This window comes from Pistacia vera, unplaced genomic scaffold (assembly GCF_008641045.1).
Source record: "Pistacia vera cultivar Batoury unplaced genomic scaffold, PisVer_v2 Contig78, whole genome shotgun sequence".
NCBI lineage: Eukaryota > Viridiplantae > Streptophyta > Magnoliopsida > Sapindales > Anacardiaceae > Pistacia > Pistacia vera.
In genome coordinates, this window is record NW_022196645.1 from 2,749,874 (window position 1) to 2,888,955 (window position 139,082).

Sequence of the window (139,082 nt, forward strand, 5' to 3'; positions counted from 1 at the left end):
CATCTTTTCAATAAAATATTAACGGAAAATATAACAGAACCTAACGAAGGGTGGGAAAGTGTCATTTTGAAACTTGATGGGTGGGAAAGTGTCGTTTTGCCAAACCTTGGGTGGGAACATGTTGTTCTCCCTTTTTTAAACTTTCAACCCCTCACTTGATTTCTGTAGTTCCACAATAGGATAATGTGTACATTATTTTTGTAATTGTGGAGGAAACACTTCCTTGATAGATTAAAAAAAAAAAAAAAAAAGACCAAGTTTGTAGAAGGAAAGTTCATTCGCACCACACTTATATTTCAAATGGTCTTTTAGTTTTATGTTTTCCTTTATTCATATATTTCTAGAGAATATCTTTCTCAATCATTTACCGAACCTTATAAGTAAGGGAATTGAATTGGTGAAAGAAGTTCTCCTTTCTTGGGTTTATTAGAAATATCACAACTTTTCAATTGACCACTCTATTATGCTTCAAACGTCTTTTTAATGCATTTGAAGTCTTGGATTTATTCACTACAGGAAAAGTAGTATTAGGATGACAAATTTTTGTCGTCAATAGTATTAGCGACAACAAGATCCAAGACAATTTTTGTGTTATCAGTCAACAAAAATGGAAACGACCAGGGTTCTAGACCTTGTTTGTGGTCAGATCCAAGGATTTGACCGTTTATGACCATGGATCTGGTCGTAAACAACGGTCAAATCCGGTTGATCATGCGTAGTTTTGACCACTGTCGGTGGTAGAGACTGGAAACCAACAGTCATCTTGGGTGGCTAAGATATTTTTGTTGGTATTCATATAAATAATTTTCATAATAAGGGCATTATTGTCCAAACTTTAAAATGGTAAAAAAATTAAGATTAATTTATTTAAAATGAGGCGCATTTCTATCAAAAAAAATTAATTTATCGGGTTGCAAAAGTTATTTCGCACAATTAGACTAATTGTTATTTGATAGACATATAAGGGCATTTGTGTACAAAATGTTAATTAATTAATAGTAAAATGGGAACAAAATTTGGATTACCCAATGATCTTAAAATACCACCATTTCAATCGATAATCAAATTACTTTCAAAATTATCTACAATAATTACTATTGGTATTAAAAGATTATCGGAAATTTTTTATTACCTAATAACCAAACAAGATAATGTCCGAATTGAAAGATAGATTACCAAGTAATCTTTCCTTACCACTAACCAAACACCCCCTTAATATAATCTCATAATAGTAATAATCTTTAAGATTATATCATAATTTACTTCATTTCTTCATCTTTTACTATAAAACACATAATTTAGATTAAAACATATTATATATACCCTCACACAAATGTTACATCAATGGCCAAAATAATAATAATAATAATAATTGAATGTTGATTTCCCAAGACCATAGTACATATGTTTAAAAAGTTTACACAAAATGTACTTTTAGAATTCAACTCATCTTCTCTTTATTTTCTTTATTATACTCATCCTTCACTTGGTGTTGGTATGAACTAATAATTGAATTTAATGTGCATTCAAACTTTATCTTTTATTAGCCTATATTTACCATGTATTATGGGGACAAATTTCATTTTTAACCCAAATTACTTATATCATTCATGATAGTTGTAATCTTTGAAATTATATTATAATTTACATCATTTTTAAAATATAACAATTAATTTAAACTAAAATATGTCACATGTAATCTCACTCTCCTATGTCACATCAAAGACAAGAAATTATTAAATGTTGATTTTCCAACATAATCTACTTTCATAATTCAACTCATCTTATCTCTCTTCCCTATTCTTTTCCAAATTATGTAATATCATTTCATAATAGTATCGAATTTCAGAAGTTCACACATAATCTATTTTTTCAATTTGTATAATGATGTAATCTCATTTATTTGATGTAAGCAGCTTACTACAAGTTTGACATGCTTATTAATTAATTACACGTCTATGCTTACCTTTCATATATTAAACAATTTAGTTTTCACTTCATATTTTTGTGAAGTATAATTTTAATCTGGCCAATGTATGAACCACGTATTATGTTTGTGTCTGTTATAAGTATGTCAATATTTATGATTGCGTTTGGTATACTTTTTAAAATAATATTTGTGAAAAAGTGAGTTGAGTTGAGTTAAATAGTATTTAATAAAATAGGATTTGAATTTGAAAATGTATTTAGTAAATTATTTGAATATTATATTATATTTGAATAAATTGGTAAATAATTGTTTGATATATTTTTTGAAAAAATATATTAAGATAAAATATTTTGGTACATTTTATTATTTGATTATGAAAATTTTCAATTTATATTTAAATAATATTAAATAGTTGTTTGGTAATTTTTTAATCACTAAATTAAAAACAAATTATCCAGAATAATTTCAACTACTAATACATCATTTAAAAACAAAACCTTAATACATATCTAAAATAATAATACGAAGCTACTAATAATCAACCCTTAAAATCTTTTATACATCTATATTCCATTAACAATTAAGATGTGGATTCATGTTTTACCCACATAACATTAGTTATGTTATCCTTCAAAGAGAGCGAATAATAGTAATGAGAGGGCAAATAAAATAAATTAAAAAATGTTAGTTTTAAATAAAATAAAATAAATTTAAATTTAATTAATTTTGAGACAAAGAAAAGGAGTTTAAGTGGGGCTTAAACATCATATCAGTTGTGTTAGTTATGTCAAATAGAAAAGATAAAAATAATGAGAGAGACAACAGTAAAAAAAATAAGTAAAATAAGATTTTAAAAATTGTTTTGTTTGAGTATTGAAATAAAAACCTACTTTTACTTGTTTAAACGCAACTTAAGATATTATATTGTTGAATGAAGATCACATTCAAATTGAATAGAGAAGTCTTAAGTAAGTTTTTTTTTAAAATATAGATTGATGAGTAAAGAAGCTAATCTTTTGTAAAACAATTGAATTCCAGAATCAGTAACATTATAAAGTAGTTTAAAGATCTTAAACAGTTAGATAATTGAAGCCGAGATGAGTTGTAACTGGTGTAAAAAAAGTTAAAATACTATTTACCTGAACATTCAGGTTAATAGAAAGTTAATATACTTAAAGAATTGAAAACATGAGCAAGAGAATTCTCCATAATAATTGACATCTTATGATTCATTTTATATTAAGAATATTTTCATTGCCCTTCTTAATTGCTATTTTTCTAATAAAGATGTTGTTGTCCCTTTCGTAGCTTTACTTGTTTGATTTCATTTCTTCTTGTAGATAATTTCAACTTTAGAATTAATGAAAAAGTTAAAAAAGTGAATATGCAAGAAGCTAGAGAATGACGTAAGCAACTGGGGACAGGCATATACCCATGCGCAATCGAGCGGTCCTCCCTCTGTGTTTTTATATTCTCTTCATCTCTCACTTGTTAGCGGAGTTTTCTTCTCCATTCACTACTCACTCATTTATTCTCTTTGTTTTCTTCTTCTTCATTGCTTCTGTCTCCAACGACTTAACACACCAGAGTTTCCTACTGCTTGCAGGTAATTCAGTTATGGACATGCATGACATAAATTCTCATTTTTTCAGCTAATTTAACCCAATATATGTATATCTATATATCATATATTTTTTCCTCTTACAAAAAGGCCAGGGTTTTCAATGTTTATATATGAATATGAATATGAGTTTTCTCAGGCTTTCAAAAAATATGAGGCTATGGCTTCTTGTTGTTGTTGTTGTTGTTGTTGAGAATGAGAAGTATTCAGCAGCTGTCACCTTTATTATCAGCTTTCTTTTTCGAATAATTTCTTCTCTCCACTGAGGAGCACATCGCTTACCTATATTTCAATTTTATGTCATAATCCTGTCTAGTTGTTACATTATTTTGTTAAGTCAAAGAAGCTACCTAATGAAGACTGAGATTTGGTAAAAGATTGTTATAAACCAAGCGGCAAGTCTCAACTTTATTCCCCTTCTTTTAATTGAGGTTTTCATTCTTAAAATTTTCCTGTTTGGGCCTCCAGAAAACTATGTTAGTAATTTGACTGTTGAACATTCTTCCATCTCCCTCTCAAGTAAAAACAAGTATACATCTTGACATGTTAACCTCACCCAACCTTGACCTTTTCTTTCAAAACACAAACCTCTTGACATGATAACCCTACCCAATTTGTGATGAGTTTGGAGGTCTTTTTTATGGTTTAACTCTTAAGGGGAAAAGAGCCTAAATAATTTCTCTATGAGTTGAGCATTTTCTCAAAGTCTCTGAAAACCAAAAAAGGTCTGGTTGATGTGCCATGGAAATTCTCGACAGACAGACAAAAGGGTCAGAGCCCGTTTCAACAACGAGACACAGGCTATGCAGGAGGCTTAAGAGTAGTGCTTTTCTTTTCTTTTTCTTTTTCTTTCCTTTTTGTCTTTTAATTTTCCTTGTTTGGCAGGCTTTGATCCATTAGAACGGTGTTCCTCTTTTTGGCTCCTAACCTTTTCTTTTTCAAGAAACGCGTGCTAAATTGTGATAACGTCATCCTCCATCCTCTACATTTTACAATGCTAACTCTGTAGCCATAGATATATAAAACAAAGCATTTATTAACTCAAATTCCAAACAGGTCAGATGGGTTAATATTTTAATTATCTAAAAAGTAAGTTTTGTTTGTTTAACCTTTTAAATTCTTCCTTCCTAATCCTGGGTATGTGACAGTGATTAATATAAAAAGTTATTGATTAGTTTTTTCTAATAATTAATAGCATTTGAGTGGAAACCCCGTTCTTGGTGCATCATTCCTACCATTCACCAACAGAAGACAACATCATTAGCACAAACCTCTACTTGTCCGTTTCTAGAGACCTTCACAGAACACAGCCTAATTAAGTTCCAACTTCCCCATGGTTTATACCAAAACAAACTCTCATCATTTGGTTTTCTTTTCCTTTTTGCCTCTTCCTCTTTTGTGTTTGTAACACGCGCCTTATTTTTCTTTCAGAGATGAATTGAAATATTGTTGAGTGTTGCTCACCACCAAATGAGCTGATAATTATACCTGATAACACTTGTCACCTTTTATTTGGAAAGTTCATTATTTCTTCCTAGAATTTTGATTTTTTTTTTTTTTTTCACATTTTAGCTTGGCCTTTTTTAACTTTTTGGTTCTCTGGTTTTGGGTTTCTCTTCTCTCTTTATAACTTCACATTGGTTATGATTTAAAGATGATGAAGTAAATGGTGGTGGTAGTATTAATGTTAGTGTTGAATTTAATGCAGCACCAATTGATATGATGGAGTCAATGGAGTCATATGTCCCACCTGGATTCCGTTTCCATCCGACGGATGAGGAGCTTGTTGGTTATTATCTCAGAAAGAAGGTTGCATCCCAGAAGATCGATCTTGATGTTATCAGAGATATCGATCTCTACAGAATAGAACCATGGGATCTCCAAGGTATTCTTAGCTTTACTTTTCTTTCACTTTTTTTTAGGGTTCTCATCCTATCCTTAACTCGATCGGTTGAGTAGTTGAATTGTAGGGTTTTTTGTTGGATAGGATACATCGGTATTATTAACATGCAAGTGCCAACGATATTGAGTGTACATTACATGCGTATATTTTACAACCCTAGTACGCATAAGAGTCGATTAAATCTGATTTATATTTATGCCTGCAGTTGATTGTTCAGAGTTGTTTCCTTAAATTTAATGAGTCTCTCCTAGGTCTGGTTAGCTTGCTATCAAAGCTTGATTTCAGGATTTACATGATCTTAATATAACTTTATATATTTTAGAATGAGAAACCTCCTGAACTTATATATGGCAGTTGTGTATAGCAAGAAACCTGAANTGCACCGGAGTATTCCAAACTCACTACATATTTTTGCTCTTGGTAATTTATTTTTATCTAAAGATGAAACTAATGTCATTCGGAGAGTATGAAACAAGGAAAAGTGTACACCTATGGAAACATTTAATTTACTGGAAGAAAGCCAACCCACGAAATTTGACTTGAACGCTTGGGAAATGGTTGAATCAATAAAGGAAACAATATCTTTGAGTTGAGTTGACCTTAGATTTTGCTTGAAGATCATATGAATGCATACTAAACAAGAACTGAATATGTAAGAGATAGGAAGATGATCACATATTCAACATTTTTCTATTATTTAATCATCAAGTTGAAGCAGCCCTGTAATAAACTGAAACACCATACAAGTTGCCAATACTATATTGAAAATTTGCTACCCATTGCTGCCTCTCTTTTCCTTTCTATATTCTTAAAGATAAAGGAGATAGATTGGCAAATGAAGACCAATTATTTAGAACACAGTGGCAAGTCAAAGTAGGTTAATTTTTTAATATTTTTACTATAAGGCCTGTGAGTTTCAAGAAACGTAACATAAAACATGAGATAATCTCTCACGTGGGAAATAATTAACATACTTTAAATGATTTCGGATTTTATCATATTCATATATGCTATAAAAAGCCAACTTTGTTTGGTTTGAACAACGACGTATTGTTTGAAAACAAATATTTTATAACCCATGCAGAACTCGGTAATGTATACCAACCCTGTTAAAATGAAAAAAAAAAGGGAAATGCAGCCAATTAAAATAAAAATATTAAACATACCCATCAACTATATCGGAAAGTATCTCGTGGAGGTCGATTGTTCAAAATAGGGAACAAAATATTCATGTCTAGAGCCCACCAGATTTATTTGTTTAATAAACCATATAATCATTCATGCCTTTATTTCACTCCTTTATTGGTGCTTATGTCTCAGACTCATCCTTGATCAGAATCCCATATCTTAACTTACAATAATGGATCTGCATTGTTTTCTCATCAATTTTGTATCATTGTTGGTTCTGTATTGTGCAATGAGTTGCTTAGCTATTGAAGCAACTAACACTACCACAGACCAGTCTTCTCTTCTTGCCTTGAAAGCTCGAATCACCAATGACCCTCACAATTTCTTGGCAAACAACTGGTTTGCTGCTACGTCTGTTTGCCACTGGATAGGGATCACTTGTGATGTCCTTAATGGCTCTTACAGGAACTGTTGAGTGAAGCTTCAAATGGTGCCATATTGGAGTGATCGATATGTTGTCATTTTGAAGCTGTGTTAAGTGACAGATCTCAGCCTTTGATTCCAGTCTGATCCAACGGTGCAAATCAAGCCTGGAGGTCAACCTATTTAAAGTTAAAGTTTCATAGAAACGCAACAATTGCAATACACTCTCTCTCGCGTTCTTTCATCTCTGCTAGGGTTTGTTCTTAGTGTGGTTTAATCTTCAGTCTTGTAATCTGTTGCAGTTTATCAGTTAAATTGTGGGTAGAAGAAGTATTAGGTTCTTCTGGTAGAGACGCTTGTGTTAGTTGTCTTTGTGTGGAGATTACGGGTGATTCGAAGGTTGGGTGAGTGGGAGATTTGAGTTGCTGTTCTTGATTGAGTTGTAATCTGTAATTGGATTGATCCTTATAGTGTAGTGAGCCTCAATTTTACTTGGAGCTCAACGTGGATGTAGTTTATTCCTTTGGGATAAACGAACCATGGTAAAATTGGCCGTTTTCTTGTTTTTTGATTCTTTATTGTTTGTGTTGTTTCTTGAGTGTTTGTTGGTTATGTTTGGTAGAGGAACAGGTTAGGTTGAGTTTGATTGATTCTTAACAGTGGTATCAGAGCGAGATTAGGGTTTTTCGGTCTGATTTGAGTGATTATTGAAACCTAGGGTTTATACAAATTGGGGGTTTCTTTATAATTAGTCGAATTGGTGTTTTAGGGCTTGGAAAACCTTAGAATATCCGGTCAATTTCTTGAAATTTGTTCGAACTCGATCTTAGACAAATTAGGGTTTCTCTTGTGTCAACCCTAAATTCAAACACCAACCCTAAATCCAAACACTATGACTANCATAGACGTAGAATGCTTTCTCTCGCATGCCAATTAGCTAGCTCGAGCTATATTGGTGGTGATCAGAATTATCATTTATAGCATAGATAATACAAAATGGTCAAATTCCTGTCTGTCTTCATTACAACAAATATTGTAAAGAAAAGTGCTGGACTTTTAAGTCACTTTGAGAAAGAAAACAAAGCGTAAAATATGATGGATGAAAGTAATGTAATAGAAATGAGAAAAATTGAGAATGGTTGGTCAGCATGGCATTTGAAGCATCTTGGTGTGGGCTGGGTGGGCCATTGGGTTGTCTAGCATGCGCTGTGCAACCGTGGCTCCTGCTGGGCATGCTTGTCTTTATCCACATTTTGACTATTTATGTTTTTTTTTTTTTTTGTTAGAGCCTCCACATGTTCTCTTACTGCCACGCATTACTAAGCTCACCTATCAAAACTCTCATATATATATATATATGTTTGCTTTTTGAATTTCAGTGTGTGCTTAAATGATGATCTGATTGGCAAACAGCTTCCTTCCTTTCACACTATCTACAATGTATGAACTCCAAGGGGATAATTTGGCAATAAAAAAGTTTGTTTCATTCGTTAACTTTTTGAGTTCGAATCTTAGGATTATCTATTATATTTGTAACTTATCTAGTTATTTGGACTTATAAGGTGTTGCAAGCGCTAAAATTTACAATTGAATTGAATACTGAATCTTTTGAAGAGAGCCACTGACAACCTTGATGGACCTATGAGGTGCCTCCTTGTGTCTTTGAGGGAGTCCAGGCGATGTGAGGGGATTGAAGTAGATCAGGGGTTTGGCGATATGAGAATCAGGGCTTAAGGGTGGTATTTTCTGAATGCCTAATAAGGGGATTGACCTCAGCTTATATAGTAAACCGTAGGAGTTCGAATCCTAGTAAGACTCTGAGTCCTACTTGGTACGGGAACTCTCTTTTCGGGAAGAGATTGGATTCTTTGCCTTTATCTGTCAAGTCTTTCCTCTTTGGGTGAGATACGAGACCTTGTCAAAAAAGGAATTTGGTTAAGATTCTGATCCTTGTTATGAATTGCTGCGGGCGAATGGGCCGGACCCAGTTCAACTTAACTCGGGAGATGACCCAACTCATAAAGCAGATAGTTTCCAAGGTATTCTAAGCGTGGGTCCAATCGGGATTGGGTTAAGACCCTGGGCCGTTACTTATCACTGTTACGGTTGGACCTCGTCAAGCCTAATACAAATTTTAGTCCATACAGGTGTTTAATAGACCTCAAAGATCAGTTGAGGTATACACAAACTGACTCGAACACTCCAGTTCCTGGAAAAAAAAAAAAATTGTATGGATCTTCTAGCTATCTCAATGTGATGGATATCCAATCGCATAGAACAGTTGAACAACTGGGAAACTCTGATTCTTAATTGCAAAACTTAACAATGGTTCATCATTTATTCAAAACCCAAATACCGGAATTGATTGATGTTCTCTCGTTCAAGTGAAGTCCTTCTTGTTATACTGGTATGCACATTCGTACGCTTGGTCGTTTGCCAATGCCATTATGCAACGACCCAGTCGTGTTTTTTTAGCTGCACTAGTGTCTTTGAACACTATTCGTTCTCTTTAAATGAAATGCGGCATTAGCAAATTGACAGAAAGATGATACTGCAGATATCACGTTTTCCAGGAGATAATATGCTTAATTGACACGTCACAGAGTAATCTCCGAATGATTAAACGCTTTAGTCAGTCATGGAAATGATTATATATAGCGTCAAATATTGTTCAATGCTGTGATTGATAATCAAACCAAATAGACCTGGCGCCTCAAATTAATCTACCTTCATCTTATACTTGATGAGTAGATTAGATATTAGGTGTTACCTTATATATATATATATAATTCATTAATTCATTAATTGTCAACATTTAACCTATAGTTTATTGGTTATATTTGTTAAATCCCAACTGAAGACTTGATTTTGTGATCTTGAGGAGCAAATTTTTGATGGATTTCTTAAAATATTGGCTTACTAAACGGTTGACAAGAAAGAAGAGGTAAATTTTGGCATTTGAATATTGTTTGAAAATTAAAGTTTCGAGTATGTTGCATATATGCGTAGGATACATGTTAAATAAGGTATTTGGTTCCTATAATGTATCTTCATAATTTTTCATTGACCCCTTCATTCATTTAACATAACATTTTGATCCCCTAGAATAAATATTCTGGCCTGTATATATGTACCACCTAATTTGATAATAAACAATTAAATCCTCTCGCAAAATTCAGAAATTAATTGAATAGACCTCCTGCCGACTCCAAAAAGGAGGAAATGTCATTCTCAGTTCAACCAATCACCTTCCACCAAATGAATGCGATAATAAAAACTTTGTTGAATATTAAAAAGAAAAATGTTTCTTCTTGTGATTGTTGAACTTACATGCTGTCTCTCAGGCATGGTCGGAGTGTAAATTTAAGCTTATAGGCCAATGAAGAATGTCCACGTCAATTGCTGTCAAGCTTTGTACTGGCCGGTGTGAGAAAGAAGAAGATGGATGTTAAACAGTAGCATAGTTGACCAAAATAAGCCTTCCTTTTCGAATAACAATGATGCTCATCATGGCACGAAACAAAGCAAACCAGCAGACCACCATTTTTTTAATGAACTTTACATGCAGAGATAAGGTTTGAAATATAAAAAGTAACCCCCCTCTACCCTCCGGCCTCCACCTCCACTCTACAAAAGTGAATCAATATTCAAAGAATAATATAAATGGAGAATTCTATTTCCCTCTTTATTAGGAAGTGAAAACAATATGACCAATTATAATGTGGCATGTCAATGTGAAATGGGAACTCTCTAATCTTATGCTTTTTAGTTGGATTGATAAACTGCATTATATATCATGATGTTGCACTGATATTTTCTTTGCAGAGTATAATAATATATTGATTCCCAGTTAATAAAAGGCCATTAAAAAAACGTTCGTCAATGTTGAATATAGGATGCCCATGACTCCACCAAACCTAACTTGGGGATTTGACTTGGTTGTCGTCTTGTTTTAATGATTCTGTTGTTGAAATAAGTTCACACATTATCATGCTCTGACGTTTCTCAAGGCCATACGCAATGTTATTCAAAATTTTTGTTGAAGGTCAGTGGGTTGAATCAATAGATGCTACATATTGGCTTAATACTCACCTCCGTGTTCACGAATTAATATGGACTCTGAAAGTCAGTTTGGGTAAAGATATAAAAGAGTCAAATATTTTAGTCCTAAATGAACAACAATATAATCAATTAGGGTTTACGTAGCCGTCCCTCTTAAGTTAAATTTTAACAAATTCTAACCACTAAAATCAAATCTTTCACTACTAGAAGACTCATGTTCATCCCCATCCACTCCTCCCCCCCCCCCCCCCTTTGGATAGTAAAGTGGTATTTTAAAAGTTTGTTGATGGAAAAGTGTCATTAAACCATTATTTGGGTGGAAAAAAGTTGTTTATTCATAATTAGGCATCATGAAACAAAAATAAATGTGATGATGTATACCTTCTTCTTTTGGACTGAAATTCTAACTACAAGGCACCCTTCATGGTTCATATTTTAACTAGTTAGGCATATTCAGAAATCTACTAGCATAAGTTTTCCCCTTCCCTAGTAAATGGGACAGGGATTGATAAAGCTTATTGAAACTAAGATTTACAAGTTAAAATACCATATGAAAACTAGAGTGTGTTTTAAGGTGCTTATAAATCAAATCTGTTGTGCTTAAACAGAATTCAAACCTATCAATCAACACTCACAAACACAATCACAAGACTTAATCTACCAAGAACACAATCAAGAACACAAGATTGTTACCGTGGTTCGCTTATTCCAATGGAATAAACTACATTCACGTTGAGCTCCAAGCAAATTGGGACTCACTGCACTATAAGGATCAAAGTATTACAAGTACAACTCAAATCACAACCCAAAACGTTCAACTCTTACACTGTTACAACAACCACTTGAACCTCCCTATAATCACAATAAGCTAACCAGAAAACTGAAAGCCTATACCAGAAAATCACCCTGTAACTTCTGCTAACAAGATTCTCAAGAACCTAAGACCTGATTACAATATTCGACAAAGAGTAAAAATAAGAACCCTAAAATGTGTTGCAAACGTGAGAGAAGAGAAGATGAAGTTACTGTGTTGATTTCTTAGATTTGCTGCCTTTTATACTTTGACTTAATGGACTGGTTATAGCTGTCAGATCTAGATGGATTCAATGGCTGAGGATTGTCACTTGAGCTAATACCAAAACGATAGCGTATCAATCAGGCGCAAGACTACACCGTTTAAGCTTCACTCAACAACCTCCACCTTGAAGCTTTAACATACCACCAAATCAAGAGAGCCAAATATCCTTATCAATGCAGTTTCATCACAGATTGCTTATCACAGCTCGATTGCTGCATGTCATTTGACATGCAGTAAGTTCAAGCAGTGCTTGAACTTAACCAGAGTGACTACCTTTGTTCCCACGACAGCAGGATTGTCTTCAGTTGGTACCTTTTTCAGGCTGATCACTCCTTTCTCAACTAGCTCCCTCACAAAGTGGTACTTAACATCAACATGTTTGGTCCGTTCGTGGTACACCGGATTCTTGCGTAAGTGGATGGCACTTTGGCTGTCTAGATAGACAGTAACTATACCATCCAGCAACTCTACCTCTGATAGTAATCCTTGGAGCCAAAGGGCTTCTTTGAATATGTCCGTGACAGCCACATATTCTACCTCGGCAACGATTGGCTGAAGCTGGGACTTCCAGCTCACACAATTTTCCCCTAAGGTAAACAAGTATGCAGTAGTTGACTTTCTTGAATCCTTGTCACCTACAAAATCAGAGTCTACAAAACCTACAAGATCAAGTGAGTCAAATCTTTTTCCATATTCCAAGCCAACATTCAATGTACTGCTAATATACCTAAGCAACCATTTGAAAGCAAGGCAATGCTCAAAACCAGGATTTGACATAAATCGGGTTAAAAGTGAAATTGCAAAGGAGAGGTCTGGTCTAGTGTTGATCATGGCATACATAGCAGACCCAAATACATTTGCATAGGGAACATTTTCCATTTTAATTAAATCTGCATCTGTTTTGGGACATTGACTCTTACTTAACATAAAATGTCCAACCAAAGGTACTGTTACTACTTTAGAACCTGTCATGCCAAATTTGGTCACCAGTTTTTGTAAATATGAAGTCTGATGTACCTTTAGTTCATTATGCTTTTTCTTTCTATCTATGATCATGCCTAAAATCCTTATTGCATGTCCTAAATCTTTCATATCAAATTCAGAGTTTAATTTTTTCTTTAACTCTTTTATTCTAGATTTAGACTTGCAAATTAAAAGCATGTCATTAACATATAGTAGCAAATACAAAGGCATGTCATCATATAAAGCATAATAGAAACAACTGTCATATTTGCTTCTATTGAAGCCAATGCTAAGAATAAAAGCATCAAGACGTTTATAACACTGCCTAGGGGACTGTTTCAGTCCATATAAGGATGTGTGAAGTAAGCATACATGGTTAGGCAAGTTTCTATCTGCAAAACCTATGGGCTGTCTCATGTAAATTTTTTCATCCAAATTCCCATGCAAAAAAGTAGGCTTGACATCCAACTGTTCTAATTCTAGGTCCTTATGGGCAACAGTGGCTAACATGATCTTAATGGTTTTATATTTCACAACGGGGGAGAATATCTCGTTAAAGTCTATTCCCCCCCGCTGTGTGTAGCCTTTAGCTACCAGCCTAGCCTTATACCTAGGAGGGTCAGAAAAGGTTATACCTTCCTTCAGTTTGAATAGCCATTTGCACTCAACCAGTTTCTGGTCTTTGGGATTTGGAACCAAAGACCAGGTTCCATTTACCTTAAGGGAGAGCATCTCTTCCTCCATTGCAGTTTGCCATTGTGCTCTGTCTTTGGATCTGACTGCTTCTTCATAGCAGTCTGGTTCTGACCTCTGAACTTGAGCCCTTGCCATTAGAGCTGTGTAAATCAAATCTGCATAGGAGTATCTTGATGGTGGCCTGAATTTTCTCCTATTTCTATCGCTGGCTAGCTGGTACTGGGCTAAAGGATCAGAATAGGGTTCAGTAGGTTCTGTTGCATTTTCCTCTTCCAAGTCAGGGTCCAGATCTGGTTCATTTACTTTAGCTTCCTGATGTTCCAATCCATGTTGAATTTCAACAGGCTCCACCTCAATTTGGACTCTCTCAGGCTGGTCTTGGTTCATAGGATTGCTGCTTGTTGATCCTGCATCAGGGTTAGCAACCTTGCAAGGAAATGTATTTTCATCGAAAATTACATCCCTATTGATTATTATTCTAACTCCTGGGGTACTTTTATCCCAAAGCCTATACCCTTTGGTTCCCTCTTGATAACCTAGGAAGACACACCTAAGTGCCCTAGGATCTAATTTCCCTTCACTGTTATGGACGTATGTAGCACATCCAAAGGTCCTCAAGTGTCCTAAACTAGGTTTCCTATTACTCTATTTTTCCTTAGGACACTTAAAGCTGATGACACTTGAGGGACTTATGTTAACAAGATAGGTAGTCGTGTTTAGGGCTTCTCCCAAAAATGACTTAGGAAGGCTGGATATTTTAGAGAAGGCATCTCACCTTCTCTAAAAGGGTCCTGTTCATTCTTTCAGCAACCCCATTCTGCTAAGGGGTTCTCCTAACAGTCCTATGTCTTAAGATGTCATGTTCAGTGCAATAAGAATCAAATTCCAGATTACAAAACTCTAAGCCATTGTCTATTCTAAGTGTTTTAACTTTTTTGTTAGTTTGGTTTTCTACAAGAACCTTCCAACTCTTGAACCTACCCAAAGCTTCATTCTTAGTCCTAAGTAAGAAAACCCACACATTCCTACTATAATCATCTACTATGGACAGAAAATAACTACTACCCCCATGTGATTTGACTCTTTCAGGTCCCCACAAGTTAGCATGCAAATATTCTAAGCAGTTGGCAGCCAGGTGAGTCCCCTTTTGGAAACTCAACCTGTGTTGTTTGCCCATAATGCAGGTCTCACAAAATTCAAGAGGTTTAATAGGGTCCTTACCAAACAGGCCCTGCTTATGGAGGATGTCCAGGCCCTTTTGGCTCATATGGCCTAGTCTTAAGTGCCATTTTTCAGTAACATTCAAGTTAGTAGAAACCAAAGCAGAATTTAAACAATCAACATAATAGGATCCAAACAGAATATACAAGCCATTTCTTTTTATCCCTTCAAGCAAAATACAGTTATTTTTATAAACATAAAGATAACCATTTTCAGCTTTATAACTACAACCAGATTCATCTAAGACACCTAGTGAAATTAGGTTTCTTTTTAATTCTGGAATGTACCTCACTTTAGTCAACTTGACAGTTTTACCATTGTTTAGTTTTAATATTATGCTGCCTATCCCTTCAACTATACAAGGATTATTATTCCCCATGTAAACAGTTTCTAACCTATTCTCCTCATAGTCCTAAAACCAACCTTTATTGGGACTCATATGAAAAGAGCACCCAGAGTCCATTACCCAATCTTTTATCTTTTCTGTTTTAGAAACAGTTAAAACTTCAGATTCTTCTAAACTAGACTTTGAGGTTGCTAGGTTGCTTTCAGTATTCCCTTGTTTCTGTTTCTTAAGCCAGACATAACAATTCTTTTTCAAATGGCCAGCCTTGTTATAGAAGAAACACTTCTTGGTTTCTCCTTTGGCCTTACAGTTTTGTTTTCCCTTTTCTTGTTCCTAGGCCCACTATCAGACTGGACAGAATTACTTATCTGATTAAAATCACCCTTTCCTTTAACAAATAGGTTACTACCAATTCTTCTCTGCACTTTAATCTCTAACTCCCTAGCTTTTAATCCTGAAACTATTAAATCCATGCTTGGGACAGTACCAGTATATTGAAGGCATTTTTTACAACCTGATATTCTTCAGTTAAAGAATTTAAAAGAATCATAGCTAAACTAGAGTCTCCGAGTTCTTGATCTGTACCCTTCAACACTTAGGTCAGTTTCAAGAACTCATCAATATTTTCATCAATAGTCCTAGAGCTATCCATTTTATAAGCAAATAAGACACCTTTTAAGTAAGCTAGATTAGGTGCCGACTGTAATGCATAAAGAGATTCGAGTTTACCCCATACCACTGTCAGAGTTTCAAAACCGCCTACCTTTCACAGGACAGCGTCAGAGAGGTTCATGATGATCAGATTGTATGCCTCCTCCTCTAGCTCTGCCTTCTTTTTCAGTTTCTCCTCTGACCATTTGGTTACATCCTTTTCCAGTGCGATGGCTACTTTGTTATGAGATAGCAACGCCTTCATTTTCTTTTTCCAACTATTGAAATCAATTTTCCCATTAAATTGGGTGATTTCAACTATTGTAGTAGTCATAGTGACGAATTATTGTTTGGATTTAGGATTGACACAGAAACCCTAATTGTGGTTAAGGTTGAATTCGAATTAATTTCACGAAATTGATCTGATATTCTAAGGTTTTCTAAGCCCTAAGCCACTAATTTGACTGATTATACTGAAACCCCCAATTTATATAAACCTTAGGTTTCAAGAATCACTCAAATCAGACTAAATAAACCCTAATCTCACTCTGATACCATTGTTGTGCTTAAAACAGAATTCAAACCTATCAATCAACACTCACAAACACAATCACAAGACTTAATCTATCAAGAACACAATCAAGAACTCAGAAAATTTTTACCGTGGTTCGCTTATTCCAATGGAATAAACTACATCCACGTTGAGCTCCAAGCAAATTGGGACTCACTGCACTATAAGGATCAAAGTATTACAAGTACAACTCAAATCACAACCCAAAACGCTCAACTCTTACACTGTTACAACAACCATTCGAACCTCCTTGTAATCACAATAAGCTAACCAGAAAACTGAAAGCCTATACCAGAAAATCACCCTGTAACTTCTGCTAACAAGATTCTTAAGAACCTAAGACCTGATTGCAATATTCGACAAAGAGTAAAAATAAGAACCCTAAAATGTGTTGCAAACGCGAGAGAAGAGAAGATGAAGTTACTGTGTTGATTTCTCAGATTTGCTGCCTTTTATACTTTGACTTAATGGACTGGTTATAGCCGTCAGATCTAGATGGATTCAATGACTGAGGATTGTCACTTGAGCTAATACCAAAACGACAGCATATCAGTCAGGCGCAAGACGACACCGTTTAAGCTTCACACAACAAAATCAAATAGACCTGGCCCCTGAAATTAATCTACCCTTACTCTTATACTTAATTAATTCATTAATTGTCACCATTTAGCATGTAAAATATTAGTTATATTTCTTTTAATTAGCTTAAACATCACTACGTGATCACTTTCCTACATAATGATTATCCAATAATCATGATTTAAGGGTTGTTAATAATTTAGGTGAATTTTATTAATTTACGAAAATATTGATTTGAAGATCTCTCTGTGTTCTATGATACTTTACATTTTAAAATCCATCACTAATTTCTTTAAGAATATTGAAATACATCAAGAACCTTTGAATTATTGAACTTCAAAACTGAACCAACCTTTACAATTTGTTGATTTTATTTCTTTGTTAAAATTAGTGTTATTTAGCACGGTAACTAATTGAGATTATTCGATAAAATTACATTAAAAATCCGATATTTCATTTGAGTAATACGTGAGATACACAGGGGTGGAGTCGTGGAGCTAGGAAATTGTTGATGCTTGATTTTGACACCAATGAAACACATGTGGGAAATGTTGAGCTGTCTCAAAAGACACACGTGAATATGGGGATATTGAGTTGATTAAGAGGTGAATGACAATGTTTAAAATAGTTCGGATGCTCAAACAAGCGAATCTTATGTCCACTGGTATTGTATTAATGTGTAGGGTCAGGTCGCCTCTAGCAAACTGATTTATAGTTTAGAGAGTACAAGTGAGAGACAGAGAGAGAGAGAGAGAGAGAGAGAGAGAGAGAGAGAACAAGCTATTACAGAGCGAAATTAGCTAATCCCACAAATGAGAGAGGAGTCCTCTATTTATAGTGGGATGAATTAAGGCAATGATTACTAAATCCGTAAAAAAAGGGTAGATACCGTGCAAATCCTTCTTTGCGTCCCGTTGTTCACTTGCTCGAGTGATTTCCTCGGTTTGTGTAAGGATTGGGCACGTGGACCGTCTCTAGCCCTTGTCAGTCTGGCACACACTCATTGCACTGACATGAGCATGCCGCTCACGTCAGCATGCGACGTGGCTGCGTCTGAATGGCTGTAGGACCTACCTAAGTTCTGACCGCTTTACGCTGACAAAGCTCTGTGTTAGCCCTACTTTTTCAGGCATAACATAAATCAACTATGGAGGGGCCAAAAGAAAGATTCAAAAATTGAGGGTAACTGATAAAGTTAATTTTTTAGGGACAAAATTGTATTATTTATATATATATAATTTTCAAATTTTTGTCGACCTAGGTAGCTATCGCCTAGTAATAGCTCCGCTCTACATTGCTCTACATGTACAAACTTTGCATATTAACTGATGTAACACAACATAAATGATAAAATTTTGTCTACAAAACCTTCTCTTTCGACCAAAAAAACTACATATTTTAAGCCATAATTGGCTAACAAGTTTGAACATCCACATGTTCTGACGGACTACTCACCTCTGTGTTCACAAATTAATGTAGAAATTCAGTTTGAGCAAGGATATCGGTTAGTGACAAAGATATAAAAGAGCCAACTGTCACCAGTAGAAAGTTTCACACCCAAAAGGCTAATCTATTAGGTGGAAGGACTTCCCCCATTTAAAAGCCCAGAACCTCCTTAATACGCTTTCAATGTGGGATTTGTTACATTCCCCTCACCCAATCCTATGATGCACTCGTCACAGGCGGAGCCCCCTGCCTACCCATCCACCTCACTCTCGTGTGGACCCACAATCACAAGCGGACGCCCCTGCATGGGTGCTTGGTGGGACATCGAAAGACAGATAATGTCTGCTCTGATACCACTTGTCACGGGCTGGGAGTTTTACACCCAAAAGACTAACCTATTAGGTGGAGGGACTCCCCCTATTTATAAGCCTAAGACCTCCCTAATACGCTTCCGATGTGGGATTCATTACATAAGGCAACCTTCATATTTTAGCATTTTAAAGCATCTCTAAAGGACTCTTTATATGACCTAAACTCTTTATTATAAAAAAGTTTATCTATAGAAACAAGAGTCCAGCATACTCTTTATTCTTTAAATATAAATTAAAGAGTAAGTTTGACTTTCCACATTAGAGCATCTCCAAAAGAATCTTTATATGACCTAAGAGCATCCCCAATGATGCTCTTTATTTTGAAAAGCATCTTTCATATAAATAAAGAGCATCTTCATTAATTTTAAAATATAAAGAACACAATTTTTATTCAAATCTAATAGATTCTTTAAATTTAATGAATATGCTCTTTATTTTTAAGAAAGAGACTTAATGTGAGAGAGAATTAATAAATAAAATACATAAGAACTTGTAGTTTATTAGTTAAAATTAGGATAGATAGTGAAATTTGACTCTCTAAATGTGGAGAGCCAAACCGACTCTCTAATTTATATTTTAAAGATAAAGAGTCTGTTGGACTCCTGTTTTTATAGATAAACTCTTTATAATAAAGAGTTTGGATCATATAAAGAGTCATTTGGAAGAGCATCTCCAAAGGGCTTTTTATATGAGTCAAACTCTTTATTATAAAGAGTTAATGCATAAAAACAAGAGTCCAATGGACTCTCTATTCTTTAAAAATAAATTAAAGAGTGGATTTGACTCTCCACATCTAGAGAGTCAATCTCACTCTTTATCATAATTTTAATTAATTAAATTACAAGTTTCAATAAATTTTATTTATTGTTTCTCTCTCCTATTAAGTTTTTTTTTTTTTTTAAAATTGTTTTTCCTCCTACCACGGTGGTCTTTTGAGTTTCTATATATTCATGTTCTGTTTTCTTTTCTCTAAAATCATAAATGCTTTATGAGAAAATTCAAAATAAAGAATTAAAATAAAGAGCCCATTGGACTTAAATAAAATTTTTGCTCTTTATATTTAAAAATCAACAAACATGCTCTTTATTTAAAGGAAATATGCTCTTTAAAATAAAGAGCACCATTGGAGATGCTCTAAATTCTTTATTATAAAGAGTTTATTCATAGAAACAAGAGTCTAACAGACTCTTTATTCTTTAAATATAAATTAGAGAGTGAGTTTGACTCTTCACATTTAGAGAGTCAAATTTCACTCTCTATCCTAATTTTAAATAATAAATTGTAAGTTTCTATGCATTTTATTTATGATTTATCTCTCCTATTAAGTTTTCTTCTTGAAAAAATATATTTTCTCTCCTAAAATTTAAAGAGTTAATTGGATTTCAATAAAAATTTTGTTCTTTAAATTTAAAAATCAATGAAGATACTCTTTGTTTATATGAAAGATGCTCTTTAAAATAAAGAGTACCATTGGAAATGCTCTTTCTTTATTTTGAAGAGTATCTTTCATATAAATAAAGAGTATCTTCATTAATGTTAAAATATAAAGAACACAATTTTTATTTAAATCCAATAGACTCTTTAAATTTAATGAAGATGCTCTTTATTTTTAAGAAAGAGACTTAATGGGAGAGAGAATTAATAAATAAAATACATAGGAACTTGTAGTTTATTAATTAAAATTAGGATGGAAAGTGACATTTGACTCTCTAAATGTGGAAAGTAAAACTCACACTCTAATTTATATTTTAAAGATAAAGAGTCTGTTGGACTCTTGTTTTTATGGATAAACTCTTTATAATAAAGAGTAAGAGCATCTACAATGGTGCTCTTTATTTTGAAGAGCATCTTTCATATAAATAGAGAACATCTTCATTAATTTTAAAATATAAAGAGCATACTTTTTATTTAAATCTAATAGACTCTTTAAATTTAATGAAGGTGCCCTTTATTTTTAAGAAAAAGACTTAATGGGAGAGAGAATTAATAAATAAAATGTATAAGAACTTGTAGTTTATTAATTAAAATTATGATAGATAGTGAAATTTGACTTTTTAAATGTCGAGTGTTAAACTCACTCACTCACTAATTTATATTTTAAAGATAAAGAGTATGTTGGACTCTTATTTTTATGGATAGAATCTTTATAATAAAGAGTTTGGGTCATATAAAGTGTCTTTTGGATATACACTAAATTCTTTATTATAAAGAGTTTATCCATAAAAACAAGAGTCTAACAGATTCTTTATTCTTTAAATATAAATTACAGAGTGAGTTTAACTCTTCACATTTAGAGAGTTAAATTTCACTCTCTATCATAATTTTAAATAATAAATTGTAAGTTTCTATATATTTTATTTATAATTTATCTCTCCTATTAAGTTTCTTTCTTGAAAAAACACATTCTCTCTCCTAAATTTAAAAAGTTTATTGGATTTGAATAAAAATTTTGTTCTTTATATTTAAAAATTAATGAAGATACTTTTTATTTATATGAAAGATACTCTTTAACATTGGAGGTACTCTTAAAGGGCCTAAAAGGCTAAAAGTCATGGCACCAGGGCCTTGTGGAGGAGCCCAACAAGTGCAGGCCAATTCAAGGTGCTACAAATTCATATTTGGGGGACAAGTACCCCGTCGCTAGAAAAGTAACAACTATCCATATACATTGGAGCAAGACTTTTTGGTTGCATCAAATTACTAAATGTCAATAAGCATAATAACTGGGTCTCCCGAGGATTAGCCGAGGTATACATAAACAAATCCGAATACATTGGTTTAAAAAAAAAAAAAAATGTAAAAAGTAGAAAACCTAAAAGCTACATAATCTTCATATCAATCATCAGGAGAAACAACACAATGATTCTAAAATTGCATTTAAGATCAGAAACCATCATTAATAATCAATCCACCCAGTTGCATCACTGCAAGCAACAAAGCAAATACCCTCCCAAGTACGTCAATGTAAAATTATGAAAAGAAAAAAGAAAAAGAAAAACGTACAAGTTAATTAAAAAGGCTCATTACAATCACTAATTTTTTAGGTACAATGAAAGTAGACAAATGGAAGTTATTAGTTAATTTAATCAATCAGAGTTCCCCAACCAAAACCAACATTAGTAATTATCAAAAAAAAAAAAAAAAAAAAAAAATTACAAAAGCATAAGTTAAGGTTTTCGATAGGAAATGCATAAGAGAATGATACAAGCATATGTTCAAAATCACATATTGTAAAACACTTTTCCATCATATCATTCAAATTCAAATTCAAATTCACAAAAGTTCCGGCTGCGAATTTTGTTAAAAATAAGAAACAAAATATCAGGCAAAGTGCACCACAAAATGCTCAATAGCATTTCAAATAAATATAACCCCTCAGTTGGGTTTAGTAGTTAAAACTTTGATTTCCATCCACAAAGTCAAGGACTCAAATGCTCTTTAGCCAACTATTAGGTATACTATATCCCACAAGTTCAAGGCAAATGCCACAAAATACCTCAACAGTCGTTTCAAATAAATATAATCCCTCTTGTTGGGTTGAGTAGTTAAAACTTTGATTTCCAACCACAATGTCAAGGACTCAAATGCTCTTTCAGCCAACTATTAGGTAATATCATATCCCATAAGTAGAGGCAACATGCCACAAAATACCTCAACAGTCGTTTCAAATAAATACAATCCCTCGTGTTGGGTTGAGTAGTTAAAACTTTGAATTCCAACCACAAAGCCAAGATAAAAATGCCCTTATGAGTTATGGCCAACTATTAGGTAATATTATTATCCCATAAGTTCTCTGGCCACTGAAGTTGTGAGATCTAACAACTTACCCAGTTCTGAATTCAGAGCATTCAAAATAAATAGCAAATAAATTTAGAATATGACTAAGAAGAGAAAAGAAAGCAATATAATAGAGAGAACAGAATGTCAAATCCTTGTCTTAAAGAACAAGTGAGCGAGTACAGGGATTTAGTGTTTCAGTAAGCAGATCAATGTTCAGATTAGAGTCTCAGAGTAAGTCTAACAGTAAAATACATGGCAACTGACCGAAATGAACAAAGAATATAATGAACAAACAAACCAGAACATCTAAGCTCTTTCACGGCGGATTCGCCTGGCAAGCTGGATGTCCTTAGGCATGATTGTTACCCTCCTGGCATGAATAGCACATAGATTTGTATCCTCAAACAAACCAACAAGGTAAGCCTCTGCAGCTTCCTGAATTGCGAGAACAGCATGACTCTGGAACCTCAAATCCGTCTAAGCAGAAACAAAGTAGAAAGAATATAAACTGGATCCTCGGATTAGATAAACAATGATGAAACAAATTGTATAAAGGGACAAACAAAAGAAGAGAGAAAACTTAATCTAACAAAAAATTTACCTTGTAGTCGTGCGCAATTTCACGGACAAGACGTTGGAAGGGCAGCTTACGATCAAGAGTTCAGTGCTCTTCTGGTACTTCCGAATTTCACTGTTCAAAACAAAAAGAGAAATCCACTGAATTGGTATTTATTTTTTTCAAGCAGAGCATCAGAAGAGGGAAAATGAAAAAGTTCTTGGTGATGTGATGCATAAAATTCTGTACCGAAGGGCAACAGTTCCGGGGCGGTAACGATGAGGTTTCTTGACTCCACCAGTGGTGGGTGCTGATTTTCTTGCAGCCTTAAAATTGAATTAAAAGCAACAATTACTGAATATTATGGTCAATACTCAAATAGCAATGAACCTCCCCAAAATGGCTGAGGACATATATAGTTTTATAGCATAACTTGCACATTGTAATTAACAACAGACTAGATCATCTGATTTTACATGGGCTGATAACATAAAAGTAGTTGCACATTCAGGCTTTATAGATCTATAAAACATGACATTTGGATGTGGCAAGAAATTACTAATAGTTTTTGCTCCAATTCTTTTTAAACCTTCTTAATATTTCTTAATGCTCCAACAACATGAATATAGCAAAATGGAAATTAAAATATTCCATATCCATGAAGTTTTATGATTCACGACCATTTAACCTAATTGAAACGTCATTAAGAAAAATAGTTTTTGTTCTGTAAATACAGATGTTAAGAAAAAAAACCGAAATGGAAAGGATTTATAAAGGTACCTTGGTGCGAGTTGCTTCCGAGGAGCTTTGCCTCCGGTGGATTTGCGAGTGGTTTGTTTGGTCCGAGCCATTTTTGACCTTCACATTTAAATCATAAATGAAAAAAAAAAAAAAAAAAAAAATAGTCAAGAGTAGCACTGAGTAGCTGCAGGTTGTGTGTTTTACCTGTTGATGAAGAAAGGAAGGAGATGTTTGCAGTTTCAAATTTCAAAATACATTTTTGTAAACCACTTGTCTGTCTTTCAATAAATAAATAAAAGAGCAAACAACTTTTGCCCACCCAAGTTTGCCTTAATAACTTTCCGTCCCAATAAGTTTCAAAATGTAAGGGTACAACACGGTTTGGTCGTGGGTGGAAAAAAGAAATCGTTGTAAAATTAACATTATCCTGTCTCCTTCATTCGGTCTAGGTCTCTTACGCTAGTTGCTTTTGATCTTCAAATGCAGCACTGTGCCATTTTTGGTGTTGAAGAAAAGAGAAGATGTCATCCTGGAGATGATCAGATGACTCAGACATTCAAACAGAGTTAACATGTTACGTGTCTTGTGACTTGACGCCTATGACTCATGACCTCCAGCTTTAGAAGATGGCATTTAGCTTGGTCCTCAGGGAATGTTCTTGTGCTTGTAACTAGGGGTGTTCGGCTCCGGGTATCCTACACTTTTTGAAGGAACCGGAACCGAAACCGAAACCAACGGTTTCTTGAAATTTGGAACCAGAACCGGAATCGACGGTTCCGGTTCCTAGGTACCCAGAACCAGAACCTGTAACAACGGTTCCGGTTCCGGTTCTTGGTACCCTGTAAAATTACATGACCCCCCAAAAGTTTTTAAAATGGTAAAAAAACTTTAAAAACTTACAAATACCCCCCCACCTGGCACTTGTTAACAAAAATAAAATTACAAATTATAAATTCAAAATTACAAACTCCATTACTTTGTAAAGGTAGATTCTCAAAAGTCAAACCAACTTACTTTAAATGTTATGAAATATAAATATAAATGTATTCACATTATTTTTTCTACAAAAGTTTATATTAACTCCCCTAATCTTTAATTTTATTTTATATTAGTCTCGGTTCCTGGTTCTTGGTTCCGGTTCTGGTTCCTAACTATAGGAACCGGAACCGGAACCGCACAGTAACGGTTCCAAAAATTTGGAACCGGAACCTACCCATTGACGACTGGTTCTGGGTAGGAACCGAAACCAAACCCAGGGTATCCGCCGGTTCTGGTTCCAACCGATTCTTTTGAACACCCTTACTTGTAACCATTAGATTAAATGCTGCCAAAGGCTTCTACAAGCCAAGTCATTGACAGATATATGGTTATCTATGCTAGTCTGCTAGGTAATTAATGTCTTAAACTGTCTCAGAATCATCAATTGTGGTCACAATGTTTTGACTAATAGTCGAGATAAAATTCTTCTAATCGGTAAGAATAAAAAAAGGTATCTATATAATTTAAGAATTTTCCACTACTCATTTGTAATGAAACTTCCTTGGGAAATATTGGGTTGAATAGAAAAATAACTAAAAATTTAAAATAATAATGGAAACAAGAATTTCAAATAATACTCCGTAGTCTCCAGTACTCCATACACCAAAATAAAAAGTTAATATTTATATGAGAATGGGAGCTTACATTTAAACATATGTCAGAGTGAAAATAAATTATGGACATTTATTAGACATTATACTGTAGTTGAGGGTTAAATGAAAACTTGTAATAATTGTAAAACATGTATTATAATAATATTGGGTTGAGTAAAACTTTTTTTATTTTTTTTATTTTCAAAACAAATAAAATACATTATTCATTATTCATTGTTCTTGTTATGTTTTATCTCTTGCAGCATAAATAGCAGCTTCTCTTAGCTTTTTTTATTTGTTCAATTCCTCTATATATTATCATTTGAATGTAACAATGGAGGACACTTGCAACAAGTATCTTCTTTCAAAAATCCTATCTGTTCCTCTCACCTAATTCTATATCTTCCTTAACTACCTTATTTCCACTGCTGTTTCAGGCGATTCACCGGCTCCAAAGCCTCAAACAAGCATACTTCTCAATTGTGGTTCATCAGGCACCATAATTCCTCAGGACTGACGGACCTGGATTGGAGATATTGATAAACCTGAATACTTCCCCCCAGAATTACCAAAAAAGGCCGAATCAACAATCTCTGAAACTCCACCGTCATTAAGCATCATCGACAAAACCTACTGGACAGTCCGACATTCTCGTTCTCAATTGACCTACACATTCCTCATCTCGGCAGGTCAAAAGTTAATCCGCCTCTATTTCTGTCCAGCTTCATATCAAGGTTTTGAGAGTTCTAAAGCAATATTCTCTGTCAAAGCCGGTTCTTTTACCCTTCTTAGTAACTTTAATTCTTCAACTACTACCACTACCCACGACCAACATACCTTTCACAAAGAATTCTGCATTAACGTTGAAGAAGATGGGAGGCTAAACATAACGTTCACTCGAAGTCATAACCACCAAGATGCATATGCTTTTATCAACGGAATTGAAAAATCATCCATGCCCCCCAATCTTTATTATACCAAAGCAGAAGATGCACCATTAAAATTTCTAGGCCAACTGAATCCTTACAGAGTTGAAAAGAGCAATGCCCTTGAGACGTTATACAGAATAAATGTCGGTGGAGCTCCTATCTCACCTGCAAGTGACACCGGGATGTACGGAACCTGGTTTGATTGGTACAATGACTACCTTACAGACGCTAGACCACGTGCTTTTCTTGTTAACAGTAGTATTAGTCTTAGTTTCAACTAGTAGCGAATTATGTAGCTCCATCACTAGTCTATATGACCGTCATGTCGATGGGACGGGACAGGAATGTTAACGAAAATTATAATCTCACTTGGGAGTTCCCAGTGGATTCCGGGTTTACGTATTTTGTTAGGCTTCATTTTTGCGAGTTCCAAAAAGAGATAACAGAATTTGGTGATAAGAGTGTTTGAGATCTTCATAGTTAATCAAACTGCTGAGACTGAAGCAGACGTAATTCAATGGAGTGGTGGAAACGGTGTTCCCGTATGCAGAGATTACGCTGTAAGAATAGGGTCAGAAGGAAATGAAAAAACGAAGAATCTCACTATTTTTCTGCACTCAGCGTGCGAAGGGAAGACTAAATACTCTGATGCCATCCTGAACGGCCTTGAAATCTTCAAAGTGGACAGTGATAAAAATTTGGCAGGAGCTTCTTAGGTTGTGTCACCAAGTCCAAGATCAACAAAGCCCAAGAGTACTAAACAGGCAGTACTTAAAATTTCCATAGGTGCTGTATCCAGCTTTGTTATGATCTTTATTTTAATTTTATTCATTTTAGGGTGTAGACGAAAAGCAATGGACTCAGTTTCCAACACTGGGGTTTCAATGGTTCCAATTTCTTCTCCGATCGCCAATTCAGGTAAGTCCCGTGGCTTAACTCAACCATTTGATGATCTTTGTACCCACTTTTCACTTTCTGAAATCAAAGTGGCAACAAACAACTTCGATGATATTTTGGTAATCGGGGTTGGAGGGTTTGGTAACATGTACAAAGACTGGTTCATTAATAATGAGGCCACTCCTGTTGCCATCAAACGCTTAAATCCAAGATCACAATAGGGTGTCTTGGAATTCAAAACAGAGATTGAAATACTCTCCCAGCTTAGACACCGTCATTTGGTCTCTCTAATAGGTTACTGTGACGAAGATGGTGAGATGATCCTGATATATGATCACATGGCTCGTGGAACCCTTTGTGATCATCTTTATTGTTGATGCTTGATTTTGACACCAACTTAATGTACGTGGGAAATGTTGAGCTGACTCAGAAGACACACGTGTATGAGGGATGGAAATGAGTAGAAGATGGAGAAACAATGTTTTAAAGTGGTTCGGATGCTTAAATAAGTGAATCCTACCTCCACTGGTATTGTATTAATATAAGGGGTCAGGTCGCATTCAGCAAGCTGATTTACAAATGTTTATAAGAGAGAGTATGTGTGCTATTCCAGAGAGAAATTAGTTAATCCCACAAACGGGAGAGGAGCTGTCTATTTATAGTGGGATGAATTGAGGTAATGATTACTGAATCTGGGAGTGGGTCAAGTTGCTGTGCAAATCCTTCTTTGTGTCCCGTTATTCACCTGCTCAACTGATTTACTCGACGTGCGCAGGGATTAGACATGTGGAGCGTCTTTAGCCTTTTGTAACTCTGGCGCACACCCACTACACTGGCAGGAGCATGTTGCTCATGTCATTACGCGACGTGGCTGCGTCTGAATGGCTGCAGGATCTACCTAAACTTTGGCCTCTTGCGCTGACAAGGCTCTGCGTCAGCCCTACTTTTCCAGGCATAACAGAAGTCCCATAGTTTTTAAGGTTTGAGAATCGAACCTTGAAAACTACATATTATGCCTCGATTTGATGCGTCGAAGAGACACTGGTCAATCCGACCTGGTGGGTCAGCTACCTGTCTTTAGACATTCAGTGCCATAACGATGATTCTGGCCTGGACTGAATTTCGTGACCTGATTACACTTAGCAACTTTTGCTAAAGACAAAGGATCATGTTGCTTCGCAACTGATACCCGTCGAGGTCGAAGGGTCACGTCGCCTCGCGACTGACATGAGATGAGATCGAATGATCATGTTGCTTTGCGACTGACAGGGGATGAGCCCAAAAGGTCACGTCGCTTTGCGACTGAAAAGGGATGATCTCAAAAGGTCACGTCGCTTCGTGACTAACACGGGATGAGCTCGAAAGGTCACGTCGCTTTGCGATTGACATAAGGTGAAGAGTGTTTTATGTAACGACCTCTTCAGATGTTATCCGTTACACTTTTTCAGCTGATGCATCGATGGAACACCTTTTGTTCTGACAGACATGTCTTATGTGCAATAAGTGCTAGCCATGCGCATTAAATGCGAGCCATGTTGAAACGACATTCCTTATCAGAGCATTAAATGTGGACATGGGCGCATTAAATATGGTGGAGGGAGACGAGCTGTCACTTGAGTGTTTCAACGGAAGGGAATGACGATTTGGTTTCTCGAGGCGTGACGATCACTCTTCTTTGCCGATTCGCGACACGTGGTCACGATCAACGGTTAGATGCATTTTTCACCCAAATGTCGTTTGACTTCGGGAAACCAAAGCGCCACTTCCTTCACTATAAAACCCCAAGCTCTCTTCAGGCAAAGTCATAATACTTACATTCTCAAAGAGAGCAAGAAACTTTCGTGAGCCTTGATTCTTTACCTTTCAGACTGGTGTGCGCTTGATATTCGGAGCAGGAGGATTAATCTTCTCATTTCAAGAGGTAAAGATGGTTCTTTTACCACTTTTATTTTTTCTTGTTTTTAATAGTTGCCATGCGATGACAGTCTGTCGGTAGTTGATCGGAGATGAAATATTCTCCTTGGGTTTGAGCCATTAATGGTGGCTCTAAAAGCATTATGTTAGGGTTTTTTCTAGGGTTTAAGGGAGGAAATTTTTACTTTTTCTTCCACGTCATCGTACAAAGTAATGTACGAGGACTGAGTGATTCTCTGCATGTCACTTTTCTTTTCAGACTGCAGAAAAATGGACTCTCCAATGACCAGAATTGAGGAGGGAACCAGCTCGCCTGTGCAGGATGCTCCTACGAGTCCCCCTCAAGAGATTCTTTCAATTATTATTGTCGAGGAAATGCAGAGGGTGATAGACCAATACGTTCTTAGTGTGGAGGTCTTCCAAGATAGGGTACACACAACTCAGAACCCGCCAGAGGGAATGGCTGCGATCTCCGAGAACATATTCAAGAGTGGCGGGTTGATCCCTTTCCACCCTTTTGTCAGGTTGGTCATCGATCATTTCAAGATCGCACCACTACAACTTACATCGAATGCATACATGATAGCCGTGGCTATGTAAATTGCGTGCGGCGAAAACGAATTAGGTGAGCTAACTGCGCTAGAGCTCGGTTGCTCGTACATCTTGAAGAAGAGTAAGGACAAGAATTCTTACTATCTTTCGAAGTGACCTACCATTGAAGCGGGAATATACAGTTACCCAAGCAACGTAGGGGCATACGAAACAAAGTTCTTTTTCTTTCGATACGATGGCATTTGCCATTTTCAGGAGCCGACTAGGTTCTCCTTTCTTTTTGAGTTTGCAGACTTACTTTTGTTCTTTGCTAACGAGCTCTTTATTTCTTCGCAGTTAACAAGACGACCAGGTTAATGCTCCTCGAGGATCTAGATAGGATCATTACCTTCGGCTTTTTGCTCGAAGAGAGTCACGATGCAAGATTGCTCGTGACAACTGTAAATTTACTAAAGTACGGTTTCTTCAAATTTGAAGCGACCCTAGAGACCACATCGAGTAAGTTTAGTAACCTTAGGTTATTTTTTTTTTTTATTTTGCATGCAGTGAATTGTTTTGCTAACGATGTTTGCATGCAGTGACCATGCCTCCCAAGTTGCCCAGATCGCCGCGACCTAGGCAGTTCGCCTTCCCCCGACTTGGTGTCATTAAACCACTTGGAGCCGCGCCCAGCGGTCCCCCCGTCAGAGGGACACTGACGGGTGCTCCTATTCAACCTGCAGGCGCTCCCCAGCCTTCGGCTGCTCACTCGAAGCAGAAGATGAAGGCCTAAAGGCCTAAGAAAAGGAGGCAACTTTTGACCAAGGAGTCGGAGTTCGAAACGGAGGGTTTGGGCGTCTAGCCTGAGAGGTTACAGCCTTACCAAGCGTTCTCAAGGGTGCGACCGACATCTCTAGTGCCCTAGAGGGTCCGCGGACAAGGCAAAGAGAGGCTGCAAATACCGGAAGGAGGTCGGGCAAGGAGCTCGTGAGGGAGACTGCACCTGTTGCGGGCACAGGCACGCCCATGCTAGACTCGATGGGCCAGCTCCCAGATCATCTACAGTCGGTAATTTTCACTCTGCTAGAATGAGGGCTCACGAAGGCGTTCGAGCAGTTCATGGCCTCCAACCCCATGGACCTGATGTCCACATCCTTCGAGCACCTAAGCCAAGTAAACAAGCTGTCCTCAGCGAGGACTTTTGTTTGCTTTTTAGTGAAAAGTAAGCTAGCTCTTTATTCTCTTCGTTATTCAGGCCTTGTTTTATATGCACATGTTCCTACAAAAGGTTCAGCTGGGGGCTGCCGAAGGACTAGTCAAGCTGAGGGAAGAGAATGTGCAACTCAAACGGGAATTAGAGGTTGCACGAGTAGAGAGGGACTCGTCCACATTTCATGAAAACCAGCATTTGTCTGAAAGGAATGTTGCTCTTCTCACGGTGGATTTTCAAAGGGTCGAGCTGGACAAGCACGAAGAGGAAGTGAAGGAGCTCCAGAGGACAGTGGCCAGTGGCCAGACTCACCAGGGAGGCTGGCGAGAAAGAGCAGAAGCTGGAAACGACCTCCGAGCGGGCCTTACGAGTATAGAGGGAAAGGGGCGAGCTGTAAGAGACCACTAAGAAGCAGAGATGGGCGCTTGAGGCCGAGTTCCAATACACTTAGGGCTGTGTCACTTCGTTGACTACAGAGATGCAATAGCAGGAGTCGGAGCTCCAGAGGAGGACTGTTGAATGGACGATTCAGTCCATCTTTGCCCTTGGACCGAAAAACCTTGAGATGGACCTAACCAACCTCCCCGACGAGTATCGAGATGCTCTTGCAACCATGACGTAGGCAGAGGATGAGGAAGCGACTCATGGACCTGGCTTGGAAGAAGAGCATCTAGAGATGTCCCTGAGGAGCCTGTGCCCGAACAGATGGTCGGCGACCAGTCCTAGGATGTCGAGGTTGCCCCTCCAGGACCTAGGGACAAAGACCAGTGATCTGCTTTTGTAGTCTTTTTCCTGCTCGCTTATGTACTTTCTCTTTTTAATAAATAAAGACGTCGCTTTGTCAATCTTTCATGAGTACTTATGGCTGCGTTTGTTTCACATTTGGGAATACTACTTTTAGTATTCCCAAAAAAGTTAAACAGTAAAATACCCAAAAATTCAGATTTTTGGGAATACTACTCCCAAAATTATTCAACTTTTTTTAAACCCCTTAAATTTGATAATTTAATTAAATACCCCTAAATATTTTTTTTTAAATTACAAAAACACCCCAATAATCCACATTTACTAGATTCTGGCCACCACCACCGGAAAATGGCGGAATCTGGTAGAATGGCGCACTACCGGCTGAATCTGGCCGGCAGTGCGCCGATCTAGCCTTTTTCGGCCAAATCCACGGTGGATCTGGCCGAAAAAGGCCAGATCTAAGGCCAAAGATCTGGCCGTTGACGGCCAGATCTTTGGCCGTAACACTCGGTCACGACGGCCAACAAACGGTCGTCGTTGACCATCAACGACGACCGTTTGTTGGCCGTCGTTGAGAGCAAATACGGCCAGATCTGGCCGTCAACGGCCAGATCTGACCGTAGATCTGGCCTTTTCCGGCCAGATCCACCGTGGATCTGGCCGGAAAAGGCCATAGCGACGCATGACCGGCAAGATCCAACCGGTCATGCGCCCATACGGCGATTCCGTCCACCTCCGGTGGTGGTCGCCGGCTGGGGGTGTTTGAGGGTGGGTTAGGGGTATTTTTGTTAACTTTTAATGTTTTATTATAGGGGGTATTTTGTAAAAAAACAAACATAAAGGAGATTTTATTAATTTATAAATTTTACCTCGTAATACCCGCCCAATTCAACTTTTTTTTTTAACTTTTTTCAAAAAACTTTTCCCAAAACCCCCAAATTTTGAACCAAACGCAGCCTATAATTTTCGTACCCTATATACATTACACATGAGATCGCATTCTAACTGTTTACAACAGCATTGGTGCAAGTTTTATGTGAACAGACTTATACATATGTAAAAATGATTACAAGAGAACTTGTCATATTTACAAGAGTTTAAGAAAAGTAAAATCTTTACAAGGAAAAATTGAGTTCAGAATTATTGATAATATGGTCGGAGGTACTCAACATTCCAAGCTCGCAGTACTTCGGAACCATTTAGCCTCTTGAGATGATAAATCCTCAGTCTCATCACTTTGGCGATGCGGTATGGGCCTTCCTAGTTTGGTCCCCAAACTCCCGCACTTGGTTCTCTAGTACCAAGAAGGACTTCTTTTAGAATGAGGTCACCAACCTAGAAGTCTCTTCTTCTGACCTTAGAGTCGAAGAACCTTTTCGCCCGTTGTTGATGGGCTGCTATTCTTCACTGTTTTAAAACTCGAATCGGAGGGTAACCCGTTCAGATGACCGGGTCACGGGTTACCTGTTAAACCAGTTGAACCGATAGTTGAACCAATGGTTTGATAGGTTTAAAATCTAACAAAAACACCCCTGATAAATACCATCAAACCCTATAGGTTTGAAATCTAGCAAACACAACCCTGGCCAAATGCAAATCGGTGATCAACTGGGAGAGCAGTGGCGACACACCAGGGAGGGTAGATCAGATGATGGGGAGGGCGAATCGGCAGCTAGCAAGTACAGGCATCGCCAGAAATGGCAGATCGGTGGTGGAAGTCACTGGTCGCGTTGGCTTTTTTTGGTGAGATGACTAGATCTTTTATGAACGACAACAAAGGAGCCTGGGAGAAGGTAGATCAGTGGCTGAGGAAGCCTGTCGATGCCGGAGAAGGTTGATCAACATTGAAAAATGGAAGAAAAATCGCGCGGTGAATTTGGACGATGAAACATCACGCCGCAGCGGGAGATGAAATGTGACGACACCAGAGAAAGTCAGAAGGTGGTTTCCGACAGCAAGGGAAAGTGGAAGGTTGTCGGAAAAGGGGAGGTCATTGCTGATTTGCATTTGGCCAGAGGGTGTGTTTACTGGATTTGAAACCTTTTGGGATTGATGCGTACTTGTTTGTTATATTTTAAACTTGAAACAGTTAAAAAGAGTGACCCAACCTAGAGAAGGCTTCGGGTCTTGGTCCAACCGGTTAAACCTACCGGTCCAGTCTAGGTTTTAAAACAAGGCTATTCTTAGTTGGGTCTTGCTGTGATGTTCTTCAACTAGATTCAGACTTACGCGCATACGCGCCTCATTGAACAGGAAGTGAACTAGTTCCTACCTCTATAAGGATCATTGCTTCGCAGCCGTATGCTAGCGAAAAGGGGGTTTCTGAGGTAGAGGTTCTCGGAGTTGTCCTGTATGCCCACAAAACTTTAGGAAGGTCGTCGGCCCAATTTCCCTTGGCTGCACCAAGTTTGGCCTTCAGAGTGTGCTTGATGGTCTTGTTGGTAGCTTCAACTTGACCATTTGCTTACGGTCTTGCGAAAGAGGCAAATTTTTTATGGATGCCCAACTCATCGTAAAACTGCTTGAATTCCTCATTGTCGAACTGCTTTCCGTTATTAAAGATAAGGGTATGAGGAATCCTATAGTGACACACAATGTTCTTGAAGACGAAGTCCTTGAGCTTTTTGGTTGTGATCGCGGCCAATGGCTCTGCTTCGATCCACTTGGTGAAGTAATCTACTATAACCACCGCATACTTGACTAACTCCCTTTTACCAACCAGCATGGGACCAATGAGATAGATTCCTCACATGGAGAATGGCCAGGGGCTGGTCATGGTTATCAGCTAGTGGGAAGAAGCTCGCGGTATGTTCACAAACCGTTGGCACTTGTCACACTTTTTGACAAAGTTGTAGGTGTCTTCTTGGTTCGGTGGCTAGTAATACCCTTGACGAACAACTTTGTTAGTGAGAGAACATGCGACTGTGTAATTACCGCAGATCCCTTCATGTATCTCTCTCATGATGTAGTCTGCTTCCTCACCGGTTACACATCGGAGTAGAGGGGCGCTAAACCCTTGCTTATACAGTTGGTCTCCTATAAGTGTGTAACGAGCAGCTCTTGTTCTCAGGGTCCTTGCTTCGACCTTGTCGTTGGGCAAGGTTTCATCTCGGAGATACTGAATGATATGGGTTCTCCAAGAAACTAATTTTTCCATATTCACGGGCTATCCAGTCGAGCTGACATTGGGAGCCTCTATGAACCTAACAGGAATACTCTTTGGTGCATTTGAATCTAGTGATGAGGCTATCCTTGCCAAGGCATCTGCCGCAGAATTGTTATCTCTAGGGATCAGTGTGATCGTGAAGTGCTTGAACGGCTCAAACGCGACCTTAGCTTTCTTCAGATAGTTGATCATATTTTATTCCTTAGCTTGATATTCTCCCAAAATATGGTTGACAACCAGTATGGAGTCACTATGGATGCTGATCACGGTTGACCTAGTTTCTCTGGCCTACCGCAACCCAATGAGTAGAGCTTTATACTCAGCCTCATTGTTGGTCGCTTTGAACCCAAACTGGAGGATGCCATGAATACAAGTCCCTTCGGGACTTAAGAAGAGAAGACTTGCCCTGACCCTTTTCTTGTTCGATGATCCATCGACATACAGGCTCCAGATCGACATGTTCTGAGCAGTTTCTTGAGTGACTTTGCTGGCTTGTTGCTCGGATTCCTCGATCAGATGGTATGAAAATTCTGAGATGAAATCAGCAACAGCCTACCCTTTGATGGTTGCCTTCGGTCTGTACTGCAGATCAAACTGACTTAGTTCCATGCCCCATATGAGCAATTTACCCATTGCCTTTGGCTTATGGAGGACTTGCTTGAGCAGGTAACTGGTCATTACATGGATCGTATGGGCATGGAAGTAAGGTCGCAACTTTCTGGAAGTGATCAATAGGGCATAAGCTAATTGCTCCATTTCTGGATATCGCATCTCGGCATCCAACAAATGCTTGCTCACGTAATACACTGGTCATTGATCCCTGTTCTCTTCCCGAACTAATGCTGCACTAACCGCGTACTAAGAGACAAACAGATACAGGAGGAGGATCTCTTGGGGGAGAGGTTTGGACAGAAAAAGTGGCTTTCCAAGGTGCTCTTTAATGCTCTGGAACACCAGTTCATACTCGGGAGTCCACTCAGACTTCTTATTAGCCTTGAAGAATGGCAAGCAACGATAAGTTGCTCTCGATATGAAGCGACTGAGTACTGTTATTTGCCCATTGACGCTCTGAACCTGCTTTTTGCTGGTCGAGCTTTTCATATTGAGGAGAACTTAGATTTTCTCGAGGTTGATCTATATTCCCCTTAGGTTAACCATATACCCCAGGAATTTCCCCGAAGGAACTCCGAAGGAACATTTAAGGGGGTTTAGCTTCATTCTATACTTCCGGAGGATGTCGAACATCTCAGCGAGATGTGATATGTGATCTAAAGCGACATGCGACTTTATCAGCATGTCATCAACATAGACTTCCTGATCTGCTTGGAGAATATTTGGTTAACCAACCATTGGTAAGTTACGCTAGCATTTTTTAGGCCGAAGGGCATAACTCTATAGCAATACAGCCCCTAATCTGTAACAAATGAGGTATGCTCTTCGTCCAGCGCATACATTGGAATTTGATTGTATCCCGAGTATGCATCCATAAAACTCAGTAGCTTGTGCCCAGAGGTGGCATCCATAAGCTGGTAGATTCTTGGTAGGGGAAAGCTGTCTTTTGGACATACTTTGTTGAGGTCGGTGAGGTCGATACAAGTCCGTCACTTGCCGTTGGGCTTATTTACTAGAATCGGGTTAGCAACCCAACTCGGGTAGAGCACTTCTTGGATGGATCTATTCCGAAGGAGATTATTTACCTCAAGTTTCAGTATAGTATATCGTTCCAGATCTATAACTCTTCTCTTCTAGCAGACTGGTCTGGCCTCACTGTCGATGTTCAAGGCATGGCAGATGACATTTGGGTTAATCCCAACCATGTCAGCATGCATCCAGGCAACACATCAACATTTTCTCTAAGGAAGCTGGTCAGGTTGCTGGTGAGCTAGGGTTTGAGATTGCTTTCAATCTTCAACACTCAGCTCGGCTCGCTTTAGTCGACCGACACTTCAGATAAATCCTCACCTGGCCCACTGGTTCTTGATACGAGGATCCATATTATCCTCAGCTGAGCCAGGCTGTGGTTTGATCCAGTTGATCGTCATTGTCTATTCTGGAATGCCACGCGGGATTTCTTTCCCCTTATACACCATTTGCACCGCCCTTACATAGTAGTCGCGAGATGCACGCTAAGATTCGCTTACTTCCCCTATCCCCGTAGCGGTGGGGAACTTCATCTTAAGATTGTAGATGAAGATAACTGCCTTAAAGTTTCTTAGTAGAGGTTATCCCAGGATGTCATTGAAAGCGAACAGACAATCCACTACTAAGAATTCAGTTATCTTGGTCACCTCGTCAAAGTCACTCAGCGTGACTGGAAGCGAGATTGTTCCCTTGGGGATCAGGTGATCCCCTGTAAAACCATATAGGGGGATAGAGGCAGGTTTCAGGTCGACCTCATCCAATTTTATTCTCTCACAAGCTTGCTGGAACAGGATGTTTATAGCACTTCTGTTATCCACCAACATCATATGGATGTCGTAATACCCTATTTAGGGTGTTATGATAAGAGCATCATCATGGGGATGATGCAATCAGACTGTATCTTTTTCGAAGAAGGTGATTTCCTTATCTCTGCGAACCTTTGGTGGTCGTTGTGTCGTGTTCATCACGCTTATGGGGTCATGATGGGTTGCACGAGCATATCTTTTCTGGGCACCTTGCGAATTCCCTGCGAGATGTGATCCTCCAAAGATTATTCCTACGCTGAAGATACCCTTGCGATCACGACGCTTCTTACCCTGTTCCTCTCGATTTTTCTCCCTCACGAGAGCAGAGTCATCAACATACTCTTTGAAATGCCCCTACTTGATAAGATCCTCGATTACTTGCTTGAGAACTCGGCACTCATCGGTGTGATGCCTATTGTCCCGATGATAGCGACAATATTTTGTACTATTTTTGGCTAAAGGGGGACCTTTCATGGGCTTAGGCTCCCCAAGCAGGCTAGCCTCTTCTGACTTGTCAAGAATGGCTGAAACAAATGCATTCAATGGGGTATATTGACTCCTGTTGCGATCGCGATGACGAATTAAAGCATAAGACTTCTTGCGCTCAAACCTTTGTTTCTTTCCTTTCCGTTGATCGTCATTAGCCCATTTGCAATTAGCCCTCCTATTTTCCCCCTGACCAGGTGCACTGCTTGAAGTGCTGGGGTCGTGGTGGTGGAGCATCGCCATGGAGTTCTCAATATGGAGGTATTTCTCTATAAGGCTGTAGAAGCAGGTGAGGGAAACATCATCCTCTGACTGCAGCTCTTTCCACAGATCTGTCTGCAGACAATCTCCCGCGATGATGAGAGTCCGAACAGACTCCTCGGGAGTGTGAGCTACTTTATAGAGCTCCTTGTAGAATCTGTCAATGTAAGACTAGAGGGATTCATCCCTCTCCTGCCTTATGTTGCTAAGGTAGCTCAAAGGCATTGAGAACTTCCTGTTTGCTTGGAAGCGTCTCAGGAACGTCCTGCTCATCTGAGGCCACGAGCTGATTGATCCCGTTGGGAGCAACCTGAACCACTGCTTGGCATGCGAATTCAGAGCTACTGTGGCACTTTGCCAAGTCAGAAACTTGGTGAAGTTCCATTAAGTCGTTGAATTCATACAAGTGATCCTGCGGATTAGAATTTCCATCGAACGCCAACATATCAGGCATTCTAAACCTTAATCGGAGAGGGGCGGCTAATACCGCTGGAGAAAAGGGAGACACTTCTGCGACATGCCCTCGCTCATTTTGCTGAGTCTTTAGCTAATCCAAAGTTCGTTGCAACTCTTTAATTTGAGGTAGCGGTGCTACCTATGGCTCACTTTTCGCAACATGGGTTCGACCCTCAAGGTTATGGTTGAGGAATGACCGTAGGTCGGATTCCTCCTTGCCTCTACTGACAGTTCTGGCCAATCTCGATACACATTGGCTAGAGCTGTGTGATGGCGCTGCATGATTCAGGGAACCTTCACGACTTCCGTGGTGATGCGAACCGACCCGCGGAGTGTGAGAACTTCCCGCATGACGATTAGGGTCATCATTTCGACGGTAATGGGAATCCCCCCGCATCGCACTTTTGTGGGAGTGCTCGCACGACGTGGCACGGGATGGCTCAGGTCGCGACATGTCACCAAGTCTTAACGCCATGAGTATTCTACCCGGGGCGCGGTCGGTGTTCGTTGGACCCTCAGAGCCTCTAGGCCCGTTGTTCGCCACTTGCTTTCCCTTCTTTTGAGCTGCAGTGCGCGTGGCATGGGCTATTGACATTTTCCATGCTTTCATGCGACCTGTAGGCATTTTTGGCGATAGCACTGCATCATTTGATTCGGGTGGCGTAAGCCGATCCAACCAATCCCACCTTCGATTAATCGTTTGGAGAGTATTGTCAAACCTCTCTAAGTAACTCATGACGGCTAGGTCAAGCCGCGAGCTGGAAGAAATATCCCCCACGATATTTTGTAGGACTGGGGGTACCTTGGGAAAAGTGTCCTCCTGTACCTAAGGGATCTCTTTGTCGCCATGATTGGTTCGCTCAAATTCGAATCGACAAGCCATTTGCTATTGTGGGATCAATTAGTCAGAGATTCTCCTGATGAAAGACGAATGCTAAATCTGGCACTCCTTCTAGCGCCAAACTGTTGATGCTTGATTTTGACACCAACTAAATGCACGTGGGAAATGCTGAGCTGACTCAGAAGACACACGTGTATGGGGGATGGAAATGAGTAGAAGATAGAGAAACAATGTTTTAAAGTGGTTTGAATGCTTAAACAAGCGAATCATATGTCCACTGGTATTATATTAATATAAGAGGTCAGGTCATGTTTAGCGAGCTGACTTACAAATGTTTACAAGAGAGAGAGAGAGAGAAAGAGAGTATGTGTGCTATTCTAGAGAGAAATTAGCTAATCCCATGAGAGGAGCTGTCTATTTATAGTGGGATGAATTGAGATAATGATTACTGAATCTGGGAGTGGGTCAGGTTGCCGTGCAAATCCTTCTTTGTGTCTTGTTATTCACCTGCTCAATGATTTACTCGATGTGCTCAGGGATTGGACACGTGGAGCGTCTTCAACCTTTTGTAACTCTGGCTTACACCCACTGCATTGGCAGGAGCATGCTACTCATGTCAGCATGCGATGTGGCTGTGTCTGAATGGCTACAAGATCTACCTAAACTCTGGCCTGTTGCGCTGACAGGGCTATGTGGTAGCCCTACTTTTCCAAGGATAACATTTATAAAATAGATAATCCTCCTCTTACATGGAATCAATGGCTCAAGATTTGCATTGGCACAGCTCATGGTTTGAATCATCTTCATACGGGCGTAAAGCGCATTATCATTCATCGCAATGTGAAGACAACAAACATTTTGTTGGATGAGAGTTGGGTGGCCAAAGTTTTGGATTGTCCAAAATTGGCCCCTCTAGCATGTCCCAAACTCATGTTAGTGCATTAATGGTGAAAGGCACTTTCGGATATTAGATCCTGACTACTTTTTTCTTTAGGAGCTTAAAGAAAAATCTGACGTTCACTCATTTGGTGTAGCGTTGTTTGAAGTATTGTGAGCTAGACCATCAGTACTTCGAGCGGTGGATAGGAAGCAACTGAGTTTAGCTGTTTGGGCCCAAGAATGTTATAACAATGGAACTTTTCATCAGATTGTTGATCCATTTTCGAAGGATAAGATCGGACGTGAGTGTCTGAAGAAATTTGGTGAAGTAGCAATGAGTTGCCCACATGAAGATAGGAACAAATGACCATCGATGAGTGAAGTGGTGTATGGACTTGTTTGCATTGCAGATTTAGAACAGTAAGGAGAAGGATGACGAAGTTGTTGAGATTGATAAGGGAAAAAGGCCTGCTGAGAACTATGTAAGTGATGATGATAGCGGTCTCTTGTTCACCGATTATTTGGAATATTAAAAACGGATCAATCCGTGACCCTAGCATTTAGTTATTATCAAAGTTTTTGTACTAAATGTAAATGTCTAGATAAATCGATTTGTGTTCTTTATATTTTGCCACCCACAAGAACAACCAACAAAACTATTAACTTCTTCTATTCGTTCTGTCCATCTCTATTTCTTTTCATTCGATTTAAAGAAGTTAGAGTTTGTTATTTCAATTATCGTCTTTAACAACTTTTGAATGATTAAATTACACTATAACCTTATTAAAATTAAAAAAATTAATAAATGTGAGTTATATTAATTACTATATATTAGCTTCGTTTCATTACAACTATGGGAAGTGAAAAATTCTTTTAGTTATAAAGCTGTAATCCCTACAATCACTATAGTTGAGAAAAAAAATCGTTTCTTCAAAAGTTTCTTTGTTGTTGTTCTTCTTCTTTCCTTTAAATTCGAGCTATAACCAACACTTATAAAGCTACGTTTTCTTCTTACTAATTTGAATTTTATCTCACCAACTAGTCAAAACCAATGTAGCAGCCATTGATTCTGATACAACTGAAGACATTAGCTAGCAGACTAAGTATATATCACCAATGACTTGACTTAAAGTCTTTGGCAGCATTCGAAGTCTTCTGCAGAAATGCCAAACTTCTTTTCTTTTTTTGCTTGTATGGTCAAAACATAACTTAATTTCTTGTCCATGATCTCAGAGCTATCCACACTACAACAATGATTGATCGACAGTCGCTTTAGTTGCAGAGAGTGAATAGTGGGTACAAAGATTGGACGGTAGAGATGAGCTATGAGACTTTGGTTGACTTGGTTGTGGATGAAGAAAATGGGGCTCAGAATGACGCCCCTTTAGTGCTGGAACCTGAGTCCTTGACTTCTCCTGCTTGCCGGATAATTGAGTAAAAATAATGGATGATAGTCGAAATAATAGAGAAGAGTAAATGCTAAAGCTAAAATTTTGGAGCAAGATAAAACGTGCTTTTTCTGTAACATGTAAGGGTATAACACGGTTTGGTCGTGGGTGGAAAAAGAAACTATTGTAAAATTAAGATTATCCTGTCTCCTTGATTTGGTCTTCCTAGTTGCTTTTGATCTTCACATGCAGCATTGTGCCATTCTTGGTGTTGAAGAAAAGAGAAGTCATCCTGGAGATGATCAGATGACTCAGACATTCAAACAGAGTCAACATCTTACGTGTCTTGTGAATTGGCACCTATGACTCAGGACCTCCAGCCTTAGAAGATGACATTTAGCTTGGTCCTTATGGAATGTTCTTGTGCTTATAACCATTAGATTAAATGCTGCCAAAGACTTCTTACAAGAGAAGTCATTGACAGATATAGGGTTATCTGTGCTAGCTAGTGTGCTGGGTAATTAGGTTCTTAAATTGTATCAGAATCATCAATGGTGGTCACACTGTTTTGACTAATAGTTGAGATAAAATTCTACTAATCGGTAAGAATTAAAAAAGGTATCCATATAATTTAAGAATTTTCCACTACTCATTTGTAAAGAAACTTCCCTGGGAAATATTTGAGTTTGAATAGAAAAATAACTAAAAATTTAAATTTATAAAGGAAACAAGAATTTCAAATAATATTCCGTAGTCTCCAGTACTCCACCATATACCAAAATAAAAGTTTAAATATTTATATGAGAATGGGAGTTTACATTTAAACTTGCGTAAGAGCGAAAATAAATTAATCATCACCGGATAGTATGATAATAAAAGAGTAAACGAGAATCTAAAATAATTTCTTAAGTTTGAGTTCTCTTTTAATAAACGAGCAAGAAGAGGATCTAACATAATCTTGCAAGTTCGAGTCCACATAGTTACTGATAAAGGTGGTTAGTGAAGCTCTTATCCGGCCAATAATTTTAAGGTCCTTGAAAAAATAGTTGAGGTATAAGTAAATTGATATGAACACTCCCATTTAATCGAGACATGTACATTTGATAGAAAAACTTTGATAATAACGAGTTGCTATGGTCACAGATTAATCGGTCTTTAAAATTCCAAATAATCGGTGAACAAAAGATCGCTATCATCATCAGTTCCATAGTTCTCAACAGGCATTTTCCCCTTATCAATCTCGCCAACTTCGTCATGCTTATCCTCACTTTTCTGAAGCTGTAATGCAAACTCAAGTCCACACACCACTTCACTCATTGGTGGTCGTTTGTTCCTATCTTCATGCAAGCAGCTCACTGCTACTTCACCAAATTTCTTCAGACTCTCAGGTCCTATATTATCCTTCAAAAACGGATCAACAATCTGATCAAATGTTCCATTGTTATAACACTCTTGGGCCCAAACAGCCAAATTCACTTGCTTCCTATCCAGCGCTCGAAGTACAGGTGGTCTAGCACACAATACTTCGAACACCACTACACCGAATGAGTACACATCGGATTTTTCTGTCAGCTCCTGAAAAAGAAAGTACTCGGGATCTAAATATCCAAAAGTGCCCTTCACCATTGTACTAACATGAGTTTGGGACATGCTAGAGGGTCCTATTTTGGACAATCCGAAATCTGAAACCTTGGCCACCCATCTCTCATCTAACAAAATATTTGTTGTCTTCACATCACGATGAATGATAGTGTGCTTCGCGCCAGTATGAAGATAATGAAGCCCACGTCCTGCACCTATGCAAATCTGAAGTCGTTGATTCCATGGAAGAGGGGGATTATCGGTGCTCTAGAGATGATCTCGTAGGGTTCCACGAGGCATGTAATCGTATACAAGGACCATTTCACCACCGTCGCAGTAACCAATTAGAGAGACCAAATGATGGTGTCTGAGCTGGGAGAGCATTTCAATCTCTGCTGTAAATTCCAGGGCACCCTGTTGTGAACCTGGATTTAGCTGTTTGATTGCAACAGGAGTGGCCTCATTATTAATAAGCCAGCCTTTGTACACGTTACCAAACCCGCCATTCCCGATAATTAGAATATCGTCGAAGTTGTTTGTAGCGACTTGATTTCAGATAGCGAAAAGTGTGAAGAAAGATAAGATGATAATTGAGATAAGCCGCAGGGCTGGCTTGACTTGTTCGTAGGAAAAGAAATTGGAACGGAAACTGAGCTTTTTGTTTTCCATTTACGCCAAAAAATGAATAAAACTGCAATAGAGAGTACGAAGACAAAGCTGGATACAGCAATACCAATGACTGAAATTATAATTGTAGGACTAACCTTGGGTTTTGTTGATTTTGGACTTGTTGACACAACCTGTGGGCTGTTGATCAGAGAATCAGGATTAGGTCCCGCGAGATTTCCTTTATTGTCCACTTTGAAAATTTCAATCCCGTTCAAGAGGGGATCAGAATATTTTGTCTTTTGTTGAGGTGCTGGGAGTAGTGCAATAGAGAGATTCTGCTTCTTTTCGTTCCCTTGTCGTCCTATAATCACGGCGTAATCTCGGTATTGCAGACTATTAATACCATTACCCTAAGCAATTATGTTTGCTTGTTCTGCAGTCTGATTCGCTATGTCGACCTAAAAAATTCTATTGCCAGCTTCTCTTTTCTGTGTCTGATAATCACAAAAATGAAGCCTGGCAAAATAGGTAAACGCGGAATCCACTAGAAACTCCCAAGTGAGTAAATAGTTTTCATTGTCGCCGTCCGGCGCCATCGTCATAGCGGTTTGATAGACTTCAGTTGGAGCAGTGTAATCAGCGATTTCCCTGAAAGTAAGATGACTATTCGAGTGATGTGGAACACCGCCTAGTCTAGCATCTGTCAAGTACTTCTTGTAATTGGCAAACCAGGTTCGAAAGATGTCGATGTCCAGTTCTAGTGAAAGTAGACGCCCCTCGAAATTTATTCTATATACCGTCTCAAGAGCGCTGCTATTTTCAATGCTGGTTACTGGATTCGAGGTCTGGCCAAGAAATTTTAATTTCTTATTGTCTGTTCCGGTGTAATAAAGATTGGTAGGCATGGATACTATTTCAATTCCATTCACGAATGCGTATGCCTGTTGATAGTCTGGACTTGGAGCATTCTTCCACATTAAGGCAGAATTCTTTGAAAAAGGCATCTTGGCCTATGGCAGCAGCCGTAATTGAAGCATTGAAGTTGCTTAAAAGGGTAAAAGAACCTGCTTTAACAGAGAAGAAAGCTTTAGAGCTGCCAAAGTCTGGATACGAAGTTGGATAGAAATACAAGCGGATGAACTTTTGACCGGCCGTGAGAGTAAATATGTATGTGAATGGCGAATAAGAAAGTCGTGCTTGCAAGAAGTAGTTCTCGGAACTGCTCCTGGGTTGTTGAGGTGCTGTAGAGGCTATTGAAGCGTTGTTTTGGTGCTCAGGCAGGGGGGAGTGCTGAGAGCTGTTATCTCCAAATATGGGCCGCTCATCTTGAGAGATGAATTTGTCAGACGAGCCACAAGCAATAATTATGTTTTCTGTTGGCTGGTAAGGATGCCGTGACTGATCGGGAACAGCTAAGACAAGGTGGTGGACGAAGGAGGAGAGGCAGAATAGAGCTAGAATTGGGTGGATTTTGGCATGGAGATATTTCCTGCAAGCGTTCTCCATTGTGTTTGTGTGTGTCTTGAAAATTAGGAACTACAACTAATGTAGATTAGTAAATGAAGTTCATAGATGGACAAAACTAGTTACGGTCGATCAATGATGACCAATTCAAGCAAGAATTGGCGATGGAGAAAAAAAAGTTTTGTCGTTTTCACATAGACTTTGAATGTTGCCAAAGACTTCCACAAGTGGAAGAGGTAACAGAGTGCTGTAGTGATGTGGAAAATAAACCCAGTTTTTCGAGTCCTCAGATTGTCTAATAATAAACTTATCAGATTGTTTATAATTTTGTAACTAGTTTATTAATTTACGTAAAACAGAAAATACTGGCATTTTTTAATTTTTGGAACGTTTCTAGGGTTTAACAAAAAAGCTGTTGACATGACAAGGACCATGCTTACTCTCCAATTCTTTCAAATTTCATCCAAACATTCATCAAACATCCAATACATCAACACAACTTCTCATGGATAATTTATAATCATCATTCAACATCAAATCCATCAACAATTCTACATATAACACATATGTATACATGAAATAAATTCTCTATACAATATAACTTAAATCATGCTTGGAGTAGGATTTACTTACTTTATGCAAGAGCAATCCAACACTTTAAAAACCTTCTCGGATCCAACTCCATTTCTCTTAAATCCTATGAACATAAATCATCAAAATTCAACACTTTAAAAATTAAAATTCACTTCTTAGTACAAGGATCTTACCTAAAGATGCTTATGATTGAAAATCCATCCAAAAGTACCCAAAATCTATGAATTTCCTTTGAAGAAAAATTGAAGAACTTGAGAGAATATGGAGGTGAAAATGGCGTGCAAATGGTTGAAGAGTGGCTAGGGTTTTACTCTTCAATCGTGCAAATGGTTGAAGAGTGGCTAGGGTTTTACTCTTCAATCTTTGATATATATATATATATATATATAATATTCCCATTTTGCCCTTGCACTTTCTTTAAAATTTTATCTATGTCTCTTATTCAATTACCATAATGCCCCTATATTTATTACATTCTCCATGAAATTCTATCTCTTTTCACTCCCCACAATTTCAACTAATTTTGAGTAAAAATACCATTTTACCCTTAATGCAGGATTAAGGCATTTTCTTCACATTTTCTCAAAATAACTTTAACAAAAATCAACTAAGGGGTATAAAAGCATAATTTAAATTACGTATCTCCATGTGGGCGTTGCATTAATTTTCTAAGCTTGCATATCATCCTTAAGTTTACTGTTTTACGATTACTTGGAAACTATGTTTGAATGGAATAGTTAAAAAGGTTGTTTACATGGTAGAGATGGGTTATGTTGATGCTTGATTTTGACACCAACGACTCGCACGTGAGAAACGTTGAGCTGATTCAGGAGACACACGTGAATATGGGGGTGAGAGTGTGAAATTAGACACGAGGTTTAAAGTGGTTCGGATGCTCAAAGGCGAATCCTACGTCCACTGATATAGTATTTATATTTTTGGAGATCAGGTCGCAGTCAGCGAGCTGACTTTACAATATTGGGATTACAAATGAGGGAGAGAGAGAATAGCTATTACAGAGTAAGTTAAGCCAATAAAGAGTAGAATGAGCGAATCCCACAAACAGGAGAGAGGCTCTCTATTTATAGTGAGATAAATTGGTGTAATCATTGCTGAAGTTGTAGAAAGGGGGATGGATCCTGCGCAGATCCTTCCTTGCGTCCCATCGCTTACCTACTTCGAGGGTTTTACGCGATGTGTGCAAAGATTTAGACACGTGGACGTCCTCCAGCCTTTCCTCAGTCTAGCGCACACCGACTGCATTTACAGGAGTGTGCGGCTCACGTTCCCACGCGACATGGCTGCGCCAGAACATCTACGGGACCTTCCCGAGGTCTGACTATTTGCGCTGGTTGGGCGCCACGTTAGCCCTACTCTTTCAGGCATAACAGGTTACTATTGTTGTTTGAAGAGTAGTTTGGAGAAAGACTTACACATGTGCATAAACATTGTGTTTTAAGCTTGCACATTGCAATAATTCGGTTGATCCATTTAATTAGTGTGAACCCATGATTGCATGTCAATTCTACTATCATTAGTTTAAATTATATGTGATCTAAAGCTCGTTGCATTCTGAAACTCGCAAGGGCATGAAGCTCGAAACTGCTCAAAGCTCGCTGTGACCTATTTAATAGCTCTTTGACAGGTCAAAGGATAAGCCTTGTCTCATAATATCTCGAAGGAGATAATATCAACACTCGATCAGGCCAACTTTGGCCACAATCATGGGAATCACGGGATTCATATCGAGCAAGATTGCTATCTTGGATTTGTCGAGCTTACCTATTTGAAATTCTCCTATAAAAACCCCCCAAAAAATAGTGTAAGGGGGTTAGAAAATTGTTATAGGCAAAAATACATTATATGTAAATTGTAATTCTCAAACGCAGTAAGAGAAAATAGTGGACGTAGGTTTGAGATATAGCTCGCCGAACTACTTTAGAAATCATCATGTGTTCTTATTTTTGTCTCTTTTCTCATTCATTGCTAATTTTTATTAATGTCCACACATCCGTTATGATTCCATCATATTTAATCAAATCTCTCTAGTTGTTACAGAATTCTATAACAACATGTATAAAAATAGATGTTAGAGAATAATGTCAATTGTTGAAGGAAGCGATAAGCATAAGCTCGTCGAGCCATAGCTCAACCCAGCACAAGCTAGTCGCGGACAACCCGAATGATCCTTTAATTGATTCCCATATAACTTCAGATCCCAGATAACAACAATCTTTGCACAATCAAAGCGCCCAATCATGAGAATATCGGAGTTGCAGTTCAAATCAATTGTAGTCTCTTTATTTTCGCTCTTTCCTTTATATAAATCTTGTATATATACCCCTTAAAACGATGTGGAGGGGGATACGAATTCTAGATTAAAACTACATTGTAAGCTCTCACAGTATATAAACAAAACACAGTGGATGTAGGCAGTTAACTTCGCTAAACCATTTTAAAAGTTCTATTTGTCACTTATTTTCTAGCATTACCATTCAGCCATCGCTGATTACCCGTAATCACGCACACATCAGTTCCGATCCTGACAAGGCTGATCGAATCTCGATGGTTGGCGCAGGTTTCTGTATCAATATTTTGGCGCTAGAAGGAAGGCATCCGCCACTATTTCAAAGATCCCAACAAATGTCCACCGTGACTTACCTGTCTTAGGACCAAAATGGTGTTCACCAGATCAAGAACTACCAACAGAAATCACGAGAACATGGAAGTCACCCACCAGGAGGTGCAACAGGAGAATGCCAGACGTCGCCACCGATGCCCCCGACTTAACACGCTGCAAACAATCAAGAGGCAGGGACATCAAATCCCGAGATAGGCCAGCTGATAGGATGATCAGAAGAATGGTTGCACAGATGGTGCAATAGAACGTGCCTACGCTGAGGAACCAACAACCAGTCGCCTAGAACCCCGACCAGCCGCGCTTCACAAATGTTACGCCAATAGGTATGAATTTTGTAGGTCAACAATCCATTTCGTCGCTGACAGGGGGCGATCAATGTCGCCAACCTCGTAGGCGGCTCCTTACACACGAGTGAGAGTCTTGTGGGCAAACAAACCTCGGGAGGCAACCAGGGAAACAGCCATTGAGGGAAAGTGAAGGCGACGGACACCACTGAGAAGCTCAACGATATACCCAGCATCAGCGTGCCGGTTTTAACCCACACCCAAGGTAAGATCGATCTTTGCAGGCTCGCGAAGCAAGCCATGTGCGTCAATCTACCAATGACCGATGTTCTGGTTATGACCGACGTCACGAGCAATGCACTAACAAGCATGATAGCACCTACCAACCTAGCCATCATGACTCGACCTCGCGTGTCAACACGCACAATGGAGGAGCTTCGAAAGCAACAGACTTGTGAACTCACTTGCTCGAAGTACAACTTAACATAGCCAACTAGAGGAATCAAAATGAAGAAATAGTAAGTTCCCCCTTTATGGAGTAAGTTTGCCAAGCCTTACTCTCACAAGGATTCAGGGCACCAGAAAGCAAGTTCGACAGGAGAGGGGACCCTAGAGATCACCTTGACAACTTTAATAATCTGATGGAGCTACACCAGGCCAATGACTTAGCAAAATGTCGGTGCTTCGCAATCACATTAGTCGGAGATGCCAAGAAGTGGTACAAATGACTCAAGGTGAACTATATCAACTCCTGGCAACAATTTTATGTGTTATATCTGCAGTAGTTTTAAGTGAGGACACAGTTCACAATGCCGCTCAGCTACTTGAGTAACATTCGCCAAGAGCGAGACGAATCGATAACCTCGTATTTGACGACGTTCCAAAATGAGTAGGCAAATGTCGCTGATACCCTCGAAGAATCCATTTGGACTCCCCTGATCGCAAGGATCAGGCCTAACATAGAGCTGTGGAAAGAGCTCTAAAGCGAAGACCATGTGAGCCTGGCTAAATTCTACCAGATAGCCGCAAAATATCAACGAGTAGAAAGCTCATTAGTGGCACTAGCCAGAAGCTCGACACGAGGGACCTCGGACAAGAGACAAGATCGCCCCTCGGATAAGCGTGGGGGCCAACACTACAGCGACAGGGATCATAACAGATTCCCAAAGAAACAAAGAGTAGATAACCATAGAGACACGCAACGTTTCCCGCGGTATGCAAAGTACACCCCCTTACACAAGACATCGCCCACATATTTGAGGTATCCCGAGAGGCGAAGAGGCTACCTGCTTCGGAAAGAATGAGGGGGGCCCCAAGAAGAAGAGATCGGCAAAAATATTGCCTGTATCATGGGGATGTTGGACATAATACGAATAAATGTCACACTCTGAAGGATACCATCGAGGACCAGATAAGAAGAGGTCATTTAAAAGAATTTGTTAAGGCAGAACCACCTCGAGAGAATCCTGGCGAGCGAAGTAACTCGGTCCCAAGCCAGACACAAACCCCAAGTCAACAGGTCCAACCAAACCCCAACGAGGTCTTTGTGAATATAATCTACAGAGGACCAGATATAGCGGGAAACTTGAGGTGAGCCCATGAGCAATACACTCGAGAGGCCAGAACGAGCTCGGTCCCTCAAATAATTAGTTGCAAACAGAAGCCACCTAAGTGTCCCAAACAAGAAAGTGAGGTAGTGGGGTTCATAGTTGATGAGTGCAAAACTTCCCCTTGTCACAATCATGACGCAATTGTAATGGAAGAAGGATTGGCAACACAAGAGTATTAAGGGTTATGGTCGACAATGGGAGCGCGACAAAAATTATTTTCTTGGGAGGCTTCCGAGGAATGGGATTCACAGAAAGGAATCTACAAGCGTGCCCTTCGCCGCTCTATGGGTTCAGCGGGGGCAGCCTGGTTCCCAGAGGTACTATCGACCTCCTTGTAATTTTAGGGGCTGAACCAAAGGTCAGAATTGTGATGGTTGAATTCTTGGTAGTGGATTGCCCGACCACATATAACGTCGATGATCCAAGCGTGGTCACGTCAATGCGCTGTCAAGCAATGAGATTTCTTACTCCTAAGGGAGTCGCGCCAGTCAAGAGCTGCACCAAAGAATCACAGGAATGTAATAATCGGGCCATGAACGCCGCACAGAGATGTTCGCACCCAAAAACCATGATCATAGCAGAATTAACCCCATACCACTAGAAAACTCCATAGATTCTCGTAGTCACAAAGAGGAGTTAGCTACGGAACCAACCAAGGAGTTGATAGGAGTAAGCATTAGCGAGGAGGATCCAACTCATATACTGAAGATCAGCAACGGCTTGAGCAGAATGATGGCCGATAATCTGGTCGAGTTCTTGAAAAAGAACCTCGAAGTATTCGTGTGGGTGCATGCTGATATGGTTAGAATCAGCCCCAAAGTGATATGCCACAAGTTAAACCTCGACTTAGAGGCTCAGCCCATAAGATAGAAAAGAAGGGTCATGGATGCAGAGCGCTCTAAAGAGCTCAAAAATGAAGTCGACAAACTCCTAGAAATCAACTTCATCAAGGAAGTCAGGTACCCGGACTGGCTTGCCAATCCGATCTTAGTGAAGAAGCCGACTAGCAAGTGGGAGACCTGCGTCGACTTCACGGATCTAAACAAAGTCTATCCGAAAGACAGCCTTCCGCTACCTCGAATCAATCAGCTTGTAGATGCGACGACAAGAAACGCACTACTTAGCTTTATAGATGCGTACTATGGATATAACCAAATCTCGATGTATGAGCCCGAAGAAGAGCATACTTCATTTATTATTGACTATGAAATTTATTGTTACAAGGTTATGCCATTTGGCCTTAAGAACACTGGCGCGACCTACCAGCTCTTGGTGAACAAGACGTTCGTTAATCAAATCGATCATTCCATGGAAGTATACATCGATGCTATGCTCGTCAAATCAAAGGTCATCGAAAGTCATATTGAGCACCTAGGGGAAATGTTCAACATCCTCAGAAAGTATCAAATGAAGCTCAATCCACTGAAATGTGCTTTCAGAGTGAGCTTTGGAAAATTCTTGGGTTTCCTCGTAAACCAACAGGGTATAGAAGCTCACCCGAAGAAGATTCAAGCTTTGCTCGACATGAAAATCCCGACTAGCATTAAATAGGTAAAGAGTCTGACTAGACATGTGGCCACACTCAGCAGGTCTGTTTCCCAAGCCACGGACAGGTGTTTACCATTATTTGAGACCTTGAAGGGGAAGAAATGTTTCAGATGGATAGAAGAGTGTGAGATAGCCTTCCATGAGCTAATAGAATACCTCGACAGCCCCCCTTGTTGTCAAAGCCCGTCCAGGGCGAGCCACTACTATTGTATCTATCGGCATCCAAATCTGCTGTCAGTGCAGCATTGGTACGCGAAGCGGGAGGAATACAATGACCTATGTACTATGTGAGCAAGAGATTGCTCGACACGGAGACAAGAAACCTAGAGATGGAAAAGCCTCCCTATGCCCTTGTTGTTGTTGTTAGGAAGTTGAGACCCTATTTCTAGGCACACTCCATCCATGTGCTGACGAACTTCCCTTTAAACAAAATAATGCAGAAGCCCGAGGCATTGGGGAGATTGATCAAGTGGACAATGGAGATGAGCCAGCACGACATTAAGCACATTCTGAGGACGTCGATCAAAGGCCAAGCCGTGGCGGACTTTATATATGAGTTTTCTTATCAGCCAGACACCAAGCCAAGCCCACCAGGGATAGATACCTCGGAAGAGATTGAGCAACAAAAACCTAAGAGTGACAGCTTATGGCTATGGATTATGTATATAGATGGCTCCTTGAATGAGAAGGGAGTAGAAGCACGCCTCTTGCTCGAAAGTCAGAAGGGAAATCCAATTAGGGCCGTAGTAAGGTTTGATTTTAACGCCTCTAAACGAAGCTGAATATGAGGCATTGCTAGTAAGTCTTCATCTCGCCAGAGAGATGGGGGCAGAGTCCATCAAGATCTATAGTGACTCGTAGCTCGTCGTTCATTAAGTTACTAGGGAGTACGAGGCAAAGGAAGACAGGATGGCATCCTATCTCCAGCAAGTGGAGACTGAGATCGAACGGTTTAGATCCTTTACCATCCACCAGATCCCAAGGGAAAAAAACTTGCAAGCAGATGCATTAGCTCGCCTGGCCTATGCAATGAGCAATGAGAAGGCCAACTCAATCCCTGTTAAATTCATCTCGAAATCAAGCATCTCCACTTCACAAGATCCGATGTTAGCCACAAGTCAAAGGTATAGCTGGATGGATGCAATCATCGCCTAAGGATAGCACACTGCCAAAGGACACCTACTCAAAGTCAATATTCTGTTACTACTCAAAGCCGATTCTAACCGATTTCGACAGCGAAAATTCTCTCCATCACTGCCATTTGAACCTCTAGCATCATCTCTACGAAACCCCTCTCACTCTATCACTTGATTTCTCGTCGATTGTCAACCACCACAACGCTAAGTATTCTTGTTCTTAATTGATTTTTAGCTAATTCTAACAGCGAATATTCAATCGATTACTACTATTTGATCCACAGGCCTCCACTCTACAAAACCCTTATTATCTTTGACTCTTGATAACTCGTCGAATGTTGATTAAGAAAGTGAAATGTGTTTTAAATAATAACAAAATATGAACTTTAGATGAAAAAGTGATATTCAAGGAAACCTTGTGTGAGAAAAGGTCGTTTACTCCAAATAAAATTACTAAAATTAATTTCACCATATTGTTACTCATATAGTCATATTTACTTATACACCATTCATTGAAGTCGTGTCATTGAAGACACACGACTTCAGTGTTAAAATATTTTATAAATTACTTTTTCCCACCAATTATCTTAATAACACTTTATAAGAAAAAAAAAAAAAAGTTTCAAAATACTACTTTTCAATCTAAAATAAATATTTTATTATTATCGAAAACCGATTCTGTAAATATTTTATTATTATCAAAAACCGATTTCAATAATAAAAATTCTCCCCATTACTATCTCTGATCACGTCTCTATAAAACTCCGCTCACTTCAACATCTAATTTTTTACCGATTATGCATGCTGTAAAACTAAAATTTCTTGTCCTTAATTAATTTTTTAACTGATTAACTAAATTTTTTTGTTTTAAATTAATTTTTTAACTGATTTCAAGAATAAATATTCACCATCTCAACCCTTTAAAACCCCTCTTAATTCCTAATAATTCGCCAAATGTCTGAAAAGGAAATTGTATTTTGAATATTTAACATAATATAAACTTTTAGTAACAAAATGTTATCAGACATTAAAGCGATCCTTGGGTGGGAAAAACCGTTTACTTCATTTAATTTAATATAACATTTGATAAATAGATGCATTATCACTTATTCCAACAAATCAAATCATGCTATGAAATGATCCACCAAGCCCACTACCCTACTCTACGTGGCCCATATTGACTCCAGTGATGAGAAATTAAATATCAGTGGGGATATTAACTAAAAGGGGTCCACCCAAGGAAATGCCTGTAAGGTTAAATTAAATTTAACAATTACGATAGCAAAGTTTATTACGTATTAAACTCAAAAGTTGTATATTACAGAGTAGATTAGATTTCCCAAACTGCCCCTCATGCCAATTTTCTTCCCACCCACACCAAATCCCCAACTCTCCTCCCAGTCCCACTCCCAAAGCCGAACCACCAAGTTGCAGCTTACACAGACTTACCATGGTGAATCTTTCAAAACCACATAATCACACATGTAGACGACATGTAATCTTACATTATTAACCACGAAACTTACAGGCAACTCCTACATGCACATATCCAACTAGTTTATACATTTTATATTAGTAAGCTGCAACTTTGTTGTTGTTGTTCTTGTTCTCTAAGCAGCAGCCATTTTCCTGGCCTTCCTCACAACTGGAGTCCTTATGGACTTCAGTTGCTTCGGTTTGGCCGGAGAATACACCTTGCTCTTTTTCATGGAAGCCTTCACTGGAACCTCTGCTTTTTTCACAGCAGCTGTAGCAGATCTTGTCTTCTCCATGATGATGATCGGTACTTTCTCCTTCACACGAATCTTCTCCTTCGGGACTACTCCTTCAGCTAGCATGTAAGACGCCCTGATCTTGATAAGCTTTCCCTTAGCGGCAGAGTTCTTCAACTGCACACCAAGCATCTTCTTGAAATTCGCAGGAAGAACCGACTTGTGCTTCTCTTCTATGTACTTTGCTATGGCGCGGGGACTCGAACCACTCTTATCCTTCAGAGCCAAAAGAGCTTCCTTTATCATCTGTACAGTTAATAAATACCAAAACCGGTTAAATCTTACACAAAATAAGTCATATTAAGATGACGATCTATAAGATTAACAAGCCAAAAAAAAAAAAAACCTCAAAGTAAGGAGGATGAGAAACAGCTTTTGGCTTCTTCTCCTTTGGAGGCTTGGGCTTCTTCTCTTTTGGAGGATTAGGCTTCTCTTTCGTAGGCCTAGGCCTCCTCTCTCGGGTAGCCATCTTCTCCAGCGGTTTAACTTCGGCTTCGGCTTCGGCGGTCATGAAAGCTGTAAAACAAAAGATCTCACCAAAAACAGTTATCAGAGTAGAACTAGCTAGAAAATTCCTTCACTCTTAATATTTTAATGAAGTGGTCTTCTGGAATTTATAGTGGAGAGAGACGATCCGTGTGAAGCATTCGGATTGGCTATTTAGAATGACGGGGGTGTCACTCTTTGCAAGGAAGTATCCAGAACGTACATGTGGAGAGCAATATGACCGCTACTTTAATGGCGTAGATGGAATGTGGGTTTTGGATAAGTTTCCCAGCATACTTTTGGTTTTCTTCTCTTCTGCTAATTGTGTGTTTTCTTGTCCGATTTGAAGATTCAATATCTTAAGTTAGGATTAAGCTTTTGTCATAAAATTGATATGGGATTGAAGCTAAGAAAATGCTGAATCTAATGAGGGTAATTTGGAGTAAAATGATTAGCATTTGGGCAAACATTGAAGGGATTAAAGGAAAAATGGTTTTGTTTGGGCTTCAAATGAGGAGTTGTTTAGGTTTAGGGTTTCTTTTCTTCTGCTGGGTTAGGGCTAAATTATCTTTTTTTCTGATCAATTATGCTGTTTCTTCAAGGTAGCTAAAACACGAATTCGATGAAATTATTATGCAATATTCCCTAAATAAACAGTAATAATCCAGTTAGGATCTTCAATTGACGATTCCAAAACATGATCATCGGTTTAATTTAGGTTGAATTCCAACCAATTTGCCCAAAACTTTTAACATAATCCGAGGTTGACAAAAGATAACAAACAAGAGTTAGATAAATGAAAGCAGTGAAAAAGAAATGGAATCAAAATCCTAGGAAAGAGGGAATATAAAGAATTGGAATTTGTTCTCCCAAGCATATTATTTTTTGGGTTATATTCGCTATCCAATAATTACAATACTGAGATTAACACCACTATACACTGAAAGCAAAGATATAAACAATACCTCTAATTGCTTTGCGCTTCTTTTCCTCTCCCTCTTCTTTACTCTTTTTATCACTTGAGAAACAATATAGACATTGGAAGCAAAGGGGTTGTTTTACACTTTGTAGCCACATTGAAGCATTGCAAGAGATGTGAAATTCAGGTTGTCCTAATTTAGCATTACATGATCAAATGCTAACACTACTAAATAAGAGTAATTCACAGAAAACAAAATGAAATATATAGAAATTGAGGACACATAATAACATGTAAGGAAACAATTTTCCCTTAAAACTCTAAGGATGAAATCCAGAGATATCAAGGGGATGAAAAAGGGAAAAGGGTTTATGAAAAATGACAAGCTCTTAGATCCTTTTTGAACTGACTTTTGTCAATTCTGTGATGAATCTCAAACTCTACGCCCTAGCAACTACCCGAAAATAGATTTGCAAATTATATAATGAACCAAACACTGCAGAAAAACAAACCATAATTATAATGCAAACATACAAAGCAAATTTAAAGCCAGTGCAACTACTCTTGACATCTAAACTACTATGGGAGACATTAAAGACAGAATTTAACTCAGGATTTAACAAATTACACAGAATCTAAATGCTATGAAATGATCCACCAATTTGGCAGGCAAAAGAAGTGTGTAATGTAATTATCATCCCACATAATCCCAAATATGTAACTACCAACCATCAAGGCCGCAACTCATAATCATCTATGCACATTTTAAAAACATGGTAATCTATCATTACACCCTTGTTCAAACAAGCCAAATATATGTGCACTGATTATTATTTGTCTCATCTTTGTTGCACCAAGATTTCTCATAAATCATATTTTAGTTATCCAGTTAGAACACCTGAACGTCGTACAAAGTCCAAACTTGACTGCCTTAAGAATAACAAATCATTTAACATGACAGACAAGAGAACAGAAGTTGTAACCAATGTAAACCAATAAAATGATTAGAAAATTAAAAAAAAAAAAAAAAAAAATCAATATCAACCTAGTATTTACATCATAGACCAAGCCCAATGCGAAAAATGAAATGAGATGACACTTTCTAATACCAACCGATTTAATCATTAGGTAACAACACAAAGAGAAAGATAGCTCTCTAGGTTCTTTTCTAATCAAACAAAACTTATGCCCACCGTCCAAAGACCACATTTAATACATAAAACTTGCAGAGATATAGTAGTAGCTTAAGATGTATAAGTTCCCCTCTCCAGCTCGCTTCAAGATGTTTCTTCACTGGGAAAGAAACAGGATTTATTTCATCGTCCATTTTTTCATAAAATGAAAAAAAGCAAATAGAGTGCATCACTTCCCATGGCAAAACAATTTTAACTAAAAGCTAAAACCTTGACCTCAATAATCAATACTACATTGAATGAATTAGAATAGCAGCATTGATCCTCCATTAACAACCAGACTTCACTTTCCAAATGCAACCTTCAATTCATATTAACATGGGATTCGAAGACCTTTACAACCACCAACCACGCTTGTAAATTCAACCATCTAATTCAGGAGGAAATATATCATTATCAGGCTATGTTTACATGTCGTCACATGAATTGTGATTGATGTAAAATTAATAAATAAAAAATTTAATGGGAATTAGAATAAGAAAGTACATGATCCTAGTAAAAGCTATCACCAAACTCTACATGTCCTCCTTACTAAGAAATCACAATCAATATTTGATTTCAATCCAAACCAAAAGATTCAAGTTGCCCATGGAAAAGAATATCATCAAGATCTCTCCCAGAATATGAATAAAAATTTATTACTCAAGCACCAAATGACATAATTGACCTTGTGCTCCACCAAAATACGGATCAAAATATAAAGTATTGGTAAGTCTTAATTTTTATTTGGGGCAGGACATTTCAAATAAAAATCACCATTCCTGAAAAGCTTTCAGGCAGATGAATTTGTGAACAGTGGCATAACGTTGCATAAATAGCCATGAACTTGTTTTAATTAACCATAATAAGGATGAAATCATCTTTAAACACTACAACATCTACTCAAGTAACCATAAAATTTGATTAAACACATCCCCTTCTATCCATAATAAACTTTGGATCACCAGGCAGGGTTCAGATTTCATTATTCCTACAAAGGTCTACACTTTTTCATTTCTCTGCAAAAACTTTAAAAAGATCTCTGTAAGGCCTCCATCAGCATTCAAAGTTTAAACTAACTTCAGCACTGGTAACAATATAAGAAGAACCTTAGCTTGAACTTTCCACTTCCAGAAAGAGTCACCCAGTCTATTTCCTTTCAAAAGCTTCAACATTAACCATCACTATGTGTGCTTGATCCATTATGTAGATCATGAAAATAGAAGGAAATTGATACTGCCCTTTACCACAACCAACCATAGCAAAAATCCACAAGCACTTCACACCTAGAGCAGAAAGAGCAGACATCTACTGAATCTCCACAATATAGGAGTAATATAAGCTTCTTAATTCAGATCCTTCAGAGACGTAACCTAACTATACAAATTAAACTCCAAATGTTCTACTAATAATTGATAAAAAGAGAACAGGAAAGAGAAGTACAGAGGAAGGAAGACAGAGGAAAAGCAGAATGAAGATACTTTCAAAAAAAAAAAAAAAGAGTATAAAAAACAAGACTGCAACCATATTTTTAAGCAGCAAGCCCAGCATCCAGCATTTCCAAGCCCACCTAGACAAAATTGTGCAAGAACCTTTGAACATTATAATATTATAGCATTCACCATCAAATCTGAAAAACTCAAAATTTCAAGGAGTCTAGCATTACCCAAGGTTCTTGAGTCTAGTAGTAATAACCACCTCCATATGAGCGATCATCCCCATAATAAGGTGGATATGCACCATACTGTAAACAAGATCAGATAAAGGAAAACCATAAAAAAGTTATTTATAAAATAAACACAGACACACGCGCGCGCACGTGCACAAACACACATACTAAAGACTATGAGCTTACATCAGAAACATAATAATCATCCGAGTAGAGACCACTGCCAGCTCCATAATCATCTAAAGAATAACAAAGTAAAACAAGCAATATTATAATTCAGCATTCGTTAAGCCCGCCTAAAGAAATCAATGCTGGACATAAGGAGTACATACCACGATAACGACTTCCATGAAGTGAAACTGCAGGATCATTATAGTCCAGCCGCGGGCGTACTCTACTGGACACCATATAATCAGGATCATGGTCCTAGAAGCAGGAAACAATTTTCACATAATAAGGAACACCGGGAGAGTGAGTGCAGGAAATGGGAACAAAATTTAAGGAGATTAAAAATTCATTAACATGCTAGAAAGTTACAGAAGAAAAAGAGGAAAAGAAGAAGAAGAAACTCACTACTGCATAAAATGGCCTCTTCACACCATGTGCACGGTCATCATAATAATAAGGGTCATCAACTTGTCTTTCAACATAACGTCTATCAAAATCTTCATCTGGAGAAAATGGTTGCCTCCTATAGGAAAAATGATCCCCATGCCCTCTGTCAGGGACATCAAGCCAACGCCTACTGGGATTAGGCCTTGATGGGCCAGCTGCAGCCATTGATCTACCAGATGTATGATGACCACCTCTGAAAGAACCCCTCCTTCCTCCTGCTTTTGTGCAAGTGATGTAAATTAGATAAATTAAAAACAAGCCTATGTTGTGTGACACATCCAGATGCTTCTGTGCATGCAAGTGCGGTATGAACACACACAAGGGGGGAGAGAGAGAGAGAGAGAGAACCTCGTCCCATAAATTGCCTCCCATGAAACTCTGTGTATCGGTTATCAAGGCCGTAGTCATTGGGACCTATTCTACCAATTTGTCCGCGTCCTCGTTGATAGAAACCCCTGCCCCGTTGGAAATTCGCAGAGTTGAAGTGGTGTCCACCCCGACCAAAACCCCTTTCTACAATCCATAAAGATGCCACATCAAAGGGGAAATAATCATATGAATCTCTAGAGCTTAGTTCTGCAAAGACAATAGATTACCATATCTGGAAAAGGTTCCACTGCCACCATGACCAATTCGATATCCACCACACATTCCACCCTTCACTGCCTGAGTTTTTGGCATGGGATTTGATAGCCTTGCTTTCAGTTTTACCTAGGAGCACATGGAAACACAATGCAATCAGTTATATTCCATCTTCAATAAATCAAAAGACAATAAATATATATAAAACCTAGACACTTCCAGAACTAAACTAAGAGATTCACCTTTGAGTTGCCATCAACCACTTCTTTATTGTTTACACCTTTGATGCAAGCAACAGCAGCTTCATGGGTTGAGAAATCAACAAAACCATAATCTTTCCTCTTAGCAGTTGACATATTCCGGGCCAGGACAATGCGTACAATCTCCCCGAAACCTTGTATCTGCTCCTCAACTTGGTCTTCATTCCAGTGAGGAGGAACCCCATCAAGAAATACGGTCTTCACCTGAGCCATTATTACAGGATCAGGTTCCCGCAAAGGTTCAGCAAAAGCTACTTTGACAGTTCTCTCAGGGTGGCCAAACACAACATCAGGCTTCTGAAGCCTCTTATATGCAGCCATGGCATCAACATGACAAGAGAACTCAACAAATGCAAAACCACGACTCAATCCCTCATGCTGAGCATCTGGGACAAGAGTAATGCTCTCAACACCTTCAACACCATAATCTTTCAACTTTTGTTTAATCTGCCAACCCACATAAACACTGAGGATGAGTTATCAAACTTGACAACTATCAAACAAAACAAACTAGATACTTACAGCCTCCTTTGTCCATGTATTGCAGATATTTCCCACGAACAACGTATCGTTGTCCTCACTTGGTGCAGTCCCACATCGCTTTCCACAAATCTGTTGAGAAAAAGTTAGCACATAACTTATAAGTAAATAAAACAGAAAAAATAAACAGATCAATACCACAGGGTTTTTCATCTCAGACAAAGCCCGCTGTGCATGCTCCTTGTTTGCAAACTTCACAAATGCATAACCCTTGTTCCTATTTGTTGCAAAATTCTTGTGTAACCGAACTTCAGCTATATCTCCAATCCTCTCAAAAACCTTTCTCACATCCTCCTCCGTTGCATCACGATCCAAACCACCAACAAATATCTCATGCTCCTTCTTAATCCTGCGGTCTCTTGCAATTGCTTTCAATTCCCTGTGTTCATCTTCCAATGTGTCAGTTTCTGCAGTAGGCTCCTCTATATCATCCTCTGCAAACTCTTCCTCCTCATGATCTCCATAGTCTACTTGATCACCATAGTCTTCAAAAATCTCAAAACTGCCATACTCATCCTGTTCAGGTTCAGCATCTTCTCCCAGCAGCTCGGCTTTCATGTTTTCTTTGGTGTCCATAAGCTCGATCTTGGGCTCCTCTTCGTCATCGAAAGTTTCCATCTCATCATCCTCCTCCACATCCTTTAGATATTTCTGAAAGCTCGCTTCTTTATTATCATTGGATTTTGCAAACCCTAGAATAACGGGATCTTTTTGCTTCACAAAATCCCCTTGCTCTTCATTGTTGTAACAGCTGAGTTCTTTATTCTCATTAAATTTTGCAATCTCCCTAACAAGAGGTTCTTTTTTCTTCACAGAATCCCCAACATGTTTAATAGCATCTTCTTCCACTGATGTTTTTACCTCCTTAACTGATTCCCCATCATCTTCAGCAGCAGTTCCCTCCTCTTTTGTGCTTTCTGTGACATTTGCAACAGCAGGTTCTTCTGCTTCCACTATGTTTTCTTTCTGCTTTATAGGTTCTCCAACGTTTTCAACAGTAAATTCCTCATTTAGAGATTCTTCTACTCTTGCCTTCACAGCTTTCTCGGAAGCACGAGTTTTAGTCTTCACTAGCTTCTTCTTTGCTCCTGGCCTCGCGCCCGGAACAGTGGCTTTTTTAACTGGGGTCATTGTGGCAGCTTCAGCAAATGCTTTCACTTCTTCAACTAAAAATCAATTTAAAGTTGTTAAAAACGATTCACAAATAACAAACTTACATGTTACGACAGCTTAAAAAAGATTAAGTTCGACCAAAATTGAGAAAAATATCACAAAAATTGAACCATCAGTCATAAATCTTTCAACAGCAAAGTAAAAATAACCACATAACTAAAATATATGTAGCATCACTTGATTTCTAATCCATAAGTGTCTATTTACATGATGCAGCCTGTCTGCAGTGCAAATCTGATTCAGCGACGTGCTTGATATATTTACCATCACTTTATTCCAACTTTTAGTTTCCATTAGCTCTCTAAACTACTTAGCAAAACAAATAAACATAAATATAAGAAATGATAGTAAAATTATACCTGCTGATTGATCAGACTTGGAATCAGAACCCGTAGCATGTTGTGGAGGTGCCGTGTCGTTGGCCTTTGCTTGCTTTGCTTTGCCTGCAGAACCACGCGTTGTTTCCACAATTTTGGGTGTCACAGATTCCGATGAGGTTGGAGAAACTTTAGCGGCAGCTTTTCTCACCGGCGGCGTCTTTTTGGTGGCGGTTGATTTCGCAGAGTCAGCATTTCGGGTTCTCATGAATTAACCCTAGATAGCAATAAAGTAAACCACAGGAATACTGACAGGATAGTGAAACTGATTTTCTTTTGTTTTCTCAAACCCGAAAAAGAAGTCATAAGGGAAGGACCTAAGGGGATACTAAAACGACATCGTAGGAACTAACCCGTATACCTACGTCATTAGTCATTTAAATATAACCTCCAACATAGGACACAGCGAACAGTTAAGCCCGACCCGTCTAATTACCCAACATCAATTCTGGTGAGTGGTGAAGTACTTAGCTAAAGCACTCTCAGAGATTCGCTTTCCTATTTTCCTTCCATGAATACCTGTAAGTGATGAAATTGGTGATTTCTATTTCATAAATTTGCATCAAATTGAAGTTGAGTTCAAAAAGTGAAAGATCAGTTACAGTTAGCTCTAATGGGTGCCTCGGAATCAACACTCTCTAGCTCACGGCCACCGGTAACTCTTCAAGTGTATTTGTAAGCTATTTACGTATTCCCGTGAATTTCACTTCTTAATTTTAATATTCACGTAATTTTTCTAATCGTGAAGAGATCAGTTGATCAAATCACCACCGTCTCCAAAAGATCAGAAAGCGTCGATCCCATTTTAGAGAAACTCAAAGCCCTCAAAATTGTGAGCCTTCTAATATTTTTTAGTATAATTTCCCTGTGGAGGAGTTTGTATTAATTGGTTTTTTTAATTTTAATATTTTGCGTTTGTAGACAACGCCGATACTGACATCACCGCCAACGGAGGGTAGCTTGACTGACATTTTAGTGAGAAAACCATCTTCTTCTTCAACTTCAGGTGGGTTATAGTGGTTTGAAGATTGCTTTTTTTTTTTTCCTGTGAGTTGAAATCAGGTTTTTTAGATGTGGAGTTTGTTCTAAATGTGTCCGCGTAGAAAAATTTCCATATCAAGTTAGAGTAATGCTCCTCCTTGCTATTAAAGGTACAAAGGTACAAAAATCAAATTCTGAGGAATCAATTAGTGAGATGGATGATTATTATATGGTTTTGCAAGCAAAACTTATTTTATCAATAAAACAGCATGTGAGCAAATCTTTCAATAAAAAAAATGTTGAGTTAGAGAGTAGAAATTAAGATTACATATTGGACTGTCACACATGAATATACTTTTCATTTCAAATTAACTTAAAGGGAAGATACTTCTTTAGAAGGCTCATTATTTACTCATTATATTGATTGAGAATCAATTTTTATGTTTTATGATTTATGGAACATTTTAGTGCTTATTGAATACTTAAGTTATAAATGATTGTTCAAAATGATTAAGTTTTCTGGGGTTGCTTCTCCCTGTGAAACTCCTTCTCATTGCATCCATATTTTTTCTTTGTCTATAACCTCCTTGATTTAGCTGTATATGGTTTTTATTGCAAGTGACAAGGTTAGCTTCACCATAGAAGTCTTGCTTAGGAGGGAAATTCATCTGTCTCAAGAAGATTTTTGGACGGTTAAAGAAACATTAATATTTTTAAAATTGCATTGGAGATTGGAACCATGATACCTTCCCTAATATTCTTTTTTGTCACCCGCAAGCAACATAAATTCTCCATTCTTCTTCTTTTCTGAAAGTTTCGTTAGCTTGTTTCCTTCTGAAACAAAATAAACAAAAAAGTAATGCTACCTTTACACCAACCTTTACACCATGACCATTTTACTAATAATAATTTTATTAAAAATTCAAAATAATTAAAAATTTGTGTGGATTCATGATGTAATGAAAATGGTGTAAAGAGTGGTGTAAAGGTAGCATTACTCTAAACAAAAACTCTGTTTTGAATGTAGGTTGTCTCTTATGCACTATAAAGGATTATCTGTTACTTTCTTCGTCTTGTAAATTTTTTAGTTCACAGAAAATGGTGTAAAGAGTGGTGTAAAGGTAGCATTACTCTAAACAAAAACTCTGTTTTGAATGTAGGTTGTCTCTTATGCACTATAAAGGATTATCTGTTACTTTCTTCGTCTTGTAAATTTTTTAGTTCACAGAAAATGGTGTAAAGAGTGGTGTAAAGGTAGCATTACTCTAAACAAAAACTCTGTTTTGAATGTAGGTTGTCTCTTATGCACTATAAAGGATTATCTGTTACTTTCTTCGTCTTGTAAATTTTTTAGTTCACAGAAAATGGTGTAAAGAGTGGTGTAAAGGTAGCATTACTCTAAACAAAAACTCTGTTTTGAATGTAGGTTGTCTCTTATGCACTATAAAGGATTATCTGTTACTTTCTTCGTCTTGTAAATTTTTTAGTTCACAGATATGAACAATTCAAGGATGCGTTACATCTTGCTGGAATTCTCTTTCTGTTATTATGATTATGTGTATATTTCAATTGTCAAAAGCCTTTAGCTCTAGTAGTATGTTAGAGTTGCACCCAAGTTAAAGGTAGTCCAAACAACATAGAAAAAGTTTCAAGGAGACTGAGTGTGGTTCCTTATGGGGGTGTTAGGGTTGCACTCAAGTTAAATGTAGTCCCAACAACATCAAAAAAGTTTCAAGGAGAGTGAGTGTGGTTCCTTATGAGTGGGTCTGATTAGCGGAGAAAATAAAGATTCATAGTTTTTTCCTTTTGAGTGTAATACTATTCACAACAATGTGATAAGAGGTGATTAAATTTGTATTTCATAAGTTTTATGATGTGAGAAGAGTGCGATTAATCTAGGACTACTTTAGATTAACGTTGCTTATCATAAGTGGATCATTTGAATGTTGGTGATCCTAGACTGAAGGAAACTTTCTTAAATCTACCAAATCATCTCTAATTGAACCTAAACTAGAGGTTAATGTTGAGATTGATTTTATAGTTTGCAAGTTCTTTGTGAATTCATATATCCTTGTCCTTGATCAAAAACACAGGCATATAGGCCTTCAAAGTTGACTGATAGTTCAATGAGAAATCAAATGGGTGTCAAGGCTCTTTCAAGCCTCTTGTATATCAGCTTCTTATTTTTACAGATTCATCACAACAGCTTGAGCAAACTGTTGCAACTTCGATACTGACTTCATCCTTACCTAAGTTAGAGGACTACAATCTTGATGTTTGGATTGGTATCTATCCTAAACTAATGCAAGAACAGATGTGGTGTTATCTTGTCTATTAGGATAACTTAAAGTTACTTTACTATTGGATAGCAGATATCCCCCCACCCCTCTTGCTTGTTCAGTTGTTCTCCCTATTTTTTCTCTCTCTTTCTATATATTTTTTTTATCTTATTCTCTATAATTCTATATCTTCTGATTTCTATTCTATCTATATTTTTCTTCTTCCGCTACGCCATCAATCTGTCTTCCGGTTGTGGTAAAATAAGTATCTTTGCTGTGTCAAGTTATTTTTTACTAAGCTGCTCATCAATTTATAAACTGTTAACTGTCTGGTTTATGGAGCTAATCTTTGCCATTCTTTACTCCATGGTCAATGAAGGTACTGTGAATCCTAAGGTGTTGTTGGAGCTTTTCTCAATGTATCGTGATTGGCAGGAGGAGAAGGCACAACAAATTAGCAAGAGACAGGTTTGTGTAATTGTGTTGCTGACAATAAATTTTAAGAGTTAGATAAAAATTCATTAATACGGTAATGACTTAGATATCCTGAAGGCATAGGATGGATTAGATGGTGTGGATACCTATGAATCTAAAATCTGATCTATATATTTCTAGATCTGGGATTTGGATTAAGATTCTAGTTGGAATTTAATCTTGGATATAGACCTAGCTCTAAGATATTAAATTTACTATTACATTTAATTGTCATTATATTTGATCGTCAAGGACAAAAGTCAATATGCATTGGATTCTCGTAGGCTTGATCCTGGATCAGACCTGTGGTTTGTCATGATGTTTTCCAGATGGATTCAAATGCATAACTTATGTTTTATTGACTGTAAAATGTTAGGTATTTTATCATTGTTTTAAATCTGATGGACTGGTTCTGAACTGGATTGTGGACTTTTGTGCATTTCTCATTTTTTTAAGAATATTTACTCATAAACTGGAAAGTTCTGGTGGTTTGCCCTTGACTTTAAAGTTCTGTTCTGCTTTGAAGTCAGGGCTGTAAAAATGATTAACATCCTACCAGATCTAGAAATTAATCTTTCTATGTACTTGTTAAAAAAAATAGGAATTTTATGTTGCAAAAGTATAACTCTGTAAAAAAAAAATATATATATATTCATTGCAGGAAGAGGTGGAAAACAAGATAGAGGTTGCAGATGCTTTGACAATCAAACTTCTTCAACGATTTAGTCATTCAGTGTCGGCAATGAAGACAACTTCACAGCATTTATCAGTAGGTAAATTGCTCAGTGTCAGAATCCATGGCTTCGTGTGGTTCAAAGTTTTGGGTTTTTGGGAAAAGTTTTTTGAAAAAAGTTAAAAAAAACTTGAATTGGACGGGTATTACGATGTAAGATTTATAAATTATAAAATACCCCCTATGTTTGTTTTTTTACAAAATACCCCCTATAATAAAACATTAAGAGTTAACAAAAACACCCCTCATCCATCCTCAAATACGGACAGCCGGTCACCACCACCGGAGGGTGGCCGGAGTCGCCGTATTGGTGCATGATCAGCTGGATCTTGCCAATCGTGCGCCGATATAACCTTTTCCGGCCAGATCTGGCCGTATTTGCTTGTCAACGACGGCCAACAAACGGTCGTCATTGACCATCAACAACGACCATTTGTTGGCCGTCGTAACAGACTGTTACTTCCAGATCTTTGGCCTTAGATCTGGCTTTTTCCGGCCAGATCCACCGTGGATCTGGCTGGAAAAGGCTAGATCGGCACACTACCAGCCAGATTCAGCTGGTAGTGTGCCATCCTACCAGATTCCGACGGTGGTGGCCGAAATCTGGTAAATGTGGATTACTATGGTGTTTTTGCAATTTTTTAAAAAATATTTAGGGGTATTTAATTAAATTAACAAATTTAAGGGGTTTAAAAAAATTGAATAATATTGAGAGTAGTATTCCCAAAAACTCTGGGCTCCGTTTGGTTCAAAATTTGGGGGTTTTGGGAAAAGTTTTTTGAAAAAAGTTAAAAAAAAGTTGAATTGGGCGGGTATTACGATGTAGGATTTATAAATTAATAAAATACCCCATATGTTTGTTTTTTTTACAAAATACCCCTTATAATAAAACATTAAAAGTTAACAAAAATACCCCTAACCCACCCTCAAACACCCCCAGTCGGCCACCACCACCGGAGGTGGTCGGAGTCGCCTTATGGGCACATGACCGGCTGGATCTTGCCGGTCATGCGTCGATATGGCCTTTTCCGGCCAGATCTACAACAGCCAGATCTGGCCGTATTTGCTCTCAACGACGGCCAACAAAAGGTCGTCGTTGATGGTCAACGACGACCGTTTGTTGGCCGTCGTGACCGACTGTTACGGCCAAAGATCTGGCCGTTGACGGCCAGATCTTTGGCCTTAGATTTGGCCTTTTCCGGCTAGATTCACCGTGGATCTGACCGAAAAAGGCTAGATCGGCTCACTACCGGCTAGATTCAGCCGGTAGTGTGCCATCCTAACAGATTCCGGCCATTTTTCGGCAGTGATGGCCGGAATCTGGTAAACATGGATTACTGGGGTATTTTTGTAATTTTTAAAAAAATATTTAGGGGTATTTAATTAAATTATCAAATTTAAGGGGTTTAAAAAAAGTTGAATAATATTGGGAGTAGTATTCCCAAAAATCTGAGTTTTTGGGTATTTTACTGTTTAACTTTTTTAGGAATACTAAAAGTAGTATTCCCAAAACTGAAACAAACGAAGCCCTGGTTTTTGAGTATTTTACTATTTAACTTTTTTGGGAATACTAAAAATAATATTCCCAATTGGCAACCAAACGAAGCCCATATTCTCTGAAAAATTATTGGGCTATAGAATAGTAACTATTGGTCTATTGCTAAATCCACAACTTATTAACTCAATTCTATTGATGGAATCAGCTGGTTTACATTTAAAACAAGTAAAAAGAAAATTTTATCAGAATCCTTTTGCTCAAGATTGTGTAGTAAAATTGTGGATTAGCATTTGTGCTAGAAGTTACACCATAAATTATAGGACATATCAACTAGGACTACAGTTAGCAAATTCTTTAGTGATCTGTATTAAGCTTTAATAAATTGGAAAACCAATGCAGTTCATTCATTGCAAGTGGAACTTGGGGAGCTTAAAGGAAGGTTGACTGAGGTTATTAGTAATTGTGATGCACTTTGCAAGAGAATCGCGGCCGAGGGACCAGATTCACTTCAGGCATCTATCAAGCCGTTTGTATTCTCTTCTGAATCAGAGGTTAGCTGTACCTCATCTTCCTTGCAAAAGGATTCTGAATGTAATTCTTTACAGAAGCCTAGTTAGACTGTCACATTTTTTTTTTTTCTTTTTTCAGGTTTGTGTATGATTTTTCTTTCTGTTGAGATTGAAATACCTGATAAGAAGTCTACATAATTGTATTGTATACTGACGAACACCTGTATGAGCAAGTTTGATTGAATTAACAAAGCATTCTTTTTGAACTCTTATTTGCAGTTAATCTTCACATTTCACTTGAACATAAACATATCACTTATGATTAAAAAAATCATTGAAGAATTAGGGAAAGAAAAGAATAATAAAGAAAATAAAACCAGATCTACTTTAAAAGATAAAACTGTAACAACCAATAACTGTAAGTCCTTTTCAGGATATTATTCATTAGTGTCCCAGTGTATACAGGGATGGCATTAACCATGCATGGTGAATCCCTAACACAACATGCGGGCTAATTTAAAACACTAGATTAATCTAAACTGAAACCCACCGACACACGATACTGATAAATCTCTTGAAATTGGAGTGAATGAGATCCAGCAATACAAGAGAGTTTTCAGTGTTGAAAACGTTAAGTTAGAAACAAAATAAAAATACATATTAATGCGTAGATTATGGGGTTCCTGAAGTTGAATGAAATCATGAAAGAAGTTACAGAGACTCGAACAACATGAACAGTTTGAACCAAATAAATATTCTCCTCCAAAATCAAACTATATTGATTGAACTCTAGAAACACACTGAAGCAGAAAATTTTAACAAATCAAGGCTGTTGCTGGGCATCCATATATCCAGCATCAACAAGAACCTTCTCTCTTTTAGCCAATTCAATATCTTCATCAACCATCATCTTCACCAACTTCTCAAAACCCACTTTAGGCTTCCACCCCAGCACTTTCCTAGCCTTGCTTGAATCTCCCTTCAAATTATCCACCTCAGCTGGCCTAAAATACCTCTTATCAATCACCACATGATCCTTCCAATTCAAATCCACATTCCCAAATGCCACCTCCAGAAACTCCTCCACAGTATGTGATTCCTCCGTTGCCACCACATAATCATCAGGTTTTTCTTGCTGTAACATCATCCACATTGCCTCCACATAATCACCCGCAAATCCCCAATCTCTTGATGCCTGTAAATTCCCCAAAAACAATTTACTCTGTAAACCAATCTTGATCCTCCCCACTGCACGAGTTATCTTTCTAGTCACAAAATTTTCACCTCTCCTGGGTGATTCGTGGTTAAACAAAATTCCATTACATGCAAACAGCCCATAAGCTTCGCGGTAATTAACAGTGTACCAATGCGCGGCGCATTTGGAAGCAGCGTAAGGAGATCTTGGATGGAAAGGAGTGGTTTCGGATTGTGGAGGTGGTGTGGATCCGAACATTTCGGACGATCCAGCTTGGTAATACCGGATGTGGGACCTCCCAGTGGCGGCAATGTGAGATCTAACGGCTTCAAGGAGACGGAGGGCCCCAGTTGCCACAACATCAGCGGTGTAATCGGGGATCTCGAAGGAGACTGCCACGTGTGACTGGGCGGCCAAGTTGTAAACTTCGTCAGGGAGAATGGTGTCGAGCCAACGCCGAAGAGAGGATGCGTCGGTGAGATCGGCGTAGTGGAGCTTCATCCTGGCCTTGTGAGCATTGTGTGGGTCGATGTAGATGTGGTTGATACGCTGCGTATTGAAGTTGGAGGAGCGTCGGATCAAGCCGTGGACTTCGTAGCCCTTGTCGAGGAGGAATTCGGTTAGATAAGACCCGTCTTGGCCGGTAATACCGGTGATCAATGCAATTTTGCGTTGAGGGTTGGAGTCGCCATTATTGACGGATCCGGATCTGGAAGTATCGTTGTTCTCAGACGCCATTGATGGTATGATGTGTAGAATGAGAAAGGGAGGAAGCAGTAGAGATGTTGTTAATTGAGGGTGAAATTGCAAATCCCAAAAATTGAGCGCTATTCGTTGCTCTAAAGTTGATTGATTTATAGAGACTAAAATTTTATCGGACAGGGTTAGTTTAGTCAATGTGGAGTATGAGCTGTTCGAAATAGCCGACTGATAGTTTTATATTAGTCTATTAGCAAGTCCAGTTCACTGCGGTGGGCTTTGATTCGTGGGGTTTAAAATTTATTTAAATGGAAATAAATCAGATTTTTTTTTAAATTCTATTAAGTGTTTTTTATGGGAAATAAATCTGACTGAGTTTGGTACACTTTTTTTTTAAGTAGGATTTCTAAAATCCTATTTTAAATACATTTTAAGATATGATTTTTAATATATTATTAGAAAATATTTTCTAAAAATATTTAGATTATTTAAACCCCTTATATTTATTAATTTAACTAAATACCTCATGTAATAAAAATTTATAAATTAACAAAAACACTCTCATCCATCCAATCGACTGTCGACAGTCAACCATCACCGTTGGACAATGACAATCAATCTCTAGAATGACATACGACTAACTAGATCTAATTAATTATACGCCGATCTTGCCTTTTTTGATCACGTTAATAGGAATGTAGTAATTAATCAATTATCATGAAATGAAAAAAAAATTGGGATAAACTTAGTAATTGTCTCTCTCGCAACTAGAATACAAGACCCCTGAGTATCGCTAATGTAACTAAAGGGCTTACCATCCAACCATACGAGATAATAATGAAGACTTTTAGATGGGCCGATAGATATTATCAAACAGATAATTATATATATTAATCAAACATTCCTCAAATTCATCATCATTAAACATATAATTATTCATATTCATCATCATCATCAAACATATAACTATACATATTCCTCAAATCCAAATGATGACGATGAAGCATCTCCAAGATCTTGTCCTTAAACAGGAACCTTTGTACATAAGATTGCTTCACAAATCTCTTGTCCTCAGAGGAGACCTTGTCTCCAAAAGCAGAAGAAGGCAAGCCGCAGGATTCCACAATATGCTCAATCATAACTGCCTTGACACAATTCTGCCAACACGAGATAGGAAGGGATTGGCAGCAACTAGGAGTCTCTCCATGAGTAAGCTGCTGCTTATATGAGAACTGAAACAAAAACCCATGTCATGAAAAAAAAAAAAAAAAAAAAATTCATCGAATACTAACAAATTAATGAGGCTCATTGTCAAAATTTCATCGAATACTAACAAACAAGATAAGAATGTCAAAGACCTCCCCTAATTATTACTACATGAGAGCAGCAAATGTCAAAGACCTCCCCTAGTCATTACTACAAGAGAGCAGCAGCCCCAAACAATGACTTGTAACCAGATATGGCCAATAGTGTTTGTTTCCAAGCAAAAGGAAGGTTAAGCTTCATTAACTTCCCTTAAAGTTGGGACCAATTAAAAGAGAACCCCATTCGTCAGAAAATAGTCATGGACCTCCCTAGAAGAAGAAATTTCCGATAAATGTACAAAAATTCATGGGAGTTCATAATATCAATTTTAAGAAGACTAATTCTACTTGTAATCAACCTCAACCACAAAACCATTATCACAAGATCAACTCCACTAAACAGCAATTAGGTACATAAGATCAACTACACTAAACATTTATTAGGTACAAACAATGCATTCTTCAGAGCTGAAATATTTCCTAATACAACATCATAGAATAAACCAAAACTTGAATTCATTAACGTAAAATCTCCCGTACCTCAAAAACATACTTATGCCGGTAAACCAAAGGAAAACTCATTGATATACTCTCTACATGAGGTGAAAGCCAGAGCAAGCCATCAACAAGTTCTGGAATAGAAAAATCCACCAGATTACCATCTATTTCAAGGTTCAAATGTTTGACACCGGCTAAAGGAGGATGAAAGATTTGCCTCAATTCTTGGGGAACAATTGCAATCTTCATAAATGAAATAAAAAAGGAAGTTAGAGCATCGAAAAATATGATAACGAAAAGATCTGTATTTAAAAAAAGAATATTAAATATAGACATACCTCACCCCTGCGACATTGCAAATTCAGCACTTCAGAGCATTGATTAAAGTTTCCAAGAAATTCAATATACTTAACAAAAAACTGAGTATCATAACCAAAACAATCAATGTAGAGATCGGTTTTTGACAAAGCCAAAACATTTGAAGTAAAGGATATCGCATCACCCCTAAATTTGAATATACTTAAATTAGGTGTCTCAAGTTTTACTTCAACCACTTTAGTAAGCAAAACAAATCCATAGATGACCAATTCCTTAAGACTAGGACTTGAAATTTTGATACGCTTTAACTCATAACAATTAGTTATGCTTAAGTACTGGAGGAGTGAAAAGTCTGAAATTACATTACATAACCAATCATCCATTATTGAAAGCTTTGATAATATTAAGTTTTTCAGATTCCTACATGAGGCTATATCAATCTCACATGCTTTAATTTCAGTAATAGTCACTGAATGAACATTCAATGCTTTGATCTCCACCTTTTTGAGTTCATCATTGTTACTTACCTTGATTTCATGGAGTTTACTAAGACTTAACTCTAGGCTTTTAAAGCCTTTACATGAATCAATTGTCAGATACTCAATCAAAGGACACCTAGCAAAGAGATTCTCAATCATTTGATCATCTGCATAAACGTCCACCAAATATAGTTTCCTCAAAGACAGCTGTACACTAATTCTTGGTGAGTACAACTTACATCCAGACAACTCTAACACATCTAAGGATTCTGCACAAAAAACAATTTGAGGCAAATTGTACCCTCTCCCCCTGAAAAGTGGAAATCGAAGTTTAAGCTCTTTGACGTTACTTCCAATTGCATTGCAAACACATTGATCTACCAATACTGTAAATTCTGGAACCAACCAAAAAAAAGAAGTCATCGAAATTGTGAGCTTCCTTATACTTATCCTCTCCATGTGACGGTACAGTAAACCTTGCTCCAAATACTTCAACACCTCTTTTTCCCATCCAAAATGAGAGTTATCATCAAATACTAAAATCGGAAATGTACAACATGTTTCTTTCCATCTTCTAGACAATATACTTGTTTGAACAACTTGTTTCAATGACAAGAATGACAAAATATGGTGCAATATTGAATCCGGTAATAATGATATTCTGTCCATCTTATCAGTCGTCTTTATCACACCACAGCCCCTGTAGAACAAAAAATATTTAAGAAATGATATTAGAAACTAAATTAAATGTTACTAGGAGACTATTTAGCTTTAATAATTCTTAGGTTGAATATATTTAAACACTAAAGAGGTTCAGTTAAGGTCTCCACAAGCAAAAACTAAAAATATTATCCAGGACGCAATCAAGTAATGCCTAGATGATAAAATATCAAGAAAATCGACAGCCAGTAAAAAAGAACAGTTGACAAAGTTGAAAAGGAAATCGATGTCTGGAACTAGGATGCTCTACACTGCACCTTCAATAACATAAGAGCGTTCAATGTATAGTCCCATCATACAGATAAAACCAAGAGAACCAAAAATACTTTTAAACCATCATTCAATACACAAACAATAACCATATCCTTCAATCAAAATGGTATGATGGATAAAATAATCTAAACCACTCTATGCAAAGCATAATACCCCAGCGAACATTAACAGTGTTTGGAACACTTCTGACAACAATGAACGCTTTCAACTATAAATTCAAAAAATCACAACCTCTTCATGATACTCAAACATGAAAATTTAGAAAGACGGATAAACGGTATAAAAAAAGAAAGAACAAATCAGTCACTGAAATTGAAGTACCTTTTTCACCTAAACAAATGGTTTCCCAAATGTGTCCAAGAAACTTCTACAGAGAGATTTCCGATCTACATTTGAGAGATCGCAGATTCTTAGGGTTAGGTTTTCTGGAGGGGATTTTTCTTCTAAGTCACTGTGGAAATCGACCCGCACCTAAGAGGGAAGTTTCGAAGAATACGACGTCGGATGTGTGGTTCCACATGTTAATTTTCTTTCGGATAACCGGTTGGCCCATTTCTGTTATCAAACTTGTAAGAAAAATAATATATATATATATTTACGAACTTATTATTATATTTCTTATTTTTCATTAAAAAAAAAAAAAGATAAAAACACGATTTAACTGTTTCATTTTCACATAATCACCTTATTGTAGCTTTGAACATATGCTCAAAGATGTAAATAAGTGTCCACAAAAATTGCAATGAAAAGAAGAAGAAAAAGATTAACTGGGTGCATGAAACTTCAATATGGTTAGACTATAGCAGCAATTAGAACCCAAAACTTGATAATAAATGAATAATTATGAGAAAGATGCATTTCATCCTTATAATAAATATACAAATGCTGTAGGACTGAAATTGCAGCTTCTCTTGTTAAGGTACTGAAATCCCCAGAACAAGAAGTTAGATGATCCCTGCTGTGATTGGCTTCTCTGACGATGCCGTGTTTCAACACTATTGCCAGGAATAATCCTATTGTTGATCTTCATATTTATCCAAGGAAGCTGATAAATAACTCAAAAGAAGCTGTCTAGATCTCCCTTGAGCATGGAGTCAGTATCAGAAACCTCATAGTTAGTTCTAAAGTCCTTCACCATGCGGTAAGGTGTGTTAACAAACATGAAAGGAACACAAATTAGAGTTTGGTTAGATTGCCAATAGTACCCCAAGAAATTAAGGTTGTTAAGATGACATGCTTGCATGGAGCACATAAGTTTGTGTCTGATTGCCTCAACTTATGTGGAGCACATAAGTTTGTGTCTGATTGCCTCAACTTATGTCGGTAGAGATTGTGTATGTTGTGCATTCATCTGAGCCTGGAGTGTCATCTCAGGCTGGTCTAATTGAGAATGAAGCACAGCCATTGACAAAGCCTTATTTTGATGTTGTGATCTGTGTTAATACAAAACTATGACTTTGCAATTAAGGAAAAAAGACTAAGGTAATTTGTCTCTCCATTATTAGCATTAAAAAAGGGATGAATGTCTTAAACCTCACAGAATGCAGACCTTTCATTAGTAGCAGTAACTCCAGTCTCCAGTAGGAATGTGAACTATTCTCACAGCACTCTCAGTTGTGTTCACATGCTGCCCACCAGCTCCTCCGCACGAAATCGCTCAATTTGGAGATCAGATTCGTTAATTTGTACACGGGTAGATCCATCACCCAAGATTGCAATTACAGCGACAGCAGCAACTGATGTCTGCTGCTGTTTTCCACTGTCAAAGGGTGCAATTCGTACCAACCTGTGCATTCCTACTTCTGATTGGGCATATCAAATGCATTATTCACTGTCTACTTCGATTGCTGCTTGCTGAAAAAATAGAATTATCCAAGGTCAGGAAATTAATGCTTGTCCCTCAAAGCTTCAATCTCAGAAAGTAGACAGCTTCACTATTAGCATCTAGAATAGCGTTTAACAATTCATTAAGAAGCATATAGCACCAGCACTTTCACCATTGAATGATACATTGTTGTGTGCATGTGATCATGCATGTTGAGCTTCTTCCACATGAGTAAGATAATATGTGATGCTAGAATTCACTGAAATAAATTAAGGTGGACTATGGTAAGAAGTGAACCTTGATTCCTGCAATCTCACCAGACATTTCATCAACTAGGGTTACTCCATATCCACGCTGTTGAGCATGTGATTTATACATTTGCATGACCATTGATGCCCAGTCCTTGCTCTCAGTACCCCAGTACCAGCTTGAACCTATATTATATATCATATGAAGCATCGATATCTATTACAGCAGCAAATTTTCATCCATAAAAAATGGAGATGAAAGGAGAGAAAACTGCAGGGCAATGTCATGTTCTCGAGCATCCTCCTAAGCTATAGACTAAGAGCATGCAAAGACATCTTCGTACGTAAAACTGTTTAATGCAACAAAGATAAGTACTAATATATATGAAGATTGCCTCTATGTAACAAGAGCAAGGATCATGCTCTCCAAATAAGAGAGCTTTCTCATTTGAATTCTTTCTAATCCAAAGCAAAGCTTTTAGTGATTCCTGCAGAGAGAAGAAGAAAGATGTTGAGAGACTATTCTTAAAAGAAAAATGCAAGCTATTGCATCATTCCCAAAGCGATTTAGTATAGCCCCTCTCTTCTATATCTTGTTTGGTTATTTAAAATGTAATAGACTAGTTTGCTCCAAGGCCACTTTTCAAAATAGAATTATTAACTACTAGATCTCAGAAGGCCATGCACTACATTGTTTCATATGCCAAAAAAACCAATCACTAGTTCCAAAATGCCTATAAGCCACAAAATAAATCTAGAACAATCAGAAAATAAGTATCACACAGTTGTTAATTTCTATGGGATACAAGAAATTGATCCTCAAACAGAACAAGTACATGCCTCGAAGAGGAAGTAGGAGCCCACTGATTCCAGTTCATTCTCTTATCGGGCAAGCTTGATCATGTCAATATGCTCAAGCAATTATTGTTCAAATGCCTTCACTTCTTTCATTTTACCCATATGTGAACCATGCTCACGACTTATCTTACCAGCATGTACAGGACCGTCCCAAAAGTTAGGCTTATTGAGCTTAGCAGATAAGAGAATCAACCTAACTATCAATCTCTTCCACTGGAATCATGAATAACAATGTTATGCTTCACATTGAACAACAATTGGTCAAATAGAAACCGCACTGACTGTCATTCCAATACAACAAACATAAATTTGCTCAAGGCAAACACATAGCACAACTTCTCACTTCACATGAGCAACTAAACTAATCTGTCCTTGGGAAAAAGAGTAACGTAAATTATGTTGAACCTATTTTCTCTTATACTTTTAAAAAACACATGAATATCAAGAACGAAAACACGCCCACTAACCATGATAAACTAAATTTTAACTTAAATGACATAAATGTAGCCAGGATAAAAATCAAAACCCCAAAATATACCTGGAACCGTTTCTTGATAACTTGGATGGATTGAGCAATAGCAGCAGCATGACTCTTTCGGTCACTCTCACTCTCATCAAGAATTATCCATTGATTAGCCACAATCCCATCAACAGTGAGCCCATCAGAAGTTGAAGGTTCAACTGCAGCCTGTGTACTAAAACACCTAAACCCTCATGAAACTGCCACAACTTTATCAGAGCGGCATGGATTTTTTAAAATATTTTTGCCTCAAAAAGCAATACCCAGATGCCAAAGTTGAATCTTTTAATTTCCTAAACTCAAAAGAGCATGCTTTGGCAAGATTTTGATTAGAGCCAGATAGATTTTTCCTGAATTTAATAAAAAATGAAGAGAACCCAGAAGGCAAACGAGAGTGAGTTTGATTGGAATCAATGAACTCGTGAAGCTGTCAGCTGTGTGGAGCTGAGCGTTGTAGTTTTGGTTCTAGTATCCTGAGAGAGAAGTGATGACCAACTACGTGATCTTTTGAGTATAAAAAATGACTTTTTTTTTTTTTTTTTTTTTCGAGGTGACAAACCGAAAAGAGTGATTTTTTTGAGTCTCTAGACTGGGTTTTGGGAAGGTTTAACAGAGTATCAAGTATTGGAGCGCAAAAGGGTAGACGATGTGCGCTGTCAATGAAACTACTTCGTTTTTCTGAACACGGTATGGATGAATTTTTAAGGAATTTCTCTCTAGTTTTATCAAAATTAAAGAGGTCCCCAAGGTTTTAAAAATTGTCACTTATTGAATTATCGACAAAAGTATCGGAATAAGTATTACAAGAAGCTCTACATAGTGAAATGTAAGGCTCCATTCAATTATTTTATTTGATATTCAATAAATGACATGGATATGTTCATTTATGTGTCTGGCTTTGTGTGAAGAAAGAGGCTCACCTTCTCCATCACTGCCACAGCCTCCCTATTCTGGTGAACACCTCCACCACCACCACAGCCTCCTTTTCCGGTAACCACCTCCACCTCCACCACCACCTCAACCTCCCTTTTCCAATTAAGCCAGCCTTAGCCTCCTCATATTACAATAATAATAAACATAAAATCAATCAAAAAGTTTAAAAATTTAATGGTAAATTTATCACTTTTTGAATTTATCCAATTACCACCTCCACCACCGCCTTAGCGTCCCTTTCCCAATTAGTTTTTGAATTTCAATTTCCTACCATCACGGTACACCCTGGCTGTGTAGCCAAGTCGCGCTATTGTTCGTGGCAGCACCTTGCCAGCAAGTAGGCAGGTTGCAAAAATTGCAATTATAGATTGGCACTGTTTTTTTATTTTTTAATCCTCGGGTGTCTGGGCCAGCTTATGCGTACCTCAACTAATCTTTCAGGACCCTAGAACTATCGGCCGAGTAAAAGTCTTAATGCATGTTTGGTTTAATATTTTTATCCCTATTCTGGATCCTATTCTCCAAATAGCGTTTGGTACAATATTCTAAAAATATTACCCTATTTTTTTAATTACATTTTAACCCCATAAGGTTATTAATTTCACTAAATACCCCCTAAAAAAAAGTTTAAAAATTAACAAAAACACCCCCATCAACCCAACTTGTCAGATTCCGACAACCACCGTCGGTGATAGCCGGAATCTATACAACGGCCTAACTTCCGACCAAAAATGGCCGGAAGTTCACCGCTGTGGCCTTTTCCGGCCAGATCCACCACGGATCCGGCCGAAAAAGGCCAGATCTGGCCTTCAGCGACGGCCAAAGAAATGGCCGTCGTTGACCGAAAACGACGGCCACATCTTTGGCCGTCGCTGACGGCCAAAGATGGCCCTCGTTTGGCCTTTTTCGGCCGTCGATGGCCATAACAGACCGTAGATCTGGCCGAAAAAGGCCATAACGACGTGTTACGGCACAGATCCGACAAGTCTGTGCCGTAACGAAATTTTTCGGCCAGATTCCGGCGGTGGTGGCCGGAATCTGACACTGCAGGTGGTGGGGGTGTTTTTGTCATTTTTTATGTTAGGGTCTTTAGTTAAATTAGTAAACCTAAGGGCTTTTTTACAAATTTTTAAAATTTACCTCGTAATACTCCCATATCCAATAACCCAATACTATCCCTAAAATCCTATCCAAAATACTAAACCAAACGCACCCTTAATAGCCACCCCTATTAGTGCTTAGGACCTCAACTAATCCCTTGGGACACTAGAACTGTTGACTGAGTAAGAGCCCTAGTGACCACCTGTAGATGTACGGAATGAAGGATGAATCCTGTGAGGTTGGGTTCACTGGCCATCTGCTACACCTGCACACACACAAAGGAACCGACGTGAAGCGAACTGAAAACACAGAGGTAGTGTTTGCCGTAGGCACTCCAACGCTCAAGTCAATAAGGATAATGAAGGTTTTTTAGTGAGGGTTAAGGAAAAGAAAATGTTACCAATAACTTAGTAGGGAACTAAGACCACGGAGGCAAAGTATAGCTCTCGAGAGTGAGAACTATGTTGTTAGAAGGTGTAATGTTTAATGCCTAAACAGTGGGGTGGCCCCTGTTTATATAGTAACTATGGGATATTCGTATCCCAGTAGGATTCTGAATCCACATAGGAGGAGGTCTGGTAAATAAGGAAAACCCTGATTTACTTGCCTCATTAGCAGCAAGAATCCTAATTCATCCAAGATATAGAATCTTGGATGGATCAAGATAGAACTGAAGAGGAAGAATCATGTTTACCTTGTTTCGGAAGCCTAGCCTTTGGTGGGTTGTTCACGAAGCCCATTTTGGAAGGATGTTGGATTTGGGCCCAAGTCATAGAATCTGGTGCTGGCCCACCCAGGGTTGGATTGTGTCCTTGGGCCTGTTCTGTAGAAAATGCACATCTGGGCCTGATGGCGGCCTAGGTGATTTTTGACCCGAGTAATACTACACATACATCATTTTCATACAACATTTCCCATACAACATTATGTGACAAGATATGATTGACTAATTTAAAGTTAAAATTAAACTTTCACCCAATTATATCTTGCCACATAATGTTGTATGAGAAATGTTGTATAAAAATGGTGTATATGTAGTATTATTCTTTTTGACCCCCACAACAGCCTTATCAATGCTTAGGGAAACTCAAATTCAGGAGCTTATGTAACCTCATTTTGCTCTTTTACCATCACACAAGTTATTACAAAGAGACACTTTCAACAAACAAACTCTTATATATCAAGTGACCACTAAAGGACTTAGGTAAATAGAAAAATAACCCTGCCTCTTATACACACACTGAGCATTTCATCGTTCAATCCTCAATGAATTTGCTATTAAGCGCGTCTTCATAGCAACAGCAAGACTCTACCCTCATCTTGGTAGTCGTATCACTTTCTGGTGCCGGATAATAATCTTCTCTTAGTTGACTATCCCTAAGATTAGACATTTCAGGAAGAACATCAGCAAATGTTCATTACTCGAGCCACGGATAAAGACATTGTTTCAGGAAGAAACATCAACAAATGCTCATTGTTTAAGCAGCTTAATCCAAAATCGTGCTCCAATCGTCTATGCATTCTCCGGCTATCTCCTTCCACCTTTATAATAATTTCCTCCACATTTAGACAATCATTTAGAGCCACCTTTGACAATGGCGTCAAGAACTCACCAACTGGAATCCAAACCGAGAGGCTTTTTCAAAAACTCTTCCATGTCTTCCATGGAAATTCACTTGCAGTAGAGGAGCCCTCTCCATTGAAACAGTATTTTCGTCTCCTTTTGTCCCGTTAATAAGTTGAGTGAACAAAGTATCCTCATCATTCACGAGGTCAAAATTGTGAACATCTAGACTTGAACTCTCACACAATTCGAATCCATTCCACACACAACCAAATATGCAGCACGATCACAATTGGTTCCAAAGCTTTGCAAGATGCCACCGCATCAAGATTCTTAATTACAACAAGAAATATAATTCTAAGATAATCAAATTTCTATATAATAGTTTGCATATATCTACCCCACTATATTTTTTTTTTTATAATATGTCTACTTCTTCTTTATCACAGAGTTCAAATAGTCATATACCCTTCTTACGCTCAAAACGTGTTGGTGGGCTGCAAACGAACCGAACTCTTAGCGAACAGCTCGATGTTTATTTGATAACTGTTCGACTCTACTCGATAACAAACTGTTCGCAAACAATTTGATGTTAGTTCGATTCGAGTTCAAATATGGGATGTTCGTGAACATTATATGTTCGACTGATCCATCTGTTCGTAAATAATCTGTTTGATTATTCGTTCGTTTATGTTCGAAAAACATGGTATACATTATTATAATTTTTATTTTTTTTTCATTTTTTTCTTTTTTATATTATGTTTGGTTTAGTTTGGATGAATTTTTTTAATGATAATCAATAATAAAATATTATGATGCTTTTGTTTTTCTTATATATATAATATGTTCGGATTTTTTTTTCCAAATGTCATCAATAATTAAATATATAAGTATATAGCATTTTAATTAAAAAGTAATAAACTATTTTGATACATAGCATGACAAATTTAATAACATAATAGATTGTATAATCAAGTGATAAATAATATAGTAAATCCAATAACATAATAACTTCATATTTTTCCAAATGTAATCAATAATTAAATATTATAAGATAGCATTTCAATTAATAAATAATAAATATGGTATGATAAATTGATGAACATAACATATTGAATAATCAAGTGATGTATAGCATAACAAATTTAATAATATAATAGCTTAGTTAAATATAGTATGGTAAATTGATGAACATAACATATTGTATAATCAAGTGACATATAGCATGACAAATTTAATAACATAATAGCTTAATTAAACCTAAATTAATCACACATTTGTATTGATCATATATTACAATAAACCCCCATACTACTTTGAATTTATAGGTGTTGATATAAAATATATATGTAGACAGTAATGATAATATATANACATATTGTATAATCAAATGATGTATAACATAACAAATTTAATAACATAATAACTTAATTAAACCTAAATTAATTACACATTTGTATTGATCATATATTAAAATAAACTCTCATACTACTATAAATTTATAGGTGTTGATACAAAATATATATATAGACAGTAATGATATATATATATATATATATATATAATAACTTATAATTTTGATGTTATTTAACCTATGATTAATATATGTATGATAATAGTTTTGTATATACACAATTACACATTATGGGTATAAATTATAAATTGTTGTATATTTGTTTTTTAGAGCACGAATTGGAAAATTGGTGTATATTTTTTATTTGAATAGGTATTTACAAGTTATCGAACGAGTTATTCAAACAGGTATTTACGAGGTAGTCGAACGATCACGAACTAATTGTTTTGTTAATCAAACGAACTCGAACAGTCATCCTGTGTTCGTTCAAGTTCGAACACGAATTCGAACATGTTAGAGTAGATGCCCTAGAGCCAATCAATTATTGTAGAATTGACTCTTTGTAATAATGTTCATTAATCAATAAAAGACATTTTATTCTATATCACGTAAATCATTATTATTGCAATATGTATTGATATATGTCCTTAGAATGGTAGAACCGTGACGAGGGTTTCAAGTGTTTCAAATCTTGACAGTGAGAACCCTATGAGCACATATGGTGGTCATTCTAGAAATGTTCGTAGCCCTAGTATTATTCTGAAGTAAGGGCACAGATAATACAGTAAGGCTATCATAGTGTTAAACGACCCTGTCGAAAGGCAGTGACTGATCTCACTTGTCAAGGTTGTTTGGTGACAATCTGATGCAACACATGGGTGCTTGCTGTAGGCGAATACACCGCAGCCAGTTCACTGGACTGACCCACCAAAGGATTCCATATGGATGGTAACCCTAATGTCTATGGAACAAATCCTCTAACGAATGGTGGTGCATGTGATCCTTAGACTTGAGATTACCAGAGCGTCATGTGCACCGATTGGTGTAGTTTGACACTAGCCTAACGCAGCTCTGTTCAAAGCTGTCAATACGGTGGTAACTGACTGCATCAAGGAGTGTGTCGAGACTATGGTGGATAGACAGAGGATTCATCACTCCCGGGTACGGGAGAAGTTATCTCACGGCGTAATTCAGTAAATGACAATGACACTAAAACTGTGGCCACAGTGGGATTGAGTTGTTGCTTTATCCAGTTTATAATACAGGTCATTGGTCCAGTAACTGAATACACATATCGAGAGTAACCGAAAGTTGACACTATTTCTATGTCTTCGTCTCATTGAAATAACGTATGATGAAAAGATTGAATTGTACGGTAACCATATCGTTGACATGTAGCTACTTTACTGAATCCGAATCTATCGGGTGGTCATGATGCCTTGCTAGGGGCCAATCTTGGTCTGTGTATAGTGAGACGATTAATTAGTGTTAATCGCGATACTATACACTTCCGGTATGATGAGGAGCCTATGGGTCACACAAATAGAAGATAATTTAAGAGCAAGGAAGTTAGAAGGACGTTTTCATCTTTTTGGGTGAAAGGGTATTTTGGTAATTTCACTGTACAATTAAATTTGCTGAGGTCGTAGCCTTTATTTAATTTGTTAGAAAAATTAAATAAGTGAAATTACGTTTAAATATGTGTTCGCACATATTTAAATATATTATCATTATTGTTAAAAAAAAAAAAATATATATATATATATTATAATATATATATTAATATATAATATATATATATATAATATTATATATATATTAATTGATTTAATTGAGATAATAATGAAATAAAATAAATATCTAATTGGGAGTGTTTGGAAACAATGGGTGTTTTGGTTGAAGCCCAAGCCTATTCCATATGGGAATAGGGAAATTAAAATGTTACTATAAAATAAATGTTTAATTGTAAAGGTATGAGATTATTCATTCATTACTTTTTCATTAAAAGAGAAAAACACACAGCCCCCAAAACTCTCTCCCACGTCAGTTTCAGTTAGGGGTGTTCAAAGCGGTTAACCGAACCGTTAACCGCTTTTTTGAACCAAACCGGTTTTTCGGTTCGGGAAAATTCCCGAACCGAAACCGAACCGGTTTAGAGGGAAAACGGTGTTTCGGTTAACCGGTTTTGAACCGGTTTTCCCTTTTTTTTATAAAACTTATTTTTTTTTATTTTTTCCTAAATTAAATTGTAAATATAAATAATACATATCCAAATAAAAATTAGACATTCATATATATCCATTGACCACTACTAACGATACATTAAAAATATTATTATTTTTTATTTAATATATAATATTTATTTTTATTTAATATATATATATTTTGTAAAACCGGTTCAAAAAACCGGTTTCGGTTAACCGCTTTTTATTTTTTCCCGAACCATTAACCGAACCGAAAATTCGGTTTTTTGAATTTTTTGAACCGTAACCAAACCGTTTTTTCGGTTAACCGGTTTTCCGGTTCGGTTATCGGTTTGGTTACCGGTTCGGTTCGGTTTTTGCATTTTTTTGAACACCCCTAGTTTCAGTTTTGATTGAAAATCAAAATACTCTTCATTTCTTCTTGTTTCTTAAGGCTAAAGAGGATCTGGCAAATCCCTCTTTAGTCCTTTGCGATTATCTTCGTGTGGACTACATCGATTTGATCCTACACTTGAGTCAGTAGCAAAATACGTTCAGAGACAAAGTTGGAGGAGCCTCAAACGTGCGTATGATTTCTTAAACTCTAGATTAATTTTCTATAGATTCTTATTTTGATATAAACTTTAAAAATTATACCTTGATCTTGGTTTTATGGAACGATCTGTGTTGTTATTAAAATTTTTTTTTCCGCTGCCTCAATGGATCATTTCCTAACAGAACACTCCTTCATCCTTATCGAATGGGGGTGTTCGGTTCGATTGCAAGCCTATAACACCAATAAGAAAAATCTTTTGACACTAAATAATTCAAACTTTACTGTTATCTTATTATAGATATTATAACACTTCATTTTTTAACTTCAAGTAGACTTTACATGGGAAGATGAGTATATACACTAATCATATAACAAGAATACATCGGGTTATTTGCACTTTCATTCTTAAGGTTCGGAGTATATTTACTTACCTCTGGTACTATAGGATATGAACAGTTAGTCTAGTTGTAAGACTTTTCAATAGAAAGTTTACAATACTCATATTATCTTATTCACACATTATTAAAAATTAATTAATTGTAGATTGTTCGTATTTTATTCATTTATAATAGTTATTCATAGCTATTACGTCCAACTTTTTATCTTTATTTTAATTTTTTTATGTTTTACTCATTTATAATAGTTAAAAGTCTTACTTAACTAGACTAAATTGTTTATATCCCACAATATTTGAGGTAAATGTATATATTTCAAACCTTAAGGATGAAAATGCAAATAATTTGAATCATATCATGTTAATAATATATAAGCATGGGTATAAACAATCGATTTAACTTAGCGATCATTGATAATGATTGAATATATACTATTTATCTTTTTAATTTAAATTTAATAATCATTAAAAGTTTGATAATGGTATTGATTTAGTATATAAAAAAAATGATTAACATCAATCATTGAAAGATTAATAATTTACACTGGCGATCCGTTATCCAAGGAAAAAGTCAGATGTTGAACATTTTCTGCTTTACCCAAAAGTAATACTAGATGATATGATTATGAATAATACTAGAGAGCCACAAACAAATAGAGTAAACCTGTTTTTCCCACCCAAAAAATAGTTTAATGTCACTTTTCTATCGATAGACTTTTAAAATACCACTTTATTATTCAAATTTATATTTCGTTTCTGTTTCTGATTCCGGCATCATTGCAATTCCACAGCTTTCCCAATATTCACTCACCAAAACCCCTTAAACCCTACTCTAGTCAACCTCGTCAATCTTCAACAATCGAGCGATTAGGGTTTGCACAGCCACTCCTCCCAAGCCAAATTTTGTTTAATTCCAACCACGAAAATCCAACATTTCACCACCAAAAGACTTATTAACCTCTTCTCTTCAAAAGCTCCAACAGTCTGGATCGATTTTGCTCTCTATTTTCCATCGGAATATAAATGTGAATAATAAAGTAGTATTTTAAAAGTCTATAGGTAGAAAAGTGTCATTAAACCATTATTTGAATGGAAAAAAGTTGTTAACTCCAAACAAATATTATAAAGATTTTTATACAAACTATGTGGCAGAAAAAAAAAAAAAAAAAAAAAGTGAATATGATGAGTTTGACTTTTTGTATTCACTATTTCTTTCAATTTTTGTCATATCAGTTTGTATAGAAATCCTTAGAAGATTTGTTTATATGTCTAGCATTATTGTTTAATTATAATATAAAATATCATTTCATACAACTAAGGTATGTATAAATATGTATGTTATAGAGATATTTAATTTTAAAAAATACATAAAGTAATGTTGAGATAAATCTATTGATAATTTATCCTATTGTTGATGTAATATATCTAATTATATTTTATTTTCTCTTGAAAAGAGAAACATATTAGACAATTTAATTATTTCATAGGATTAATTTTAAGAGATTATCTCTGCACGTTTTAAACTTGAAAAATGATCAATATCTTTTTAATATTAATATTGATTTACACAATTAAAAGAAAAAATGTGTTCATTTAAAGTATTAATGAATAAAATATTTATAATAACAAAGAGTTATTACACAGTTAAGTTACAAATTTAATTGAGCCATAGTTCCTTTATAAAAGTGGTTGGGATCCTCGGATATATCGAATGCACTATTCTAGTTAATGAAATACGTGCTTTAATTATCTTTGGGTGGTTGAGTAGGGCGATAAAGACTCATTCAAAATGTCTTGAGTTAGATTCCCTATTATTGCTAATAGCGGTAGCGACTGGAGGGTTCTTATCTTTTAATTAGAAGATAATAGAGTTAACGACTTTTTTTCATCCAAATAATAGTTTAATGACACTTTCTCCTCCACATACTTTAAAAATACTATTTTATTATTCAAATTTATATTTCGGCTGTGAAAAGATAGCAAATTCGGTCTAAGCTATTGGGGTGAAAGGTTAAATTTTGGTGATTGTGATTGATTGGAATTAGACTTGGGAGAGGTGGCTACGCAAACTCTAATCGTTCGATTATCGATAATTAATAAGATTGATAAGAATAAGGTTTAAGGAGTTTTAATGAATGATGATCAATAAAGAAAATAATAATAGTGTAAAGTCGTATCGAACGAAGTTAGAATTGAGAACAAAAAAAATAATTTTGAATAATAAAATGGGTGATAAAATAGCACTAAATCATTATATGGGTGGAAAAAAATGGTTTACTCGACGACAATATCCACCAATTATAAGACTGTTGAACAATAAAAACAAAAATAAAGTTCCCCACATGATAAAAAATATCTTCCTTTTAATAAAGTTGGAATGATAGTCTCTGAGATCCATTTAATGGGTATCTGCCCAACTCACATGGTTATTATTTGGAATCTCCCTCGGCATATCTTGCTTGCTCTATACTTTCATAGGAATAGTAAGTCTACTCTTGTCATTTTCTGATATTGATTCGTCTATAGTTCTTCCGACAATTAACTTCATAACTAAAATCTATATTGTATTCGTTTGCTGTGGCCGCTAAAGTTGTCCCAATTCCGCCGACAGCCACTAAAATAGAAAAACTGTCGGTAAGTAGTTTTAACTTTTAATAATAATGTCCTTTTGACTGGATGACAGATTTTAACTGGATTGATCATTAATAAAAGGTCTTTATATTTATACTACTAAAATAATTTATTAGATTTATAAGATATTCAATAAATATAAATAATTAGTTGTGGTGTATATAACTTAAGTTTAGACACTTTAATTATTAAAAAAATACGTTTAATAAAATCTTTTTATCTATAATATAATCTTTTGATGCTAGGTTTGAGTATTTTTTCTTTTCTGTTCTGAAATATGTATTAATTTAATTTCTTTGAATTAAAAGAAAAGAATTTTGGAATTCCTAAGAATAAGATAAATACAAACAAAATTGTTTAATATGGTAATTTTATTTTTAATAAAGATTGGCTTATATTTGTACTAATGTGTAAGGACGGTGGTAAAGTAGAGCGTTCGGCCGAGGGGAGATGGACATACATGTTAGAAAAGGAGCGAGAGTTGTTGCATTAGCTGTAGGAGTTTATTATTTATCGTTACCTTTGGGTCTGATCATAAAGCTAGAGATCTGTTATGGTGTTCCTACTGTTGTGAAGAATATTATTTATGAGTCCATTTTGGATGATTATGGATATCATTTTGAGATTGCTAATAGATTGATATCTTTGTGATATAATTTAAGGCGAGTTTGACTTCTTACCCAATAAGGTCTTATTGAATGAGAGGATTACTCCCTCTTATAACCCAATAGGTTTGAGTGTGTCTAGTCGAAGTAGGACTCTAACACTTCCTCTTACGGTCAAACCCATATGTTGGGTCATGCTTATTGATGGAAGTAGTTGCTGGCTTTAACTCCTCACTTGCTGGTCAAACGCTCAACTCAATTGAACCTAGGCTTTGATACTATGATAGAATTTGAGGTGAGTCTGACTCCTCACCTACTAAGGTCTTATTGAATGAAAGAATTCTCTCCTTTTATAATCTAATAGATTTGAGCATACTTAGTCTTTGAATAGTATTTATTATAGATCCAATCTTATAAACTTTCTAATTTTATAAATTTTCTCTTATAATTTTAATGTGATAACTAATAATTTATAATTAGATAGATAAAATCTATTACGAACTAATCAATTGTGAATTATAAGTTAAAGTTGGAAGAAAAATACGGTAATGTTGAATTTAAATAGAAAAAATCCGTAAAGCAGAAGTGAGAATCACGAGAAAGATAAGAATCAGTCACGGCAATGATAAGATGTCTGACTGTTGTGGTACTTGAATAGTAATTAAATAAGAGGGCAAGAAAACGAAGTCTCAAGAGCCATTAAAGGCGCTCACTACACGTTAAATTAGTACCAGAAAAGAGTGCTCAAAGAAGCACGAGATGAGAGCAATCAGAGAGTATCCTTGATTACTTGGTCCCTCATCTTCCTCTTATTTATTTTTCATCTGTCTACAGTCTACCACCTCTGTACAATAATTTCTAATGTGTCCACTTCTCCACTCACTCCTCCACCCTTTTATCTAACTGGCCTATCAATCCCTCACCTCTTACAGGGTCGAAACGTGTCCACTTCTCCACTCCTCCTCCGTCTGATCTCACTTGCCTTATCAGTCCCTCACCTCTTATATGGTCGAAACGTGTCCACCCATGAACAACTTTTTCATTTGTTTTTACGGCAAAATTCTACTGTTTTTTCGCTGAAAGTTTTAGTCAATGCAGTAAAAGTACAAGCCTGAACTCTATTTATTTTCAATCTATTCTCGTCTTCCACCCTGACATTGCAGGGACGAAGAATAGTAGAGAGCAGAGACAGAGAAAAAAGCTTCAACAGCTTCTTTCTCTTTAACTCTCTTTGTTCTTCTTCTTCTTCTTCTTCTTCACTCTTTCATTTCTACTGTTTTTAAGCTCCTCCAATTCCTCAGCTTTCCTCTAATCATCAAAAGGTGCATCCCTTCTACCTTCTACTCATCATCCTTTACCCTAAAAAAATCTCTACTCATCATCCCTTCTACCTTCTACTCATCATTCCTCTAATTTTATGTACTGTAGATTAGTATTTAGTGTTATTATTAACTAATATCTTTTTAATCTTATGATGCATTAAGACTTAAAGAGTTGTTTCAACAGAACATTGTAACGTATAATATGTGTTAGTACATTAATATTTTGGCTTATTATTTTGACCATGTTCTTTATATAAAGTATTTTTCTTGTTGTCTATCATATATATATATATATAGCAGAAAAATCTTGTCCTGATGAGATGACTTAAGACTTAATTTACATATTTTGAGAATATTTAAATTATAAATGTTAGATGTTACACCAAAATAGCATAAAACTTGAGATAAATATATTATTTTCCATGAGCTAATCTCACTCTGAATCACCAATAATCACACTGCAGTTCATAAATAAGTAAAAAGCTGACGTATATTTCCTGCAATGTCTCATTCTTTGTTCGAATCTTGATAGGTATTCATCAGAGCTGAAGCATGAAGAGAACAAAAGGGTGCCAGGACCTTCATGGAATGGAGCGTGATGCCCAGAATACTGCTAGACAGGTTTTGTAACTCAATATTCAAACCTTTTTGGAGTTTTGTTTATTCACGATGAGGTTGCTCTTTTAGTTCTGCTAAAATTTCATGAATCTTTGGCTTTGCTTTTCATTTTAAGTCTTCACCCTTAAACGATGTTTTGGTAACTCTTTTGGATACATTCATTCACTTTGATTGAAGTTTGCATTCACGTAAAACAATTTTTTTGACTCGGTGAAAAAACGAATTTTAATTACACGCGCTCAAGTGTTTATTACGTCAATTGAAAGTTGAGGGGATGTACAGTCTGTGCGTACCTTAACCAATTCTCAGGATTCATTAAACACTCAAATAGATCAGGTAAGTTACAAATATAACTAGTTTGTATGCACCTCAATTATAGAATCTATAGTGTCTGTTGAACACTGTATAAACTCAATAGATGAGATAAGTCATATGGGTGTGTTTGTTTTAGTATTTTAGATATTTTTAGAGTTTGATAAGAATAACGAGGTAGAATTTAAAAATTAACAAAAACACACTCCTAGGTTTGTTAATTTAATAAACACCTCTGTAATAAAAATATTACAAATTACAAAACACCTCCACCCACCCATTAAATACCAACAGCCTGCCACCACCGCCGGAGGGTGGCTAGAGTCATCGTATTGAAGCATTACTAGCTGGATCTAGCCGATCGTGAGTCGAGATGGCTTTTTCGAGCCAGATCCACCATGGATCTGGCTAGAAAAGGCTAAATCTACTGCAGATCTACCCATGCTTGGTCATTAACGACGACCAAAGATATGGTCGGAATCTGACAAATGTGGGTGAGTGGGGGTGTTTTTGTCAAATTTTAAACTTTTTTTTCGGAGGGTGTTTAGTTAAATTAATAAACTTAAGAGGTTTAAAAATAGTTGAATAAAATATAATAGTATTTTCAGAATAGGAAAACAAACTGGTATTTTGGAAATAGTATGAATAGGATAGTGAAAAATATTAAACCAAACAAACCCGTTAATATCCCGTTTATACGCATCTCAACTAATTTTCAGTGTCCATTGAATACCCTAAAAACCTAATTATAAAGTAAGTCACAAATATAACTAGTTTGTGTGCACCTCAACTAATCCTCAATTCCTCATAGCCCATTGAATAATCTATAAACCTAATAGATCAAGTAAGTCACAAATATAATAATAGTCACTTTTATGGGACTATCTCTAAGTAACCTATCCAAATAATTAAAGTTTTACCGTTCGAATCATAAGACCACTGACTTCAGTTGAGATTTTGACTTGTTAAATGGGAATATTTTTCTACATTTTAATGGGTTTGGTAGTAATTACGTAGTGTTGTTAATATGTAATCTTATTAAATGTCCGACAAACTTTGGAAGGATTTTGGTAGTTGTCGTTTGTATTAAAATACTACAGAATCGTAAATCATGTACGTACGTAATAAGATTTTGCTAAAGACGTCGTCCTTTAATAGACATTGTAATACTGTAACAGGTTACCAAAGAACAGAATATCAGTGGCTTATCAAAGGGAATCGATTCTCAAAGACTTCGATCACTCGGAAAAATGCCGCCAAAGCATCCATTTCCTTCAAAAGTTTCGTGTGCTTGTGAAGTGTTTTCCGAATATAACGTGGATACTTTGACAGAACAGAGGGATATTCTGAAAGAAGAAATGGCTAGCTTGATGATCACACCTTCAGTAAGTACTTCAATTCCTGCATATTTAATATAACAAAGTATATTTAATGTAAATTTCTTTCTTTTTTTGGTTCTTTATAAACAGTCAAATTTAAATGGTCAACATCGACAAGAAGAAGATGAAGAATCACATTCTCTTTTTTTTATTGGAGATCAACCATACAGGAATTAAGATGATGGTTCAAGGTGGTCGCTTCGTTGTAATGTTATCATAAATAACATGTAGTTTGCTTTGATTAGATTCCAGTTCTGTTAGTAGATTGATAAATATTGGTATCTCCCTATCTTATATATAGTAGAAAAACCTCGTACTGATGCATGAATTGAGACTTTAATAGTACTTAATTTACAATTTTGAGAATATTTAAGGTACAAATGTTAGATCTTACACTAAAATAGCATAAAGCTTTAGATAAATATCCATGTCTTTTTTCATAAAAGAAACAAGATAATTTGATATGTGTGATGATACAAATCTGCACCACAAGGCAGAGACAGTGCGGGACGCCAAAACGAAAGTTCCCTAGGTTTATACAGACATCTACTTTAGATGTAAATTTTGTGCCGTTGGATTGAGTATACCAAATGGAAATGGGAAGAAAAACAAGTTTTTTCACTCTTTCTTAGCCGAACAGCTTTCCATGGCAGAGTATGTATCCTGATCTACCAAACCATGGATGCTCGTATGCAACTCCATGGAGTAGGTTAAGATCCATGGACTTCTTCTTTGACACATCTTCAACAGTGGGGGACGCCAAAACAAAAGTTTCCTAGGTTTATACTTGAAAAGACATCTACTTTAGATGTAAATTTTGTGTGGTTGGATTGAGTATACCAAGTGGAAATGGGAGAAAAACAAGTTTTTTCACTCTTTCTTAGCCGAATAGCCTTCCATGGTAGAGTCTGTATCCCCCATCACAGCCACTCTCTCAAGTCAAATTCCGTTTAATTCCAACTACCAAAATCCAACCTTCTACCACCAAAAGACTTATTAACCTCCCCTCTTCAAAAGCCCCAAAAGTCTGGATCGGTTTGCTCTCTATTTTCCGTTGGAATATAAATGGGAATAATAAAGTATTTTTTTAAAAGTCTATGGGAGGAAAAGTGTATTAAGCCATTATTTGGGTGAAAAAAAAGTCGATGATCCAAACAAATATTATAAAGATTTTATTACAACTATGTGGCAGAAAAGAAATAGAAGAGTGAATATGATGAATTTGACTTTTTGTATTCACTATTCCCTTCAATTTTGCACATCAGTTTGTATAAAAATCTTTAGAAGATTTTTTTATACGTCTAGCATTATTGTTTAATTATAATATAAAACATTATTCATACAAATAAGGTATGTATAATGTGATATTATAGAGATAATTAATTTTAAAAAATACATAAAGTAATGTTGAGATAAATCTATTGATAATTTATCCATTGTTGAGTAATTATCTAATTATTATATTTATTTTTTCTCTTGAAAAGGAAAACATTAGACAATTTATTATTTCATAGGATTAATTTTAAGAGATTATCTCTTAAAAAGTTTTCATGGCACGTTTTAAAGTTAAAATGATCAAAATTTTTTTAATATTAACATTGATTTACACAAATAAAAGAAAAAATGTGTTCATTTAAAGTATTAATGAATAAATATTTTAATAACAAAAAGTTATACACGTTAGTTACAAATTTAATTGAGCCATAGTCCTTATAAAAGTCGTTGGGATCCTTGGATACATCGAATGCATTATTCTAGTTAATGAATATGTTTTTAATCACTTGGGTGGTTGAGTGGGGCGATAAGGACTCATTCAAAAGGTTTTGACTTGGATTCCCTATTATTGTTAATAGGGATGGTGACGGGAGGGTTCTTATCTTTTAATTGGAAGACAATAGAGTTAACGACTTTTTTCACCCAAATAATGGTTTAATGACACTTTTCTATCACGGACTTTAAAAATTCCACTTTGTTATTTAAATTTAATTCCAGTGGTGAATAGAGAGCAAATTCGGTTCAGGCTATTGGAGATTTAGAAGAGGGGAGGGTCATAATTCTTTTGGTGGTTGTGATTGATTGAAATTTGACTTGGAATGGGTGGTTACGTAAACCCTAATATCTCGATTTTCGGTGATTAACAAGGTTGACAAGAGTAAGGTTGAGGGGTTTTAATAAGTGATGATCAGGAAAAAAATTGTAGTAGTATGAAGTTGAACGATAGTGTTAGATTGAGAACAAAAAAATAATAATTGAATAATAAAATGATTTTTTGTAAGGGTGATAAAATACAACTAAATCATTATATGGGTGGAAAAAAAATGGTTTACTCGACGACAATATCCACCAATTGTAAGTCTGTTGAACAATAAAAACAAAAATAAACGTTCTCACTGTTTTCTAAAAAAGAAAGATATGACAGACATTAAAAGAGATGGTAAAAAGGTATCATATACTTAGAGGTATGGATGCCTAATATGAAGCAAGCCTTTTTGGCATCAATTCCTGAATCTCTAAGTCATGAAGTAACCAAGCTTGCCTTCAATCTAGAATAAATTAGGCTGAGTGGTCAGGATTGAAAAAACATCTTGTATCGAACACCATCAGGGAGGATTCTAAGTTTATTAAGTTTAGAGTAAACATCAAAACCTAGAACTATATCTTTGCCAAGTAGATCAGAACCAAAAACTTTATAAAAAGTGAAACAGCCTGAAAAATTGATTTTAATAGATTTGTTGATCAGATGTGTTGATGCGTGATTTAGGCATCAACCAATCGACACGTGCGCAACGTTGATTGGACAAGAAAACACGTGAATAAGATTATGAAACGAAATAAATGCAATGAGAGCTTTTAAAGTGGTTCGGATGCTAAGGTAGCAAGTCCTACAATCCACTGATTTGTATTGATATGGTGGGTCAAGTCGCTAAAGCCGACTGACTTACAATGATTGGAAAGTAAATACAAAAGTTTTTGAGAGAGAGGTTTTTTTTATGTAAAATTGTCGAATCCCTTTAATGAAGGGGTCTTCCTCTTCTATACCCAGTTGAATGGGCGTAATCATCACTAAATCCTTGGGTTGGTGTGATTGTCAGAACCTATATGATTTTACGTCCCATTGCCATTTCCAAGCGATTTCACGTGATTTGGAGCAGGGGAACGGACACGTAGGAGCTCCAGGGCGCTTGACAGGCTTGACGTGCGCTTACCATTCTGACGGGAGCAGGCCAGTTCGCCACGAGACTCCACGTCAGCCCTCGGTTTCAGGCATAACAGGAGTCCCCTAGTTTTTAAGGTGTGAGAATCGAACCTGGAAACTAAGTCATGCCGCGATTTTGGGTCCTAGTAGTTTCGATCCGAATGGAAGGATCTCGGGACAGGACCTTTTGCGAACACGACCTCGCACAAGTCTTACCCAAACGACCTGACAACATCATTTTAGCGACCTGGATTAGTCGGACGCTCTTTTCCGTGCCTTGGAGAGATTCAATGAACCCGCATCATGCTGTCAGACGCTCTGCGTGCTGCAGTGTAGGTACATTAAATGCGTGGTGTACTGACCCGACGTCATTTTGACAGTTTAACTGCGCGACGCATATGAAACGACGACCCTCATTACTGCATTTAAGCGACGTGGGGCGCATTAAATGCGGGGAGAGAGAGAAGGCTATCGTTTCGGTTCGAGAAGTGGTAACCGTCGATTCGCAATCCATATAAAACCTCGCATTTTTCAGATGAGGCCACAAAACCTTTTTCGTTTCCAATGATAAGCCTTTGCAAACCGGAAGTTCTTCTTTTCCAATCGGCGCTTCTTAAGCATCTGAAACAGGTTTCGGCGGTCACGCATCCAGAAGGTGAGGTCCATTTTCTCCTTTCTCTTCCCCTTTCTTTTTTTGTTTGTCTGGTTGGTGGGCGAGGGCGTTGGGTCCTGGTGTTTCACCAGAGGCGCGCCGCCGTTGCCAGGCTCGAGCCGTGGGTGGCGGTCGAGTTACGTTAGGGTTTAAGGAATTTGTCCCGTGCCGCCGCGCGGGACAAAATGCGAAGGCTAAAATGATTGTGTCTGTCGGTGTTGCAGACTCTGGAATGGATCCGTCAATGCTAGACCCGAGGAAGTGGCCAGCTCGTCCTCGCGGGACGTTCCGAGGACGCATCCCTTGATGTCTCTCGGTTCTCACCCAAGAAGAGCTTAATAGGATAAAAAAGCGAGTTTGACCGTCGCACGGAGGTGTTCCTTGACACACCAGGTCGTCACGGCGCCCTTCCGATGGCCTGCCGCGATTCGAAGAGATCTTCAAGGGTGGAGGGATGATTCCCTTCCATCCTTCAAGGTCGGTCCTGGATCACTTCGGGATCGCACCAATGCAACTCACACCAAACGCGTATGTCATCGTCGTCGCGATGTACATCGCGCGCGCTGCGAAAGCGGCTTGGGCAAGCTAACGGCAGTGGAGCCGGCGTCGCCTATTACCTTAAAAAGAGTAGGGACAAGGATTCATATTACCTGTCCCGACGACCTACCATCGCGAGGGATACATAGCTATCCTAGCAACGCGGGGGCTACGAGACGAAATTCTCTTTTTCTGGATAGCGGCTACTGCGCTTTCAGAACACAAGTATGTTATCCTCGTAGGCATATTATCTGTTCGCATGCTCTATAATAATGACCTGCTTTCTTCTTTGCAGTTAATAGAACGACCAGCCAAGACCTACTTGATGACCCGGATAGGCTGTGTCTTTTGGAGTATTAGACGAGGAAAGCCAGGATGCGAGGAAGTCGTGACAATGCGAACTTGCAGAAGTATGGTTTTACAGCAACAACGCGTCTTTAGAACCCTTGTAAGGTAAGTTACATTGATTTCCATCCTGGTCGCGGAGCAGTTTGTTTTACTAACGCATTTGTATGCAGAAACTATGTCCCGAAAGAGTCTGAACAGTAAAAAATCTCACTATTAGCCATTTAGAAGACCTTGATGAGGTTTCCACTTAAAGGTTGAAAGGATAAAATATCTTCCTTTTAATAAAGTTGGAATGATAGTCTCTGGGATCCATTAATGGGTATTACCCAACCACATGGTTGTTGTTTGGAATCTCCTCTGCTCTATACTTTCATCGGAATAGTAAGTCTACTCTTGTCATTTTCTGATATTGATTTGTCTATTGTTCTTCCGACAATTAACTTCATAACTAAAATCTATATTGTATTCGTTTGTGGCCGCTAAAGTTGTCCCAATTCCGCCGACAGCCACTAAAATAGAAAAATTGTCGGAAAGTTTTAATTAATATCTTGATTGGATGACATTAACTATCTGGACAGAGCATTAATAAAAGGTTATATGTTAAAGTTACACAAAATAATCGAATTTTACGTTTCGTTTATGGGTTATAAGATATTCAATGAATTTTAGTAATTATTTGAGGTATAGTAACTTACACCTTAGTTATAAAAAAAAATGCGTTTAATGAAATCTTTTTATCTAATATAATTTTTGAGTTAGGTTTGGGTGATTTTTTTTTTTTTGGTTATGAAATATGTATTAATTTCTTTGAATTAAAAGAAAAGAATTTTGAAATTCCTAAGAATTAGATAAATACAAACAAAATTGTTAATATGGTAATTTTATTTTTAATAAAGTTGGTTCATATTGTACTAATGTGTAAGGACTAGTAGAGTAGTAGAGCGTTCGACCGAGGGGAGAGGGACATCCGTGTTAGAAATGGAGCAAGAGTTGTTGCATTAGTCGTAGGAGTTTATTATTCATCGTTACCATCGGGTCTGATCATAAAGCTAGAGATTTGTTATGATGTTCTACTGTTGCGAAGGATATTATTTATGAGTTCACTTTGGATGATTATGGATATCATTTGATATTGCTAATAGATTGATATCTTTGTGATATAATTTAAGATGAGATGACTTCTCATCCAATAAGACCTTATGATAGAAGGAATTACTCCATTTTATACCAAAAGATTTGGTGTGCCTAGTCGATGTGGACTTCAATATTCTCTCACACGGTCAAGCTATATGTTGGGTCATGTCTATTGATGAGGTAGTTGGCTTTAACTCCTCACTCGCTCGTTAAACGTTCAACTCAATTTAACCTAGGCGTTGTACCATGATAGAAATTGAGGTGAATCTGACTCCTCACCTATTAAGGTTTTATTGAATGAGAGTATTATCCCCTTCTTATAACCTAATAGATGGGCGTACCTAGTCTTTGATGGTATTCATTATGGATCAAATTTTATAAACTTTCTCTCATAATTTTAATATGATAGCTAATAGCTTAAATTGGACAGATAAAATTATTACGAAATTAATCAGTTATGAATTACCACGTTATAGATGTAAAGAGTTGATTGTATGAATTTAAATAAAAAAAAAAAACCGTAAAGCAAAGGCGAGAATCACGAGGAAAATAAGGAACCGGGTAATGATAAGATGTCGACTGTTGTGGTACTTGAATAGTAATTAAATAAGAGGGCAAGAAAACGAAGTCTCAGAGCCACTACATGTTAAATTAGTACGAGCAAGAGTGTTCAAATAAGCACGAGATGAGAGAAATCTCAAATCAGAGAGTCTCTTGATTACTTGGTCCCTCATTCCTCTTATTTATTTTCATCCATCTACATCTGTACAATATTTTCTATATGTGTCCAATCTCCACTCACTCCTCCACCTTTTATCCAACTGGCATCAATCCTCACCTCTTATAGGGTCGAAACGTGTCCACTTCTCCACTCTCCTCCGTCTGATCTCACTGGCCTTATCAGTCCCTCACCTCTTATATGGTCGAAACGTGTCCACCCATGAACAACTTTTCATTTGTTTTTACGGCAAAATTATACGTTTTTTCGGTGAAAGTTTTAGTCAATGCAGTAAAAGTACTTCCGGTGAACCTGAACTCTATTATTTTCAATCTATTTCTTCTTCCACCCTGACATTGCAGGAAGAGAAGAATAGTAGAGAGTAGAGACAAAGAAAAAAGCTTCCAAAGCTTCTTTCTCTTTAACTCTCTTTGTTCTTATTCTTCTTCTTCTTCACTCTTTCATTTCTACGTTTTTAAGTCCTCCAATTCCTCAGCTTTCCTCTAATCATCAAAAGGTGATCGCTTTACCTTCTACCATCATCCTTTACCCTAAAAAATCTTTTTTTAAAAAAATCTCTACTCATCATCCCTTCTACCTTCTACTCATCATCCTCAGCTTCCTCTAATTTTATGTACTGAGATTAGTATTTAGTGTTATTATTAACTAATATCTTTTTAGTCATTGATGCATTAGAACTTAAGAGTTTTCAACAGAACATTGTAACGTATAATATGTGTTAGTACATTAATATTGGTTTATTTTTGACCATGTTCTTTATATAAAGTATTTGTCTTTTTGTCTATCATAAATAATATAGCAGAAAAATCTTGTACTGATGAGATGACGACAAGAGTTAATTTACATATTTTGAGAATAGTTAAAGTTTAAATGTTAGATGTTACACCAAAATAGCATAAAACTTGAGATAAAATATTATTTTCCATGAGCTAATCTCACTCTTAATCACCAATAATCACACTGTAGTTCATAAATAAGTAAAAAGCTGACGTTATTTTCTACAATGTCTCCTTCTTTGTTCGAATCTTGATAGGGATTCATCAGAGCTGAAGCATGAAGAAACAAAGGGTGCCAGGACCTTCATGGAATGGAGCTGATGCCCAGAATACTGCTAGACAGGTTTTGTAACTCAATATTCAAACCTTTTTGGAGTTTTGTTTATTCACGATGGGTTGCTCTTTTAGTCTGCTAAAATTTCTTGAATCTTGGCTTTGCTTTTCATTCAAGTTTTTTTTTTTTTTTTTTTTTTTAATCATCGGTCATTTAGGTCAGTTTACACGTACTTCAACTAATCTTTTAGGACTTTAGAATTATCGGCCGAGTAAAAGCGTTAACAGCCACCCCTATTAGTGTCTAGGACCTTAACTAATTCCCTGGGATCCTAAAACTATTGACTGAGTAAGAGCCCTAGTGACCACCTGTAGATGTCAAAATCTACAGTCACGGAATGAAAGAGTTGAGGCCACTTAGCAATCTGCTGCACCTGTATACATACAAAGGAACCAATGTGAAGCGAACCGAAAACACCAGGATGATGTTTGCCGTAGGCACCCCGATGCTCAAGTCAGTAAGGATAATGAAAGCTTTTTAGTGAGGGTTAAGGGAAAGAAAATGTTACCAATAACTTAGTAAGGAACTAAGACCACCAAGGCAAAGTATAGCTTTGGAGAGTGAGAACTATGCTATTAGAAGGTGTAATGTTCAATGCCTAAATAGTTGGGTGACCCTTGTTTATATAGTAGCTATGGGATATTCGTATCCCAGTAAGATTCTAAATCCACATAGGAGGAGGTCTAGTGAATAAGGAAAACCTTGATTCACTTGCCTCATTAGCAGCAAGACTCCTAATTCATCCAAGATACGGAATCTTGGATGGATTAAGATAGAATCGAATAGGAAGAATCATATTTACCTTGTTTCGGAAGTCTGGCTTTTGGTGGGCTGTTTACGAAGCCCATTTTGGAAGGATGTTGGATTTGGGCCCAAGTCATGGAATTTGGCACTGGTCCACCCAGGGTTGGATTGTGTCCTTGGACCTGTTCAATAGAAAATGCATGACTGGGCCTGATGGGGGCCCAGGTGATTTTTACCCCCACACCAACCCTATTAATGCTTAAGTGGACTCAAATTCAGGAGCTTATGTAATCTCTTTTTGCTCTTTTACCATCAGATAGGTTATTATAAAGAGACACTTTCAACAACACAAACTCTTGTATATCAAGTGACCACTAAAGGACTTAGGTAAAACCGAAAAATAACCCTGCCTCGTATCCTTTTGATGAACACACACTGAGCATTTCATCGTTCAATCCTCAATGAATTTGCTATTAAGCGCGTCTTCATAGCAACAACAAGACTCTACCCTTATCGTGGTAGTCGTATCACTTTCTGGTGCCGGATAATAATCTTCTCTTTGCTGACTATCCCTAAGATTAGACATTTCAGGAAGAACATCAACAAATGTTTATTGTTTAAGCAGCTTAATCCAAAATCGTGCTCCAATCGTCTATGCATTCTCCGGCTATCTCCTTCCACCTTTATAATAATATCCTCCAGATTTAGACAAATCATATATCTACCCCACTATATTTTTTTTATATTATGTCTACTTCTTTATCACAGAGTTCAAATAGTCATATACCCTTCTTACGTTCAAAACGTTTACACCAATAAGAAAAATCTTTTGACACGAAATAATTCAAACTTTACTGTTATCTTATTACAGATATTATAATACTTCATTTTTTAACTTCAAGTAGACTTTACATGGGAAGATGACACTAATTATATAATAAGAATATATCGGGTTATTTACACTTTCATCCTTAAGGTTCGGAGTATATTTACTTACTTCTGGTACTATAGGATATGAACAGTTTAGTTGTAAGACTTTTCAATAGAAAGTTAATTTATAATACTCTTATTATCTTATTCACATGTTATTAAAAATTAATTAATTGTAGAATAAGTAAACTGTTCGTATTTTATTCATTTGTAATAGTTATTCAAAGCTATTACGTCCAATTTTTTTTTTTTTTTTTTTTTTTTTTTTTTTTTTTTTTTATGTTTCATTCATTTATAATAGTTAAAAGTCTTACTTAACTAGACTAAATTGTTTATATCCCACAATATTTGAGGTAAATGCTATATATTTCAAACATTAAGGATGAAAATGCAAATAATGTGAAGCATATCATGTTAATAATATATAAGCATGGGTATAAACAATCGATTTAACTTAGTGATCATTGATAATGATTGAATATATACTATTTATCTTCTTAATTTAAATTTAATAATCATTAAAAGTTTGATAATGGTATTGATTTAGTATATAAAAAAATGATTAACATCGATCATTGAAAGATTAATAATTTATCCGTTATCCAAGGAAAAAGTCAGATGTTGAACATTTTCTGCTTTACCCAAAAATAATACTAGATAATTATGATTATGATTATGAATATGAATAATACTAGAACTATAAACAAATAGAGTAAACCTGTTTTTCTCACCCAGGTTTAATGACATTTTTCTACCGATAGACTTTTAAAATATCACTTTATTATCCAAATTTATATTTCATTTCCGTTTCCAATTCTGGCATCATTGTAATCTCACACCACCACAATTCTCTTCCCCAATCATCACTCACCAAAACCCCTCAAACCCTACTTAAACAAACCTTGTCAATCGTCGACAACCGAGCGATTAGGGTTTACACAGCCACTCCTCTCAAGTCAAATTCCGTTTAATTCCAACTACCAAAATCCAACCTTCTACCACCAAAAGACTTATTAACCTCCCCTCTTCAAAAGCCCCAATAGTCTGGATCGAGTTTGCTCTCTATTTTCCGTTGGAATATAAATGTGAATAATAAAGTATTTTTTTAAAAGTCTATGGGAGGAAAAGTGTTATTAAGCCATTATTTGGGTGAAAAAAAGTCGATGACTCCAAACAAATATTATAAAGATTTTTTATACAACTATGTGGCAGAAAAGAAATAGAAGAGTGAATATGATGAATTTGACTTTTTGTATTCACTATTCCCTTCAATTTTTGCCACATCAGTTTGTATAAAAATCTTTAGAAGATTTTTTTATACGTCTAGCATTATTGTTTAATTATAATATAAAACATTATTTCATACAACTAAGGTATGTATAAATGTGTATATTATAGAGATAATTAATTTTAAAAAATACATAAAGTAATGTTGAGATAAATCTATTGATAATTTATCCTATTGTTGATGTAATATATCTAATTATATTATATTTTATTTTATTTTCTCTTGAAAAGAGAAACATATTAGACAATTTAATTATTTCATAGGATTAATTTTAAGAGATTATCTCTTAAAAAGTTTTCATGAGCACGTTTTAAAGTTAAAAAATGATCAATATTTTTTAATATTAACATTGATTTACACAAATAAAAGAAAAAATGTGTTCATTTAAAGTATTAATGAATAAAATATTTATAATAACAAAAAGTTATTACACAGTTAAGTTACAAATTTAATTGAGCCATAGTTCCTTTATAAAAGTCGTTGGGATCCTTGGATACATCGAATGCATTATTCTAGTTAATGAAATATGTGTTTTAATCATCCTTGGGTGGTTGAGTGGGGCGATAAGGACTCATTCAAAAGGTTTTGACTTGGATTCCCTATTATTGTTAATAGGGATGGTGACGGGAGGGTTCTTATCTTTTAATTGGAAGACAATAGAGTTAACGACTTTTTTTCACCCAAATAATGGTTTAATGACACTTTTCTATCCACGGACTTTAAAAATTCCACTTTGTTATTTAAATTTATATTCCAGTGGTGAATAGAGAGCAAATTCGGTTCAGGCTATTGGAGATTTAGAAGAGGGGAGGGTCATAATTCTTTTGGTGGTTGTGATTGATTGAAATTTGACTTGGAATGGGTGGTTACGTAAACCCTAATATCTCGATTTTCGGTGATTAACAAGGTTGACAAGAGTAAGGTTTGAGGGGTTTTAATAAGTGATGATCAGGAAAAAAAATTGTAGTAGTATGAAGTTGTAACGATAGATGTTAGAATTGAGAACAAAAAATAATAATTTTGAATAATAAAATGATATTTTTGTAATGGGTGATAAAATACAACTAAATCATTATATGGGTGGAAAAAAATGGTTTACTCGACGACAATATCCACCAATTGTAAGTCTGTTGAACAATAAAAACAAAAATAACGTTCTCACTGTTTTCTAAAAAAGAAAGATATTGACAGACATTATAAAGAGATGGTAAAAAGGTATCATATACTTAGAGGTATGGATGATCCTAATATGAAGCAAGCCTTTTTGGCATCAATTCCTGAATCTCTAAGTCATGAAGTAACCAAGCTTGCCTTCAATCTAGAATAAATTAGGCTGAGTGGTCCAGGATTGAAAAAACATCTTGTATCGAACACCATCAGGGAGGATTCTAAGTTTATTAAGTTTAGAGTAAACATCAAAACCTAGAACTATATCTTTGCCAAGTAGATCAGAACCAAAAACTTTATAAAAAGTGAAACAGCCTGAAAAAATTTAGATTTTAATAGATTTGTTGATCAGATGTGTTGATGCGTGATTTAGGCATCAACCAATCGACACGTGCGCAACGTTGATTGGACAAGAAACCCACGTGAATATAGATTATGAATACGAAATAAATGCAATGAGAGCTTTTAAAGTGGTTCGGATGCTAAGGTAGCAAGTCCTACATCCACTGATTTGTATTGATATGGTGGGTCAAGTCGCTAAAGCCGACTGACTTACAAATGATTGGAAAGTAAATACAAAAGTTTTTGAGAGAGAGGTTTTTTTTATGTAAAATTGTCGAATCCCTTTAATGAAGGGGTCTTCCTCTTCTTATACCCAGTTGAATGTGCGTAATCATCACTAAATCCTTGGGTTGGTGTGATTGTCAGAACCTAATATGATTTTACGTCCCATTGCCCATTTCCCAAGCTGATTTCACGTGATTTGGAGCAGGGGAACGGACACGTAGGAGCTCCAGGGCGCTTGACAGGCTTGACGTGCGCTTACCATTCTGACGGGAGCAGGCCACGTTTCGCCACGAGACTCCACGTCAGCCCTCGGTTTCCCAGGCATAACAGGAGTCCCCTAGTTTTTAAGGTGTGAGAATCGAACCTTGGAAACTAAGTCATGCCGCGATTTGTGGTCCTAGTAGTTTCGATCCGAATGGAAGGATCTCGGGACAGGACCTTTTGCGAACACGACCTCGCACAAGTCTTACCCAAACGACCTGACAATCATCATTTTAGCGACCTGGATTAGTCGGACGCTCTTTTCCGTGCCTTGGAGAGATTCAATGAACCCGCATACATGCTGTCAGACGCTCTGCACGTGCTGCAGTGTCAGGTACATTAAATGCGTGGTGTACTGACCAGACGTCATTTTGACAGTCTTAACTGCGCGACGCATATGAAACGACGACCCTCATTACTGCATTTAATGCGACGTGGGGCGCATTAAATGCGGGGAGAGAGAGAAGGCTATCGTTTCGGTTCCGAGAAGTGGTAACCGTCGATTCGCAATCCATATAAAACCTCGCATTTTTCAGATGAGGCCACCAAAACCTTTTTCGTTTCCAATGATAAGCCTTTGCAAACCGGAAGTTCTTCTTTTCCAATCGGCGCTTCTTAAGCATCTGAAACAGGTTTCGGCCTTGGTCACGCATCCCAGAAGGTGAGGTCCATTTTCTCCTTTCTCTTCCCCCTTTCTTTTTTTGTTTGTCTGGTTGGTGGGCGAGGGCGTTGGGTCTCCTGGTGTTTCACCAGAGGCGCGCCGCCGTTGCCAGGCTCGAGCCGTGGGTGGCGGCTCGAGTTACTGTTAGGGTTTAAGGAATTTGTCCCGTGCCGCCGCGCGGGACAAAATGCGAAGGCTAAAATGATTGTGTCTGTCGGTGTTGCAGACTCTGGAATGGATCCGTCAATGTCTAGACCCGAGGAAGTGGCCAGCTCGTCCTCGCGGGACGTTCCCGAGGACGCATCCCTTGATGTCTTCTCGGTTCTCACCCAAGAAGAGCTTAATAGGATAAAAAAGCAGTTTGACGTCCGCACGGAGGTGTTCCTTGACCACACCAGGTCGTCACGGCGCCCTTCCGATGGCCTTGCCGCGATCTCCGAAGAGATCTTCAAGGGTGGAGGGATGATTCCCTTCCATCCTTTCATCAGGTCGGTCCTGGATCACTTCGGGATCGCACCAATGCAACTCACACCAAACGCGTATGTCATCGTCGTCGCGATGTACATCGCGCGCTGCGAAAGCGGCTTGGGCAAGCTAACGGCAGTGGAGCTCGGCGTCGCCTATTACCTTAAAAAGAGTAGGGACAAGGATTCATATTACCTGTCCCGACGACCTACCATCGCCGAGGGGATACATAGCTATCCTAGCAACGCGGGGGCCTACGAGACGAAATTCTTCTTTTTCTGCTATGACGGCTACTGCCGCTTTCAGACACCAAGTATGTTATTCCTCGCTAGGCATATTATCTGTTCGCATGCTCTATAATAATGACCTGCTTTCTTCTTTTGCAGTTAATAGAACGACCAGCCAAGACCTACTTGATGACCCGGATAGGCTCGTGTCTTTTGGAGTATTAGACGAGGAAAGCCAGGATGCGAGGAAGCTCGTGACAACTGCGAACTTGCAGAAGTATGGTTTTATCAGCAACAACGCGTCTTTAGAACCCTTGTAAGGTAAGTTACATTGATTTCCATCCTGGTCGCGGAGCAGTTTTGTTTACTAACGCATTTGTATGCAGAAACTATGTCCCCGAAAGAGTCTGAACAGTAAAAATCTCACTATTAGCCATTTAGAAGACCTCTTGATGAGGTTTCCACTTAAAGGTTGAAAGGATAAAATATCTTCCTTTTAATAAAGTTGGAATGATAGTCTCTGGGATCCATTAATGGGTATCTACCCAACCCACATGGTTGTTGTTTGGAATCTCCCTCTTGCTCTATACTTTCATCGGAATAGTAAGTCTACTCTTGTCATTTTCTGATATTGATTTGTCTATTGTTCTTCCGACAATTAACTTCATAACTAAAATCTATATTGTATTCGTTTGTGGCCGCTAAAGTTGTCCCAATTCCGCCGACAGCCACTAAAATAGAAAAATTGTCGGAAAGTTTTAATAATAATATCCTTTGATTGGATGACATTAACTATCTGGACAGAGCATTAATAAAAGGTATTATGTTAAAGTTACACAAAATAATCGAATTTTACGTTTCGTTTATTGGGTTTATAAGATATTCAATGAATTTTAGTAATTATTTGAGGTATAAGTAACTTACACCTTAGTTATAAAAAAAAATGCGTTTAATGAAATCTTTTTATCTATAATATAATCTTTTGATGTTAGGTTTGAGTGATTTTTTTTTTTTTTGGTTATGAAATATGTATTAATTTCTTTGAATTAAAAGAAAAGAATTTTGAAATTCCTAAGAATTAGATAAATACAAACAAAATTGTTTAATATGGTAATTTTATTTTTAATAAAGTTGGTTCATATTTGTACTAATGTGTAAGGACTATGGTAGAGTAGAGCGTTCGACCGAGGGGAGAGGGACATCCGTGTTAGAAATGGAGCAAGAGTTGTTGCATTAGTCGTAGGAGTTTATTATTCATCGTTACCATCGGGTCTGATCATAAAGCTAGAGATTTGTTATGATGTTCCTACTGTTGCGAAGGATATTATTTATGAGTTCACTTTGGATGATTATGGATATCATTTTGATATTGCTAATAGATTGATATCTTTGTGATATAATTTAAGATGAGACTGACTTCTCATCCAATAAGACCTTATTGAATAGAAGAATTACTCCATCTTATAACCCAATAGATTTGAGTGTGCCTAGTCGATGTGGGTCTTCAATATTCTCTCACACGGTCAAGCCTATATGTTGGGTCATGTCTATTGATGAAGGTAGTTATTGGCTTTAACTCCTCACTCGCTCGTCAAACGTTCAACTCAATTTAACCTAGGCTTTGATACCATGATAGAATTTGAGGTGAATCTGACTCCTCACCTATTAAGGTTTTATTGAATGAGAGTATTATCCCCTTCTTATAACCTAATAGATTTGGGCGTACCTAGTCTTTGAATGGTATTCATTATGGATCAAATTTTATAAACTTTCTCTCATAATTTTAATATGATAGCTAATAGCTTATAATTGGACAGATAAAATTTATTACGAATTAATCAGTTATGAATTACCACGTTAAGATTGTAAGAGAAGTTGATTGTATTGAATTTAAATAAAAAAAAAAAACCGTAAAGCAAAGGCGAGAATCACGAGAAAAATAAAGGAACCGGGTAATGATAAGATGTCTGACTGTTGTGGTACTTGAATAGTAATTAAATAAGAGGGCAAGAAAACGAAGTCTCAAGAGCCACTACATGTTAAATTAGTACGAGCAAGAGTGTTCAAATAAGCACGAGATGAGAGAAATCTCAAATCAGAGAGTATCCTTGATTACTTGGTCCCTCATCTTCCTCTTATTTATTTTTCATCCATCTACCTCTGTACAATATTTTCTGATGTGTCCACATCTCCACTCACTCCTCCACCCTTTTATCCAACTGGCCTATCAATCCCTCACCTCTTATAGGGTCGAAACGTGTCCACTTCTCCACTCCTCCTCCGTCTGATCTCACTGGCCTTATCAGTCCCTCACCTCTTATATGGTCGAAACGTGTCCACCCATGAACAACTTTTTCATTTTGTTTTTACGGCAAAATTATACTGTTTTTTCGATGAAAGTTTTAGTCAATGCAGTAAAAGTACATTTCCTGTGTTGAAACCTGAACTCTATTTATTTTCAATCTATTCTCTTCTTCCACCCTGACATTGCAGGAACGAAGAATAGTAGAGAGTAGAGACACAGAAAAAAGCTTCAACAGCTTCTTTCTCTTTAACTCTCTTTGTTCTTATTCTTCTTCTTCTTCACTCTTTCATTTCTACTGTTTTTAAGTTCCTCCAATTCCTCAGCTTTCCTCTAATCATCAAAAGGTGCATCGCTTCTACCTTCTACTCATCATCCTTTACCCTAAAAAAATCTCTTTTTTGTTTAAAAAAAATCTCTACTCATCATCCCTTCTACCTTCTACTCATCATCCCTCAGCTTTCCTCTAATTTTATGTACTGTAGATTAGTATTTAGTGTTATTATTAACTAATATCTTTTTAGTCATATGATGCATTAAGACTTAAGAGTTGTTTCAACAGAACATTGTAACGTATAATATGTGTTAGTACATTAATATTTTGGCTTATTATTTTGACCATGTTCTTTATATAAAGTATTTGTCTTTTTGTCTATCATATATATATATATATAGCAGAAAAATCTTGTACTGATGAGATGACATAAGAGTTAATTTACATATTTTGAGAATAGTTAAAGTATAAATGTTAGATGTTACACCAAAATAGCATAAAACTTGAGATAAATATATTATTTTCCATGAGCTAATCTCACTCTTAATCACCAATAATCACACTGTAGTTCATAAATAAGTAAAAAGCTGACGTATATTTCCTACAATGTCTCATTCTTTGTTCGAATCTTGATAGGGATTCATCAGAGCTGAAGCATGAAGAGAACAAAAGGGTGCCAGGACCTTCATGGAATGGAGCGTGATGCCCAGAATACTGCTAGACAGGTTTTGTAACTCAATATTCAAACCTTTTTGGAGTTTTGTTTATTCACGATGGGTTGCTCTTTTAGTTCTGCTAAAATTTCTTGAATCTTTGGCTTTGCTTTTCATTTCAAGTCTTCACCCTTAAACGATGTTTTGGTAACTCTTTTGGATACATTCATTCACTTTGATTGAAGTTTGCGTTCACGTAAAACAATTTTTTTAACTCAGTGAAAAAATAAATTTTAATTACTCGCGCTCAAGTGTTTATTACGTCTATTGAAAGTTGAGATTTTTTTTTTTTTTTTAATAATCCGATTATACAGTTTGTGCGTACCTCAACTAATTTTTAGGGTTCATTAAACATTCAAATGGATAGGCAAGTCACAAATATAACTAGTTTGTATCCACCTCAACCAATCCACAATATCCATTAAACACTCAAAAATACGAACCTAATGGATGAGATAAGTCATATGGGTGTGTTTGTTTTAGTATTATGGCTAGTATTTTTTATATTTTTAGAGTTTGGTGGGAATAACGAGGTAGGATTTAAAAATTAACAAAAACGCCCTCATAGGTCTGTTAATTTCTAAACACCTCTGTAATAAAAACATTAAAAATTACAAAAACACCCCCACCCATCTATTAAATACCAGCAGCCGGCCACCACCGCCAAAGGGTGGCCGGAGTCGTCGTATCGGCATATGACCAGCTGGATCTGGCTGGTTGTGCGCCGAAATGACCTTTTCTAGGTGGATCTGGCCAGAAAAAGCCAGATCTACTGCCATATCTAACCATGTTTGGTCATCCACGATGGCCAAAGATATGGCCGGAATCTGGCAAATGTGGGTAGGTAGGAGTGTTTTTGTCAATTTTTAAACTTTTTTGGGGGGTGTTTAGTTAAATTAATAAACTTAAGGGGTTTAAATGGTTGAATAAAATATACTAGTATTTTCAGAATAGGGAAACAAACTGGTATTTTGAAAATAGTATGAATATGATAGTGAAAAATATTAAACCAAACAGACCCGTTTATATCCCGTTTGTGTAGATCTCAACTAATTTTCAGTGTCAATTGAACATCCTAAAAACCCAATAGATGAAGTAAGTCATAAATATAGCTAATTTGTATGCATCTCAACTAATTATCAGGATCTATTGAATACGTTATAAATCCAATAGATCAAGTAAATCACAAATATAATAATAATCACTTTTATGGGACTATCTCTGAGTAATCTATCCAAATAATTAAAGTCTTACCGTTCAATCACAAGGCCACCGACTTAAGTTGAGATTTTGGCTTGTTAAATGGGAATATTTTTCTACAATTTAATGGATTTGGTAGTAATTACGTAGTGTTGTTAATATGTAATCTTATTAAATGTCTGACAAACTTTGGAAGGATTTTGGTAGTTGTCGTTTGTATTAAAATACTACAGAATCGTAAATCATGTACGTACGTAATAAAGTTTTGCTAAAGACGTCGTCCTTTAATTGACATTGTAATACTGTAACAGGCTGCCAAAGAACAGAATATCAGTAGCTTATCAAAGGGAATCGATTCTCAAAGACTTCGATCACTCGGAAAAATGCCGCCAAAGCATCCATTTCCTTCAAAAGTTTCGTGTGCTTGTGAAGTGTTTTCCGAATATAACGTGGATACTTTGAGAGAACAGAGGGATATTTTGAAAGAAGAAATGGCTAGCTTGATGATCACACCTTCAGTAAGTACTTCAATTCCTACATATTTAATATAACAAAGTATATTTAATGTAACTTTCTTTCTTTTTTTCATTCTTTATAAACAGTCAAATTTAAATGGTCAACATCGACAAGAAGAAGATGAAGAATCACATTCTCTTTTTTTTATTGGAGATCAACCATACAGGAATTAAGATGATGGTTCAAGGTGGTCGCTTCGTTGTAATGTTATCATAAATAACATGTAGTTTGCTTTGATTAGATTCCAGTTCTGTTAATAGATTGATAAATATTAGTATTTCTCTATCTTATATATAGTAGAAAAACCTCGTACTGATGCATGAATTGAGACTTTAAGAGTACTTAATTTACAATTTTGAGAATATTTAAGGTACAAATGTTAGATCTTACACTGAAATAGCATAAAGCTTTAGATAAATATCCATGTCTTTTTTTGTAAAAGAAACAAGATAATTTGATATGTGTGATGATACAAATCTGCACCACAAGGCAGAGAGTGCGGGACGCCAAAACGAAAGTTCCCTAGGTTTATACAGACATCTACTTTAGATGTAAATTTTGCGCCGTTGGATTGAGTATACCAAATGGAAATGGGAAGAAAAACAGGTTTTTTCACTCTTTCTTAGCCGAACAGCTTTCCATGGCAGAGTATGTATCCTGATCTACCAAACCATGGATGCTCGTATGCAACTCCATGGAGTAGGGCAAGATCCATGGACTTCTTCTTTGACACATCTTCAACAGTGGGGGACGCCAAAACAAAAGTTTCCTAGGTTTATACTTGAAAAGACATCTACTTTAGATGTAAATTTTGTGTGGTTGGATTGAGTATACCAAGTGGAAATGGGAGAAAAACAAGTTTTTTCACTCTTTCTTAGCCGAATAGCCTTCCATGGTAGAGTCTGTATCCCCCATCTACTAAATCATGGATGCCCATATGCGAGTCCATGGAGTAGGCCAAGATCCATGGACCTTCTTCTTTGACACATCTTCAACAGTGATATTCCGTCATAACTAGCATTTGTTAATGTTCACAAACACAAAGAAACTCAACCAATAAGGGAGTTTAGACCGGAAGAATTGTACAAATTCAGTCCCAGAGGTCCATGATTTCTCTTCCACAAATATACTTACAACCCCCTTCAATCCCATTAATGCAGAGCAACCAAACCCATGAAAGACCTTCAATCCCATTAATGCGGGGCAACCAAACCCATGAAACACCTTCAATCCCATTAATGCGGAGCAACCAAACCCATGAAAGACCTTCAATCCCATTAATGCGGAGCAACCAAACCCATGAAACACCTTCAATCCCATTAATGCGGAGCAACCAAACCCATGAAACACCTTCAATCCCATTAATGGGAAGCAACCAAACCCATGGAAGAGGTGATTCTGTATATCGAAAACATCATCCTTCAAATAACACTTCGGTATAATCACATGATACTTTCGTTTTGACACAAAATGATTACTCCAACCTAACCACAACAAAACTTCAAATTCTCAATCAAACAAAAACAACAGCAAATCGAACACAAAATGAAGCTTAACCAGTGCTAATAAACAATTACAACAGTAGGTCACTGCAGAGTATTTACATCCAAAACTAAAACCCACAACCTAAAACAAAAAAAAAAACAACAAAAATTCTGCTTAAAATCTCCAAATTAACAGAAAACCCATTTGGGAAATGAGTCAAGGAACCAAAACTAACAGAGGCCAAATATGAAAAGTAATAACAAAACAAATGAAAAGAACTAGAACCCCCTTGGTAAATTCAAGAACAAAAACAATAGAGGGCTAACTGGTGCATCTGCAGTGAACACAAAATGGGGCTTAACCAGTACTAATAAATAGTTACTAACAGCTGGTCATTGCAGAGCATTCACATCCAAAACTAAAACCCACAATCTAAAACACAAAAACTAAGCCTAAGATCTCCAAATTAACACAAAACCCCATTTAGGAAATGAGTCCAAATATAAAAAATAATACCAAACAAATGAAAAGAGCAAGAACCCACTTAGTAAATTAAAGAACAAAATCAATAGAGGGCTAATCGGTGCATCTGCAGTGATCATCACAAAAGGGCTAAGGAGAGTGCGCTACAGTGTCCTCAATGGTGTAAAGAGGGATAATATAATTGGCAGACTCGTAAACAAGAAGAGTAGACCAAAAAATATATATAAATTTATTGGCAATATGGTGTATGAAGGTCTTAAAATAGGCAAAAATTGGACCTGTACAAATGAAATTTTCTTTTTTAAAACTAAAATTATCTCTTAAATTGATATGTTTATTGAAGCATATTACCTGGTGGGGATCTATGGGTATTTCCCTGGCTTCTTTGACATAACTACAATGAAAATGGAATTTTTGTTAACAACATATTAAAGGGAAGAGCTTTAAACAAAGAAGAGGAATTAAACCTAAAGTCACAACCCGAAATCAAAAGTTTTGAACTTTTTTTCCCAGAAATCATCAAAAAAGTATTCATTTGGGTTTGTGCAAAAAATAAAAGCTTTTTATTACTCTAAACTAATAGTTTTGGAAGCTAACTTTTGAATGTTGTCTTCCAAATATCTTGCCAACTCCTCCCATACCAATAACTGGTAATTTGATTGCTCGAATAATGTGAATAGATCTCGATCTGCCTGCAACAAAGTGTTCGACAAAATCTAATCTGATCAGTAAGTTTCAAAATAAAAAACTACGGCAGCAATAACATAACAAGTGAAGCGCAAATTATGAGATTCATAAAAGCACCAACCACATCTTCCATTCCTTTGTGAGAGCTTCATAAGAACGCTAACTAAATAGCGGCTGGCCTTCTCCGGCCGTCGATATTTTGCTGGTGTGTCCTTCGCCGGAGCTGGGTTTGAAGATTCGGCTTTGGTTTGTGTAATGGTATTTGTTAAGTTGAGCTTTCTTTGTGTTATGGAACAAAAGGATTTAGCTATGCCAGCCAGTAATACTAGATTTACTGCTGCAAGTAATACTAGGTTTATATAGACCTGCAAAACGGGTACTGTACTCGCGGCTCCGCCCGTACTTAGGTAATTTTAGCGGATTAGTGTTAATGTATTTAGGGTCCCGTGGAAAACGTACCCGTATTCCGTCCACCCATTATTTTTACAGCGGGTCGGGTGATACCTGTAGGCACTAGCATAAAATTAAAAAAAATTAACTTATATTAATTTTTAGGATAAAATCGACCCACAACCTAATTTTATAAACTTTATCTCAGAGTCTTGACATGATAATTCATAATTTGATAGACAAGACATATAACGAGCAGACAAGAACAAGACCCATCTGAGAGTTGTCATATCAGGATTGTGAGAGAAAATTTGTGAGATTGGATTATAAGTATTGTATTACCCTAATTTTTAATTAGAGTAATGCTACATCCACAACCTCTTCTCACAAACTTTCTTTCATAACCTTAACATGACTTCTCTCAATTCATCAATCACATTTTATCAGATGAAACCCATTACGAACTGATTAATTATGAACTATTATGTTGAGATTGTTGCCCCAACTAATGACAGATAGATTGTCACACATTGATTATATAAATATTATAAAAATTCATCATCATCCTTTTCCCCTCTATAAAACCTCTATTGTGCCCTTTTCTCTCTACTGCTCTCAGATTTTAAATCTCCTTTACCTCTCTAAAAACGAAATCAAAATTTTGAAAAATGCGTGAAATCCTTCACATCCAAGGTGGTCAGTGTGGCAACTAAATCAGTGCGAAGTTCTGGGAAGTTGGGGTTAGAGTGAGTTTGAGGTCCTACTTGGGCTTTGTATTGTGAAACCCCAATCCATGAGGAGTAATGTTACAGTTACCGAAGAATGCACACCGAATTTATACATCAAATAACTTGATATCATTATGTCTTCTTAAAAAAAGAAATTAATAATCAATCGACGGTCAGAATGACGTCACGTCATTCAGTGCATAAATTCGATGCACATTATTCGATAACTGTATTATTTTTCAACCATTAGAGCAATTGTCCCTTTATTAGGCAAGGGCTATTAAAGTAAGTTCATATCATGGATCCTGAACATTTGGGAAGTCTATAATATTAATCTATTAAAATGATGACCATTATTTTGATTGCATAAGCTGTAAAGGTTAATTCAGTAATAATATTTTGATTGCTAAACATGCGCAATTGAGTCAGTCACAGTCGGAGTCAGTAAACCAAAATCCATCCATGAAATAATTTGATCTCTTATTAACAACATAGTCTAATTATAAAGAGCATAGTTATTGTAGAAGGGACAGGACAGGAGAAGTCATATGCTACTATATCCAATCCATGAATAATAATTTGATCCATACTCTAATTAGCAGTAAGCTAAACATAATCATAGCACCAGAGAAAGCTAAACATGAAGAGACTGAATGATCATAGGACTAGGCTTCCATATTCCCAAATTTCATTTCACTGAAAGCTTCAATAACCAAGACTCTCAAAAGCTTCAATAACCAATTATAGGACCAGGCTGTCGAAGGTGATCTATCTGAATTTTTTTTGGTAACAAATCAGCTACCCACTAGGAAAAAAAAAAAAAAAAAAAAAGAATATTATAAATAGACAAAGGTTATAATAGTTTTTATAAAGTAAAGAATTTCACTGATCTGGTAAACTGCAACGTATGTTGATCCGAAGTTCTAATGGCAGAGACACGCTACACATCTCTCAAAATGGGCCAACCTTTTCTAATTATATCATTGATCTTAACATCAATCAACTTTTGAACGTTTGGAGGGCAAAGCTCCGCTGCATAGCTGTTTAGTTTTGCAGCTAGACTTGACTTCTCAAGCTCCTCTTCAGGTAAGTTTCCCATCAGCTGAAGAAGGAAAGGATTTCGTTTGAGCTCAAATTTCTGCAGAATCACAGCATTCAAAAGTTTGTGAGTGTTTTCAAGGTTTTAACCAATAATTTTCTGTTGTAAGCCGTGTCAATGGTATGATTATACAAAAATTAAAGAAGCCATATCCTTCTAATAGTGTTTGTGATTTACTTTGAAACAAACAAGATATTAATTTTTTCTGCTTCTAGGTTGTAACACTACAAAAGAAATCACATGCCCATCATTGCCATCTTGCTAAAAACAGAGAGCAACTTATTGTCAACAATAACAAGAATGTTGCAGCAAATTCAAGCGCAACCACAGTAGGCTGTATTGCTCAAACAATTCAAGTTCATTATCTGCTTCATGTTCTCCATTAAAACATAGTATCTTTTCCATTAGGTTGAGGGTGAAGAGGTATTTACGGTAACAAAATCAATCACATGGTTGTCCAATTTTTTCCAAGGAAAAAAATGGCAAGAAAAAGAACTAAGAATAGTTGACTTATGCTTTTTAAAAGATAATAATAAGAAGAAGAAACTAAGATATAATAGACCTGATGTTCAGGTTCTGCAGAATAAAAGGTTCCAAGTTTTTGAATTTGAGTAGCCACTATGCTGCTCTTCGACTTCATTTGCTCTTTTTCTTTGCTAAGAGAAGCCAATCTGAACTCATCTGTTCCATTTGTGAAAATAATAGACCTGTTCACAAGTAATAGTTTACAGATAATCTAAGATTTTGGCATGAAGTAAGAAATAGCTATTAATTACAAGAAAAAGAAAATGTAAAGAACAAACAGCAGCTGGTTGCAAACATTTCCACCTGTATTGATTACCCACATCAGGACCTTGCCCAAATACTTGCCTACAATCGTGACTTGACCAAAAAACCTCCAAAAGTTCCCTAAAAGTGATCAACCTAGGATCGTACTCAACCTTCACAGCATTCAAAAAACCATATCAAACAAATTTCCATACGCATAGAGAATGAAACATAGTAGATTGATAGAAGCTGCATAGAAAGTAATAGGAGGAAAATGTAACTTTGTCACGAGGCCTGATATATGCTTGAATAAGTTAAAAAAAAAAAATAGGATTGGGTATTCAACTAATTTACTTCATATCTATTAAGGCTGAGTTAAGAATTTAGCAATAAATGCATGTAAAGAAAATCACTTGTGAGGATATTAAGATAAACTAGTATCCATGATGTCCATGTCAATCATCATACAAGTTTTAGCATGTAATGAACACAAAGACCTACATTGATGTTTAAAAGCTGATGAAACACTTTTCGCCTCTAGTAAATACATGGCATCTCTAGAACTAATCTTAGGAAGGAAGGACATCTATTATGGCTGTTGTGTAACAAACCAGACATTGACCAATTTATTGATGCAATAGCATTTTCGTAGTGTTATTCTGCCAACAGTTAAAATGTTAAAAAGATCCTAATGTTTAGGAGATAGCATATTCTTCACCAGGCTAAGCAACTGTCCCTACTGAAATTGATTTCAAAGAAAGAAAAGACTTCAGTCAAAGTATTGAATAGGAATCAAGACCCTTCTCTTTAAGGCTAATTATTCTGAAATAATCTCAATGCTTAATTTTATGGTAAGAAAGCTGAAGTAGTTTGAAAAACAATCTAAAATCACATGATATTGTGAAATTTATAACCCACCGATTGAAAATGTGTAAGATCTCCCAAGAGAGAATAATTTCAGAATAGTAACTTAAAACTAAACTAGTTCAACAAAATCTAAAACCTAGAGCTTATCGATCAAAGACTGAAACAAGCTCCGCATAATGAAATATAAAATGATATCATTCACTTCACATCACAACGTTGCATAGCTACATTACCAGAATATTTAGGCAACAAGTAGCCTCTATTACCTTATCACCAACTAATTAGCTTGAAATCAAAAGTCACACTATATTGACTCAATTACTGTACATTTTTGGGAAAAAAAAAAAAACAGATAGATCCATAGCCAAACAGCGTCCTAAACTTGGTAATTAGGAAAATTAAAAAAAAAAAAATCAAATATTTATAAGAATTTAAGAATGTGATGTACCAATAATCAATTAAAAAAACAGTACCTGCACGGACTCGGCATGATCACCCAAGCTCCGATAGTCGGGGTTGGTTTTGGATCCGCCAGCGTATCCAACGGTGGTACGTACAACTCCGTTTAAGCATCCGAAAACAGCTTCCGATCTCCAGAAACAACCAAGGGCAAAAACAGCTGTGTTTAACGGGTGGTCCGGCGGGTCCTGAACGGTATTTGTGATCCGATCAGGAAACCGAATGCAGAATGATTTATCGGCTAATGAAATGGTTAGTAGAATCAGAGAAAGTATGTAAGGTAAAGAGAGATTTGTCTGTGAAAGATTCATGGTGCGAATGAATGAACAGCCTGGGTTAGAGTAAGTTTGAGGTTCTACTCGGGCTTTGTATTGTGAAACCTGAATCCATTAGAGCAAGTATCTCTTTATTAGGCAAGGCGTAGTAAAGTAGGTTCATATGCTATTAATATAATAAAAATAATACGATAATAATTAATAATTATAATATAGATAATAATAATTAATATCCCAATAATGGAATAATATCAAATTACTTATAACTTAAAAAATTGTGAATAGTAATCTATTAATAATGATGACCATTATTTTGATTGCATACGCTGTAAAAGTTAATTCAGTAATAATATTTTGATGGCATAACTTGCTATTGAATCAAGATTAACCACCTAAATATAGCGTAGCCAACACCAATACTAAAGCTACAAATGAATCTTACAAAGATTTCTTTATAAAATTATATGACATAAAACTAATAGAAGAGTGAGTATGATGAATTTGACCTTTTTATATTTACTCTTCCATTCATTTCCTGTCACATCACTTTGTACATAAATATAAGATTTTTTTTTGTACCTCTAACATTATTATACATTATAATTGAAGCGCTTTTAAGTACATATATTCCTATAAAATGCAAATGGTTGATTTACAATTTTCATAATTGGAATCAATGTGGTTAAGAATAGTAATTAGGAACCCGACCCGACCCGATCGATTGAACCATGACCTAGAGCCTTCATCGGTTTGGGTTACAAATTTTCTTATTCATTCAAAACCTTAGAAATTAAGACATCAATCTGTGAATAATTGAAGGTTGGCATGTTAGGGCATTTTAAGAGGAATGGTCGGTGAGTGGAATGGTGGCAACAACGTTGATTTCCAGTGAGTGAATCAACCAGAAATCGAAAAACAATGTCATTAGCAAAAGCCTATTGTCATCGACGATTGGAGAGGCGAGTGGAATGGTGGCAACGGTGTCAATTTCTGGTGAGTGAATCAACCAAAAATCATAAAACAATGTTGTCAGCTAAAGCCCGCTGTCGCCGACGATTGGGGAGGCGAAGGGGGCGAAGGGGGGAATGGTGAGATGGGTTTTAGCCACAAGGTTGAGAGGAGTGTTTTCGTGGTGAGGGAGAGTGTTGTCGTCGTCCGAAACAAGCCCTATTCGTTGATGGCAACGATGGTGTTTGAGGTGTTTTTGTAAGATTTCAAACTTATAAAAATTACATGTGATTTTCAAGGATATTTTTGTAAAGAGTAATGCTACGCCAACAACCCTCTCTTACAAACCTCTATTACAACCTTACGTGTCAACAGATTAGCACTGTCACGTAATCTCCCACGACACCAGGACATCCAAGCACTACGGGAAACAAATGGTTGTTCTTAGAGGAGGAACAACCGTCCCCTACAAAGGAACGACCATCCCCTACGAAGGAACGACTGTTCCTTCCATAAGGAACAACTGTTCCTTGAAGGAAAATGTTTGTTCCTTGAAGGAACAATCGTTTATTCTTCTTCTTTTTTCTCTTTTTCTTCTCCTCCTTTTGACTAACGGAGAAGCGACAATTCCTTATGTAAGAAACGATCATACCTTTATAAGAAACGGTCGTTCCCTATGAAGACACAATCGTTTCTTTTCTTTGGTCTAATCAAAATTGTTTTCCAACCCTGGGTGTGGTAGAGCTACCATGACAGTAACAGGTCAGGTGCTACATTGGCGTAGTGAGAGAGAGTTGTTGACATAACATTATTCTTTTGTAATACGTTTCTAATCACTGATTAAGATTTAAGAGAACTAAAATTGCTTCCATACTTTTATAAATCAACATAATCATAGCACCGGAGAAAGATGAACTTGAACAAACTGAATGGATTCCGACAGCAAAAAAATTCTCAAATTTCATTGTAGTTAAAGCTTCCTATAACCAAATTATAGGTCCAGGCTGTCCAAGGTGATCTATCCGAATTTTTTTGCAGCAAATCCACAACCCACCCAGGCAAGTATGTCCATAAACAGAAAAAGTACTAGTGAAAATCAAGTAATCTTACCAACTCTGAACAGCCTAACAGTATTACAAGACCAACCCTNCGAAAAACAATGTCATTAGCAAAAGCCTATTGTCATCGACGATTGGAGAGGCGAGTGGAATGGTGGCAACGGTGTCAATTTCTGGTGAGTGAATCAACCAAAAATCATAAAACAATGTTGTCAGCTAAAGCCCGCTGTCGCCGACGATTGGGGAGGCGAAGGGGGCGAAGGGGGGAATGGTGAGATGGGTTTTAGCCACAAGGTTGAGAGGAGTGTTTTCGTGGTGAGGGAGAGTGTTGTCGTCGTCCGAAACAAGCCCTATTCGTTGATGGCAACGATGGTGTTTGAGGTGTTTTTGTAAGATTTCAAACTTATAAAAATTACATGTGATTTTCAAGGATATTTTTGTAAAGAGTAATGCTACGCCAACAACCCTCTCTTACAAACCTCTATTACAACCTTACGTGTCAACAGATTAGCACTGTCACGTAATCTCCCACGACACCAGGACATCCAAGCACTACGGGAAACAAATGGTTGTTCTTAGAGGAGGAACAACCGTCCCCTACAAAGGAACGACCATCCCCTACGAAGGAACGACTGTTCCTTCCATAAGGAACAACTGTTCCTTGAAGGAAAATGTTTGTTCCTTGAAGGAACAATCGTTTATTCTTCTTCTTTTTTCTCTTTTTCTTCTCCTCCTTTTGACTAACGGAGAAGCGACAATTCCTTATGTAAGAAACGATCATACCTTTATAAGAAACGGTCGTTCCCTATGAAGACACAATCGTTTCTTTTCTTTGGTCTAATCAAAATTGTTTTCCAACCCTGGGTGTGGTAGAGCTACCATGACAGTAACAGGTCAGGTGCTACATTGGCGTAGTGAGAGAGAGTTGTTGACATAACATTATTCTTTTGTAATACGTTTCTAATCACTGATTAAGATTTAAGAGAACTAAAATTGCTTCCATACTTTTATAAATCAACTTAATCATAGCACCGGAGAAAGTTGAACTTGAACAAACTGAATGGATTCCGACAGCAAAAAAATTCTCAAATTTCATTGTAGTTAAAGCTTCCTATAACCAAATTATAGGTCCAGGCTGTCCAAGGTGATCTATCCGAATTTTTTTGCAGCAAATCCACAACCCACTCAGGCAAGTATGTCCATAAACAGAAAAAGTACTAGTGAAAATCAAGTAATCTTACCAACTCTGAACAGCCTAACAGTATTACAAGACCAACCCTGTATTCTACGATGGATCCCATTTCATCATCCATATTCCATATCAATATTTCCATATTAAATCAGATAATGACATCCCAATTCAAAGATATCAAAATCATTCTTACAAAACACATAAGAAGATTAGAAAATTACCATAAATCTAAATTTCAAACCCACATAATTAAAGAAAACAACCGTCTTAAGATTCAAATCTGAACAAAACTTTCTACTGTAAAATGTGCTAAATAGCCTCTGATAAAACTCCATAATAGGTTGATAACAGATTGTCGATAGAGAGCAGAAAATAAAACTCAGAAAACTAAGCCTTATCAGCCTTAGCAGCAGTTGCAGCAGCTTGTCCTCTGAGACGACCAGTCCTCCTTGCAGCAATGAGACCAACCTTCTGGCCAGGAGGTGCATCACGCCTAACAGTACTGGCATGTCCAATGTGCTGGTGGTTACCTCCTCCATGGGGATGCTCCACTGGATTCATTGCCACACCACGTACCTTAGGCCAGCAGTTTCTCTTCACTCTAAATTTGTGGTATGCATTTCCTGCTTTCAGAAGGGGCTTCTCAGTCCTTCCACCACCAGCAACCTGCCCAATCATGGCTCTGCACCCACTTGGAACAATCTTCTTTGCGCCAGATGGAAGCTTAATCCTGTACACATCAGTTCAACATCGATTTAATGACAAAGAAAAGAAGAAATCAATAATTACTTTTCCGCGGAAATTGCAAAGGACTTCATCAAAACCCTGGAGATACCAAATTCTCTTCAACCTATTTATGCCACTGGTACAATCAATTTCAATCTCAAATCTCAAAAGATTTTGCAACACACTTCCAAGTTCGATAAATTTTGAATACAAAAAAATATCTTTCCCATTATAACTTTTTAAATAAATGTCATTACACAATTCTCAAACCCCTTTTGTGACAAAATTAATCAACGATCGCTATATATGATAGACAACAAGCAATGTCAACAAATCAAGTTTCCACATTACTAGAAACAGATAGCATGTGAATGAAATGAAATAGATATCAATAACCAACAGAGGTCAACAATAACACAGGATGCATTAGCAGTATTAATGGAATCCCCAAATATAATCAACATAACATATTAACATAAGCTCATAACAAAATCATAGATAACAGCTCAAAATATATACCAACAAAACGATAAATGAACAAAAATAAAGAGACCTGCTGGTGTCGTTATCGGGGTTATGACTGATGACGACGGCGTAATCCCCAGAAGCCCTAGCAAAAACGCCACGGTCACCGACATGGTGCTCAACGTTACAAACAACAGCACCTTCAGGGATAGATCTAACAGGCAACACGTTACCGACCACGAGAGTGGCCTTCTTGCCACAGTACACAAACTGCCCAGTGTACATACCCTCAGCGGCAACGAACAGCTCCTTCTGTTTCATGTATCGAAATGGGTGGCGGAAAGTAACTCGGGCAAGTGGGGCACCGCGCCCAGGATCGTGGATGATTTCAGTGATAACGCCCTTGAGATACCCATTGCGTTCACCGAAATCAAGGCTGCGGAATTGGGCCGGCCCCTTGCGGTGGTGGGTGTGGGATTTGAAGACGGAACCAGCACCCTTACGTTGAGCGCGAATGACTCTACCCATCGTTCCCTAGTGAAAGAAGCTGAGGCGGCAGATGAGTGAGATTAGGGTTAGGGAATGGGATATTAGGGTTTCTCGTTTATATAGACAAGCTTTCCGTATACGGCATCGTTTTCCTGTTCTCTAAGATATATTAGGGTTTTTGAATATCACTAGTAAGTCCCAAAATTATTGGCCAATTTTCAAAACCCCCTTGGTTTTAGAAAGTACTACAGTCTGTTCGTTAAAGCCCTAGTACTTTACGAAAATGGGTTTCTATTCATTACTACTTTATCTTTTGCAAAATTGATATGTTCATAGTAAATAATTAATAGTTGTTAATTATACACTTCTATTGACGTTTTAGAATTTCATCATATTGAACCACGAGTCCTGATCTAGCTGGTAAATGGACTCCCAATAAGCGAATAGAATCTCACTGGAAGCAGCTTTGTGGCCAGAGACATTTACCTGAGCCCAGAACAAGAATTAGTCTAAAGACATTCACCCTATTGTGGACATACCCTTTTAAATTAATCATCTCATAATAATTCAAAAATTCGCCAAAAATCAGCTCACAATTATCAATTTATATTCTAATACATAAATGACCTTTTTCCTTTTTTCAAACTTAAACAATTTTATTTTATATATTTGTATATAAAAATTATGAATTATGGGTTAAAGTAATCCTTTTCACTCATTAAATTTAACAAAGTTTTGACGATAGCAACTTAAAGGTAATTTCCTGTGAATTTTTTATGGGTGATCACTAATTTGTCAAGTTCACAATAGACATGGATAACAATAAAATGGTGTTTCATTATTACATAATATAGTTGGAAATTAAAAAAACACTTTAGTATTTTCCTTTAAAATATTTTATTTTATGTCAAATAAAGATATTGTGTAATAGTTCATATTCGAAAAATTTGCTTGGGTTAATTTTTCACTAATGTTCAAAAATTTAAGTTGAATATTGATTTTGGACAAATCTTCCAAAAACTGCCCAAGGTTTGAGTTGAATCCGTTCAAAAACTGCCCTGAGGTTTGAGTTGACTCGGTTACAAATTTAGAAGGTATCGAAATAAGTTTTTATTTCTTATAAACGACATGTTCTCACCCAAAGATTAGTAAAATGGCAAGTTTCTACCCCTGCTTTCATTTATTCCAGTTTCCCATTCTTAAATTAACAAAAAATCGTTTAATATAACGGTCAAAAAGTAGAGTGGTCATTTGTACTACATTAAATCTAAAACAAAAATACAAATTTCAAAATAACCCTCTACATCACAAGCACCCTTAAGAAATTGCCCAGCAAAACCACCCATTGTGCCCGTATGGATAGAGGGGCGCATGGTTGAAAGCACCCCTCCGGTCTTGAGTTCAAGTTGTACCAATGGGTTGCCAATATCCATACCTTAAAAAAAAAAAAAAAAAAAAAAAAAAAAAAAATTACCCAATAGTCCCTACAAGTTTGAATTTTTTTGATTGCATCCTTGTGATAGAAAAACCCAGATTCGTCATAACAGCCAAAACCATCATAGCAGCAATCCCTGCAATCCAACCCAAACCCGCCATGAAGAAGAGGAAAAGAGAGAGAAAGAGAAAAGAGGAGAGAAAGAGGCGACGACCAACAAAACAACCTAGGAAAACCAAAAAACAAGCCGCAAATCGTCAACCTGCTCTGAAAAAAACCCTAGGGAGAGAGGGCTTCAATCGACGTTGAAAGGTGAGTAATCAGGGACGAAAAGCATAGGGTTATTGGAGAGGGCTCTTTGATGAGTCGAATGGTGGGCTCAGTGAAGATTTTCGGTGATGGGGTTGGTCAGAAAGAAGCGGCGGAGTGCGACACTTGAGGTGAAGGGTGATAGCGAAAAGGGGAGTCAAGGTGGTCGAGGGGTAGTGGGTTGGGATGGTGAGGCACTGGGGAGTAGGAAAATGGGGTAGGGGCAATTTTCGTCTCCAAAAAGTGCTAGAAAACGGTTAGGGACAATGTTGCTAACATGCGTCGTCGCCTGCTAGAATGCGCCACGGAGAAGAGAAATGTTGAAAAAGAAGGTGTTATTGAAATAAATTTGAAAGTAAGATGATTATTTTTCAATTCTACAAATTTGAAGGTTAAAAGGCAGTTTATTAATTTATTTGTCAATGGAAATTTGATAATAACACTATCTATACTATGTCAAAACCTAAAAATCATTAACGGTATTAATTTAAAGATGAAAATTTGGAATAAATAAGACCAGGGTGAAAACCTGTCATTTCACTAATCTTTGGGTGGGAACATGTCGATTACTCTTTCTTATACTACAACTTAATACTAGTGATTAAGTCTTTTAATTTAAATCTTTCATGAGCTTTTAATTTACTGGTCCAAAATTAGTATTAAAAAAAGGGTTTGTTGATCATCTATAAACCTCTAGAGTAAATAAAAATAAATCTGTTATTTTAAAATTTATTAGCAGCGTCTCTTATGTAAGTGTTGATATTGGTAAAGATGTCTTCAAATTTTATTTTAAAAAAACTGTCTTATCCCACCTCGGAATACATACACCTCTACTGCAAGCTTTTGTAAACTTAATTTATTGAACAATAGAAAAAGAACATCTTTGATCATTTCTCTTTCAGTTATTAAAAACAAATTATGATAGATACGGTTTCATCACTGAAATCTTATTCATACTAACTAATTCCTCATTCAAAAATCACAACTATTGGGCTGCGGACGGTGTGCTCATTAGAAAACCAATTCAAATATCCTTGGGCAAACTCTGCATCAATGTTCTGAATTTTTGTGAATGTCACGGAGTATTTCGCCGTCTGGTTCGTCGCTGTGAACATAATCCCGTCAGGTTTCACACTTACGTCCACTCCTGGTGGTGCAACAATCATAGGATAGTAAGATGACTGAGCTTGGCCAACGTTTGTTACTGTTCTTGTGTATGTCTGAGGAGTTGTAGAGTTCAATATGATAGAGAATGAAGCGTAATTTAGCTCTGCTTCAGGTATGATTGACACATTTGAGCACTGTAGATTACGCTGTACAATGGATCCTACCTGTTGGTCTGTATAATTCAAGCCACATAAATAGGGAATGTAATCGTCTGGTTGGATGTCGTAAACAAGCCCCGGATCATTTGCTTTTGATGGGTTAACATGCCCTGCACCAACCGCAAAAATGTCTGCTGGAAGAAGATTTTGGTCAATAATGGGCTTGCCTTCAAGATTCAATATATCAGCAGTTGTCAAGATGGCAGATTTTATTGCAGCTGGTGACCACTCAGGATGTGCGCTTTTGAGCAAAGCAGCGACACCACTTAGATGAGGGCAAGACATTGAGGTTCCGGAAATCATGTTAAATGTTGATTTTGTGTTGGTGTTGTTTTCCACGGAAATTGGCCAGGCAGCTAAAATGTTCACCCCTGGTCCGATAATGTCTGGTTTTAAGATTCCAGGGCTTTCTAAGCTAGGACCTCTTGAGGAGAAAGCACTAACTTCAGGAGCAGATTTCTTGCCAATTGAAGTTCCTTTAAACACGATTGCGGCCGTTGGTGAGGATGTTGAGTTTATATAGGCTTTAATACTCAATCCTGCAGCATAACTGACATGTGTTGCTGGAAGTACGTGCGGATTAGCTAAGGTACTGTAAGCATTAAGCTCGTCATTCATGAGAATCATGGCGGCACCACCAGCATCTTTCACTTCTTGTCCCTTTTCAAGTCTAGCTATTCCTCCACCTCTCTCACACAACACTACCTTGCCCTGAACATCACTATTTTGCAATGATCCTGGTGCGCACCATGCAGATGATTCATTACCATTAGCACCTGCATAAACGAGGGGCAATTGCTTGACAGGGAAGTCTTTTGGCTGGAATATAGATTCACCAACGTATACTTGGCCATTTCCAAGCTGTGCTAATGCAACTATGGTTCTGTCAATAGTGCTTGCTCCAACTGTAAGAATCCATGGAGCCTCATTAGACAAAGATTGATAAAATGGTCCCTCATTTCCTGCTGAGCAGCTTACGAAAATGCCCTTTTGAATAGCACTAAATGCACCCAGTGCAATAGAGTCAGCGTAGAATGGCACAGAACCACCACCAAGTGAAAGCGAAAGCACGTCAACACCGTCATCAATAGCAGTGTCCATTGCAGCCAAAATGTCACTCTCAGCACAACCAACATCACCACAAACTTTGTAAATCGCCAAATGAGCTAAAGGCGCCACGCCAGCTGCCGTGCCGTTTGCCTGACCAAACTCATTGGCACCTTCCACAAAATTCCCAGCCGCTGTGCTTGCAGTGTGAGTTCCATGCCCTTCCTCATCAAGAGGAGGACTAGCGTCGCCGAAATTTCTCGCCCCAATTAGCTTGTTATTACAAGCCGTCCCAGTGAATTCACATTTCCCTTTCCATTTTGCTGGCGGTGGAGGCATTCCTATATCACTGAATGAAGGGTGGCCCGGAGTTACTCCTGTGTCCAAAACTCCAACAACCACTCCTTTGCCATAAGTTGATTCTCTCCAAAATCCCAAATTTTGTTGCAAACCCAAGAAGCTAGGACTGTGAGTTGTGTGAAGAGGCAATTTTTTTTCAACATGGGCTGATACAAACCCATCCTTGGTTTCCATGGCTTTTACTTCCTCTGGTGTCAGTTTTGCAGCGAAACCACTAACCACATTTCTGTAGGAATACACCATTCGTGGTGGTTGGTGGTTTGAGGTTGGGGTGGTAACTGGTAAGAATGAATGATACCAGCTTTCTTTATCTGATGATTGCATTGACACTCCAGTTTCTGGCCTCCTCACTTGAACGATGTAAGTTGATAAGCCACTTACCTCATTTTCATTGCTCGTCATAGCTACTGCCTGAGAGAAACTGCACGTCAAAATGAGACTAATGAGGATTGCAGCCATGGTTGGCAACACTTTTCTAATTTTGTTCTCCATGTTTGATAAAACAGGAGAATGGTAAGGAATAGAATGATTTACTACCCTGATCCCATGCACATATATATAATAGAAAGAGACAGATGGTTGGTATAAACAATATGGCCGGCCGTGTTAATCACAAGGCACAAGCTATATATTTACAGTTTATAATATGTAGATATATACAATGAAATTTGTTGCCGTAAGCGGTTATGGAGAAGGGTTAAAAGATGCGGACTTTATTGCTTGGTAGTTCCCGCTGACCAATGGAATCAAGATACAAGTTTATTGATACAAAGCGCGAAAGTGATCAGCGATAAAGCTTATGTAATGTAAGCTATATGTAAAGAATGTTGTGACCCTAGTATTGGGTATAACTAACCCTAATTGTTAAAGGGTTTGTCATTCAATTACAAAAGTAGAGGTAACGACGTAATTTTACCTTACTAGTTTACGAGTTCATAAGAATTATATATAATTTCGGGCATTCATGTATAGCAACATAAGTTAATTAATGCCTCATCATAACAATGGTTGATCTTTGTCATCAAAGAACTACAGGATTTAAGAAGGGAAAGGATGTTTTACCCTGTAAAGTCAGTTAAATGAGGTTCTTACTTTTTCGCAAAAATAAAGTGCACTGATCACCATTCTCAGTGTTGAAGAGTTTAAAAATTGAAGGCCACAAATTAACAAAATTCAACCTCATAAACTTCAACCGATTTGTGAAATTATCACTTGAACCCAATTCAATTATATATATGTATAATGAATACAATTTACACATCATCACATCACCACCTTCACTTTTCTCTGCATATGAACAAAGCTTCAAGCCCAGGAGACATTGCCAAATAAAAATTTTCAGTCCTCCATGAGCAACTTCTCCTTCCCCATGACCACCCCAGTTTCAGACTAATAACTCTCATAGCCTTCTCGGACTAATAACTGTTGTGGTGGGAGGACCACCTTCTGTAGTGTTAGAGTTGCTGAACTCTAGATAGCATTTGGGTACCCATTTTTTAAAGTGCAATGGAAGTTTTTACCAAGTTGATTAATGATTATCAAGTTAAGCATGAATCAACATCCATAAATAATAAATGTAAAGCATAACAGTATATACATGGTTCGGTTAAAACCACTCTTAGCCTACATTCATGGGACCTCATCCAGATCGAAGCAAAATCCATTAAATAACGTACATTACAAGATATAGTTCAAAGTTGATTTTAGCTATAGCAAAGAGAACTCCCTGTTCTAGTTACACTAAAAACCACCATTTGAATCTCTAACGTTTTGTTGCTCCAAGGACTTCTTCACACCGGGAACACACCCGAAGAACACTTGAGCTCCACCCAAGCTTCACACGTCAAAGCCATGCTTCAGCATCCACAATGGAACCAAGTTTCAGCAACCATTCAATCAAGTATAAGAGATGGTGACGGTTTAGCACATAAACATAAGTTGAACCTTTGAGGAAAAACTTTTTGCAAATTTCAGAGCACAAGTAAAAGAAAATATCAAATGTTAGCTTTACAAATGAGCAAAAATGAAGATGATATAGACCAATTTCATGCTCCCCAATTCTTGCCAAGTCAACAAATAAGGGCTAACATATGTTGGTCCAAAAATGGAAAAGATTTTATCTATCTTTTGGGACCACAACCAAAAAAGAGAAAAAACTTATTTCCCTGGATCACAAGAGGATATTGGCACACCTATAAGTGGTCCAAATGACAACACAAAAAATGCAAGGAAAATATCTCAGCTGATAAAGATAAAACCGCAACTTGTGCAAAGTGAGTCAAACATGCGATGTTAACACAATGAAAAAGTGTGCGCATACACGATGTAAAATGCGAAATGAAATGTAACATGCATATGTCTTACATAAGTGTGCAAGCACACATCTAATGTGAACACACATGAAATGAAAATGCAAAAGACATAAGCTTGATATAGCTGAACACGTGGAAGACAAAAAGAATTCTAATTTTTTGTTAGACCACAAACACAACTTTTTTCTTTCTTGCGAGACCACAGATAAAGTCTTACAACTTTTTAGAACTAAATAAGGAAATTGTGACACATGTAAAGTTAACTCACACAAGGATATCATAAATCAAAATAAACTTGATGGACAAGACAATTAAAGAGAAAACGCCATTTGGCAAAATATGTCACCATAACATAAGTTTGACAAAAATATCAACATGTAGCAAGTGCTATGCTTTGATTCAAGGGTTGGGTTGATTGGTTTGAAAGTTCTTGTGATTTTCCATTGCCATCAAAGCACCTTGGAGTTGCCCAGTTGCCATGCAATTTCAGCAGACTTATGGACTAACTCACGTAAATTTATGGCTCATGTTTCCATCAATAATTTTTCTTTTTCTTTTTAACCGAGAATGGAGTTATTTTAACTCACCAAGTTCATTGCAAATCCCTTTATTAAGTTTTGAAAGTTATAATTATAATAAACAAAAAATAGAAAGTTACAAAAAGGAAAATCCGTACACATATTTTATTATCTATAGAAGTCATACTCATATTTGTTTTTTGGTGATCGGGTGTCCAGCCAGCTTGTATGCAAGCTTAACTAATCCTCGGGGCCAGTAATAGATCCAGAAATTTTTGTTAAGGTGGGCTAAAATAAAATGTAATAGCATATAATATTCATATTCTATGTTTTTAGTTGAAATTGACATAAAAAGAAAAATAAAATTACATATACTCTAGATCCGCCTCTACTCGGAGCCAATCCTATTAGCAACCGAGATAACTCAAATTCAGGATCTTTAGAACAATACATCTAAGAGTCTTTGTTCAACCACTCAGCCACACACAAATGGTTAAGTCATACTCATATTCCTTGAAGAAATTTCATTAAATTCATTAACTTTATTCTTTTAGAAAAATAGTTAATTAAAATAGAAAAGGTATCACCAAAGAAACAGAGCTTGCAGAAGATCTCTACTCATGGGAATGATTCAAGAACTATTTGGTACATGCTTGTATAAATCTTAAGATTAAAGGTAAATTATTTGTACAAATAAAGAAGAAATTAGATTTATCTTCACACATGGTAATGCTGCCTGATCAGTTCCTTCAAATTGTTGTCTGGCTTGATTTTAGTTAAGCTCTCCTTATAGTTACGAACTTCAATTGCAATAAGTTTCAGTCCGAGATTTCTTAATTCTTGAGTATTAGGGTCATATAAAAGTAGTTGTTCAATGGTAGATTCTATGAAAAATGCACCATTCTTCCATAATCCAAGCGGTTGGGGGACTCCTAAAAGAGGTCCAATCGTTAATTATTTTGTCCAACACCCACCTTCTGTCACTCATATCTCAAAATAACTCTAAATTGTATCTATTAGTAACAAAGAAAGAGAGTCATTATACAACCCTAAGTCTCCTGACAGTGATTCTGGAATGTTTGGCCCTTCTATCTCTCGCAGAATCTCATCACTCATATGAAATGAAAGAATCACTTGGTGATCCTCATTGTCTCGTATCGCCGACCAATAACAAGTACCATTGAAATACAGGCTATCTGACCTTTTATGTAGACTATACTGAGTAAGTTCAACAACTTCGAAATCTTTCCAAGAATTAGTACTGAGATTGTACATCGAAACATGAAAGAATTCATAAACAAATTAGTTTCATCGTCCCAAAGTGTGCGTATCAAAACCAGTTTGTAGTCATTATTCACAGGATCTAAACCAAATCCAATATTACAATAATATGCCCTTAGATCAAATGGTCNCATCATCACATCACCACCTTCACTTTTCTCTGCATATGAACAAAGCTTCAAGCCCAGGAGACATTGCCAAATAAAAATTTTCAGTCCTCCATGAGCAACTTCTCCTTCCCCATGACCACCCCAGTTTCGGACTAATAACTCTCGTGGCCTTCTCGGACTACTAACTGTTGTGTTGGGACGCTCACCTTCTGTAGTGTTAGAGTTGGTGAACTCTAGATAGCATTTAGGTACCCATTTTTTAAACAACTTCAAAATCTTTCCAAGAACTAGTACTGAGATTGTACATCGAAACATGAGAGAATTCATAAAACAAATGAGTTTCATCGTCCCAAAGTGTGCGTATCAAAACCAGTTTGTAGTCATTATTCACAGGATCTAAACCAAATCCAATATTACAATAATATGCCCCTGGATCAAATGGTCGTGAAAGAATAGGGTTTCTACATTTTGGGAGAGCCACTGTTTCTCGAGTTGCAGGATTGCATAGAAATATCTGATTGTATCCGTATAAACAAAATAAACCATCATAAGGACCCATAATTTGTCGAAGTACAGGAATTTGAGGATCAATATCATGATGTGATAAATTTGACAATGTTTGATCAGGGTACAATGATAATTTTTGTCCACAGCTATCAGGGTCCATGTAAAAAACAACAAGACGTCAGACGTGTATTATCTTCGTTATAGTTTTTACGGTGTTTGGAAATGAAACTATTATCTTTTACTAAAACATACTAATGTTTACAAACACATTTCAGCCGAATCAAGGATTTCACAGGCAGCTTTGATAAAATTTCAACCAACATATACTCAGGCAAACCTCCGTTTCTTGTCACCATTAGTCTCTCGCAGTTTGGATTTTCAATAAACTTTATCTTTTACCAGCCATGAAACATATTTCAAAAATCACGGTTTCAATTACTTGCTTCCAAAATGAATATCAATTGTTTAAAAAAAAAAAAAAAAAAAAAAATTTGATTCTTATAATGACATGAAAATCTCTTCTTGTGGTTCATGCAAAGATGTATAACATTTACAAATTGAAATGATTTCATCAATTTACCTGAGTCTCTTCATCTTTAAGAAAGCCTTTCCTTCCCTGTCCGTGAGGAGGAGGATGAAGATTTACTGCTACTCCATTTTTGATCTTGAAATTAGATGATGTGATATGCGGAAAGGAAAAATCATGGACGGACGACGACCTCGCGAACACTTTTGACTGCATTAACATGAGGATTTTAATGATTGATTTTATTACACCCCATACTGGCCAACAATTATATTTTTTTAGTATAAATAAGGGATAAATCATATAGTGTTAAGACTTAGATTTTTACCTCTAAGGTATTACTCATATGAAAATATTTTTTTTTCTTCCATATACTAGTGAAACTTTGTTCTATAACAGTTTTAGGGTTCCATATTTAGGAGTGTACCCTTATAGAACTAAGGAGTCATTGTATCCTGTAGGTTAGACCGCCACTATTTTGAGCCTATATTGCACAAGGATATTATCCTAGAGAGGGCAGAATCTTATCCTTAGGGACATTGCGATTTAACATACCTTGACTTTATTTGATATGGTATTGACGATAATTAGATTAAAAAATCCAGGTAATTTTCAAATATTTCCAACAATTAATCCTAAGAGAACGTTTATACCACTCATATGATGTTGGAGTTGTCGACTACTTCCGCATTAATGGGTAACGGAGACGCACTCGGGGGTCTCGCTGTAGGATTTCTTTTAAGTTATTAATTCTTTTTTGGGTTGGGCTTAGGAATAAGAATCCTTGTAAAACTAGGTTTAATCTCTTAAACCTATTATATAAACATATTTTTCTCTTGTTATGAGTGTGAGAGCAATTCATTCATTGTAAACGAGAGAGGTGAGGCATATTGCAATAATATTGACTCAACTGGACGTAGCCTACATTGGGTGAACCAAGGTAAATCGCGCGTATTATTTTTTCTTTGTTTACTGTTTGATTTGTTTTACTATTATATTTTGTTCCTGTTGTTGTCTCTATTTCGTTCATATGAGAACTAGGTGAATTCAATTTGATGGTGGACTTTTTTTTTTTGGTAACCGAGGTGCACCTCAGTTAATCCTCAAGATAATCGACGTGTCTGGGCCAGCTTGCATGCACCTCAACTAATATTTGAGGTCTATTCAGCCATAATGTTATTTGTGGTAGATAGCTCCAAGATTTGAACTCAAGAACTTAAAGAAAATAGCAAACCTCCTTGACCGCTAGACCAACCTCTTGGGGTTAGATGGTGGACTCTAGAGTTTGTGGATAATTTCATACCATCCATCTATCAATGAAGTAACAGGCAAGAAAGAATAGTCGATTGTCTTGTTTTGGCTTAATTTTTTCAATCCCTGAAAAACTGGAATTTTGTAAATTGGTTATTTGCCATTGTAACATTAGCATCAGGTTCTTGGTTGATTTATAAAGTTTATTATTGTCTCTGACATTCATTTTCAATAGCCAATCCAACTTGGGTTTTATAATATTTTTTAAATTACAGAGTAAATTGGGGAGATATATGTGGCAACAAGGGATGTCCATCTCAGAAACTACAGTCATGAAAACTCTTGTCTGCTAGTTAACTATTTTCGAGAACTGCAGTGGCAAACCATTTCAGCAAGCATCGTACAATGAATATACTACATTGGTAGATTTATCATACACAAGATCTTGAACATCTAACACCCAATTTCCAACAAATTATAAATTGGTAGACAAATTATAGGTCCCTATCATGGTTTATTTTTGTTTATTCTCAAGATTTAATGATTGTGTAACTCTATGGAACCTTGCAACCAAAGAGGGGTGTCCGGACCAACACCTCACTAATCTTTGAAGTCTATTGAATACCTTACGAACTCAATAAATCAGATAAGTTACAAATGTGGTAGATGATTATTTTGTGTAACTCGAACATAAAACCTTTGAGTAACCTAGAGTCTTGTCATTCAGCCACAAGCTAAGTGGTTAATTACGAATGAGAGTTGCTTTAACATATGGGTGATGAAAGAAGGGTGTTGGAGTAAATATTTTAGTGTTGAGCCAATTTTAGGAGTCTACCACCTCTTGGGTTTCGGAAGCAGTGTCCTTTTTCTTTGAACCTAGTAATAGGAAACTGCTCAGCACTAATGATTTGAGGGATATTGGTCACTAAAAGCTTATCCGGTCATTAACTTTAAGGTCTGAGAATTAGTTAAGGTATGCCCATATTAGCCCGGACACGATCGATCATCAAAAAAAAAAAAAAAAAAAAACAGACCAACATAATTTAAGTTATATGAGTTAGTGAAACTCAAAGCCAAGCAACAGCCAGTTCTAGTTGGTTTTCACATCCACTCTTAGACAATGATTTAGGAACAACTCAGCTCAGGGCCATTGCACATTGTTTTCAGCATCCCAAACTATTAATATCCTCTTGTTTTTTTGCGTATTAAGAAGACTCTACATTAATTCATTTTCAGGTCTGTTTCTGTTAAGCTTCAAAGCTGCATCTTTTCTCAGATGAAGCCTCTGTAATGTCTTTTCCAGTGTATGCGACTCCATTTTCTAGTTGTACGTAACATTTACAGAAAAAATCTGTCTCCCTTTGCTTCAATTTCAGGGGCACAAGAAGAAAGAAACACATCTTTCAGGGTGAAATTCAGCTGGCACTTGGAATTAATCCATTTCAAACAGTCATATATGAATACGAATCCATAGATAATTGAACACAGTTAAGTTTACCATTGTTGTAAATTATTCAGTCGTACTAACCAGCTAGAGAAAGTTAATGTTCTTGCAGTAAAAACTCATCATGAAGCTCAAGGACTCCAAAACCTACCGACAAACTCCTCTGCACAAATACACAGGAAAATAAATCAATGATAAAGTTAGAGTAACTGTTTAATTTATACAATCATTGAACAGACCTGGGTCTGCTTGAATAAATTCTACTGATGACAAAGAAATACCACATGTTGCCTTCCATTTGTCACTTAAAAACATTAATACTGATCGGGTCCTCACCTGAAAATTTAACAACAATATTATTTTTCCTTGTATAGGGCCAACAGTTGCAGACAAATCTCAGAATTTAACCCTGCATGCATTAATTGAGGACTACTGCAAAAGCTCAATGATAACAGTCACCTTAATCCTGACTGTATTAGAAGGAAAAACAATAACAGTATCTCAGTGAAAAAAGCATATACAATCCAGAATCATGAAAGAAGATATAGATAAGAACATAGATGATGACTACAGAGTCAACTTCTTGTAATTTACACAACCGACATTGATGTAAACACTAAATATAAAAGAAAAATACAAGCTCCAATACAAGAAGTAAATAATTCGGTCACAACAAATTTGTCAACATCGTACAACTATAGTTGTCTCACTGAGAGATAGGCCAAATACGAATCAATAATAACAAATCAGATAAAACTTCTATAAATGAAAATTAAAACAAAACAGTGTTCTGAAATGAAAAGAAAAGAGTATGGTTAAGCTAATTAATGGACAAAAGTTTAGGCATTTTGTTTCCTTAAAAATGGAGATATAATTAAAAAGGCAGAAATCCAGAAACTCATAACTGTTAGCAGACAAATGAAGAGTTACTACTAAGCTATAGCATAATTAAAGTTGCAGTCTTTGTTCTGGCAGACATTTGTGATTTTCTTGAGCTCATTTGCCCAGTTGTGTGGCATGGAGAGATCCTGAAGTTACAAGCGAGAGAGTTGGAAGAACTGAAATAGAATTTAGACGGAAATCAGGTGAGGAGGCTTCCCTACAGTTTGATCGACCTGACCACTTCCTAACTGTAATTGTTATCTATCTGTTTCATAATTGAACAATTTTGTTGAGATAAGCAATAAGAAAGGGGCCAATATCAAACCAAGAACTGACTTGAATTCAATGATTGGTCAATTAATTAATGAAAATCATAAAAATCAATTAACCTATTTTATATCCTGGGCCAGGCTCCCTGACCTGACTCTCGTAGTCCATTTTCAATCTAGAGTTTTTTTTTTTTTTTTTAAATGACAGGGGTTATCCGTGTTTACGCACTCCTCAACTAATTCTTCGAGACCCTAGAACTATCGGCCGGGTAAGCTTTGGTAGCCACTATCGGTCGAGTAAGCTTTAGTGGCTACCCCAATTAGCAATCGAGGAAGGACTCGAACTCAGAATCTCTTAAGTAATATATCCAAGAGTCTCTCTCGAACCACTCAACCACCTAGAGGTAGTTAATCTAAGTGTTTTTTAACGTGGACTTGTAGAAGAATTAAAGATGAAGATGCAATTGCAGACTCGTTCCAAGTAATGGTTTACTAATCCTTAATTGATTGAAATATTAGCTGTATGTATCCCAATTGGACAATAAGAGAAAGGCGTTATAATCTGAGATTAGGTTATGAAATTATGCAGAGTGAAGAGAGCTAAAAATGATAAGGACAAGGAAGGAGAGATCTTTCCCAAAAAACCCTACCATGTGCATCAAATTCACAATACTGAATTAATGAAGGTTGATAATTTAAGTTTATGAATTAAAAGCATGCTTGTTAAAACATCAAGCCAATATCTTATCAATCAAACGTCAGCTTTATTTCGCATATCAAATATCAATATAATCTCCGTTGACACATAACTAGTTAACTGACCAAAATGTTAAGTATTTTTTAGTGGTCGAGTGATTTAATAGAGACTTTTGAATATATTATCTATGAGGTTTTGAATTTGAGTATTTCTTTGTTAATAAGATAATCACTTGAAGTCTTATCTGATCGATAGTTTTAGGACCGGTATTATAAATTGGCATTGATAAGAAGTGACAAGAAGGGAGGGGAGGGTAAATTGATTTGAGAATCAAAAGGGAGTTCTCGTATTGGTTGCTCTGTAGCTGGTGCACAGGCTATCAGAATTAATCTAAGGAAGAGAAACAAACACATCC

At 36.8% G+C, this 139,082-nt stretch overlaps 10 protein-coding genes and 5 pseudogenes across 22 annotated transcripts; 4 read left to right on the forward strand and 11 right to left on the reverse strand.

Annotated features, from left to right (window-relative positions):
• Positions 1-22,929: 22,929 nt before the first annotated feature.
• Positions 22,930-24,356, reverse strand: LOC116116556 (annotated as a pseudogene).
• A 1,031-nt stretch (positions 24,357-25,387) lies between these two features.
• LOC116116665 lies at positions 25,388-27,342 on the forward strand (annotated as a pseudogene).
• Positions 27,343-27,480: 138 nt separating this feature from the next.
• On the forward strand, positions 27,481-40,553 carry LOC116116666 (annotated as a pseudogene).
• Positions 40,554-43,004: 2,451 nt separating this feature from the next.
• LOC116116667 lies at positions 43,005-45,545 on the reverse strand (annotated as a pseudogene).
• Positions 45,546-54,774: 9,229 nt separating this feature from the next.
• LOC116116553 (histone H1) lies at positions 54,775-55,699 on the reverse strand. The gene is made up of 2 exons (XM_031402618.1): positions 55,435-55,699; positions 54,775-55,334 (listed from the first exon to the last, which is right to left on the reverse strand). The coding sequence occupies exons 1-2, from the start codon at positions 55,597-55,599 to the stop codon at positions 54,927-54,929; spliced, it is 573 nt and encodes a 190-aa protein (XP_031258478.1). The 5' UTR covers positions 55,600-55,699; the 3' UTR covers positions 54,775-54,926.
• A 2,802-nt stretch (positions 55,700-58,501) lies between these two features.
• Positions 58,502-63,164, reverse strand: LOC116116549 (nucleolin-like). 3 transcript variants are annotated; one of them, XM_031402606.1, is made up of 11 exons: positions 62,864-63,164; positions 61,470-62,497; positions 61,314-61,403; positions 60,774-61,238; positions 60,546-60,660; positions 60,298-60,462; positions 59,908-60,167; positions 59,667-59,760; positions 59,521-59,573; positions 59,332-59,409; positions 58,502-59,235 (listed from the first exon to the last, which is right to left on the reverse strand). In XM_031402606.1, exons 1-10 carry the CDS (start codon positions 63,087-63,089, stop codon positions 59,347-59,349), a joined length of 2,559 nt encoding a protein of 852 aa, XP_031258466.1. In that variant the 5' UTR covers positions 63,090-63,164; the 3' UTR covers positions 58,502-59,235; positions 59,332-59,346. The 3 variants fall into 3 exon arrangements, with proteins under 3 accessions (XP_031258466.1, XP_031258467.1, XP_031258468.1); XM_031402607.1 differs by having other exon boundaries at positions 58,502-59,257; XM_031402608.1 differs by having other exon boundaries at positions 59,908-60,164; positions 62,864-63,163.
• Positions 63,165-63,274: 110 nt separating this feature from the next.
• LOC116116552 lies at positions 63,275-69,856 on the forward strand. 6 transcript variants are annotated; one of them, XM_031402615.1, is made up of 7 exons: positions 63,275-63,556; positions 63,630-63,713; positions 63,803-63,887; positions 66,521-66,609; positions 67,277-67,388; positions 69,246-69,397; positions 69,635-69,856. In XM_031402615.1, the coding sequence occupies exons 4-7, from the start codon at positions 66,559-66,561 to the stop codon at positions 69,830-69,832; spliced, it is 513 nt and encodes a 170-aa protein (XP_031258475.1). In that variant the 5' UTR covers positions 63,275-63,556; positions 63,630-63,713; positions 63,803-63,887; positions 66,521-66,558; the 3' UTR covers positions 69,833-69,856. The 6 variants fall into 6 exon arrangements, with proteins under 6 accessions (XP_031258475.1, XP_031258476.1, XP_031258472.1 ...); XM_031402616.1 differs by having other exon boundaries at positions 63,637-63,713; XM_031402612.1 differs by having other exon boundaries at positions 63,275-63,536.
• Positions 69,769-71,342, reverse strand: LOC116116551 (GDP-mannose 4,6 dehydratase 1). Its single transcript, XM_031402611.1, has one exon. It carries the CDS (start codon positions 71,286-71,288, stop codon positions 70,179-70,181), a length of 1,110 nt encoding a protein of 369 aa, XP_031258471.1. The 5' UTR covers positions 71,289-71,342; the 3' UTR covers positions 69,769-70,178.
• Positions 71,343-72,155: 813 nt separating this feature from the next.
• On the reverse strand, positions 72,156-74,544 carry LOC116116550 (F-box/FBD/LRR-repeat protein At5g56420-like). 2 transcript variants are annotated; one of them, XM_031402610.1, is made up of 4 exons: positions 74,255-74,544; positions 73,390-74,158; positions 73,094-73,294; positions 72,156-72,481 (listed from the first exon to the last, which is right to left on the reverse strand). In XM_031402610.1, exons 1-4 carry the CDS (start codon positions 74,515-74,517, stop codon positions 72,182-72,184), a joined length of 1,533 nt encoding a protein of 510 aa, XP_031258470.1. In that variant the 5' UTR covers positions 74,518-74,544; the 3' UTR covers positions 72,156-72,181. The 2 variants fall into 2 exon arrangements, with proteins under 2 accessions (XP_031258470.1, XP_031258469.1); XM_031402609.1 differs by having other exon boundaries at positions 73,390-74,544.
• A 3,029-nt stretch (positions 74,545-77,573) lies between these two features.
• LOC116116668 lies at positions 77,574-81,983 on the reverse strand (annotated as a pseudogene).
• A 27,785-nt stretch (positions 81,984-109,768) lies between these two features.
• On the forward strand, positions 109,769-112,516 carry LOC116116548. The gene is made up of 4 exons (XM_031402605.1): positions 109,769-109,919; positions 110,483-110,571; positions 112,071-112,277; positions 112,362-112,516. Exons 2-4 carry the CDS (start codon positions 110,503-110,505, stop codon positions 112,446-112,448), a joined length of 363 nt encoding a protein of 120 aa, XP_031258465.1. The 5' UTR covers positions 109,769-109,919; positions 110,483-110,502; the 3' UTR covers positions 112,449-112,516.
• A 98-nt stretch (positions 112,517-112,614) lies between these two features.
• LOC116116630 lies at positions 112,615-115,270 on the reverse strand. 4 transcript variants are annotated; one of them, XM_031402688.1, is made up of 5 exons: positions 115,052-115,270; positions 114,841-114,935; positions 114,595-114,637; positions 113,652-113,759; positions 112,615-113,525 (listed from the first exon to the last, which is right to left on the reverse strand). In XM_031402688.1, exons 1-5 carry the CDS (start codon positions 115,080-115,082, stop codon positions 113,290-113,292), a joined length of 513 nt encoding a protein of 170 aa, XP_031258548.1. In that variant the 5' UTR covers positions 115,083-115,270; the 3' UTR covers positions 112,615-113,289. The 4 variants fall into 4 exon arrangements, with proteins under 4 accessions (XP_031258548.1, XP_031258547.1, XP_031258546.1 ...); XM_031402687.1 differs by having other exon boundaries at positions 112,616-113,415; positions 113,500-113,759; XM_031402686.1 differs by having other exon boundaries at positions 112,616-113,457; positions 113,500-113,759; positions 115,052-115,269.
• Positions 115,271-116,757: 1,487 nt separating this feature from the next.
• On the reverse strand, positions 116,758-119,644 carry LOC116116695 (peptide methionine sulfoxide reductase A5). Of its 2 annotated transcripts, XM_031402744.1 has the most exons (5): positions 119,256-119,644; positions 117,976-118,088; positions 117,710-117,854; positions 117,015-117,186; positions 116,758-116,853 (listed from the first exon to the last, which is right to left on the reverse strand). In XM_031402744.1, the coding sequence occupies exons 1-5, from the start codon at positions 119,550-119,552 to the stop codon at positions 116,843-116,845; spliced, it is 738 nt and encodes a 245-aa protein (XP_031258604.1). In that variant the 5' UTR covers positions 119,553-119,644; the 3' UTR covers positions 116,758-116,842. The 2 variants fall into 2 exon arrangements, with proteins under 2 accessions (XP_031258604.1, XP_031258603.1); XM_031402743.1 differs by lacking the exon at positions 116,758-116,853 and having other exon boundaries at positions 116,865-117,186.
• A 3,213-nt stretch (positions 119,645-122,857) lies between these two features.
• On the reverse strand, positions 122,858-124,498 carry LOC116116700 (60S ribosomal protein L8-3). Its single transcript, XM_031402748.1, has 2 exons — positions 123,994-124,498; positions 122,858-123,444 (listed from the first exon to the last, which is right to left on the reverse strand). The coding sequence occupies exons 1-2, from the start codon at positions 124,431-124,433 to the stop codon at positions 123,102-123,104; spliced, it is 783 nt and encodes a 260-aa protein (XP_031258608.1). The 5' UTR covers positions 124,434-124,498; the 3' UTR covers positions 122,858-123,101.
• Positions 124,499-127,106: 2,608 nt separating this feature from the next.
• On the reverse strand, positions 127,107-129,329 carry LOC116116669 (subtilisin-like protease SBT1.2). Its single transcript, XM_031402717.1, has one exon. It carries the CDS (start codon positions 129,327-129,329, stop codon positions 127,107-127,109), a length of 2,223 nt encoding a protein of 740 aa, XP_031258577.1.
• Positions 129,330-139,082: the final 9,753 nt, after the last annotated feature.

Bases quoted from the DNA above. Each gene is read 5' to 3' on its own strand.
- LOC116116553 (XM_031402618.1), bottom strand. From the start codon at position 55,599: ATGACCGCCGAAGCCGAAGCCGAAGTTAAACCGCTGGAGAAGATGGCT. The intron at 55,335-55,434 runs GTTTTTTTTTTT...TTAACTGTACAG, and splicing joins CTCATCCTCCTTACTTTGAG to ATGATAAAGGAAGCTCTTTT.
- LOC116116549 (XM_031402606.1), bottom strand. From the start codon at position 63,089: ATGAGAACCCGAAATGCTGACTCTGCGAAATCAACCGCCACCAAAAAG. The intron at 59,574-59,666 runs GTATGTACTCCT...GTTATTCTTTAG, and splicing joins TCATGGAAGTCGTTATCGTG to ATGATTATGGAGCTGGCAGT. The intron at 59,410-59,520 runs GTAAGCTCATAG...TCTTGTTTACAG, and splicing joins ATGATTATTATGTTTCTGAT to TATGGTGCATATCCACCTTA.
- LOC116116552 (XM_031402612.1), top strand. From the start codon at position 63,495: ATGGGTGCCTCGGAATCAACACTCTCTAGCTCACGGCCACCG. The intron at 63,714-63,802 runs GTGAGCCTTCTA...TTGCGTTTGTAG, and splicing joins AACTCAAAGCCCTCAAAATT to ACAACGCCGATACTGACATC. The intron at 69,398-69,634 runs GTTAGCTGTACC...TCTTATTTGCAG, and splicing joins TATTCTCTTCTGAATCAGAG to TTAATCTTCACATTTCACTT.
- LOC116116551 (XM_031402611.1), bottom strand. From the start codon at position 71,288: ATGGCGTCTGAGAACAACGATACTTCCAGATCCGGATCCGTCAATAAT.
- LOC116116550 (XM_031402609.1), bottom strand. From the start codon at position 74,517: ATGGACAGAATATCATTATTACCGGATTCAATATTGCACCATATTTTG. The intron at 73,295-73,389 runs GTATGTCTATAT...TCATTTATGAAG, and splicing joins TGCAATGTCGCAGGGGTGAG to ATTGCAATTGTTCCCCAAGA. The intron at 72,482-73,093 runs GTACGGGAGATT...TTTTTGTTTCAG, and splicing joins GGCATAAGTATGTTTTTGAG to TTCTCATATAAGCAGCAGCT.
- LOC116116548 (XM_031402605.1), top strand. From the start codon at position 110,503: ATGAAGAGAACAAAAGGGTGCCAGGACCTTCATGGAATGGAGCGTGAT. The intron at 110,572-112,070 runs GTTTTGTAACTC...ATACTGTAACAG, and splicing joins CCCAGAATACTGCTAGACAG to GCTGCCAAAGAACAGAATAT. The intron at 112,278-112,361 runs GTAAGTACTTCA...CTTTATAAACAG, and splicing joins GCTTGATGATCACACCTTCA to TCAAATTTAAATGGTCAACA.
- LOC116116630 (XM_031402685.1), bottom strand. From the start codon at position 115,082: ATGAAGCTCTCACAAAGGAATGGAAGATGTG. The intron at 114,936-115,051 runs GTTGGTGCTTTT...ACTTTGTTGCAG, and splicing joins ACAAAGGAATGGAAGATGTG to GCAGATCGAGATCTATTCAC. The intron at 114,638-114,840 runs GTTAGCTTCCAA...TTTTCATTGTAG, and splicing joins TTGGAAGACAACATTCAAAA to TTATGTCAAAGAAGCCAGGG.
- LOC116116695 (XM_031402743.1), bottom strand. From the start codon at position 119,552: ATGAATCTTTCACAGACAAATCTCTCTTTACCTTACATACTTTCTCTG. The intron at 118,089-119,255 runs GTACTGTTTTTT...AATGCTGTGAAG, and splicing joins ATCATGCCGAGTCCGTGCAG to GTTGAGTACGATCCTAGGTT. The intron at 117,187-117,709 runs GTCTATTATATC...GTGATTCTGCAG, and splicing joins CTGCAGAACCTGAACATCAG to AAATTTGAGCTCAAACGAAA.
- LOC116116700 (XM_031402748.1), bottom strand. From the start codon at position 124,433: ATGGGTAGAGTCATTCGCGCTCAACGTAAGGGTGCTGGTTCCGTCTTC. The intron at 123,445-123,993 runs GTCTCTTTATTT...TGATGTGTACAG, and splicing joins CCCGATAACGACACCAGCAG to GATTAAGCTTCCATCTGGCG.
- LOC116116669 (XM_031402717.1), bottom strand. From the start codon at position 129,329: ATGGCTGCAATCCTCATTAGTCTCATTTTGACGTGCAGTTTCTCTCAG.